This window comes from Oryx dammah, unplaced genomic scaffold (assembly GCF_014754425.2).
Source record: "Oryx dammah isolate SB20612 unplaced genomic scaffold, SCBI_Odam_1.1 HiC_scaffold_23, whole genome shotgun sequence".
NCBI classification, from domain to species: domain Eukaryota; kingdom Metazoa; phylum Chordata; class Mammalia; order Artiodactyla; family Bovidae; genus Oryx; species Oryx dammah.
The window spans coordinates 56,413,237-56,557,415 of record NW_024070207.1 but is presented as its reverse complement, the minus strand read 5'-3'; the positions used below and the strand labels follow the sequence as shown (position 1 = coordinate 56,557,415).

General features: G+C 40.5%; 5 protein-coding genes, 2 long non-coding RNA genes, 1 other non-coding gene and 1 pseudogene across 9 annotated transcripts; 2 read left to right on the top strand and 7 right to left on the bottom strand.

The window, feature by feature from the left end:
- Positions 1 to 17,716: 17,716 nt before the first annotated feature.
- Positions 17,717 to 39,891, top strand: VBP1 (VHL binding protein 1). Its single transcript, XM_040265589.1, has 6 exons — positions 17,717 to 17,876; positions 22,151 to 22,275; positions 33,516 to 33,582; positions 33,906 to 34,004; positions 36,895 to 37,033; positions 39,603 to 39,891. Exons 1-6 carry the CDS (start codon positions 17,784 to 17,786, stop codon positions 39,671 to 39,673), a joined length of 594 nt encoding a protein of 197 aa, XP_040121523.1. The 5' UTR covers positions 17,717 to 17,783; the 3' UTR covers positions 39,674 to 39,891.
- Positions 35,395 to 35,466, bottom strand: TRNAC-GCA. The gene has a single exon. It is a non-coding gene; the product is annotated as a tRNA-Cys (tRNA).
- Positions 39,892 to 54,266: 14,375 nt separating the features above from the next.
- Positions 54,267 to 59,979, bottom strand: RAB39B (RAB39B, member RAS oncogene family). The gene is made up of 2 exons (XM_040265585.1): positions 59,506 to 59,979; positions 54,267 to 57,119 (listed from the first exon to the last, which is right to left on the bottom strand). The coding sequence occupies exons 1-2, from the start codon at positions 59,718 to 59,720 to the stop codon at positions 56,693 to 56,695; spliced, it is 642 nt and encodes a 213-aa protein (XP_040121519.1). The 5' UTR covers positions 59,721 to 59,979; the 3' UTR covers positions 54,267 to 56,692.
- A 3,813-nt stretch (positions 59,980 to 63,792) lies between these two features.
- Positions 63,793 to 85,013, bottom strand: LOC120881880. The gene is made up of 3 exons (XR_005725343.1): positions 84,938 to 85,013; positions 64,078 to 64,084; positions 63,793 to 63,802 (listed from the first exon to the last, which is right to left on the bottom strand). It is a non-coding gene; the product is annotated as an uncharacterized LOC120881880 (long non-coding RNA).
- LOC120881878 lies at positions 71,895 to 108,026 on the top strand. Its single transcript, XR_005725340.1, has 5 exons — positions 71,895 to 71,922; positions 84,932 to 85,008; positions 94,609 to 94,617; positions 97,173 to 97,182; positions 108,015 to 108,026. It is a non-coding gene; the product is annotated as an uncharacterized LOC120881878 (long non-coding RNA).
- On the bottom strand, positions 81,790 to 83,507 carry LOC120881833 (40-kDa huntingtin-associated protein-like). Its single transcript, XM_040265538.1, has one exon. It carries the CDS (start codon positions 83,453 to 83,455, stop codon positions 82,346 to 82,348), a length of 1,110 nt encoding a protein of 369 aa, XP_040121472.1. The 5' UTR covers positions 83,456 to 83,507; the 3' UTR covers positions 81,790 to 82,345.
- Positions 84,486 to 84,815, bottom strand: LOC120881870 (histone H2A-Bbd type 2/3-like). The gene has a single exon (XM_040265603.1). It carries the CDS (start codon positions 84,813 to 84,815, stop codon positions 84,486 to 84,488), a length of 330 nt encoding a protein of 109 aa, XP_040121537.1.
- LOC120881823 lies at positions 100,182 to 101,541 on the bottom strand (annotated as a pseudogene).
- Positions 108,027 to 111,271: 3,245 nt separating the features above from the next.
- Positions 111,272 to 136,884, bottom strand: CLIC2 (chloride intracellular channel 2). Of its 2 annotated transcripts, XM_040265574.1 has the most exons (6): positions 136,581 to 136,883; positions 122,598 to 122,707; positions 122,348 to 122,473; positions 113,570 to 113,676; positions 112,708 to 112,889; positions 111,272 to 112,104 (listed from the first exon to the last, which is right to left on the bottom strand). In XM_040265574.1, the coding sequence occupies exons 1-6, from the start codon at positions 136,635 to 136,637 to the stop codon at positions 111,943 to 111,945; spliced, it is 744 nt and encodes a 247-aa protein (XP_040121508.1). In that variant the 5' UTR covers positions 136,638 to 136,883; the 3' UTR covers positions 111,272 to 111,942. The 2 variants fall into 2 exon arrangements, with proteins under 2 accessions (XP_040121508.1, XP_040121509.1); XM_040265575.1 differs by lacking the exon at positions 122,348 to 122,473 and having other exon boundaries at positions 136,581 to 136,884.
- Positions 136,885 to 144,179: the final 7,295 nt, after the last annotated feature.

Genomic DNA, 144,179 nt, shown 5'->3' with positions numbered 1-144,179 from the left:
TCCCTGTCCTTCACAATCTCCTGGAGTTTGTTCAAACTCATGTCATTGAGTCAGTGATACCATTCAACTGTCTCATCCTCTGGGCCCCATTTTCCTCCCACCTTCAATCTTTCCCAGCATCAGAATCTTTTCTGAGTCAGCTCTTCACATCAGGTAGCAAAAGTATTGGAGCTTCAGCTTCAGCATCAGTCCTTCCAGTGACTATTCAGGGTTCATTTCCTTTAGGATGGACTGGTTTGATCTGTTTCCAGTCCAAGGGACTCTCAAGAGTCTTCTCTAGCACCATAGTTCGAAATCATCAATTCTTCAGTGCTCAGCCTTTTTTATGGTCCAGCTCTCACATCCATACATGACTCCTGGAAAACCATTGCTTTGACTATATGGACCTTTGTTGGCAAAGTGATGTCTCTGCCTTTTAATACACTGTCTAGTTCTGGAGGTAATGAAAAAGAGAACTTAATATCAGAGTTAATGGGGCAATGTGAAAGCTGAATAGGAAAAAAAAATCATCATTGTTAAAAAAGATAAATTAATAACAAATTTATCTTAAGAAAAAACATCTAAACTAATAAAAATATTAGGGAGATAAAATTTATAAAGATAAAATCTTAAATTAATAAAATTGCAGGAATAATCCAAAACATTGATTTAAAGTCCAATAAAATAAGTTCCTCTGATTAAACCAAAATGAGAATGTATGCAAGACGAGGAATAAGAGGGCTGACATAACCACAGATGTAGGAGAGATTAAAACAATTATACATCAATAGTTTGTTCAACTGTTTGGTAACAGCATATTTGAAAATCTAAAGAAAATTGATGGTTTTCCAAATTAAATATAATGACAGAATTCATCCAAGAAGAAGCAGAAACATGCATAGGCCCATTGTCGCATGAAGTTGAGCTTTATCTATCCTTAAAAGAGTTCAGTTCAGTTCAGTTCAGTTGCTCAGTCATGTCCGACTCTTTGTGACCCCATAAATTGCAGCACACCAGGCCTCTCTGTCCATCACCAACTCCCGGAGTTTCCCCAAACTCATGTCCACTGAGTCGGTGATGCCATCCAGCCATCTCATCTTCTGTTGTCCCCTTCTTCTCCTTCCCCCAATCCCACCCAGCATCAGGGTCTTTTCCAATGAGTCAAATCTTCACATGAGGTGGCCAAAGTATTGGAGTTTCAGCTTTAGCATCAGTCCTTCCAATGAACACCCAGGACTGATCTCTTTTAATGGACTGTTTTGGTCTCCTTGTAGTCCTAAGGACTCTCAAGAGTCTTCTCCAACACCACAGTTCAAAAGCATCAATTCTTCGGTGCTCAGCTTTCTTCACAGTCCAACTCTCACATCCATACATGACCACAGGAAAAACCATAGCCTTGACTAGACGTACCTTTGTTGGCAAAGTAATGTCTCTGCTTTTGAATATGCTATCTAGGTTGGTCATAACTTTCCTTCCAATTAGTAAGTGTCTTTTAATTTCATGGCTGCAATCACCATCTATAGTGATTTTGGAGCCCCTCAAAACAAAGTCTGACACTGTTTCCACTGTTTTCCCATCTATTTGCCACAAAGTGATGGGACCAGATGCCATGATCTTCGTTTTCTGAATGTTGAGCTTTAAGCCAACTTTTTCACTCTCCTCTTTCACTTTCATCAAGAGGCTCTTTAGTTCCTTTTCACTTTCTGCCATAAGGGTGGTGTCATTTGCATATCTGAAGTTATTGATATTTCTCCCAGCAATTTTGATTCCAGCTTGTGCTTCATCCAGCCCAGTGTTTCTCATGATGTACTCTGCATATAAGTTAAATAAGCAGGGTGACAATATACAGCCTTGACGTACTCCTTTTCCTATTTGGAACCAGTCTGTTGTTCCATGTCCAGTTCTTTTTTTTTTTTTTTTGTATTTTTTTTAATTTTTATTTTTACTTTATTTTACTTTACAATACTGTATTGGTTTTGCCATACATTGACATGAATCCACAATGGGTGTACATGAGTTCCCAATCATGAACTCCCCTCCCACCTCCCACCCCATATCATCTCTCTGGATCACCCCCGTGCACTAGCCCCAAGCATCCTGTATCCTGTATCGAACGTAGACTGGCGATTCATTTCTTACATGATAGTATACGTGTTTCCAGTTCTAACTGTTGCTTCCTGACTTGAATATAGGTTTCTCAAGAGGTAGGTCAGGTGGTCTGGTATTCCCATCTCTTTCAGAATTTTCCACAGTTTATTGTGATCCACACAGTCAAAGGCTTTGGCATAGTCAATAAAGCAGAAATAGATGTTTTTCTGGAACTCTCTTGCTTTTTTGATGATCCAGCAGATGTTGGCAATTTGATCTCTGGTCCTCTGCCTTTTCTAAAACCAGCTTGAACATCTGGAAGTTCACGGTTCACATATTGCTGAAGCCTGGCTTGGAGAAGAGTAGGCGATTTCAATTCCAGGCTATTGAAAAGAGGGACGATCTACAATACAGTCTAGAAAATGACATAAGTTTAATGTTAGTTGCTCAGTCATGTCCGACTCTTTGCAGCCCCATGGACTGTAGCCCACGAGGCTCCTTTGTCCATAGGATTCTCCAGGCCAGAATATTGGAGTGGGTTGCCATTTCCTTTGCCAGGGGATCATCCTGGCCCAGGGATTAAACTCAGGTCTACCTGCATTGCAGGTGGATTCTTTACCATCTGAGCCACAAGGGAAGTCTGTAACTTTAATATGAAAGCCCAATAAAGATAGAGGAAAGAATGGAAACTATTAAGTTCACTTATTAATTATAGATATCAGAATTGTACATAAAATATTCACAAATAAAATCCAGGAATATATTTAAAAATCCCACTACCTGTACAGACTGCTTTGAGTGTGCACATGAAATACTCTGACTGGAATGGTGGTCATGCAGGGGGTATAATGGAAAGTGGATGCCCCTGGGATATATTTTGGAGGTAGAGTTGATAATAATTGCTATCAGAGGTGAGGAAATAAGAGGGATCAAGCTCTCAAGGAAATATAAGTGATAGATTCAGACACTCAAAAGTTAAAAAAAAAATGCCTACCAAGAACCTTTGCTGAGAAAGATCCCACAGTGTGTGATCCAACAAAACAGAAGTTTTCTTAAATTAAGAAAGAGGAACACATGGGTTTCAGGGAAACAAAGAGCCCTAATTAAAGAGGTGAAGGAAATTCCCAGTATAACAATGGAAGTCCAAGGGTTGTATTTACTTGTACAGAAGCCAATTTGGAATGGAACAGAAGGATGTAGACAGGTCTCCAGGGAAAAAATCAAAATGACATATTATTTGGTGCTACCATTTGTTTCCTCTGAGCCAGATACTGTTCATCCTAAGTATTTTACACATGATAACTCAGTCTTTCTACTTGGGAAAGTTATTATTTCCACTCGATTATAAGCTCCATGAAAGCAAATATTTCCATCTGTTTTATATATTTCAGACACTAAGGATACTGCCTGGCACCTACTAGATATTGAATGGGTATTTGTAGAGTGAATGCAATGAATCCACATTTAACATATGCAGAAACTGAGATACACAGATTCTGTAACTTCTCCAACGTACATATATGAAATGACTGAAATGGAATTTGAACCCAGACAGTCTTGCTTTAGAGTTGGGGTCTGTATTGTGAAGATATAGCGGGGTGAGAGGGGAAGACATAGTAGCATAAACATCTTCTTTAGGATTATGGAATTAAATACCATAAGGAAAAGAGTGGCTGCTTTTGTGATGACTGATGCTTTGGTTTTAGGTCTTTTAGCACTATTTGACTTTTTAAACTCTGGATCACTTGGATAAAAACTAAATTTTAATAAATCAAATGATGAATACAAAATAAAGATGAGCTTCTAGAGACAAGAAACATGTCTTAGAATTAAAAATAAAGTGTATGCTGAATAGATTATTACATAATTTGGTAGAGGAGTTGAAATAGATGAAGAAAACAGGGATAATAACTTTTACTAGTGATATAGAATATAGGCTTCTAAGCCTGCCACTAATTGACTGTAAGACTTTGAGCAAGGTATTTGCCCTCTCTGAGAGTCTTGTCTCCTCATCCATAAAACGAGACTTTATGATACCTACTTCACATAGTTATTATGAAAACTAAATATTTAATATTGTGAAAACACTTAACAGAGCCTAGTAAGAGTTCAATAAGAGTTTGTTTCCTTTTTGCTGTATATATTCTCTTATTTATACAAAATAGTACATGTGTTACATTATTTATTCTCTTAATAACTCTAATGATATGAATCATAGTTTATCTTAATTTTACAAATAAAGAAAGAGTTTAAGTTGTTTAATCAAGGTTACACAGCTCCAATACTTTGGCACCTGATCTTTTCATTGGAAAAGACCCTGATGCTGGGAAAGATTGAGGGCAGGAGGAGAAGGGGATGACAGAGGATGAGATGGCTGGATGGTATCGCTGACTCAATGGGCATGAGTTTGAGCAAATTCCAGGAAATAGTGAAGGACAGGGAAGCCTGGGATACGGCAGCCCATGGGGTTGCAAAGAGTTTGACATGACTTAGCGACTGAAATAAAATTTTAAAAAATAAATAAAATAAAATAAAACCTAAGAAATAAAATAAAAACTAAGCTGAAATATGTAGCTTAATTTCATGTAGAAAATAGCCACAGTCTTTTATTTTTTTAGCTTTTTTACTGCTTCCTTCCTATTATCTTTTACCTATTGATGAGCATAAGCATTGTCTCAAAGGCTATGTCCTGACTAGATGTTTACACGGTAGACTTGTCATCTCCCAAAGTGACCTAATTTATCAATTGCCCTTTAGATCTGACGTGAAGTGGTGTCAACCCTCAGAGATGGAAATGACCAGTGAAATGAACTGGCAGTTGAGTAACTGCTCCTGCGTATCAACCATCTGGGACCCAGTTTCTATTCCTTCCATCTCCTACATGGTAACATTTGTGATGTATTATTACCTTCTTTCTTTTTTGATATATACATGTAGCATATACATTTGTATTAGGGAAGTAGGTCAAGCAAAAAATGTCTTCTCTCTCTCTGTTTTTTATTTGCCCACGCTGCATGGCTTTTGGGATCTTATTTCCCCACCCAGGGACTGAACCTGGGCCCTCAGCAGTGAAAGCACTGAGTCCTAACCACTGGACTGCCAGGCACTCCTAGAAATGTTTTCTTTTTCATCAGTTTTTTAAAAGACTTTATAAATGACGTACATTGACATGAATCAGCCATGGGTGTACATGTGTTCCCCATTCTGAACCCTCCTCCCACCTCCCTCCCCATCCCATCTATGTATTCTGCTAACATTTGCTGTAGACAGGTTGAGCTCACTCTTCCTCTCTTTGTGGAAGAGTGGATTCCATGATGGGGAGAGAGCTACAGAGTTCCCCAGCTTTGCTTCACATTTCTTGAGCATCTATTAGGCATTTAGGCAGCAGGCTGGCAGGTCAAGATACAGGGGCTGCAAGGGTAGATAGACATGCAGAGGCACTGACTATTCCAAGTGGAATGAACACTTCACAGGGTGTGTGGGTTATTTTGATGAAGAAGCTGAACATGGAGGGAAAAGGAGATGAGGTGGATTGACAGTAACTGGTTGGCAAATGGAAGCTTGGTGGGTTGTTCTGGGAACTCGGAGTAGTTTAGTATGGCCATATTGTCATGGATGATGGGCGCAACAAGAGATAAAGCTCGAGCTTAAAGAGTTACTGGATCTTGTAGGAACTTGTATAGAAATTTGGGCTTTGTTATATAAGCAGTAGGGAGTCAAAGCTACCACACAGTTCTTTTTACAGTTTTGAAAGATTAGTCTGGGAGGAGAGTGGAAGATGATTAGTAGGGAAATAAGACATATCAGGGAAGTCAATTAGAAGTCTTTTCAAGTCATCCAGGCCAGAGATTTAGAATGATCTGGTCTAGAATGCTAGAATGTTGGCAGTAGATCTAAAGAAAGAATTTCGAGAAGCTCGATCTGCAGATATGATTGATAGGAGTTGCTGATAAGTTGAAGGTTGAAATATGGGTCCCCAATAAATTATCTGCAAATATAAAATTCAAAAAACTCCAGGAAACAAGATTTGTTAAGTTTGCAGCAAATGCTTTTGGTCACAGAACTGTACTTGAACTATAATGAGGCTACAGTCATTGTTTATCTTACTAAGTGTAAATATTCATACGTGAATTTGGCATTTGCATTTTGGTACAAAAATAAATATTAGTGTGCTTCATTACAGGGTGCTATTTCAGTCCCTGTGGGGTATTACTAGCATGTTCTATGTGTTAAACATTCTGAATTCCAAAACACATCTGGCCCCAAGGACTTAAATGATATGTACCTGCTATTTTGCACAATTTTGCTTTAAAACTTAATTGCTCCAATGATATAACCAACTGCACATTCACTCTGAGTACATAGTAACTTTGTTCTCCTTATATGCAACAGAGCTTCATTTAGGAATGAGAATTTTGATAGGATTTTGGAAGAAGTAATTTTGAAATGTACTGAGCAAATGTGTGGCTATGCACCTAGGAAGAGTTTAGCAAGAAAGTTTGGGGTTTCGAGGGAAAAAAAATCACAAAATAAAGAAGCAACATAATGTGGGCCAAATTTATATTCATTAAGCTATTAATAGCCCCCGTGATTCTGATGAAAAATACATAGTCATCAGAATCATAGATGTTGCATCATTTTTTCAAAATTTTTGCTGTTTCATTTTGAGAAGTTTGATTATGATTTTGCTTTGGCATGGATTTGCAGGGCGGGGTATTGTGTTCAGGTTCATACAACTTGAGTCCTTGGTTTTGTCTTTTCTCAAACTTGGAACATTTCCTGCCATTATTACTGCACTGATTCTCTCCCCTTTCTGTGACTCTAATAACACAAATATTAGAGCTTTAGATGTTGTCCCAGCTGGTCCTTGAGGCTCTGTTTGGTTCTTTAAATCTCTCTCTTTCTTTCTGTTTTGCAGAATGAGTGATTTGTGTTCATCTATCTAAAGTTTCACTGAATCTTTCCTTTTTCATCTCCCTTCTGATAATTAGTCTTTCCATTGGGTATTTATTTATTCCAGTTAATTATATTTTTCAGTTCTGAAGGTTCTGTTTGGCTTTTCTCTGTATCTTCTATTTCTTGGCTGATGCTTTATATTTTAACTTTTGTTTCAAGTGTTCGTGATTACTCATGCAAGCGTTTGTGTACTAGCCACTTTAAAAGTCTTTGTCAGATAATTCCATCATCTATGTCATGACTGTTAATGGTTTTTTCCCACGGAAGCTGAGATTCTCATGGTTCTTCATGTGCCAACTAATTTTGGATTTTATCCTGGATTTTTTTAACCCTTTCTCATTTATTTATTATTATTATTATTAACTTTATAATATTGTATTGGTTTTGCCATACATAAACATGAATCTGCCAAGGGTGTACACGTGTTCCCCATCCTGAACCCCCCTCCCACCTCCCTCCCCATACCATCCCTCTGGATCATCCCAGTGCACCAGCCCCAAGCATCCTATATCCTACATCAAACCTGGACTGGCAATTCGTTTCTTATATGATATTATACATGTTTCAATGCCAGAGGGAGAGGCTGGATTTTTTTGAATTATTTTTAAAATTTATTTTAATTGGAGGCTCATTACTTTACAATACTGTAGTGGTTTTTGCCATACATTGACATGAATCAGTCATGGGTGTACATGTATCCTGGATGGTTTGACTGTTAATTTAAAAGACCCTAGGTCTGGTCAAATTATGGAGGATGTTGATATCTGTGCTTTAGCAGACACTTGACCTGGTTCAGTTTAAGCTACACCTTCCAGCCCGCTTCTTTGACCTGTGGTCCCAGTGGCAGCTCAGTTTCTATAGCCTTTGTTCTGCTGTTCCTGTCTGTCCTGCATGTACTCCATTCAGCAGTCAACCTGGGACCTGGGCTTTGGTCTCTCCAGGGGCTTAGTAATCAAAGCTTTGGTGTGTTCATTAAGAGCCCATTCACTCACGTACAGGAGTGGGAAGGGGGCTGATGAACCCAGGAGTTCATAACTAGCTTCGCTGAGCTTCTGTATCTCTGTGATTGAAACAAGTTTCCAAGTAGTGGTAGGATAGAGAGAGAATTGAAAAATATTTTCTCTCAGCCGGTTCACGAAGCCACAGCTCCATCTAATGGAGAAGACAGTTCCTCTCGCTCATATATTCGGTTCTTTTTTAATTTTTTTTTTTTTTTTTTAAGTTTGGGCTTCCCTGGTGGCTCAGACCACACACGGATTTGATCCCGGGGTCAGGAAGATCCCTTGGGGAAGGGAATGGCTACCCACTCCAATATTCTTGCCTGGAGAATCCCATAGACAGAGGAGCCTGGCGGGCTACAGTCCCTGGGGTCCCAAAAAGTGGGACACGACTGAGCAACACTTTCACTTTCATATCGTCACCGTCACCTTAGTTATCTTTTGTGTTGTTGGTTTTCCAGTTTTGAACTTTATATAAATGGAATCATACTGTACATATTCTTTTGTGACCTCCTTTCAATCAGTAAGTATTATGCTCAATTCACAGTTGCTCAGTTGTGTCCAACTCTTTGCAACCCCATGGACTGCAGCAGTCAGGCTTCCCTGTCCATCACGAACTCCCAGAGTTTACTCAAATTCATGTCCATTAAGTTGGTGATGCCACCCAACCATCTTATCCTCTGTCGTCCCCTTCTCCTCCCGCCTTCAATCTTTCCCAGCATCAGAGTCTTTTCCAGTGTGTCAGTTCTTCGCATCAGGTGGCCAAAGTATTGGAGTTTCAACTTCAGCATCAGTGCTTCCAATGAATATTCAGGACTGATTTCCTTTAGGATGAACTGATTCGATCTCCTTGCAGTCCAAGGGACTCTGAAGAGTCTTCTCCAACACCACAGTTCAAAAGCGTCAGTTCTTCAGTACTCAGCTTTCTTTATAGTCCAACTTTCACATCCATACATGAATGACTACTGGAAAAACCATAGCTTTGACTACATGAACTTTTGTCAGCAAAGTAATCTCTCTGCTTTTTAATATACTGTCTAGGTTGGTCATAGCTTTTCTTCCAAGGATGGTGGATTCATGTTGGTGTGTGGCAAAACCAATACAATATTGTAAAGTAATTAGCCTCCAATTAAAATAAATAAATTTATATTTTAAAAAAGGAGCTAGTGTCTTTTAATTTCATGGCTGCAGTCACCATCTGCAGTGATTTTGGATCCCAAGAAAATAAAATCTGTCACTGTTTCCATTCTTTCACCATCTATTTGCCATGAAGTTATGGGACCAAATTTGGAAAACTCACCAGTGGCCACAGGACTGGAAAAGGTCAGTTTTCATTCCCGTCCCAAAGAAGGGCAATGCCAAGGAGTGTTCAAACTACCACACAATTGCACTCATCTCGCATGCTAGCAAAGTAATAGTCAAAATTCTCCAAGCCAGGCTTCAATTCCAGATGTTCACACTGGATTTAGAAAAGGCAGAGGAACAAGAGGCCAAATTGCCAACATCCATTGGATCATATAAAAAGCAAGAGAATACCAGAAAAAAAACATCTACTTCTGCTTTATTGATTATGCCAAAGCCATTGTGTAGATCACAACAAACTGTGGAAAATTGTTAAAGAGATGGGAATACCAGACCACCTTACCTGCCTCCTGAGAAATCTGTATGAGCTCAAGAAGCAACAGTTAAAACCAGACATGGAAGAACAGACTGGTTCCAAATTGGGAAAGGAGTACATCAAGGCCGTATATTGTCACCGTGCTTATTTAACATATATGCAGAGCACATCATGCAAAATGCCAGGCTGGATGAAGCACAGGCTGGAATCAAGATCGCAGGGAGAAATATCAATAACCTCAGATATGCAGAAGACATCACCCTTATGGCAGAAAGTGAAGAGGAACTAAAGAGCCTCTTGATGAAAGTGAAAGAGCAGAGTGAAAAAGTTGGTTTAAAACTTCAACCTTCAAAAAACTAAGATCATGGCATCCGATGCCATCACTTCATGGTAAATAGATGGGGAAACAATGGAAAGAGTGACAGTTTTTATTTTCTTGGGATCCAAAATCAATGCAGATGGTGACTGCAGCCTTGAAATTAAAAGACACTTGCTCCTTGGAAGAAAAGTGATGACCAACCTAGACAGCATATTAAAAAGCAGAGACATTACTTTGCCTACAAAAGTCCATCTAGTCAAAACTATGGTTTTTCCAGTGGTCATGTATGGATGTGAGAGTTGGACTGTGAAGAAAGCTGAGTGCCGAAGAATTAATGCTTTTGAACTGTGGCATTGGAGAAGACTCTTGAGAGTCCCTTAGTCCATCCTAAAAGAAATCAGTCCTGAATATTCACTGGAAGGACTGATGCTGAAGCTGAAACTCCAATACTTTGGCCACCTGATGTGAAGAACTGACTCATTTGAGAAGACCCTGATGCTGGGAAAGATTGAAGGCAGAGGAGAAGGGGACGACAGAGAATGAGTTGGTTGGATGGCATCACTGACTCAATGGACTTGAATTTGAGTAAACTCTGGGAGTTGGTGATGGATAGGGAAGCGTGGTGTGCTGCAGTCCATGGGGTCGCAGAGAGTCGAACACGACTGAGTGACTGAACTGAACTGAATGCAAGTAATGGAAACTCTGAAGTCCCTTAGCCCACACAACCTCACAACCAATTCACTCATGCTTTTACTGTTGGTGTCAGTTTGGAAAAACATTTAAAATGTAGGAAAGTATAGAGGATAACAAGCATCCATGCTTCAACATTCTAAATTACTAAATGTTAACATTTTGTCATAATTTTTCCAGATCATTTTTTTAATGAAATTTTACAAATAAGACCAAACTCTCCTTGGCTCATCCCTTTTCCCAATCATCCTCTGCCACTCTAGAGACAATGACTATGGTGAATTTTCTGTATAGCCTTTCAGAACATTTTCATTCTTTTACTAAGGAAAAGTATGTAGTACTCTTCTATGTGAAAATTGATTATAATTTGTATTATTTTGTGTTTATGTTTTTGAGATCTGTATTTATATTTTGAGATATTATGTTTTATAGATTGGTATATATTAACTATATATATAAAGGCTCAATGATATTTCACATAGGAATATACTATGATTTAGTGGTATATTTTATACCTTTACTGAAAAATTCCTTAAAAGAGTTCTCAAATATGCTATGTAAGTACTTCTTTTCTTTTGGTTCTTTTTTTGAAATTTAAATCAAAATTTTTATTGGAATATAGTTGATTTACAACGTTGTGATAGTTTCTGCTCTATGGCAAAGGGAATCTGTTACACATATACATATATCCATTCCTTTTTAGATTGTTTTCCCAGTTAGGTTGTTAAATAACACTAAGCACAGTTCCCTGTGCTATACAGTAGGTCCTTGTTGGTATCTATTTTAAATACAGCAGTGTGTACACGACCATCCCAAACTCCCTAAGTATCCTTCCCCCAATCCACCCACCCCCCAGCAACCATAAGTTTCTTATCTAAGTCTGTGAGTCTGTTTCTGTTTTGTAAATAAGTCCTTTTGTATCATATTTTTAGATCCCACACATAAGTGATCACATATGATATTTGTCTTTCTCTGCCCAACTTATTTTTGAAGTTTTTTTTTAATTGAAATATAGTTTATGTACACTATTATATAAGTTCCAGGTGTACAATATGGTCATTCACCACTTTGAAAGGTGATGCTCTGCAATTATTATAAAATATTGGCTATATCCACTGTGGTTTACAATATATCCTTGTAGCTTATGTGTATTATACATAGTAGTCTGTACCTCTTAATCCTCTACCCCTATCTTGCCCCTCCCCAGGTCCCTCTCCACACTGGTAGCCACTGGTTTGTTCTCTGTATCTGTGAGTCTGCTTCTGTTTTGTTATATTCACTAGTTTGTTGGGTTTTTGCTCTCCTCCTCTCTTGAACCTGTTCCAGTAAGGATTCTGCCTGCCCCCCATTGTCCTTATCTCAGTCACAAGTAACCCCCATATTACCCCATCCCTTCTACTTCATGGCTGTGCATCATCTTTTCTTTTTTCTTCCTTGGAGATTTTTCAACAGCCTCTCCAGTGCCAGTATCTGTTGCTTCTTTAGAGACATCAGAGCACTTGGTTTGTAAACTAGTGATATTTTATTGTCCTTGAATGCACAAAATGCTGTCAGCATCTGAGCAAAATACTTGAAATTCTAGTTCCATGTTTATCTCCAGGGTCTGCCACGACTCAGCTGGCATCTTCTCATGTTTAAGGATGGAGGCATTTTCTCTTTTTTTTTTTTTCATATCTGACATTTAGCATTTTCAGTGGACATCCTTTAAATGTAATATTTGCTCTAGAGCAGTTATTTGTCCTCTTGGTACTATTGTTTTCAGTTTAGTTCAATCACTCAGTTGTGTCTGACTCTTTGCGACCCCATGGACTGAAGCATGCCAGGCCTCCCTGTCCATCACCAACTCCCGGAGTTTACTCAAACTTATGTCCATCAAGTTGGTGAAGCCATCCAACCTTCTCTTCCTGCCTTCAGTCTTTCCCAGCATCAGGGTCTTTTCAAATGAGTCAGTTCTATGCATCAGGTGGCCAAAGTATTGGAGTTTCAGCTTCATCAGTCCTTCCAATGAACATTCAGGACTGATTTCCTTTAGGATGGGCTGGTTGGATCTCCTTGTAGTCCAAGAGTCTTCTCCAACACCATGGAGTAATAAAATAGTAATTAAGTCTTTCCTTTGTTTTCTCTTCCATTTGAATTCATAGGTTCCAACTCCAATGAGACTCCCTTCCATGATGTCACCTCAATCCATGAATTACACCCAACCAGGCTTAAGGACCAGCAAGGCTTGTGCTGCACCCACAAGAAATAACGTATGTTTGAACTGTTGTTGTTTTGGCCCTTGGTAGACATGTGCAGGGGCTTCCCAGGTGGTACCAGTGGTAAAGAATCCGCCTGCCAGTGCAGGAGACATAGGAAACATGGGTTTGATCCCTGGGTTGGGAAGATCCCTTGAAGGTGGGAATGGCTACCCACTCCAGTATTCTTGCCTGGAGAATTCCATGGACAGAGGAGCCTGGCAGGCTACAGTCCATAATAAAGTCGCAAAGAGTCAGACATGACTGAAGCGACTTAGCATGCATGCAGACGTGCAGTTACTGGAGGCAAGACCAGTGTTAGAACAGAGTTTTTCAGTCTACTGTGCACTGTTGTTTCTTCATAGAAGGAAAAGGAATTGTCACATTTTCAGCCTTCAATTTCAGCATAACAGTTTCAGCATTCTAACATTTTAAAAAGACAAAACTGTAAAAACCCAATCCTCTACAAAGTTGTGTGGTGAAACCTCAACCAAGTTCCTATATGTAGTCAGCAAATTTATTCATTCATTCAACAGACACAACTGAGAGCAGTGCTGAAGAGGTGGGTAGCTCAGTATGAAGGTTTTAGGCACACCTTTCCTAAGGAAGTGATACCTGAGTTGCATGCTCAGACTTAAAAATGGGTAGCCAGTCAAGGGAGTGGGGAAGGGATTGTCCAGACAAGCATATAAACAGATAGGAAAGCCAAAGCACCATAGGAGATCACAGGAGGGAACAATTAATTCAGGGATAAAAGGTTTCAGGGCCTGAATATGTGGCATTGCTTATAAAATGTTAAGGAGAATTGTGACTAGTGGAGGTATGCATGATAGAAGTTTGACATTAGACATAGAGAAAACAGCCTGAGCATAGAAGTGGAAGCACGCAGTGGTAACATGGATGAGGTATAGCTAACCTCAGAAGCAAAAGGGAGAGTGTCATGATCCAGGTGTTCATTGCCTCTGGGTATCCTTCTCTAGAAATCTTTACAAGGTTTCTACTTCAGTCTTCAGAGCATGCCCTGGGGGTCCCCTGGTTCCTGAAGGTTTTAAGAAGCCTGATAAAGCTTCAAGCATCAGATAGTGAGCAAACTGACCTGAGTTTTATGTAAAAAATATTTATAGTTTATTTTATAACCACAAGGAAAAGTATGTGGGAACAATGAAAGATTTATATATTTGTCTTTAACAGACAAAATCCATGTAGAAGTACCAAAGTGAAAATGATTCCGAATCAGAGGTCAAAACAAATGATGATCTATCTCTCTGCAGCCTGAACTGAATCATCCACATCTTCCAAGTCAATAAACATTCACTTGGACATTCAGTACCCTTGGAATTCTTCAATTCAGTGTTTTCGAAGTGATGCACTCTCTTGTTTTAATAGTTATCCGGGAAACTTTACCTGTAAAATTATATATAAAAAAAAAAACACCCTAAAGTTAATATCTTAATCTCCTCTATTAAATAACACAAAGACCTTAGAATACTTTTAAATTACAAGGGCATTCCCTCCCAACTTATGGATGATGGTGGCCCAATATATTAGTCCTGTCCCAAACTGAAAGTGTTAGAGAGAAACATTTTTGTTTACATCTGGAAATGTGTTCACAAATTATTTGTTCACCATCCCTTCTTGCTTTGGAACCATTTCCCTCTTCCTGAAGTACATGTTTTAGAAGTTTATTTAGTGTAGTTATACTGATGAAAAACTCAGTTGTTATTGGAAAATGTAGTGCTTCGTACTCATTATTTTAAACTAAATTTTAAATTGATCCACACATACAAACCCATTCTTGTTTGAATCTTTTTATGGACAAATGTGGATCTATCTCTTGGGTATATACCTAGGAGTAGAATGACAGAGTCATTAGGTAGGTGTTTATCTAAAATTAAAATTGCCAGGACTTCCCTGGTGGTCCAGTGGTTAAGAATCTGCCTGCCAATAACAGGGGACGTGGGTTCAATCCCTGGTCAGGGAGCTCAAATCCCACAAGATGCGAGGCAACTAATCCCATTCACCATAACTACAGACGCCCACATGCCACAACCAGAGAAGCCCGCGTACCACAATGAAGACCCTGCACGGCCAAAAAATTAAAACTGCCAAAAGTTGTTCAAAATTACTGTACCACTTTATTCCACCAGCATTCTATGAGAATTCTATTGCTTTGAATTCTGGCCAAAAATGACTGTTGTTAGTATTTTAAATTTTGGCCATTCTGGTGGGTTTGTAAGTAATATTTCACAGTGGTTTAATTTACCCTTCCCTGATGACTAAGCAACTTTTCATATACTTATTGGCCATTACACCATCTCTTTTACTGTGTGAAGCATCCAACTGTCTTTCCCATTTTAATGTTTTCCTTTGATTTTCTCCCCTCTTTGGTTGCACCACATGGTTTGCAGTATCCTAGTTTCCCAACCAAGGATCGAACCTGTGTTCCCTGCAGTGGAAGTGGAGAGTCCTAACCACTGGACAGCAAGGGAATTCGTAGCTTTTATGTTTAGATCTATGATCCATCTAAACTACATTTTTGAGCTTGGTGACAGATAGGGGTAGAGGTTAACTTTTTCTATATAATTATCCAGTTGGTCTTGAAACGTTTGGGGAAAACAAATTCGTTTCACCTTGCATTGTCTTGGAACATTTCTCAAAAACCAACTGACAACATATTTATGGGTTTGTGTTACCTTTTGTTTTGTTCCATGGATCCAAAGATCTATCCTTAGTCCAATAACACACTGTCTTGATTATCACAGTTTCCTGTAGGTCTCAAAATCAGGCAGTATTAGTCTTCTAGGTTTATGCATATTTTTCAAGATTGGTTCAGGTATTCAGGTGTTCTTTGAATTACATAAAACATTCCAGTCAACTGATCAATTTATATGAAGAAGAAAAGGCCTCAGAGAACACGCTGCTTAGGACTACATTGACTCTCTAGTTCAATTTGGAGAAAACAGACATATAGACATCCTAACAATATCTGTCCTTCCCAATCACGAACATGCTGGAGCTCTCAGGCATTCTTTAACTTCTGTCTTCTGATTTGAGGTTTTGAACAGTTACTAGCACTTTTCATTATGTAAATAAAGACTACTACCAAGTATTTTATGTTTTTTAATTCTACCATAATGGTATTCTTTAATTTCATTTTTTAAGTTTTGTCACTACTATATAAAGGCTCTCACTCTCATCCACCACCACCCGTGTTCCAAGGCCTCAAGCCTTGCCACTGTCTCAAGTCCTCAGCCCTTTCACAGTTGAGTTTTACTGCCCTGCCCACTTTCTCCACTCCTGGGATACCAGCCATCCCCCCACCCCTCCAACCCCTCCCTTCTTCCCAGTTGTCTAGCCCTTACCCCACCTCTAGTAGCGCCCTCTTTCCCGTCCTCCAAACTCTCCGGGAACTCTGTCCTTCACCACTCAGTTCAGCTCAAAGCCCTGCCCACTTAGCAGCTGAACAACAACAGTTGCTTCCCTCTTTCCACTTCTTCATCCTGGCCTAGTTCCCTCACTACTGTAGTCCTACTGTATGCCAAGTACTTATTAGGTATTCTGCGCGAAAAGTGAAAGTGTTAGTTGCTCAGTCATGTCTGCCTCTTTGCAACTCAATGGACTGTAGCCCGTAGCCCACCCAGCTCCTCCGTCCATGCGATTTTCCAGGCAAGAATACTGGAGGGGGTTGCCATTTCCTTCTCCAGGGGATGTTCCTGACCGAGGGATCGAATCTGTGCCTTGCAGGCAGACTCTTTACGATCTGAACCAGCAGGAAAACCCAGGTCTATATACATAATCTCATTTAATCTTTACGACAGCCTTGTTGGTACCCATTGTCATTTTAATTTTTAAATAACTCAGGTAGTGTCTTCACCTGTGCTCCTTTCCTACCCCGTGCAGGCAAGATAGAGACGTCCGTGTTTCTTGGTTGTGGTTTGGTCACTAAGTCACGTCTGACTCTGTGACCCCATGGACTGTAGCCCACCAGGCTCCTCTGTCCGTGGGATTTCCCAGGCAAGCATACTGGAGTGGGGTGCCCTTTCCTTCTCCAGGGGATCTTCCTGACCAAAGGATGGAACCTATGTTTCCTGCATCTCCTGCATTCTTTACCCACTGAGCCACCAGGGAAGCCTGAGGCAGGAACCAACATGGTGCTTCGATGTCAGAAAACAGGGGGGTAGTGGTGGATGAGCTTGGGGATTCCTTGGGTCTAGAAACATCGGGAAAGTTCTTAGGATTTTGTATTAATATGGACAGTGTGAAGTTTTGAAAACGTTTGAGCTGGTGGTGAGAGTCTGATCAAAGGTGCTTTCGGTAAATTGTGATACAACGGGAGGGGTATTTATCGGAATCAAGCCACTAGGTCCCCTCGGAAGCAGGCTCAAAACAAGCACCCTTCAGGGGCCAAAAAGCTCGCGAGGATCGTGGGCCCAGAATGTCACCGAGGCCCAAGTCCCGTGGTGGCGTCTAGGTCTCGAGTCTGCTTGAATTCGAGAAGGGATCGGGTAGCTTCGATGGTTCTTCTGGAGAGGCCTGTTCGGGGCTGGCAGTGGAGTCTATTCTGGCTTCTTCCGGGATTGTCAGCATCCTCCAGCCCGCCGCCCCACCCACAAAACCCCCGGAATCCCTTTTCCCAGGACTCGGTATTGGTCCTTCCCGCAGAGCCAGCCTCGCCTCCCTGGCCCTTCCACGCCTGTCATTCACCCACGCAGCCAATTAGAACCCACAGATCGAGCGACTCTGCCGAGCGGGGGATGGGGCGGGGGGTATTTCCTGTAAGCCAACGAACGCACAGACTCCCAGGCGGGGGGGCGGGCCCGCGGCTGTGACCCGAGCCAATCACAGGCCCCCAGCTACAGGCAGCTCGCGAGGCACGTTAGTCGCGCGTTCGCTTCTCCAAAATGGCGGCTTCTAAGGACGGTTGTGGTGTAGGAGAAGTGGCTGCGGGGAACGGGAGGCGACTCCATCTGGGGATTCCTGAAGCGGTTTTTGTGGTAAGTGGCCAGCGGGTGCTTGATGCTACGCTGTTGTACCCTTTCTTCCTGGCCCCTCACCGGGGACTTGGTTGTTGGGGGGAGAGGCGTTGGGCCCAATTACCTGGGAGGGGGCGCTCCGGCTTGGAAGGACTAAACTGGGGCGGGACCTGCCTGGGAGGGGGCCTGCCGTCCGAGCAGGTCACAGGCGCTAAGGGGGCGCGGAGCCGGAGGACTCGGGGGCGGAGGCGGGGCCGCTTTGAGGGACCGCCTTCCCCCGCCCTCCGCGGCCTGCGGTTCCGACCCCGCTTCCGAGAAGACGGGAGGCGGTGAGAAGCTGGAGCCTCAGCTTGGATTCTGGGGAGACCGAGGGGGACGGGATAACGGAGCTGGGGCTCAGGTGTAAAGCTCGGAAATGACATCTCGGGTGTGGAAGGGCTGCGGCGGCTTGTGGCCTCGGAAGAAGACCCCATGATGGGGGCGTCGGCCTGGAAAGCTCTCGAAGGCCATGTGAAACCCGCTAGGCCGTGGAGGCCTTAGCCCGCTGGCTGCGGGTGCTCACTAGAAAGTGAAATTGCAGAGTCGTGTCCAAGTCTGTGACCCCATGGACTGTAGCCTACCAGGCTCCTCAGTCCATGGGATTTTCCAGGCAGGAATACTGGAGTGAGTTGCCATTTCCTTCTAGTGAAGCCCCTTGTAATCACTTTGAGGTACATGGTTCTAACAACGTAGAGAGTCCGTAGGGTGCAGTTCACAGAGGAAGCCGGCAATGCCGTGTTGGAGGGTTCATTGAACTGGGAGACTAAACTAAGGCCAAACAGAGAAGCACGTAGAGGCTTTCAATCCTGTCTCTCCATAAGGCTGTTCTCGAAATAGTGTTTGAGCACTAGTTGAGTGTTGAGAAAACCTGATGGGTGTTCCAGGCCAGTATCACCCATCTTTCTCCACTCAGTTCTGGCTGAACTACTATAAAACCTTAATGGAAATTTCTCCACCTTTTGCTTTGTCCCGATATTGTCTTAATCTCTGCCTTTAAAAAAATTTTATTTATTTTAATTGGAGGCTAATTACAATATTGTACTGGTTTTTGCCATACATTGACATGAATCAGCCATTGGTGTACATATGTTCCCCATCGTGAATCACCCTCCCACCTCCCTCCCCATCCCATCTCTCACGGTCGTCCCAGTGCACCAGCCATGAGCACCCTGTCTTATGCATCGAACCTGGATTGGCTTTTTGTTGATGAAATCTTCCACCGTTCAGAAGACCCCTGTCTTTTATTTAGACCACTTTTATATGCACTGTATGAATATTTGCATTGGTTGGTTCAGTTTTGTCCTATTTTATTTTATTTTATTTTATTTTTGTCCCTGAAGTGTGCCATGTATTTCTTTCCGCTCATCTCCCACTTAATCATCAACAAGAGACAAAATTTGTTGAGTACCAGGCACATTCTTAATGCTTTTACACAACTCAGTAAGAGGCAAGTACTGTTATTCTCATTTTGTACATATTCAGACTGAGCCCCAGAGCCTTTGAGTAATTTGCCCCAAGTCACACAGTGTGTGAGTGAGTTATCCAAGCTTTAAACTTCATCAGTCTGTGGGCTCCAGACCTCTACTTCCATGCCATGCTCTGCTGCTGGGAGGAAAGTGAGGTCATTATCTTGCTCACTGACATTTCCCCTGATCCTAGCACAGTGCCTGACACACAGTATAAACTCATAACTAAATGTCAGATTGAATTTCCATAGTGCCTTAAAATCCTGCATTCATGATGCTCAACAAATGATGGCTTCAGAAATCTAATTCAGGAAGATGAAGTTTATCGAGGGGCTATATAAAGTGTTATCTTAAAATGCATTTTCTCTAAAATGTTATGAGTTGCTTTTTCTAGATCTTTAAAATTTCCATCAATACATTATATAAATCCAAATTTATATAAATATTTTTATGTTCCCCAACTAATGGGAAATAGCATGGTATTTTAGAAAGAACATTGGTTTCAAGGCTAGAGTTTGAATCCTGCCTCTGCTTCCCAGTTGCTACTTATCTTGAGCATATTGTTTTACAACTTTGAGCCCCTCTGTTTCTTTAACTGAATAAGGATAACATTACTTACAGATTTCTAATGAGAAACAGAGAATGTGCTTTCAGTATTGCAAGTAGATATTTAATACATATTCATTTCGGTAATAAGGCAATGTACCATAGTGGTTAGAAGTCAGACTGCCTTTTCCCCATTCCAGTTGGTACAGTAATGTTTTTCTTTCTCTGCTTTAATTGATCTTTTTCCCCTTGTCCATTGTTTGGCTGCACCATCTCTCAACATCTAGTTCAGATATGACCTCTGTAGTTTTTTTCTAACCACCACCCCAGGATAGAATTCTTGGTGCTTCCATCTGTTCCCTTAGCCATATCTAATGTTTGTTGATCACTTACTAGCTACTGTGTCCCCTTCTGAGTCTTTGACATGTGGTAACTCATTTAATCCCCTGTGGGGAAGAGGCACTTTTTTCTTTTACAGATGAGGAGATTGAGGCCAAGACAAAAGTTAAACAACTGCCTCATGGTCCACACAGCTAGTACGTGATGCAGCCAGCATTCAAGCCATGCAGCCCCTAGGTCTTAACCACAGACTTTTGCTGCTGTAGTTCCTTCTCCTTGCTCGTGTCTAAGCTTCTAATAACATGTGCCAGAAACATTTCTTTTCCTATAACAATCCTTCTAGGAAGATGCTATCTCCAAAATGCTACCTCCTTGCACTTGATCGCCATGCAGAACTCAGCTGTTGCCTCAGGCTCACTTTTTCAGTTTTCTTTTATAGTGTCTAACTTGATGGCCTCATAGTTCACTCCTTTGCTGTGTTTCTCTTCCTTTTTCTTCTTGCTTGGTTTTGGCTAAAATACTCCTTTCAAGCTGGTAAGCACGTGCTCACCTGTTGTCACTTGGGGTGTCCAACTGTTTGCGATCCCATGGACTGTAGCCTGCCAGGCTTCTCTGTCCATGGGATTTTCCCGGCAAGAAGACTAGAGTGGGTTGCTGTGCCCTCCTCCAGGGAATCTCCCCCACCCAGGGACTGAACCCTTATCTCCTGCATCTCCTGTGTTGCAGACCAGTTCTTTTCCTGCTGAGGCATCAGGGAAACCCTAGCTAGTAAGCATGGATAAGAATAATGCTTATCCCAGATAAGCAGAGATCCCAGAAACTGTAAGATAATTTGGAAATAAAATGGAGATAGCATCTTCCTAGAAGGATTGTTACAGGAAAATAAATAAGTTTCCAGCACATGTTATTAGAAGCTTAGACATGAGCAAGGAGAATGAACTACAGCAGCAGAAGTCTGAATTTAAGTTTCCTGTATTGAAGGACTAAAATGGTTTAAACTACTGGAAGGTTCTTACAGAATCTCCTTTGTTTCCTAGAATTTCACTTAGTTCCTGATCGTTATCTATTTAACTAGCTTTTCTTCAGGGACAAGCAAGTGTAGTATACATTAAAAATGATGTTCAGTTTTATTGCTTTTCTTTTGCTTATTTATTCCTGTTAGAAAAGATTGTTTTGTTTGCCTTTTAGGCTTGGGCTTTCCTGGTGGCTCAGATGGTAAAAGAGTCTGCTTGCAATGTGGGAGACCTGGGTTTGATCCCTGGGGCGGAAAGATCCCCTGGAGAAGGGAATGGCAACCCACTCCAGTATTCTGGCGTGGAGAATTCCATGGACAGAGGAGTCTGGCAGGCTACAGTCCATGGGATCACAAAGAGTCAGACCTGACTGAGCAGCTAACACTTTTACACTTTGGCTTACTTTATTTCAATCAGTTGATAACTTAAGGAAGTATTTGTGGCTTCTCTTGGGAACCTAATGACCATATTCAGCATGATTTTTATGGCAGAGCTTGTAGAATTAAAATTGTAAGTAATAAAATGGATAATTTTGAATTAATTTGTGGCTAAGGCACATGACTAAATGACATGTTTGTTGGTAATTTTTGTATTTACTGTGAGTGCTGCATGGCATATATATAACGCAGCAAGGTCATCTTTCCCTATATGTAAATAGGAAGGTGGGAGAAGAATAAATTGACTACATAGCGTACGTATGTGCACTGTCTGAAATGGTCTCTAACTTTTTATAACTAAAAAAGTTAAAAACAAGTCTTTGGAGAAAAAGAAACACAAGCTCTCCCCGCCCCCTCGCCCCCAAGCTCCTTTTATGTTTTAAAAAAGCTAAAGCCATCAAAATTCTGAGGTATGAGTTGTAAAATTCTTAATGTATTCTTTTTGATATTAAAAGGAAGATGTAGATTCCTTCATGAAACAGCCTGGGAATGAGACTGCAGATATTGTACTGAAGAAGCTGGATGAACAGTACCAGAAGTATAAGTTTATGGAACTCAATCTTGCCCAAAAAAAAAGGAGGTAAGTGTAAAAATTTCTAAGTTTTTAAGGTTAATATTACATCGCTGAAACTTTTGAAAGATTGGGATAATTTGCATACAGATAAAAAGTCTATGTGTTGAATATTCAGTTTTGTGAATTTTTTAAAACGTATCCATTTCTGTAACCATTGCCCAGATAAACATATGGAACATTTCTGTTACCCAGGAAGTTTCCTCTCAGCCCTTTCCGACCAGCCATGCCCGCTCTTAGAGACAAACAATGTTCTGATTATTTTCACCATAAATTAGTATTGTCTGTTCTTGAGCATCATATGACTGGAACCATATAGTAACTACTCTTTTATGTCAGGCTTCTTACACTTAGTATAGTGGTTTTGAGAGTCATCATCCATGGTACTGTGGGTATCAATAAATTAGTTTCTTTTTAGTGCTGAGTCATTTTCCACTATATGTGGTTTACCACAGTTTTTGTCTATTTTTATCTATTTGCTTATTAATGGACATTTGGGTTGTTTCCCCATTTGGTTTTAAATATTTGCATGGACATATATTTTCATTTCTCCTGGATTATTATCCAAGAGGTAGAATCACTGACTTGTATGGTAACTATGTTTAATTTTATGAGAAACTGCCAAAAATCCTAGGTGGCTCTAGCATATTATACGGCCACATTACATTATTACATTACAGCAGTATTACATTATTGCAGTTATATGCAATTATAATTGCATTATATGCAAGTATTGTTGTATATTACATTACAGCAATGTATGGGAATTCCAGTTCTTCAATCTTGCCAGCACTTGCTGTTGTCAGTCTAAGATGCTTTTGAAAACCTAAGAGAATGAGTATTGACGTCCTTATTTCATAGCATCTAGGATCATAACATCCTAAATGTCTACTTCATTTTTTCATTTTGCTGGTGAGATGGCAGACCCACAGAAGTTTTATGACTTTCCCAAGATTTCATAACTAATAGGCTTGGACCAAGAGTATTCTCATTTTCAGTCCTTTATTCCCCTATATTTTTATAGTAGCTTATGCAGTCAATTCACTGTAATAAATACTTATGGAGACCTGCTATACACATGTGCCAGCATTCTGATATCAAATATTATGGAGTTCCTAATAGGTGCCAGATACTGTTTTTGGGTAAAATACCAATATCTGCTTTCAGTAGGGGTGTAGTCTAGTGGCATGATAGGTATGTAAATAAAAGAAGTACACAAAATATAGCAGTTAAGGTGCTGTGGTACGGAGTGATGAGTTAGCAGAGGGGAAGGGGTAAACTGCACGGAAACACAGGGGTTCGGGGGAAACTTCCAAGAGGAGCAGCCAGCTGTGTAGAATGTTGAAGGCTGGTTATGAGCTTAGAAGCAGACCAAAGGGAAGAAGGGTAGTCTGGGTGTGAGGGTACCTCTTAGGCAGAGATACAAAAGTTGGTGTTTAAATGGGAATTCCTCTTTCTTTTTTAAAATGGATACACTGTGGACATCCTGTTTGACTTACCATTTAATTTGAATGTACTTTGATTTAACAGGTTTTTCTTTTCCTTAATGGTTAGTGCTTTTTGTATCCTGTTTAAGAAATATCCCAAGTTCATGAGGGTATTCTTTTATTCTCAGAGCTTTATTGTTTATCTCACACTTAGATCTATAATCTATGGGTTATTCAGAAGGATGTTGCTAAATTTCATAGCAGTGAAATTCAAGTATTGCCCTTCCTGTGTATACATTGATAGTTGTCTCTGTAGTCTTGTTCATAATCAGGTTTTTCTTTTGTTTCTCTCTTTTTTTGTTTTGTTAACACTTTCATAGGTTTGTGTATGGTTTCTCCATTAAGAGGCAGATAGTATCTAGTTCTCTCCTACAATGATACTTAATTCCTGAATCCATTAATGATGAGTCACAAAATGCTGATGTTCTAATTCAGTCATTTATTTTTTATTTCTTAATAAGCTGGCATGTTGCTATAAACAAACGTCCCTTTATGTTCTCTTTGGTAAGCGGCTGTAAGAAATCAGCTCACTTCTCAGTTTGTCCCTGGCAAGATTAGCCCTGTAGTCCCTGTCACCTCAACAGCTCTCTGCTGCCTGGCTGCAAAGGAAGTGTGTATTTTCCCTGGCTACTTGAACAGTTAGAAGCACACATATTGGGTCTGTCGTCATCTTAACCTGAGACAATTTCTATCCTTTTTTTTTTTTTAAGCTTTTTACTCTGTTTCTTTAGGTATGTGCAGTTTGAGAATTATGAAGTCTTCTTGCTGATTTTAAACCCATGTAAAATAATGCTTCTTGTTTTAGTCAGTTTTGTTGGAAACTTAGAGCTACTTTACCTTTGTTTTGGCTAACATTTAAAAATTTGTTGGTGTATGTTGATTTATAATAAATACTGTGTTTCTGCCATATAGCAATGGGAATCAGCTACACATACACATATATCCACTCTTTTTAAGATTCTTTTCCCATATAGGTCATTACAGAGTTCCCTGTGCTATATAGTAGGTCCTCACTAGTTATGTGATTTCTGTAAAGTAGTGTGTATATGTCAATCCCAATTTCTGAATTTATCCCTCACCTTTTATTTCCTCCCTAGTAACCATAAGTTTGTTTTCTACATCTGTGAGTCTGTTTCTGTTTTGTAAATAAGTACATGTGTACCCTTTTTTTTTTTGGATTCCCCATGTAAGCAGTGTCACATGATATTTGTCTTTCTCTGTCTGACTTAATTCACTCCATATCACAATCTCTAGGTCTCTCCATTTTGCTGCAAATGGCATGATGTCATTCCTTTTTATGGCTGAGTAATATTTCATGGTACATATGTATTGCATCTTCTCTATCCATTCCTCTGTCCATAGACATTTAGGTTGTTTCCATGTCCTGGCTGTTGTAAACAGTGCTGCAATGAACATTGAGGTGCATGTATGCTTTCGAATCATGGCCTTCTCCAGATATATGCCCGGGAGTGGTGGCTAACATTTTCTTGGTATATCTTCTCCAGTGCCTTTTCTTTCAACTGTTTTTACTATTTATATTTAAGGGTGTTCCATGTAAACAACATGTTTTTTTTTCTTTTTTTTTAAATCCAACCTATCTATTTCGATAAGCTCATTTTTCTTTTTGGATACTTTCAAGATTGTCAGCTCTTTTGTTTTCAGTTCAGTTCAGTTGCATCCTACTCTTTGTGACTGTATGCACTGCAGCACGCCTGTCCATCACCAACTCCCAGAGCTTGCTCAAACTCATGTCCATTGAGTCAGTGATGCCATCCAACCATCTCATCCTCTGCTGTCCCCTTCTCCTCCTGCCTTCAGTCTTTCCCAGCATCAGGATCTTTTCCAATGAGTCAGTTTTTCACATCGGATGGCCAAAGTTTTGGAATTCAGCTTCAGCATCAGTCCTTCCAGTGAATATTCAGTAGTGGTTTCCTTTAGGATGGACTGGTTGGATCTCCTTGCAGTCGAAGGGACTCTCAAGAGTTCACCAACACCACAGTTCAAAAGCATCAATTCTTTGGCAGTCAGCTTTCTTTATGGTCCAACTCTCACATCTATACATGACTGCTGGGAAAACCATAGCTTTGACTATACGGACCTTTGTCGGTTAAGTAATGTCTCTGCTTTTAAATATGCTGTCTAGGTTGGTCATAGCTTTTCTTGCAAGGAACAAGTGTCTTTTGATTTCATGGCTGCAATCACCATCGCAGTGATTTTGGAGCCCCCCAAAATAAAGTCTGTCTCACTGTTTCCATTGTTTCCTCATCTATTTGCCATGAAGTGAGAAACTGGATGCCATGATCTTAGTTTTTTGAATGTTGGAGTTTTAAGCCAACTTTTTCACTCTCCTGTGTCACTTTTATCAAGAGGCTCTTTAGTTCTTCTTTGCTTTCTGCCATAAGGGTGGTGTCATCTGCATATTTGAGGTTATTGATATTTCTCCTGGCAATCTTGCTTCCAGCTAGTGCTTCATCCAGCCCGGCATTTTGCATGATGTACTCTGCATATAAGTTAAATAAGCAGGGTGACAATATACAGCATTGTATACTCCTTTCCCAATTTGGAACCAGTCCATTGTTCCATGTCTGGTTCTTACTGTTGCTTCCTGACTTGCGTACAGATTTATCTTTTTTGAGGCTATCTTTCTTAAATTCTTTCTTAACTGACTTATATTCAGGTTCCTGTAGCCATGGATACCTGTGTGGATTGCTTTTATCCATAGAGGAGTTTGCTTTTTGGGAGCTGTGCATCTGTATCAGCCTTGGACCTCTTGAACTCTTCCTAGTTCTTGCACTTAATATGTGAACTCCAAACTGAAGTGCGAGTCAGGGGCCCAGGCTCAGGTCTCCAGCTGGTATTGGCACCTGCCTTGAGACACATGCTTTTCTGTAGTCCTTACTGCTCAACTTAAAGCCTTTTCCAGTTTTATTCTTATCTTATTTTTCCTCCTGAAAGTTCCCTAACCTCTGTGATATCAGCTATGCAACAAAACTACTTCTGTGGTTGATTGTTTTACAGCAGATGGCTCCGTGTAGTGTGGATATTAACCTTTTCTTTACACATGTTGTTTATCTTTTCTTGCACCCTGTCATATAAATTTACCTTCAGCTTGAAAAGTTACTTGTTAATTCATAATTTTTGTGTGGTGGTCTCTTTAACACATTAATTTTTATGTGCTTTTATAAATTTCTGTAACTGGAAATTTTGTGATTATCATTTTTTTCGAGCATCTGTTAATTTTTTTCCTTTTCTCATTCTGGAATTCATGTTAATGTGGATGTTAATTAACTTCTAATTCTGCCTTCCCTTTCTGTTTATTGTTTCCTTTTTTCTGCTGACTTCAGTAATTTTGTCTTTTGGTGATTAAATGGATTGCTGTCCGTGAGTTTTATTTCAGCCATTACATTTTTTATACTTAGTATTTTTGGTTCTTCTTACAGCTACTCATTTCTTTTTTATATTACTAGTATCCTGTCTTGTCTTTTTGAAGTATTTAAAAATATTCACTGTATAATCTTAGTATTTGGATGGCATCACCGACTCCATGGACATGAGTTTAGGTAAACTCCAGGAGTTGGTGATGGACAGGGAGTCTTGGCATGCTGCAGTCCATGGGGTCACAAAGAGTCGGACATGACTGAGCGGTTGAACTGAACTAAACTGCACTTGTTTCATCCGGTAGAGGTCATTGAGTTTATTTTTTTTAATTTATTTTGTAGTTGAGTTTATCAGGTGACCATTTTTTTCCCCTGTCAGCTCATATTCCCTCAGGGACATCCGTTCCCTTTGGCCAGTAATATGTGTGGAAGTGGGAGTGAGTAATTCAAGTCCTTCCTGGTGGGCAGAGTTTACACTCTGTGGCATGGCCATCAGACAAACGCTCCTTCTCCTCAGCCAAGTGCCTCAGGCTCTGGGAGATTCTTTCCATTCCTTTCTCTTTGACTGGTTTCACTGGCATCTCCCCTGGGAGGATGATGGGGAGAACAGAACTACTAGGGGCCAGTACTTTCTTCTCAGCCCTCAGTCTGACCTCTCCCTGCCTCTGGCCAATAGTATTGTTTTTCTGCCTTGTTACAGTCATGGGGTAGGTAATATGATTCACGCAGGGCAATTTAGAGGGAGGAAAAACAAACTAGAAATTTGCCCTTTAGCCTTAAATGCTCCTCCCTTTGAAGACTTGATCTAGTTCCCTCTGTCTCTCCTCTCACCTAGAAATTTCCATTGTTCATAGAATAACAAAGACCTAGAACTGACCCAAATGTCCATTGGCAGGATAATGGATGAAAAGGTTGTGTTATATTTGTAAATGTATATTACACAGCAGTGAAAATGGATGAACAACTCTTAGGAATTTGATTGGGTTATAAAGCAAACACCAGAAAAATGCAACTAACATGAGCCCATTTGTATCAAGAAACTAGCGAAGAATATATTGTTTAGGAATACACGTAACTGTAATGCAACTACTTGAAGAAGTGAAAAAGGGACTATAAATCCACAGTTCAGGAGAGCTGCTATTTTTTGGGACAGAGCAGGGTGGGGAGGAACCAGAGATCAAATTGCCAACATCTGTTGGATCATAGAAAAAGCAAGGGAATTCAGAAAAACGTCTACTTCTGCGACATTGACTATGCTAAAGCTTTTGACTGTGTGGATCACAGCAGACTAGAAAATTCTTAAAGAGATGGGAATACCAGACCATCGTACCTGTCTCCTGAGAAACCTGTATGCAGGTCAAGAAACAAGAGTTAGAACTGGATGTGGAACAACAGACTTGTTCAAAATTGGGAAAGGAGTACATCAAGGCTGTATATTGTCACCCTGCTTATTTAGCGTCTATGCAGAGTACATCATGCGAAATGCCAGGCTGGATGAATCACAAGCTGGAATCAAAACTGCCTGGAGAAATAACAGCCTCAGATATGCAGATGCCACACTCTAATGGCAGAAAGCGAAGAGGCACTAAAGAGCCTCTTGATGAGCGTGAAAGAGGAGAATGAAAATGACTTACAACTCAACATTCAGAAAGTGAAGATCATGGCATCTGGTCCTATCACTTCATGGCAAACAGATGGGGAAAAAGTGAAAACAGTGGTAGATTTTATCTTCTCAGGCTCTGAAATCACTGTGGATGGTGACTGCGCCACAAAATTAAAAGACACTTGCTCTTTGGAAGAAAAACTGTGAGAAACCTAGACAGCGTATTAAAAAGCAGAGACATCACTTTTCCAGTGATGTCAGTAGTTTTGCTAGTAGTCATATATGGATGTGAGAGTTGGTCCATAAAGATGGCTGAGCAATGAAGAATCGATGCTTTCAAATTGTGATGCTGTAGAAAACTCTTAAGAGTCCCTTGGACAGCAAGAAGATCAAACCAGTCCATCCTGAAGGAAGTGAACCCTGAATATTCTTGGGAAGGACTGATGGCTGAAGCTCCAATCCTTTGGCCACCTGATATGAAGAGCCAACTCATTGGAAAAGACACTGATGCTGGGAAAGATTGAGGGTAGAAGAAGGTGGCAATAGGGGATAAGATGGTTAGATGGCATCACTGACTCAGTGGACAAGAGTTTGAGCAAACTCTGGGAGATAGTGAAGTACAGAGAAGCCTGGTGTGCTGCAGTCCATGCGGTTGTGGGTAATCAGACACGACTTAGCGAATGAACAACAAGGGTGGGGAGGGTGTATTGCTCAGACATGCACAGTGGCCTTGGTGGTCTAGTTCCTGAGATGTCCAGAGTTGCAGCTGCTTGATTGATTGCTATGCTTCATAACCTATATATTACATGTAATATCTACATGTACAACAATATAACATAGAAATCATTTGTATGACCAAAACAATTTGATCTGAACATACTAATGTTACATGTCTATCAGATACTATACGCATGAACACGTCTATATCTTTCTCGCATTTACATTATCACCATAGACAAAGAGAAGCAAAATTGAGAGATCTATGACATCTGTATTGAATTGTAAAGAGTTCACAGAACAGTAGCCTTCAAGCTATGCTTAAAAAAAAATCAATGCTAAGTGTGTGTTTCTCCACTCTTCACGGGCTTGTCTTGCCAGATAGTGATACTATTTTTCAAGCAGCAGGCCTCTGTGACACATTTCCCAGGTCAGTAGCACAGATTGTAAAGAAGTTCGCCATGCTAACCTCGTTCACATGTACTGTGACTTCCTTTATATGATTCAGGAGGTACATGTTCATTATCATATTTAGAATTTATTTACATGCTGATCTCTAATAATATTTAGTTGCATGTCTTCTGAAAGAACCACAGCTTTATTTTTAGTCCATTTTTAGTCCATTTGGTTACAAATTACACTGTGATTTGACAGGACTCCCAGAATAGTTTTGCACATTTTTCCATGTGAAACACTTGAAAGCCTTGGGCAGCTTCTAATCGTCAAAAACAAAAGAGCTAAAACAGTCTCATTCTGTATTCTCTGAGTTTGGCTTTGAGTGTTTTCAGCATATTGTTACCTCTTGTCAGTGAGAGTGACTTCATTTGGGAATCAATTGCTAGTAGTTTTTTAAAATTATTTTGAATAAGCTTTATTTTTAAAGGCAGTTTTAGTTTTGTAGCAAAATGGAGCATAAAGTACAGAGGTTTCCTATTTGGCCCCTGCCCCTACACATGTATAACCTTCCCATTATCTATACCTTTCACCAGAGTGGAACATTTGTTACACTTGATGAACCAATATTGATATGTTCTTATTAACTAAGGTCCATAGTTTACATTAGTGTCCATTCTTATGTTGTACATTTGATGGGTTTGAACATATGCACCATGACATGTATCTGTCATTATAGTGTCATACAGAGTAGTCTCACTACCATAAGAATGCTCTGTGTGCAATATATTCATCCCTCCCTCCCCTTCCTAAACTCCTGGCAACCAGTGATGCTTTTACTGTCTCCATAGTTTTGTCTTTTCCAGAATTTCTTACAGCCAGAATCCTACAGTATGTAGTACCCCTTTCAGGTTGGTTTCTTTCATTTAGTCATATGCATTTAGGCTTCTTGCATGTCTTTTCATAGCTTGATAGATCATTTCTTTTTAGCAGTGATTATTATTCCATTGTCCAGATGGACCACAGTTTATTTCTCTGTTTGCCTACCAAGGGCATCTGGGTTGCTTCCAAGTTTGGGCAATTATGAATAAAGTTGCTATAAACATTTGTGTGTAGTTTTTGTGTGGACCTGAGTTTCCAGCTCCTTTGGATCAATACCAAGGAGCATGATTGCTGGATCGTATGGTAAGTAAAGTTGCTCAGTCGTGTCTGACTCTTTGCTACCACATGGACTGTAGCCTACAACACTCCTCCGTCCGTGGGATTTTCCAGGCAAGAGTACCGGAGTGGCTTGCCATTTCCTTCTCCAGAGGATCTTCCCAACCCAGGGATCGAACCTGGGTCTCCCACATTGTAGGCAGATGATTTACCATCTGAGCCACCAGGGAAGATATGGTAAGAATTTGTTTAGTTTTGTAAGAACCTGACAGACTGTCTTCTAAAGTAACTGTTCAGTTCAGTTCAGTCGCTCAGTTGTGTCCGACTCTTTGCGACCCCATGAATCGCAGCATGCCAGGCCTCCCTGTCCATCACCAACTCCCGGAGTTTACTCAGACTCACATCCATCGAGTCAGTGATGCCATCCAGCCATCTCATCCTCTGTCATCCCCTTCTCCTCCTGCCCCCAATCCCTCCCAGCATCAGAGTCTTTTCCAGCAAGTCAGCTCTTCACATGAGGTGACCAAAGTACTGGAATTTCAGCTTTAGCATCATTCGTTCCAAAGAAATCCCAGGGCTGATCTCCTTTAGAATGGACTGGTTGGATCTCCTTGCAGTCCAAGGGACTCTCGAGTCTTCTCCAACACCACAGTTCAAAAGCAATCAATTCTTTGGTGCTCAGCTTTCTTCACAGTCCAGCTCTCGCATCCACACATGACCACTGGAAAAACCATAGCCTGTAAGTGACTGTACCATGTTGCATTCCCTCCAGCAATGAATGAAAATTAACGTTGCTTCATATCCTCACCAGCATCCAGAGTTATCAGTATTCTGGATTTTGGCCATTGTAATAGGTGTGTGTGTGCTCAGTGGCTCAGTCGTGTCCAATTCATTGCAACCTCATGGAGTGTAGCCCACCAGGTTCCTCTGTCCATTGAATTCTCCAGGCAAGAGTATTGGAGTGGGTGGCCATGCCTGCCTCCAAGAGATTGTCCTGACCCAGGGATCAAACACACGTCTCCTGCATTGGCAGGCAGATTCTTTACCACTGGCGCCACCTGGGAAGCGCAGAATAGGTGTGCAGTGGTTATGTCATTGTTTAAATTTGCATTTCTCTGGTGATGGACAGGGAGGCCTGGCATGCTGCAGTTCATGGGGTCGCAAAGAGTCAGACACGACTGAGCGACTGAACTGATCCTGATTCTGATGATACATGATATGGAGCATCTTTTCATATGCTTACTTGCCATTTGTATATCTTCTTTGGTAAGGTATTAAGTCCTTTGGTCCATTTTTTAATACAATTGTTCTTTATTGTTGAGTTTTGAAAGTTCTTTGTATATATTGGATACCAGTCCTTTATCACATGTGTCTTTTGCAGATATCTTATCCCAGTCTGTGGCTTGTTTTTTCATTAAAGTCTGTTATATCAATTATTTCTTTTATGGATTATGTCTTTGGTATTAATATCTAAAAAATCAATACCAGACTCAAGGTCATCTAGCTTTTATCCTGTGTTATCTTCTAGGAGCGTTATAGTTTGCATCATACTTTATATATGTGATTCATTTCAACTTAAGTTTTGTGAAATGTGTATGTATGTCTGTGTTTAGATTCATTTTTTTAAGTGTGGATGTCCAGTTGGTTCAGTCTGATCAGTCTCATCATGTCTATCATTGTTTTCGTAAATTTCCTGGGTTCAAATCAATGATCCATTTATAATTTTAGTAACAATTATTACCTAACTTGAAAAGAAAATAGTATTTTTCAACATAAAAGTTAAATCACCCAAAGTTTAAAAGGATCATGAAACTATACAGTATCTTACTGTGGTGTGTTTTGCATTCAGTTGATTTGGCATTGTGAGAAGTGCAGATGCTGAAAAGCTGTCCCTGCACTTGCTGCTGTTAAGTTGGTGGTTTCCAGTTGAGAATATAATACTTGAATGCATGTTATTTAAAAAATTAATCTATTTAAAATGCAATTCTAATTAAATATAGAACCTCTGAATCACCTCTGGGGGATCTGACTTTCTGGTGGCTCAGCTGGTAAAGAATCTGCCTGCAGTGCAGGAGACCTGGGTTCAATCCCTTATTCAGGAAGATCCCCTGGAGGAGGGCATGACAACCCACTCTGATATTGCCTGGAGAATCCCCATGGACAGAGGAGCCTGGCAGGTTACAGTCCATGGGGTCACAAAGAGTCAGACATGACTGAGTGACTAAGCACACACAGCCCAGAAAAGTTAACTAATGGAGGATTTAACATATAGAACAGGACTCTGTTCACAATAGGTGTTCCATAAGTATTTGCTGTTATATCTAAGTAGTTTAATATTTATGTCTGAAATATCTTAGATATTTTAATAAACAGTTCATTAAATATCTTACATATAAAATATATTGACTATTTCATATTTACATATTGTCCTCAAAACATATCAATAGAAAGTACAAAGCTAGTAAGACTGTTTCTTGGTGCCAGATACTAAAGTAACCTTTTTCTTATTCACAGGCTAAAAGGCCAGATTCCTGAAATTAAGCAGACTTTAGAAATTCTAAAATACATGCAGAAGAAAAAAGTAAGTGCCTTTTTTGTTTGTAAACATGAGCAAACCAGGATAGTTCAGCAGAGACACGTGTTTCTTGATTGCTTGGTCTCTGGTATTTGAACCCATGCTGGAAGGAGTCAGGATGCATGCGCTCCCTGTGCCGTCCTGTGGCCCCAGTGGTCCTTTCTTTACCCTTCTCCTTTACCTCTCTGTCCCTCAGTTCCTCCACCTGATTTGTCTGTGGGATGAGACTGTTTTAAATGGCTTAAGCTCAGCTCTGCAATCGCTTGTATGACCTTGGTATTAAGATGGACAGTTTACAGTACCATCATGTATTTATTTTTTTTTTGAAGGAGTCCACCAGTTCACTGGAGACCAGGTTCTTATTGGCAGATAACCTGTATTGCAAAGCTTCAGTTCCTCCTACCGATAAAGTGTGTCTGTGGTTGGGGGTAAGTCACTGTCATTGTCACAGCTTCCTTGGCTGACATTTGGTAAGGCAGTGTGTTTTCCCCAACATGGCAGTATTGGAGAGGAGCACTTGACCGTGGATGGAATGAAGGGGTAGCATTGCGGGGGACTAGGAGTATGAGAAAGATTGCCGCAGAAACATGCTCGAGTCTCTTCCGGTCAAAACAAAATGGACCAAAACCCGGCTTTCCCTCTAGCTAGCACTTTATCTGTTAAATGTAACAGAAGGTATTGTCAAACCTCAGATAGATGTTTGTTCATTATCAGAGTTTATGAGTTCTAGAAAGATCTCTCTGAACTTAAGGGGGAACAGATTATTATAAAAACCTTGGGGTTAGAACCCATTTGAAAAAGTCAAACATCTCAGTTGTGATGATTTCAGAGACCTTGTCTATGATTTTTCCTGTTACTGCTCTTGAGTCCCATGATCAACCAAGTTATGCCTGACCACACAGGTAGGTCTTGCTACCTCAGGCAAGTTCCTATGCAAAGTAGCGAATTGGGAGGATTTCCACTCGCTGCTATCCTGTACAGTCATCCCCGAGAGGCACTCTAGGGCCGTGAAAGGTTGGCAGATCATACATGGAAACTCACTTCTCTATCTGTTGGTTCCTCCTTCCTGATTTCTGTTAGTGGTAACATTTCAGAGTTTATGCATTTATTTCTACAAACATAATTCCCATTCTTGCTTAGTTTTAGTTTTATAAATGGAACAGCTAGCCACCCAGTAGCTCAGATCTTAGGGGTTATCCTCCTTGGTTTCTCTTCTCCTTGGCCCACACTTAATCAGTACGTGGGGATAAGATGATTCCATAAAGTAGACTGGGACAACAGGGCTGGAGCCTACCTTACACGAGATGGATTCCAAATGGATCATGTACTCACATGAAATAGTGACACCATCAGAGTTGCAGACCAAGTCACAGATAATCGTAGCCCTGGAATAAGGATGGTTTTTCAGGCCTCAAAACTCAGAAACCAGGAGCAAAGTAAAAAGACAACAAGAAAAAATATATGTGACTCATATTGCACACAAAGGACTAACAGGTTTGCAGGACGACTTGGAGTTGTCTTTTGGGCATGTCAGTCTTCAGATGCCTGTTAGACTGTCAGGTAGAGAGGCTGATAAGGCAGTGTTTGAGGAGTGAATCAACTAAGGAGATACACTTGAATGAATGATTGATGGTTTTTGACACGAATGAAGTGTTTTAAAATGTATTCTATTTCCTCTTGTTAAAAGTGAAGTGAAGTCGCTCAGTCGTGTCCGACTCTTTGCTACCCCCTGGACTGTAGCCTATCAGGCTCCTCTGTCCATGGGATTTTCCAGGCAAGAGTGCTGGAGTGGATTGCCATTTCCTTCTCCAGGGGATCTTCCCGACCCAGGAATCGAACCTGGGTCTCCTGCATTGCAGGCAGATGCTTTACCATCTGAGCCACCAGGGAAGCCCTGAAGTTGCTCAGTCGTGTCCAACTCTGCGACCCCATGGACTGTAGCCCACCAGGCTCCTCCATCCATGAAATTTTCTAGGCAAAGGTACTGGAGTGGGTTACCATTTCCTTCTCCAGGGGATCTTCCTGACCCAGGGATCGAACCCGGGTCTCCCGTATTGTGGGCAGATGCTTTATTGTCTGAGCCACCAGGGAATCCCTCTTGTTACAGGTAAGCAAAGTGTAGACATTTTCTGGGAAAAAATGTGCTAATAAGTATCAGTAATTGAGAAGTGAGATTGGGAATCTAGGTTTGGAGAAGCCTTTACTTTGCACTGAATATTTTAGTCCTGTCTAAATTTATGCAGCTTTCTAATTACCACAAGGGCTTCCCTTGTGGCTTAGCTGGTAAAGAATCCGCCTGCAATGCAGGAGACCTGGGTTCTATCCCTGGGTTGGGAAGATCCCTGGAGAAGGGAAAGGCTACCCACTCCAGTATTCTGGCCTGGGGAAATCCTTGTTCATGGGGTTGCAAAGAGTCAGACACAACTGAGCGGCTTTCACTTACTCACTTGGAATTATAATGGACTGGCATATTCAGTTGATAAGTATATAGCAGCTGCTTGGTGCTAAGTCCTTTCATGTTGTCTCATTAATTCTTACAACAATCCTTTGAGTAATTTTTAAATTCCATTTGTCATGTGATGAAAGTGGTTCAGGAAATGCCTGGTGGTAAGTCAGGTGATAGTTCAGAGCTGTGGAAGGTACAGTTCCCTGTTACAAAAGCACATGCCTTCCCAAATGTCAGCAGTTACTCCAGATCTTAGATCCAGACTTGGTCACCTTGCCTTCGCCTCTGGCATCTGTTGAAGGTTGGAAGGGGACAGTTAAAGCTAGCTATTTCTCTTAATGGACCAAATGTAGATAATACGTATGTCTTTGAAAGCTTTAAAGTTCTACCTTAAGCTCAGAAACAACTACTTTAGTTGATTTAGTGTCCCGATAGAGGTGGTAGAAAGATAGGGTTTGGTAACTAAAGATACTGGTTCCTATCCTAATTCTTCCATTTATTTAGTATCTCTGAAATCATAGGTAAGCTGACTTCTCAGAGCCTATTTTCTTCACTGTAGAGAAGTTGAGGAAAAAATGATATAATGTATGTAAATATATTCTCTAACTCAGGGGGGCAATAAATATTGTGTTAAAAGCCAGAGGGTAAATATTTTTGGTGTTGCAGACCACATGGTCTCTGCCACAACTAGTACTTGGCTCGCCAATGCGGCATGAAAGTCTTAAGTGAATAAAGAGTGGCTGGGTTTCCAAAAAACTTAGGACAAGAGATGGCTGGCCAAATTTGACCCAAAGGCTGTAGTTTGCCAACCTCTGCTCTAACCTATGAAGCACAAAGTCCGTGTTCTCTCATTGTCACGCTTTTCTCTGCAGGCAAACGTAATGCTTGAATATGATATTGATGAAGCTCAGGCGTTGTTGGAAAAGAATTTATTGACAGCCACAAAGAATCTTGATTCTCTTGAGGAAGACCTCGACTTTCTTCGAGATCAGTTTACTACCACGGAAGTCAGTATCCTTTCCTAAAGAAAGGCAAAGGGGGGAAAAGAGAAAAATGTTTTTTATGTTCTTATGTGCATTGCTTTAATGAGAAGAATGTCCTTATTCTTAGACTAATGTTAAGTTGCAGATTTTATAACAGTAGTAAATGACATATTTTAAAACTAATACTGAAATAAGTTTATAGATAGACTTATCTGAATTTGAGGTGTGAAAGTGTGGAAATAGCAAATTCAATTTAGTACATGAGTATTTCTAGTTCAAATATTTTCTCAAAATAATCATTACAGCTAGGTAAGTACTAGAGTTCCACAACTCTTTATTAAGGGTCTCCTGTGTTCCTACAGCTGTGCTAAGCTGTGTGGTGCATGCGCTGGTGAGGAGATCAGTGTAAAAAAAGAATGTCAAAACACACGTGAGACAGCTAGTGATCATTTCATAGCAAAATAGAAGTCAGTCAACTTCAGGTAGTCAATACCAAGGCAGTTTAAAATTAGGGCGATAGATGTGAGCTTGAGTGATTTCAGAAGTCTTTGAGAAGATAGGGCTGAGACTGTATTTAAAGGTAATGTAGGATTTCTTTTAGCAGAGAGAAAGGGAAGGCTCTCGTGTTGAAACCCAGCTCTTGGCGTTTTCCCTCTGACCTGTGTCTCCTCATTGTCAGAATCATTGGCCCCCCACAAGTCATTCAAGACAGAAACCTGGGAGTCAATCTTCTTACCTCTCTGTTATGCTCATTTTGGCCTTTTAGAACCAAGGGTCAGTAGTTTTCTTTTTTTTATTTATTTATTGTAATTGGAGGCTAATTCCTTTACAATATTGTGGTGGTTTTTGCCATACATTCACATGAATCAGCCATGGGTTTACATGTGTTCCCAGCCTGACCCCCCCACCTCCCTCCCCATCCCATCCCGCAGGGTCATCCCAGTGCACCAGCCCTGAGCACCCTGCTTCATGCATAGAACCTGGACTGGCAATCTGTTTCAAATATGATAATATACATGTTTCAATGCTGTTCTCTCAAATCATGCCACCCTCACCTTCTCCCGCAGAGTCCAAAAGTCTGTTCTTTACATCTGTGTTTCTTTTGCTAGGGTCATCGTTATCATCTTTCTGAATTCCATATATATGTGTTAATATACTGTATTGGTATTTTTCTTTCTGACTTTACTCTGTACAATAGGCTCCAGTTTCATCCACCTAATTAGAACTGATTCAAATGAATTCTTTTTAATAGCTGAGTAATATTCTATTGTGTATATGTACCACAGCTTTCTTATCCATTCGTCTAAGGATGGACATCTAGGTTGCTTCCATGTCCTGGCTATTGTAAACGGTACTGTGATGAACATTGGGGTACACGTGTCTCTTTAATTCTGGTTTCCTCAGTGTGTATGCCCAGCAGTGGGATTACTGGGTCATATGGCAGTTTTCTACTCTGTTTTCCTCCTCCCAGTCCTTCACACTCTCTCTGCTGTGAATTCACTGAGTCACACTTCATAGTTTTATTCCTCTGGCTATAATGCTTCAGTGGTTCTTCATTACATGTCAGCTATGCCCATGGGCACTCTGGGTGGGGGGGTGGTTCCTGCCAGTCTCAATTCCATGTGCCACTGACTGATTTCCTGCCCTGGTCCTTCCCTGGTGCACCCAAGGTCCAAATCACCCAAGGTGGTTTTCCTCACCCCCTAAATGAGGCATGCCCTTTATATGTCCACACTTGGTTCCTCCTACCTAGACTGATATCCCCCTATTTGCTTGGGTTCCTCCATCTTATCTTTTGTCTTTCAGCTCAAGCAGCAGAACATTTCTGAACATTTTCTAGTCCTCTCAGGGTGTTCTGTTGCTCCTCTGTGATTCCTGAGCACTTTGCACATAGTACCTAAAATTTGTTTTTCATGCCAGACTGGGAGCTCTTCAAGTGTAGGAGCTCCATGTTCTCTCTCCTCCATAGCATGTAGCGCATGACAGGTTTTAAGGGGTTGGGTGAAGGCCTGTCTGAGGCCTAGAGCAGAGGATAGCACATGACTGGTAATGTGGAGACTTCATTCAGAGGGAACAAAAAGATAAAATACCTAGAAGATAATATTGTACCTTCAGGACACACCACCAAAGGCATTAATTAGCCGGGAAAGAAAGCACTGATAGGCGAAGGCCTATGCAGGGTGGTGCTTGTGGAAAGGAAAAGATATAGATGCTGAATAGATCGCATAAATTAAGCCAAAGAGAGGGTAAGAGATAAAATTAGTGATAATTAAATTGTAATAATTTAAATATTGCATGTCAGGGTATGCTTTGAACCACCTTTGAAATACTGTGGGTGAGGGGCTCTACTGTTGGGAGTGTCAAGCACACATGTGTCAAATATAATACTATAGTTGACCAGCTATGCTAAACAATCATTGATTTGAGGTCTTAACTAGGTTTTGGTGGAATTTTGTTCCAGTCTTTGCTTGGCAGATGATACTACACCTTGCTGTAGACACTAGTATTTTGTGTGTGTGATTTCTGTCTTTGATTCAGTGTGTGACTGCACAATATCTTTCGAATTGCTTTGGCATTTTCTTTGACAATTTTTGCAGATATGGCCAGAGTTTATAATTGGGATGTTAAGAGAAGAAACAAAGATGATTCTACCAAGAACAAAGCATAAAGATGGCAGTTAAAAATGTGGTTCAGTTTTCCAAACATGTTTATGCTTAAAAGTTGACATAACTAAATGATTAACAGCAAGAATAATTAAAACTTTACAGATAAGCACCACTTTATTTATTTATAAAAACAAAATTAGTTGCAAATATTTTATGAAACTTACAGTGTTGTTATTTTATTTTTTGCATTTCCAACAAAGTAAATGCTGCTTTCATCATTTTTGTTTGTTTGTCTGTTTTTTATAAGGAAAGTCTTAGCCAAAATGGCTAGAAACTGTGAGATATGTTATAGAAGCTGATTTCTGGACAGTTTAGCGCAGTTTACTTTTTCTCTATTGCCTGGTGTTACTCTCATTTGTGTTATGGTTAAACCAGTTTAGAGGTAGAAAACACAGTTGAAATATTTGAAAATTTGTTTTTCTTTAGTACACTTAGGGCTTTATAGTCCTCTGTTGTTATTTGTCCTTTGTAAATGGAGTTCCATGAATTACTGCTTAGCTAATAACTATGTAATGTTCTGTACTTTTAAGGAAATGGCAATTTGCATTCCTAAATAGTAAGAGGGCTATTGAGACAACACCTTTTCCAACCTGATATAGGTACACAGAGCCTTTGCAATGCCAACATAAAGTACATCTTGGCCAACAAAATTACCTACTGAAAACTCTTGCCTGAGGTGATTTTGTACTTCTTGACAGTTCTCCAAAGCAGCAAAACAGGAATATTAAGATAAATATAAATCTGCAGTGGTTTAAAAGAGTTGTGAGATTTTTTATTCATGGTAAAACTTCATAAGAGTGGTAGAAAATCCCTGTGGAAAGCCATTGGTACAGTGGCTGGGTGATACAGAATTCTGGTAAAAACACAAGTGTATTGTTCCATGTACCTGTAGCAAAGAGTATACTTGTACAATGTTTTGTACTTGTATTTCATGATACTAAAGCAGTGAAGTTAACAATTGTAGCACAGCACCTTTATCATGTTATTCTTTCTAAAATCAACATGGGTCTTTTGTAAAGTTTATTTACTTGCATGTGTAACTGGCCATGTCCAGAACCTTTTATGTTTGTAGAAACAACAGAAGATCCCTTTGGAAGGAATATAGATAAGCAAACAATTCAGAAGTTAAATCTGAGAGATACCAAAGTTTCCTCTCAGGGTTTCTTTCATGAGTTTAAATTCCCGTATTTTAGAATTTGAGCTTTGTAAACATCTTAATATATTTTTAAGTGTTACATTTTCCCCAGACTTTATTATGGTAAGTATATTGGTATGAAATGTTCCTGTTAACAGGAATGATTTAGTCAGAAGATCTTCCTTTAAGTCCATGAAAATCTAAATAGGAATTTTAGGTTTTCTAAGCACAACAAATGTTACCTAAGTATGCAGTATATGTCAGAGAGAGTATTAGGCTCTGTTAATTAAATAAAAGATATTTAAATCTTGCATCTGCCAGATTATTTCCCTTGTAACAGTTTACATTTTCAGAATAACATAACCATCCTGATTTGACATGATTTCTTCAAGCCTAATATTAGTATAGTATACCTGAAAGCATAATGAGCACAAGATTGACTATAAAATTGTGATATTGAGTAACAAATGCGTTGAAAATGCAACTGAAATCAACGTTTCCATTGTAAAACATGTTCACTTGAGAACGTTTAGAAAATAGAAGGAAAAAAGAATTTCAGTTCCACTTGCAGCCGCCCCTTAATGATTCTATGGCTTCCATTTCTTTTCCTACGCATAGGTTTTTTAAAAAACATAATTTCAATAATTTTGTCTGCAAAATTTTTATCATACTTTCTTAACATGGAATTTGCAATCTGCCTATTATATAATGCTTTTAAATTAACATTATTTTACTGGTTTAACAGTATTCTAAATAGCTGGACCCTAGTAAACTGTGACCTATAGACATTTGATGTTTTAAAATTTTTTTGTGTGAAGTAAATAATTCAGCACTTTACATTTTTACAAAAGGATTTTTCCTGTATTTAGGATTTTTCCTGAGATTAGATTACCAAAAATAGAATTACAGAGTCAAAGATTATAAGATTTTATTTTCTGGGGTTAACTGAGAGGAGTTCGGTCAGGGGATGATGGGAAGCAACAAGGGATTCAGATGAACACAGGAACTTGAAACAAAAATAAATGTCCCCCCCCAAAAAAAATGTCTGACACACTACAGATACTGACGGCCACAACCACATAGCCAGAGTGAAACCAAGGTCTGGTTTCCAGGTGAATTTCCTTCCCTCTGTGCCATGGCACATACCGAGTAATCATCTTGGTTGGCCCTGATCCCCTGTGGAGCCATGTCTGTTATCTGTTTAGTGCTAAATGTGGGGGTGTATTGTCTCTGAAGACTGCCAAGAGCACAGGCAATACTCATCATAGTTAGTGTTGGGTTTAACAACACATTTGAACTCCCAAGACCTGGATAGGCCATGCCTGAATACCAGTTTACTCTGAAGAATACACGACAGGCAAGACCCCATGGACGCCATGCCAGGGGTCAGCTTGAAGCATCATTCTTAGGTGGAAATTCTTGCAGTGGTCCCCACAGATGACACGGATGCAGGAGCTGCTGGACTTATAAGCCGTCTTGTAACAGCCCCCTGTGCACAGCCTGGGTCCCAGCTCCGGTCAAGGCCCGGGGACAAGAGGTCCATTGCACTCAGGGACCCTGAGCTGTGGCCCCCAGCAGATGTTTACATTCAATTGTACCCCCCCCAGGCCAGGAGTGGGGTACCCGTGACTTCCTACTGGAAACAGGTACAGTGGTCCCACAGAGGACCATACACCTTCATCACATTTCCAGGACAACCAAACTAGAAAGCTAATCCAAGGTGAGCGTCTCGCCTCGAGGAAGAAAGGGTTTTTCAATACCTCTCACCTAGCCTGTTGGATCTTGCATGATCATGGTCAGTTTTTGTCAGTGGGATACTTCCCTTTCTAGTCACCTTCATAAGGCTACTTAGCTAGTATCTGCCTCCACAAAAAAACAAAAGCAATAATTGTTAAGATATTTTAAAGAGTCAGATGGAATCATTTCTGTCTAGGTGAGGCAAAACTCAGGAATCAGCTGAGAGGTCAAGTTTAACAATGACATGATGGATTGGAGAGCTGTTCTCTCCTTAACTCAAAGCCAGGTATTGCCATAAATTTACTGAATTTCAGGAGCTCATAGCAGAGTGACTTTTTAGTCTTGTGGCCAAAACTAGTCAATAAACTTTTGAATTTTTACATTTATTATTTTGAAATTTTATAACCACAACCAGTATCATAGACTAGATGGGCCTGCTAATTCACCACATCTCTATATTAATACACTTTTATATTAATATAATACAAAATTATGTAGTTATATATATAATATATAAACTATATATATGTATGTGTATGTATATAAATTGTGTATATTTAATATATTAAGCCAACATAATAAACTAATGCTAAAATTATATATTAGTAGCTAATAGGCTAGTATAATGATAAGCTAATATTAAGCTAATATAATATGTAATATACTACTAAGTTGATACAATATTAAGCTGAATCTCCAATAGTTTGGCCACCTGATGTGAAGAGCCGACTCCTTTGAGGTGTGGATAGTGCTTCAAAGTTCATGTAAAGAATTGGCTTTTATTTGTGTCTCTTTCTTGTCTCGTGTGCACAGTGTATTTGAGCAGTTTTTGTATAAAGGATCATGCCTCCTAGCCATGGTTTATGTTCAGTAGGTTGTGTAACAACTTGTCTTTGGGGCCATGATTTTTTTCCCGGTTCTGTTAGCACCTCCAAGTAAACCCATCTTAGGCTGAATCAGCTTATTTTCTCCAGCTCAAAGCTGTGGATTCTAGAGAGTAAAATACACAAAAATTTTAAAAAGCTAAAGGTCAGGAGATAATGTTCTCTTCCTTTTCGTCAATACCTACATCTTTGGCTACTTAGGTCCATGTTTGGAGTGGCTTGGGCAATAGCTTATTCTCAGTTAGGTGGTCCAGAGGCAGCTTAAGAGTTACATTTTAACTGACCCAGGACATGTAATTTTAAACTCCAGGATCACTGTTGCTTGCAATACCAGCAAAGTGACAATATTAGCTTTTCAGGATTGACTTGGTGTCACCCTGAAACATCGACTCCAGGGTTCAGTTACAAATGGGCTGTAGTTGCCCTTGTTTTCCATTGGTCCTCAGCTACGCAAGAGATGACCAGGGTCTAGGACTGACCTTGGCTTTAAGGATAGAATCTGCACAGTTCAGATGATACAAAGAAGGTCCCAGAAAAATAAGAATTGGTCCAAGATAAGATAATCCTGGAAGACCCCGTCCTTGACTCTCCTCCTATCCTATACGTATTCAGGTGGTCACACCATGAACTGGTGAAAGTTGATGGGTCCCAACATACTGGAGAAATCCAAATAACTAGTGACCATAGGGAGAATTGTTCACCCATAGGAATGACCAAGGGAAACGACATTTTAAAAGCAGATAATAACAAAGCTTGGAAGAGTTTTAAAAAGGGCAGGAATATGGTCAGAGGAAAAATGATTCAGGTAGCTGAATAATGTCAAATATATACCAATATTTAACATTAACCTTAGAAGTGGTGGGGTATACTGAACACTGGTTATGGAAGTCAGTATTCATATTGTAAACATTATCTAGTATGACTTTTGTTAACCCATCTGTTTCTGCTTTTTTCCCACCCCAAAAAAATATTTGCATGGAGTTGTCATTAACACAAATGAAGTTTTTCAGAGTAACATTTTTTTTAATGTTTTGAACACTTCAAGTGAGATAGCAATGGGAGGTTTTAGAGAATCAATTTTGTGTCTTGCAGAATTTAATGGAATGCGAACATTAGGCAACTTGGGAACAGGGGATTTGGATGAAAATAGAAACTTGAAACAAAAATGTCAAAAAGAAACCACACTAACTTCTGTTGCCTTCCTCATTAGAGGTTGCAGCTGGTCTGTCCTTAAGGTAAGGACAGAGTTTCTTCTGTTTGATCTCCCTCCCTGGGGTGTCTTGTCATCTCTGCATCTCTCAGCCGCAGTCACAGCTGAGACCTTGTCAATCCCTGCAGTGCCTTCTTAATCTCCACCTCAAGCCATTCCGTTCCCTTCCAGGTTTTCACTGTCCCCCACATCTTGACTTCTTTCATAGTCTGTCTTGTTCAGGTCCTTGCACACACCACAAATGCTTTGGTTCCACTCCTGCTTTGCCGTCCTGACCTGACTAAGCCAGTGTCTTGTTTAATCGGACAGCCAATTCCCAGCACTTTAAAGTCAGGGGTGCAAGGCTCCACCATCCGTAGGTCAGCCATTCAGAACTCCACGCCCCCATTCTTGCTCTGTCAATATCTATCAGCCTTGGCTGTCGCTTCCGTCACTCAAAAGCAAAAAAAGTTAAAATAGCACTGAAGCATGTATATTACCATATGTGAAATAGATTGCCCATCCAGTTTCGATGCATGAAACAGGGCGCTCAAAACCGGTGCTCTGGGATGACCTGAGGGATGGGTTGGGATGGGAGGTGGGAGGGGAATTCAGGATGGGGAACACATGTACACCCGTGGCTGATTCATGTCTATGTATGGCCAAAACCACTCCAATATTATAAAGTAATTAGCCACCAATTAAAGAAATTTACAAAAAAAGAACCCCCCCCCCATAAAAAAGCTTCTGTTCTTTACATCTGTGTCTCTGGCTGTAAAGAACAGAAGCTTTTTTTGTGCTGTGGTTTCTCTTTAACTTTTTTTATTGTAAAGTAATTAGCCTCCAATGAAAATAAATAAATTTACAAAAAGAAAAAGTAAAAGAGAAACCACACCCACAAAAGTGTCTGTTCTTTACATCTGTGTCTCTGGCTGTAAAGGACAGACGCTTTTTTTGTGCTGTGGTTTCTCTGTAACTTTTTTTATTGTAAGGTAATTAGCCTCCAGTTAAAATAAATAATAAAAAGCTTTTGCAGGAGGCCCCTTGCTGAGTGCAGCCCCCAGCCTATGACTGCCTCCATCCACAGTTGTCTCACCCAACTCAGTTCTGCCTACTGTCAGTCTCTGGCCAGCCCACTCTCGCTAAGACATGTGGACCATCATAGGCATTCTCGGCGGTATGTGAAGCATCTTGAATGTGCGCGGGGGTGGCATCTGCTCAGCCAGGTTATGGCCTGGGTAGTGCACACATTCTGTCCCCAGTGCCAGTGACCAAACCTGTTTGTCCCCTCGTCCTTGTTACTGTTGGCCTCTGATGGTCTAGAAGTGAAGTGAAGATGCTCATTCATGTCCAACTCTTTGCAACCTTGTGGACTGTAGCCCCCCAGGCTCCTCCGTCCATGGGATTCTCCAGGCAAGAAGACTGGAATTGGTGGCCATTTCCTTCTCCAGGAGATCTTCCCAACTCAGGGATCGAACCCAGGTCTCCTGCATTGTAGGCAGACGCTTTACCTTCAGGGCCACCAGGGAAGTCTTAAACAACAGAAATGTCTTCAAGCTTTTTCTGGAGGCCGAAGTCTGACATCAAAGGATCCACCCCTCTAATGACAGCTTCTGACCCTGTCTCCAAACGAGGTCAGATTCACTGTGGTGACCTCAACATATCTTGCTGGGGAGACACAAATCAGCCCATCAGAGGCAGATTGTGGCCCTGCAGATTCTGGAAATGTCAGAGGAGCATGGGCATCATGTCGTGGTCCACAGCAGAGAAGCTGGCCTCTCTCCATTTCACCCCCCTCCCCACAACCAGGGCCCCTCTCTCCTGCATCTTCTATCTTTGTCCACTGAATTTTTCTTATCTTAAAAACAATTCTCTCCTGGCCTCTCTTCCCCTCAAGCTGCCATCCTCATTTCTCTGCCCTTCGCAGAAAGCATTGTCCTGAAAGTATTTGTACTCATGGTCCCCGTTGTTTTTCCTGTTTCTCTCCTGTTCTCAGTCAGATGCAGCTAACACGGAAGATTGCTCTCTCCTCCTGAGACTCCCTCTTGGCTTTTTAGGATCCTTGCCTGGTTTTCCTCCCGCCTCTCTGCCTGCTTCTCACATTCACGTGCCAGTGCTTCTATCTCCTAGACCTCTGGTTTTTCATTCACCCTCATGTTGCAAGGGCTTCCCTGGTGGCTCAGCTGGGAAAGTATCTGCCTGCAATGCAGGAGACCTGGGTTCGATCCCTGGCTCAGGGAGATCCCCTGGAGAAGGAAATGGCAACGCACTCCAGTACTCTTGCCTAGAAAAGTCCGTGGATGTAGGAAACTGCTGGGCTACAGTCCATGGGGTTGAAAGAGTTGGACACGACTGAGCGACTTCACTTATTTAGTGTTGGAAAACACTCCTTCTGCCCAGGTGAGCCTCAGAATTTGGTCTCCAGCTTGGACCTTGAGAGCTCAGAATTTTGGACTCCTGTATCCGGCTGCTTACTTGCCAAACTTCATGGGCATCTCAAGCTCAATGTGTCAAAAACTTAACTCCTTCCCTTGCCTCACCTCCAACTCAAGTCTACCCACACTCCAACATATTCTGATTTCCTATTTGTCCATCTGCAAATCCTGACTCTTAACATCGTGGTGTATCCAAAATGTGACTGACTCGTCACCTCCTTAGCTACAATCCTGACCCAAGTCCCAACATCTGTTGCCTGGATCACCGCCACAGCCTCCAGAGTGGGCTGTCTGCTTCCACGCTTGTCTCTCTGCAGTCCACCATGTGAAGAGGTCAGAAGTCAGGGCATAATCCAGCATCCTGACAATGGTCTAAATTCACTGACATGAGCTGGCTTCCACTCCGGCCCTTTGCCTACCTCATACCCTTCCCCATGGGCCTTCTGCTCTAGCATGCCTGGTTCTGCTCTTCCTGGAATGGACTCATTTTGCTCCTATTTCAGGACTTTTCTTGCTTGCTATTCTTTCTTCCTGGAAAATCCTTCCCCATTTTGTCCAGATGTACAGATGTTATCTACAAAGCTTCCCCCTGAACTCCTAAATTCAAGTCTCTGCTCAAAGATAACTTCCTAAATGAGTTTCTTAAGGCCACCATACACACTTTGGAAAGGACTGGCCCCCTGCACAACACACACAAATATGTGTCCTTACCCCTCTTCCTTGCTTTATTTTCCCATGAGTACTTAACTCTAGTATCAGTTCAGCAGTCGCTTAGTCATATTTGACTCTTTGCGACCCCATGGACTGTACACCAGGCCTCCCTTTCCATCACCAACTCCCGGAGTTTACCCAAACTCATGTCCATTGAATCAGTGGTGCCATTCAACCACCTCATCCTCTGTCATCCCCTTCTCCCGCCTTCAATCCTTCCCAGCATCAGGGTCTTTGCCAATGAGTCAGCTCTTCCCATCAGGTGGCCAAAGTATTGGAGTTTCAGCTTCAGCATCAGTCCTTCCAATGAATATTCAGTCCTTCAGGATGGACTGGTTGGATCTCCTTGCAGTCCAAGGCACTCTCAAGAGTCTTCTCCAACACCAAAGTTCAAAAGCATCAATTCTTCAGTGCTCAGCTTTCTTTATAGTCCAACTCTCACATCCATACATAAATACTTGAAAAACCATAGCCTTGACTAGATGGACCTGTGTTGGCAAAGTAATGTTTCTGCTTTTTAATATGCTGTCTAGGTTGGTCATAACTTTCCTTCCAAGGAGTAAGTCTTAATTTCATGGCTGCAGTCACCATCTGCAGTGATTTTGGAGCCCAGGAAAATAAACTCTAGTATGGACGCCACTGTTTACTATGGACAGCCCTGCTTTATACTTGTACAGCAGTTAACACTATTCTTACCTCCCCTTCTGCCTTCAATTGTGTTGGCTTGGTTGGGAATTCTGACTGGAGCACAGAAAAGGGAAGGCCTTTTAGGTGGGTAACATAAAAATTAATACATCGCAATTTAGAAGAAGTAAAAAAAACATAAAACCAAGAACACAACTGATTCTTTGGAAATACTGATAAAAATAGACCTCTAATAACACCTCTGAATAATAAAAGAAAAAATAGAAACATGTAACATTGTAAATAAAAGGTTTCTATCCACAAATACAGATACTTTAAAATTATACTAAGCTCAACTGTATGCCAATACATTTGAAATTCTAGATGGAAGATACAAGTTTCAAAGAAAATATAAATTACCAAAATTTACCTACAAGGATTTATGTGTTAATCTAGACAGTCTGTGTGCAGATATGTTGTTCAGTCGGTCAGTTGGGTCTGACTCTCTGAGACCCCATGAACTGCAGCACAGCAGGCCTCACTGTCCTTCACTATCTTCTGGAGTTTGCTCAAACTCATGTCCATTGAGTCGGTAATGCTATCCAACCATCTCATCCTCTGTCGTCCCCTTTTCCTCCTGCCTTCAATCTTTCCCAGCATCAGGATCTTTTCCAATGAAACAGTTCTTTGCATCAGGTGGTCAAAGTGTTGGAGCTTCAGCTTCAGCATCTGTCCTTCCAATGAATATTCAGGGTTTATTCCTTTAGGATGGACTGGTTTGATCTATTTGCAGTCCAAGGGACTCTCAAGAGTCTTCTAACACCACAGTTCAAAGCATCAATTCTTCAGCACTCAGCTTTCTTTATGATCCAACTCTCAAATCCATACATGACTACTGGAAAAACCATAGCTTTGACTATAGAGACCTCTGTCAGCAAACTCATGTCTCTTTTTAATGTACTGTCTAGATTTTATTCCAAGCTTTTCTTTTCTTCCAATAGCTTTTCCAAGGAGCAAGTGTCTTTTAATTTCATGGCTGCAGTCATCATCTGCAGTAATTTTAGAGCCCAAGAAAATAAAATATGTCACTGTTTCCAATGTTTCTCCATCTATTTGCCATGAAGTCATAGGATTGGATGCCATGATCTTCACTCTTTGAATGTTGAGTGTTAAGCCAGCTTTTTCACTCTCCTTTCACCTTCATCAAGATGCTCTTTAGTTCCTCTTTGCTTTCTGCCATAAGGGCGGTGTCATCTGCATATCTGAGGTTATTGATATTCCTCCCGGCAATCTGGATTTCAGCTTGTGCTTCATCCAATTCAGCATTTCACATTATGTACTCTGCATATAAGTTAAATAAACAGAGTGACAATATACAGCCTTGACGTACTCCTTTCCGAATTTGGAACCTGTCTGTTGTTCCATGTCTGGTTCGAACTGTTGTTTCTTGACCAGCATGCAGGTTTCTCAGGAGGCAGGTCAGGTGGTCAGGTATTCCTATCTCTTGAAGAATTTTCCACAGTTTATTGTGATCCACACAGTCAAAGGCTTTAGTGTAGTCAATGAAGCAGAATTAGATGTTTTCTGAAATTTTCTTGCTTTTTATATGATCCAAGGGATGTTAGAAATTTGATTTCTGGTTCCTCTGCCTTTTCTAAACCCAGCTTGAACATCTGAAGGTCCTCAGTTCACGTACTGTTGAAGCCTGGCTTGGAGAATTTTGAGCATTACTTTGCTAGCATGTGAAATGAGTGTGATTGTGTGATAGTTTGAACATTCTTTGACACTGCCTTTCTTTGGGATTGGAATGAAAACTGACCTTTTCCAGTCCTGTAGCCACTGCTGAGTTTTCCAAATTTGCTGGCATATTGAGTGCAGCACTTTCACAGCATCATCTTTTAGGACTTGAAATAGCTCAGCTAGAATTCCATCACCTCCACTATCTTTGTTCATAGTGAGGCTTCCTAAGGCCTACTTGACTTCACATTCCAGGATGTCTGGCTCTAGGTGAATGATCTCACCATCATGGTTATCTGGGTCATGAAGATCTTTTTTTGCATAGTTATTGTGTGTATTCTTGCCACCTCTTCTTAATATCTTCTGCTTCTGTTAGGTCCCTACCATTTCTGTCCTTTATTGAGCCCATCTTTGCATGAAATGTTCCCTTGGTATCTCTAATTTTCTTGAAGAGATCTCCAGTCTTTCCCATTCTATTCTTTTCCTCTATTTCTTTACACTGATCACTTAGGAAGGCTTTCCTTGCTATTCTTTGGAACTCTGCATTCAGGTGGGTATATCTTTCTTACTGGATTGAAGTTGGGCAAAAAAAAAATCATGATTCAAACCTATATCTATAGTACACATTGTAGAATAGAAATATCTGTGAACAAGATGAATAATGTCCTTATTTTCATGGACCTTACAACTGGACCAGTAGCCAGAGGCCAGATCATGCATGGCCTTGTAGCCATGTTAAGAAATGTCAAGTTTGTCTGGACTGTGTTCTAAATGTGATGATAAACTGTTGGTGGGTTTCAAGCAGGTGAATGACTTGATGTGATTTCCTTTTTGAAAAGATCATTCTGGCTGTTATATTGAGACTGTATCATGGGAATAAGAGCTGAAGTAGGGAGACTACTTAGAAAGATAGTAAGTAGTTCAGCAAAGAGTTGATAGTGGTTTGGACAAAGGTGATAGCAATAGGGGCAGAGAAAATGGCAGAGCTGGCTATATTTTGGAGAAAGAATTGATAGGACTTGATGACCTATTTGATATGGGAAGTGAGAGGAAGTGAGGAAATAGAATAACTTTTAAGTTTCTGTGTTGAACAAGGGGGTAGATGGTGGTGTCATTTACAGAAGCAAGTCTGGGGTTGAAGGAGCTTGTTTTGATTACCATTGATTTCATACTGGATATGTCAAGTTTGAGGAATTTGTGGATGTGTTTAGTAGGCAGGTTGGTTGTATTGGTATAATGCACGCAAGAGTGGACTGGAATTCTTCAGTTGGGAGTCATCAATACAGACAGTAACTAAAATCATAAAAGATTGGGCCTCCAACAGAACTAAGAACATCAACTTACTAAGAGGCTTGGTGTCGGCAGAAATCACTCCACTAGCACTATACTGGCAAAGGTGCATGCCTTCCTGCTCCCTGAAATCCTAGGGATATATTTTCAGACTTGTCTTTCTGAACCCACTGCTGCATGGGGATACTATTGTCTACTCCTTCCTGTGAAACTGTGCTCTCAAAGTTTCCCATTCTCTCCTTCTAAGTTGTATTACTTTGCCAACAAAGGTCCGTCTAGTCAAGGCTATGGTTTTTCCAGTAGTCATGTATGGATTTGAGAGTTGGACTATAAAGAAAGCTGAGCACTGAAGAACTGATGCTTTTGAACTGTGGTGTTGGAGAAGACTCTTGAGAGTCCCTTGGACTGCAAGGAGATCCAGCCAGTCCATCCTAAAGGAGATCAGTCCTGGGTGTTCATTGAAAGGACTGATGTTGAAGCTGAAGCTCCAATACTTTGGCCACCTGATGGGAAGAGCTGACTCATTGGAAAAGACCCTGATGCTGGGAAAGATTGAAGGTGGGAGGAGAAGGGGACAACAGAGGATGAGATGGTTGGATGGCATCATCGATTCAATGGATATGAGTTTGGGTGGACTCCGGGAGTTGGTGATGGACAGGGAGGCCTGTTGTGCTGCTGACCATGGGGTCGCAAAGAGTCAGACACGACTGAGTGACTGAACTGAACTGAACTGAAGTTCCCTTTCCCTAAACCTAGTTGTTTCCCAGGGCAGAATAAGGAGTTAGACTATAGGTTGCACTGTCAGAAACAACTTCTCAAGCCACATCTTCTCTAGGATCAGGAAGCTGCTTGCAGATTTCAGCAGCTGTTGGTTTCAGAACTTGATGGAGGTCAGGGAGAAATCCATGCAGACATCTCAAGGTAGAAAATCTAAGATTGAGTGAAGGGCAAGTACAAACACCCTGAGCTGTGAATGTGCCGGGGTTGTTTGATGAACAAGGCCACACAGGTGATGCAAAGGGGTTGAACTTCATTTTGAAGGCCACTGGAAATAGTTTGGGTTTTTAGCTGACTAAAATGGTTAACCACTGGGGCATTACGAGCAGCTGATTGCTGATAATAAATGTTTTATCAGGCTCCTTCTGGCTGCTGTGTAGAGAATAGACTTTGGAAGCAGGGAGATCAGCGATCACAACTTTGGCAATGAATGACAGTGTGACATGTTACACTTCTGACCCTAATAGACATTCAAATGGAGACATTGGCTACACAGTTGGTTCTAAATGTGTAAACTTCATGGGAGAAAGAGATGAGCTGGAGATAGAAAGTCAGGACTCATTGGCTGACAGATGATATTTACAGTCATGTAACTGAATGATATTGCATTTTTGGTCCTTCCCTCCCTCCTTGCTCCCTGCCCTCCCTACCTCCTTCATTCACTCATGATTATAAAAGTGATAAAGGTTATTCCCAGACTCTGAATCAAACATTTCCCCCTTTTTTCATGTGTGTGTTCAGAAGCTCATTTGTGTCCTACTCTTTGTGACTCCATGGACTGTAGCCCACCAGGCTCCCCTGTCCATGGGATTCTCCAAGCAAGAATACTGGAGCGGGTTGCCATCCCTTCTCCAGGGGATCTTCCCAACCCAGAGATAGAACCTGTGTCTCCTGCATTGCAGGTGGAGTCTTTACTGCTGAGCTATTGGGAAGGGCTTCCATTTTTTTAACTCCATTTTTTATGTGCTATAAACCCTAGGCAGTGTATGGAACTCTTGTGTTGTGATCTGGGCTGCATACTGCAAGTGACCCTGACACAAAGTGCACATCTTAGTAGTACTTGAAAAGATGGAAGCAATGCAGCCTTGAGAAAAGAAGACTTTCTAGGAAAAACAATTGTAATAAGCTGCATGGCGTCTATCTAAAGCAAATAAAACCTCTAATTTCAAAAGATACACGCACCCCAGTGTTCACAGCAGCACTATGTACAATACCCAAGCCATGGAAGCAACTTAAGTGGCCATCAACAGATGAATAGACAAACAAGATGTGATATATATATATATATATATATATATATATATATATATAATATGATATGTGATATATATAGTAGAATTTTACACAGCCATAAAAAGGAACAAAACTGTGCCATTTGCAGAAACATGGATGGACCTAGAGATTATCATACCAAAGTGAAGTAAGTCAGACAAAGAAAGACAAATATATCACCTGCATGTGAAATCTAAAAAATATAATAAACTACTGAATATAACAAAACAGAAGCAGACTCATGGATATAGAAAACAAATCAGTAGTTCCTAGCAGGGTGAAAGAGAAGAGGGATGATAGGGGTAGAGGATAAAGAGGGACAAACTACTATGTATGAAATAAATAATCTACAGGGATATATTGTACAGCACAGGGAATATAGTCAATATTTTGTAATAACTTTAAAAGTAATATAGTTTATAAAAATACTGAATCACTATTTTATAAGTCTGAAATGAGTATAGTATTGTAAATCAACTATACTTCAATTAAAAAACAACCCCCCCAATTTTTAGGAGCTCTTTAATAAAAATAGTTAAAATTTAAACAAAAAACCCTTGACTAAAAATTGCAATGATTCATATTTAGGCTTCACAGAACAAATGTTTGCAAAAGTCATATGGCATTTCCAGGCATTAGTGAGGTCTCTGTGACTTTCAACCTGATGATCCTGTAACTTTCTGGCTTTAAGATATTGGTGAATACTGTTGTGCGTATGTCCCACCTACCTGATGTTCTTGGTAGCAGTTGCTACACCGTAGGGACAGACTCCTCTGGAAATAGCTACAACACACACTTGGAATCTTACAGTCACATAATCAACCATTTTACTAAATACAAGCATATTTTCATTCACATACAGCTAAAGTTTTTCACATTTCATTACAGTGCACAACAAAGTGAGGAAAAGTACACAGTACATTTTATTCTGGAATATGAGGCAATCTAATCCAACATGCAGTTGTGGTCTTTGTTACAAGTTAGTTTATCTTATCTTCACCTATGTAGTAAAATAGCTTCTAGAGCTTTACCCTTAATATTGTACTAACACCCAACTTTTTCACACATTTTCCAAAACCCACTTATTGCAGTGACAACAGCACTGAATTCTACTAAAATGAGTTTTAAAGTTCTAGAACTTGTCTAAGCAGTTAAGCTCAGCCACTTCTGCTGAATCTATGATGAGTATTTTTAAACTTGTCTAAAAATGCAAAGAATGAGAAAAATATACATATGATGTATTTAAGTCAAGAAAATGGTAGAGAGTTTTGTTTCTCTCCTTTTTTTCTTGAACTGACAGAATCCAGTCAACTCTCATCTATCCACTGGATAATCTTGCTTTCAGAATCTTCTAAACATAATTAAGTATAGCAGTTGATGAAACTTTGTGTTAGCCCAATTTACTATCTTTTATTTGTCTTTGACAACCACAAAGCTGGCAACTTAGTTACTCCACCCAAGCTAGGTCATGCTAAACCAAGGAAGAGATGATGATTGGGTCACTTGTAGTGGATGCTGCAGGTAGGTCCAAGGTGGTTTGTTTCCATAATTTTCATGATTTTACTGCTTTATTTTGGCTGAAGTAAATCCTCCAAATTTCAGATTCAGTTACATCTATTCTGAAATTCAATACCACATTTCAAAGTAATTTACCATCCTTAGGCATTCCTATCACAATGGAAATGAGAAACCTGACTCTAATCAGAATTGGTTTTTTCACTACAAAAAGTATGGCTTTTGCCTAGCTGAACTGGCTACAATCAAAAAATCATTTAAAGCATCACGTCTCTTCAAGAAGATAATGGAACCATTATCTAGGCAACCATTTCAAGTTTCTGATGCAACTAGTTAGCTGTCTGTTCACCTGAGAATTAAGAGTTAACTTTGTAGGGTAGATAGGAGCCCAGTGTAGGCATATGGCAAAAAAGGAGCCAAGGTCATTGTGAAGTGAGTATTTACCCCCACCCCACTCCCCATTGCTGTATTTAGTTCCTTTCAATAATATACCCACTGCATTTCAGCGATAAGAACACTTACCCAAACAGTTCTAATGTGTGTTCACTGTGCAATTATTCACTTGTGAATCCTCTTTTCGATAATACCTGAATAGGCTTTACCTTTTGACTTATGCCCAGGTTTCCTCAGGGTTAGAGCTGAGTTATAATCAATAAGGAAACGTATCCTAACATGTAGAGAATATTTATTTGCAGTCATATCTCTTCCAAAGTAAACAATAACAGTTTATTCATTGGGCAGCAGGATGATGCAGTGAAGTAAAAACCAGGAGTCAGAAGACCTTCACTTAGGCCTAGTGACTCTCCTCTGCCTCTCAGTTAATTTTTTTGTAAACTGGGAAAGAAAACCTCATGGCCTCTTACAATGATCAAACAGGTCATTCAGTGAACCATAATGTGTCTGTAAGGGTTACAGCCCCTCCTAAGCAGATGTTTATGTTGAGATCATAGTCACCAAAGCAGTGAAACCCCAGGTGTGGTCGGAGGTGAAAGGGGGATGGCATCGGTGTTAATAGTATTTCTCCTTTCTAATTCCATGATAATTTGCATGGGAAGATTTCTTACACACTGCTGGTTATTCTTGCACAAGACTGTACATTTTTTTGAATGTGATAATAACAGTGTATAAATTGACTCCCTCTTGACATTCACACCATTTTTTTTTTACCAGAACACCAGGCCTTGAATGGGTCTTATGAAAAGACTGGCCCATACCCCTCATTTTACAGATGAGCTATGGAGAGCTAATTGGTACCTTTTAACCAAACCCCACACATACATTTAGTGCAGGATATTCTCATTGGTTGGGTCGATATCTCTCATTTTTGTAGGTTGGATCATTGTTCCCGATGTGATACTCTTCTCCCCTTTACATATTTTATTATGATCGTGACCTATGCAACACTGAGAAATAGTTGTCCTGACTGTGGGTGTACTTTCCTGGGGGGCCTGGTTCCCTGGACCTCAGCTTCTTGACATACAGTCTACAAAGGGCATACAGAGCAGCCAGTGCGCAGCTTGGGCCACAAAACGGCCAGTTCCAGTTCCAGGTTCCCCCACCCACCTACCCATCACCTGTCTGAGGGCCCCTTGGGGAAGAGGCTCACTTGGTATCCAATAAAGAGGTTTAAGTTCTCTTGAGTTGCACGATGATTCTATCATTTTGATCAGCTGAAGTCCAGGTGGGACAGCAGGTTTTGGAGACACAAGGGCTGACTAGCACAAACATCTTCTCTCTGATTTGACTACCTCTTCTGAAGAGTGAACCACGTTGGGGACAAATCCACTCTTCACCCCTTCCCAGCCCTCCTGGATGGTAATATCCCCCCTTTTCACCAGCTCATATATGTCTCTCGTCAGGTCTGTGAAGGCCTTCTCTACATTAATGGCGTCTCGGGCTGACGTTTCAATATACTTCATGCCATACGCAGCAGCCAGTTTCTCAGCCTCGTGGCGAGTCACTTGCCTCTGTGTATCCAGGTCACACTTGTGACCCACGAGAACGAATACAATTTGGTAGGGCTGGACGTGTACTTTGGTCTCTTCTAACCACTCGTGGACATTCTGGAAAGACCTGCGGTTGGTAATGTCAAATAAGAGAAGACCACCTACTGAGTTCCTGTAGTAGGCACGAGTGATGGATCTAGAACACAAGAGAGAAGTCAAGATTGAATGCCAAGCCCAAACTCCTGTACTTCAGTGAACTCAAAGAGTGGTCTCTGGTTAGCGACAGAGTCCTTCAGCAAAAATGCTTTTCTCTTTGTAACAAAGGAATACAAACGTCATTCCATCATAATAACGATACATGAATTTGCAATTGAGCTAAACTTTTCAGTTGAGCTAAACTTTGAGATGGTATCTTCTAGAAATGAATGCTCGTGGGCATACAGGCATTTTCCCTCAGCTTAGGTCAAACCATAGTTAACCTGTCCATTCTCGCCACTGAAGAGCTGAATGAGATTTCCTTTTCTGCTAAGCGGGATATCTAAGTAAAAGGTTATCATGAGGCAAATGAAATAATGGATTAAGTATTCTGTCACCTGGAGAGCTCATTACAAATGGTCGTAGTTGGCATAGGATTTTCTAAAAAAGAAAAATTAGTTTATGACAGTTGACAGGAAATACAAGTATATATCACAGAAGTGCTCCATTTATCATTACCGTATTTCTCTGTTACCTTTTTATTTTCATCAGAGGTCTTCAATCTCTTCTGTGAGGAGGAACACAATTTTGTTTTTTTACTTTGCAGGCCATGTGGGAATAGGAAAAAGAGGGATAGTCTGCAAAGATCTTGAGCCAAGTGTCTGCCCCACTTCAGAGAGGCTGACTCAGGAGCTACCAGGTGGGAAAAACTGCCTAAATAGACAAAACTTCCCCTTAAAATCATATGATTTATTTAAAGCATTGTAATCAGAATGTTTCTAAAACCTATTATACATTTTCTCTACTTTTGAAATGGAAGAAACCATATATATTTTCGCTTCTTGATTTGAGGAGCTTCATTTTCAATGTGCATTATGATACTTTTCTCAGGGCGTCTTAGACATTGTAGAACTATTTGCTTATCCAGTCACTTTCCTTAGACTACCATGCTTTTTGACCTATGTCTATTTTTAGTTTTTCTTTCTCCTTGGATGAAGAATATAAACAATGAGGGACTCGATAGCTTAAGCCTTAGGACAAATGGCCCAGTAATAACAGAACAAACATTGTCCAGGGAATTGGAGTCCTAGCTAGATGATGGTTAGAACAAAACAGCAAAAAATTTTCTTAATGTAAATAAAGTTAAAAGACAAATGAAAAACTGGAAAAACACTTTACAACATCCATGACAGAAAAGGATTAATATTCTTAATATACAAAGAACCCTTAGAAGTCACTATCATCCAATAAATAATAATCCGTGGATATGAAAAGGCTGTTCATACAGAAAGAAATTGTGACAAACACAAAAGATGCCTTTCTTTGCTTATAGTATAAAACATGAAATCACAAGCTCAAAGTGAACCTTGTTTGCAGAAGTGGGGAAGTGGAGACAAGTCTAATTTTTCTCTTCTCCCTACCCCTCTTCAACCAGCTAACCAATATCTTCTATGCTTGATCTGTGTTCACTAGCTAAATGATGATTTACTGAGGCCTCTTGATCGAGTTTTGGCTCCTCTGCATGACTGTAGCTCAAAGTTTTCTGTGTACGCTGCTCTGACTTTTGTCTTTATACATGCAGTTTCCTCACACTCATCAGGTGTCATTGTCTCCAGTAAGCCTTCCCTCATCTGTGTCCATACATATAATTACACGTGATACATGCTACAAGTGAAACAAAGTGTTGGAAGAGAAAATTCCACCTGTTTATTGATCACTCATTATGTGCTAAGTGTTATCTTAGGCAGTGAGCTACAAATATGAACAAGGCACTCCTTTGTGTAATTACTGACCTAGTCCCCCCTCCACTATGCTAGCAGAGACATTCTAGGAGGGCAATGCCTGTGTCTATTTTGTTTACATGGCATCCCCTTGCAGGAGTTTCCTCAGGCTGTTTCCCCAGTGATAGGTGCAGTGTCTGGCAGAGAGTGAATAATCATTGCATGTGTGCTAGTTGCAAGAAAGAATCAATCATCACAGACATCTCTATTTCTATCTAGTATTTATATTTATATCTGTATCTTTATCTCTACATCACCTATCTAGATCTGTCATCCTACATTAGGATGGCTTGGGAACATTTTTTGAAATGTAGCATAGGAACTGAAATTGATGAATGACAGTGATCAACTCCAGCGAGTTGATTAACCACCAAGGGGGCAAGTTGGTGGAGTTGTGGTACGAGCAATATGGATTATCGATTGCCAGGATGTATGTTTCCCTGTACTGAATTCCCAGCTAGCTGAAGGTGGGCTTGAGCAGAAACTCTCAGAGCCTCGCTACCTTGGCTAAGGGCGGCGACCAGGACCAGGAAGTCCTCTTCCCCCGGGGATCGGGAAAACCCAGAAGACCCTCCCACTGCTCACGGGCCGAGTCTGCGCTCCCACCTGAACCTCTCTTGACCCGCGGTATCCCAGATCTGGAGCTTGATGCGTTTTCCGGGTTCGATCTCCACCAGACGGGAGAAGAAATCCACCCCCACCGTCGGGTCCGAAACCTGGGCAAAGCGGCCCTCGGTGAAGCGGCGGATCAGACACGACTTGCCCACCGTGGAATCCCCGATGACAATCAGCCGGAACTGATACAGCCAGATGGCCTCCATGGCCGAGGCTCGGCAGGTCTCCTTGGCCCGGGCCGCGGGCGGCGAGATGGGGGCGCCAGGCCGGGGCCTCGGAGAGCGCGGCTCGGTCCTGATCTAGATCGGCCACGAGGGCATCGTTGGCCTGGGAGCCTCAGGCCAGGTAGGCCCAGGCGCGGGGAGGACCGAGGGATGGATGCTGCGCTCGCGGAGGTGATGAAATGGCAGCAGCATCAGCACCACGCACTCTGACTCATCACTGACAACAGGCTTACTGTAATCCTCCAGGTAGAGGCGACGCCCAGCACCGCATTGTCTGTAAGAGCAGCGCACACGGAAATGTCCGGGGGCGGGTGGGGGCGGGGTTGGGAGGTGCGGAAGCTAGTTCCCTACCTTTCTGGTTTAAAAGTCAGCATTCAAAAATCTAAGAGCATGGCATCCGGTCTCATCACTTCCCCGGCAAACGGATGGGGGGAAAATGGAAACAGTGACAGACTTTCTTTTCTTGGGCTCCAAAATCAAAGGCGATGGTGACTGCAGCCAGGAAATTAAAAGACGCTTGGTCCTTGGAAGAAGACAGTGTTACTCGCTCAGTCGTGTCAGACTCTTTGCGACCCCATGGGTGGTAATCCACCAGGCTCCTCTGTCCATGGGATTTTCCAGGCAAGAATACTGGAGTGGATTGCCATTCCCTTCTCCAGGGGATCTTCCCGAATCAGAGAACAAACCTGGGTCGCCTGCATTGGCAGGCGGATTCTTTACTGTCTGAGCCACTAGGGAAGCCTTGGAAGAAAAGTCATGACAAATCTAGACAGCCTGTTAAAAAGCAAAGACATCACTTTGTGAACAAAGGTACCTATAGTAAAAGCTATGGTTTTTCCAGTAGTCACCTATGAATGTGAGAGTTGGACCCTAAAGAAGGCTGAGCACCAGAATTGACGCTTTTGAACTGTGGTGTTGGAGAGGATTCTTGAGAGTCCCTTGGACTGGAAATAGATCAAACCAGTCAATCCTAAAGGAAATCAACCCTGAATATACATTGGAAGGACTGATGCAGAGGCTGAAGCTCCAATACTTTGGCCACCTAATGGGAAGAGCTGGAAAAGACCCTGATGCTGGGAAAGATTGAAGGCAGGAGGAGAAGGGGATGGCAGAGGATGAGATGGTTGGATGGCATCACCGACTCAATGCTTTGAGCAAACTCCGGGAAATAGTGAAGGACAGTGAAGCCTGGTGTGCTGCAGTCCATGGGTTCACAAAGAGTTGGACATGATTTAGCCACTGAACAACAACTTTCTTTCTTCCACCCACCTCCTTTTTTTAATTAAATTTTTTTCTATCTTTCAACTAGCAAAAGTAACACCTCTTCATTAAAACTAGTGAAACAATACAAATATACTGAAAAGAAATATGAAGTTTGCTATATATTCTTCCATATGTATTTCTATAAAATATATACATATACACATTTATTGCTGTTTGATTTTACACAAATTTGATCAAACTGGACCGTTCTGACATTTGCTTTTTGCAATTAATAAAGAATCATAGATATCTCTTTATTTCCAACTCAGTTTCCTTTTGCCGTAACAATTCTGCAAAACAACCCAAATGTCCATCAACAGATAAATGGATAAACAACACATATGTTATTTCTATGAAATAGGATTTTAAATAGAAGGACCAGGAAGTCAAAGAGTATGAATATTTTAAATGTTATAGATATGGGCATTATACTTTGCAAACATACTTAGCAATTTAAATTCTAGTTGGCAAAGTTTGAAAAGACCATTTCTTTTTTCTTTTCTTTTTTTTAGGAAAACTATCAGAAGTTACTTTAATAAAATTAAATTCTGCCACAGTGGGATGGGTGCAGTGGGGTGTCTGGCTCTCCCAAGACTATAAATTGCAGTGAACATCTTGTAGTCTTTGAATATGATGTACTAAAGTCATTAACCTTATTCCCGACAAAACCAGTACAAAGTTTAAAACTGTATTCAAGCCTCTATGGCCTTGTCTTTTGAAGTAAAATGCTGACTTGAGTCAATGATTGGAAAATGTGAAGATTTAGAAACAAAGAATAGCTGTTGGGCTAAGGAACTGGTAACAATTTAGACTATAATTCTGCCACATAACAGAATCACCTGAACTCCCAGTTCCCTGAAGGATTTAGATAAAGGCCTGATACATATTCCTAAATTGTTTTTACAGGAAGGAGACACCCCCCGCCTACCAGATGAAAACTGCTGAGCTCAAGAACACAGACCCTAGGCTGGCTGAAACTAGAAGTTTGATAATGCTTGAAATGTCACCTTGATGCCAACCAATCCAAGAACTGTCCACAAGCTGATCACACTCTGCTCCTTGAACACTATAGAACTCCTTACTACCCCCTCCAGGCTGGGTCATAGGGTCTTCAGGGCATTAGCTCATTGTGGCTCCCTTTGCCTGGCAAAGCAATAAAAAAAACTATTTTACTTCATCCAAAACTCTGTCTCCCTGTTCCTATTTGGCACCATTGAACAGAGGCCAAGTTTCAAAGACAAGTTTACAGCAGTTAAAAGCCCTAACAGTGAGACTTGAAAAGACCATTTCTTTGGCATTACTTCAAGCATCATATGTGATACTCTTTATTAATTCTTTCCAATCTGATGTAATTACAAATAAATGGAATCACACAATGTATGGACTTTTGTAACTGACTTCTTTGACTTATCATAATGTTTTTGAGTTCATCCACATTGTAACATGTATCAAGACTTTATTCCTTTCTATAACTGAATAATATTCCATTGTATGACATACCATATTTTGTTTATCCATTCATCTGTTGATGGACATTTGGGTTGTTTCCGCCTTTTGACTATTATGGATAATGCTGCTATGAACATTCATGTACAAGTTTTTGTTAAAACCCATGCTTTGAACTCTTTTGGATTTAAACCTAGGAGCAGAATTCCTGTGACCTATAGTAACTCTATGCTATAGAGTTATGAAAAAATGCTAGAATGTTTTCCACAGTAGCTGCACCATTTTACATTCCTACCAGCAATGCATGAGGATTCTGATTTCTCCATATCTTCCAACATTTTATTTTCCGACTTTCTGATTCTAGACATCCTAGTGAGTATGAAGTAGTATTTCATTGTGTCTTTGATTTACATTTCCCTGATGACTAATGACAATGTGCATATTTTCACATTCTTATTGGCCATTTGCATATCTGGCTTGGAGAAATGTAGACTCAGATCCTTTGCCTTTTCTTTCTTTTTCTTTTATTTTCTTTGGCCATGGCAAGTGGCGAGCAAGTAGCTTCTGGGATCTTATTTCCCCACCAGGGATTGAGCCTGGGACCATGGCAGTGAGAGTGTGTTGTCCTAACCACTGGACTGCCAGGGAATTCCCCCTTTGCCCATTTTAAAACTGGATTATTTATCTTTTTATTATTGAGTTATAAGAGCTCTTTATATATTGTAGGTACAAGTCCCTTATCAGATATGTGATTTGTAAATATTTTCTCCCATTTTGTGTGTCCATTTTTGACTTCTGTTAAGGGTGCCCTTTGAAGTGCAGTTTTAAATTTTGATGAAGATTGTCTATTTTTGCTTTATCGCTTGTGCTTCTGATGTCATGTCTAAGAATGCTTTGCCAAATTCAAGTACATGAAGGTTTACTCCTATGCATTCTTCTAGAGTTTTGTAGTTTTAGCTCATACATTCAGGTCTATATTTCATTTTATCTAATTTTTATATATGCTATAAGGTAGGGGTCCAGCTGCATTCTTTTGCATGTGGATATCTAGTTGTTCAAGCACCATTTGTTGGAGAGACTATTCTTTCCCCACTGAATGATTTTGACACCCTTGTTGAAAGTCAGTTGACTGTAGACTGGTTTATTTCTGGACTCTCAATTTTATTCCATTGCTCTATGTCTAGTGTCTAGTCTTCTGCCAGTACCACATTGTCTTGATTGTTGTAGCTTTGTAGTCAGTTTAGAAATTGGGAAGCAAGAGCCTCCTACTGTGTTCCTTTTTTTCCAAGATTGTTTTTGGCTATTTTGGGGCCCCTTTCAATTCCATATGAATTTTAGTATCTGCTTGTCAGTTTCTGCATATAAGGCAGCTGTGATATTGATTGAGGTTTCATTCAATCTATAGATCAATTTGGGGAATACTGACTGCCATCATAATGAAATTAAGTCTTCCAATGCTTGAACATAGACTATCTTTCCATATATTTAGGTATTTTAAATTTTCTTTCAACAAAGATTTGTAGTTTTCTGTTTACAAGTCTTGAACTTCTTCAGCTAAGTTATCTGCTTTCTTAATTTTTCATTTTTGGATTCTGCATTGCATTTTTCAATCATTTTATTTTGACTGCACTGCATAGCTTGCAGGATCTTAGATCTCCAACCAGGCACAGAACCTGGGGCCTGGCAGTGAAAGCACTGAGTTCTAACCACTGGAGAGCCAGGGAATTCCCACTTTTTTTTAGTGCATTCCTTATGATTTGGTCAAATGCTTTTTCTGCATCTTTGAGGCAAACGTGTGATTTTATTCTATTAATATAATGTATTACATTAATTGACTTTTGGATATTGAGTTAACCTTGCATTCCTGGTATAAATCCTACTTGATCATGGTATATAATTTTTAAAATATGTTTTTAAATTTGATTTTCTAGTATTTTTGAGGATATTTGCATTCTTATGCATGATATTTATTGGTCTATAGTTTTCTTTTATTGTAATGTCCTCTTCTGGCTTTAGCATCAGGGTAATATGAAAACAGTGTCAGACTTATTTTGGGGGGCTCCAAAATCACTGCAGATGGTGACTGCAGCCATGAAATTAAAAGACACTTACTCCTTGGAAGAAAAGTTATGACCAACCTAGATAGTATATTCAAAAGCAGAGACATTACTTTGCCAACAAAGGTCCATCTAGTCAAAGCTATGGTTTTTCCAGTGGTCATGTATGGATGTGAGAGTTGGACTGTGAAGAAGGCTGAGTGCCGAAGAATTGATGCTTTTGAACTGTGGTGTTGGAGAAGACTCTTGAGAGTCCCTTGGCCTGCAAGGAGATCCAACCAATTCATTCTAAAGGAGATCAGCTCTGGGTGTTCTTTGGAAGGAATGATGCTAAAGCTGAAACTCTAGTACTCTGGCCACCTCATGAGAAGAGTTGACTCATTAGAAAAGACTGATGCTGGGAGGGGTTGGGGACAGGAGGAAAAGGGGGCGACAGAGGATGAGATGGCTGGATGGCATCACCGACTTGATGGACATGAGTTTGGGTGAACTCCGGGAGTTGGTGATGGACAGGGAGGCCTGGCATGCTGCGATTCATGGGGTCGCAAAGAGTCGGACATGACTGAGAGACTGAACTGAACTGAATATTGGCCTCCTAAAATTCCTTCCTTTTCTGCCTTTTGGGAGAGTTTGTGAAGAACTAGTATTAATTCTTTTTTATACATCTGCTAGAATTTAGCAATGAAGCCATCTGGGTGTGAGCTTTTCTTTGTGGGTAGTGTTTTGATTACTAATTCAATTTCTTCGCTTCTTATAACTCTGTTCAGATTGTCTGTCTTCTTGAGTAAGTTTCAGTAGTTTGTGTATTGGTAGAAATAGCTCCATTTCATCTAAGTTATCCAATTTGTCAGCATCCAATTGCTCATTGTATTACTTTATGGAATATTACATTTTGTAAGGTCAGTGGTAATGTCCCTTCTTTCATTTATGATTCTAGTGATTTTAGAATATTCTTTTTCTTCTTGGTCAATCTAGCTAAAGATGGTGTCAATTTGTTTTCAAAGAACCAGTTTCTGATTTTGTTGATTCTATTTTTTTTTTTTGCTCTCCATTTCATTTATCTCTGCTCTAACTTATTCCATTCTTTCTGTGTGATTTACTTTTAGTTTATTCATCTTTTTCCAGTTCCTTAAGGTGTAGAGGTAGGTTATTGATTTGAGATCTTCCTTTTCTCTGTGCTGTGTGTGCTTAGTCGCTCAGTCATGTCCAACTCTTTGTGACTCCATGGACTGCAGCCTGCCAGACTCCTCTGTCCATGGGGATTCTCCAGGGAAGAATACTGGAGTGGATTGGCATGCTGTTCTCCAGGGCATCTTCCCAACCCAGGAATCGAACAGGGGTCTCCTGCATTGCAGGCAGATTCTTTACCTCTGACAGGACTTAGCGACTTCACTTCACTTTCACTCACAGTTATAAATTTCCCCCTGAGCAGTTCTTTATCTGCATCCCATTAATTTTCATAAAAGTATTTTCATTTAGTTCAAATTATTTTATGATTTCTCTTTTGATTTCTTCTTTGACCCATTTGTTATTTAGGAGGGTTTTGTTTAATTTCTATATATTTGTGAGTTTTCTACATTTCCCCCCACTTGTAATTTTACTTCATGTGGTCAGAGGACATTCTTTGTATCATTTGTACTTTTTAAAATTGAAATTTTGTTTTATGGTAGAGTAAATGGGCTATTTTGGAAAATTCTCCATGTACACTTAAGAAAATTTTATATTCTACTTTTGGGTGGATTGTTCTGTATGCGAATTATGTCTTATTTGTTTTTAGCATAGTCCAAGTCTCTAAAAAAACTGGGGATACCAAGGGAACATTTCATGCAAATATGGGCATGAAAGCTGGGCACAATAAAGGACAGAAACAGTAAGGACCTAATAGAAGCAGAAGAGATTAAGAAGAGGTGGCTAGAATACAGAGAAGAACTATACAAAAAAGGTCTTAATGACCTGGATAACCACAATGGTGTGGTCACTTACCTAGAGCCAGACATCCTGGAGTGGGAAGTCAGTGGGCCTTAGGAAGTATCACTGTGAACAAAGCTAGTGGAGGTGATGGAATGCCAGCTGAGCTATTTCAAATCCTAAAAGATGATGTTGTGAAAGTGCTGCACTCAATATGCCAGCAAATTTGGAACACTCAGCAGTGACCACAGGACTGGAAAAGGTCAGTTTTCATTCCAATCCCAGAGAAGGGCAATGCCAAAGAATGTTCAAACTACCACACAATTGTGATCATTTCACATGCTAGCAAGGTAATGCTCAAAATTCTTCAAGCTAGGCTTCAACAGAATGTGAACCGAAAACTTCCAGATATTCAAGGTGGATTTAGAAAAGGCAGAAGAACCAGAGATCAAATTGCCATCATCTGTTGGATCATAGAAAAAGCAAGAGAATTCCAGAAAAACATTTTCTTCTGCTTCATTGACTAGGCTAAAGCCTTTGACGGTGTGGATCCCAACAAACTATGGAAAACTCTTCAAGAGATGGGAATACCAGACCACCTTACCTGCCTCTTGAGAAACCTGTATGCAGGTCAAGAAGCAACAGTTAGAACATTACGTAGAATGATGGACTGGTTCCAAATTGGGAAAGGAGTACGACAAGGTTATATATTGTCACCCTGATTATTTAATTATATGCAGAGTACATCATGCAAAATGCCAGGCTGGATGAATCACAAGCTGGAATCAAGATTGCTGGGAGAAATATCAACAACCTCAAATATGCAGATGATACCAGAAATTGAAGAGGAACTAAAGAGCCTCTTGATGAGGGTGAAAGAGGAGTGAAAAAACTGGCTTAAAATGCAACATTCAAAAAATGAAGATCATTGAGAGAGTCATTTCCTAGGCAGGTTGATAACAAGTCTAGGGGTCTCCAAGGAGAGAGGGGTCTGGAATTCTCAAGGAGGAAGAAAGGACAAACTTTTTTGTCCCTCTACATTCCATAGGATTATAAAACAGTGATGTATCCTGCTTGAAGACAGTCTCTCTGGAAAAAACCTTCTGGCTAATCCTGTTATCTTAAGCTGTAAATTATAGGAGTAGGTCTAGTGAGGTCTTTACCACCTCCAGACATTCTTCTGATTCATTGTAATAACTAATTAGAGAGTATATAACTCCATGGCTAACACTAGCAAGGGGGTACTCTTTCTGCCCCCTTCTGACGCCTATGTCAGAAGCTTTCTCTTTATTACACAAAATCTCTGAGCGATCAAGCCTCGTCTTTGGCCCCAGATTGAATTCTCCTCCAGAGGCCGAGAATCCCAGCGTCTTTGCGTGGTTCAGCAACAACCGTTCATCTTGGGGGCTCATCCGGGATTCTTCAGGGCAAGGGAGGGATGCTTGGAACTCTAGTTCTTTGTTCTCCTAGCAAACACATTTTCTGCCGTGCTTTACTAACTCTATGGTGTGCTTGCGTGAATGAATGAAATGCCCTGCATGAAGCAAGTGAGGAGCCCTGCTCTGCGGTTCTGTGGTGACCTCATACAGCTTATGGCAGAAACCTGTCGGGGGTTTATATGGACCTGCCCATGCCAAGAGACACCCAATATCTCCTTTGGGGACCGACCAGAAATGGGTAAAGCATGTGGACTGAACTCTCCTTTCTCAGTCAGACTTTTTGGTCTCTTTGACCATTTAACTCCTTGGGAATTAGAAGTACGAACCTAATCTGTCGGATCATAGACTTTCAAGGGACTTGTGATCTATACTGTTACTGTGTACTTTGACTTAGACCCCAAACTTGGATTGGTAGTCAGGAAGCACCTAGCCTCGCTAGGCATGGAAAGTTTGGAAGCTAGATGGAGCACTAGCTCCAAGAGCATCTCTGAGGTTAAAGGTTACTCAGATTGGAACTACAATGGATTTTTTTTTCCCTTTGGTAATGCTGGCTCTTAGTGGACCAGAGTAGACTCTTATACTGGTGTGGTGACGCTTGGTAGGAACATTTTAGTTTTATGTTCGTATCAGTCTTATTGTGGTCAGGAATATACTCAGGGTCGTGCACAGGCACTCAGGTGATGAAAGGTGCCCCCAGCGGTCTTAGCCTTGGAGGTATTCCGGAAGGTTACTCTGATTGTACCCTGGGTGGCATCAGAGGCAAGCAAGGTTTTAATGGTGAGGAGCTGGACGTCAGTCAGGGATTCCATCAGGTCTACCCCTGGTGCATCTCCACCCCATCTCTGTGGTAGAACCGGAAGGGACGAGTATGTCACCTGCATCGGTATGTCACCTGTGTCGGTAAAGTCCAACCAGGAAAGAAAAGCTTGGTGTAAAGTCTGTCTACACCCCTATCTAGAGCAGGGAGGGACGCCTCTGGTAGAAAGATGGTGCTGGTCACTTTTTTTCTCTCACAGATGGGAGCTAACAATTCCAGCCTCACTCCTTTGAACTGTATCCTGAAAAACTGGGATAGATTTGATCCCCACGGCTTAAATAAGACACACCTGGTCTTCCTATGTGATACTGCATGGCCGCGGTACCCACTGGAGGACGGCGAATGGTGACTGGTTGGAGGGTCTCTTAAGTACAATACTGTTTTACAATTAGAGCGGTTCTGTAGAAAACAAGGAAAATGGGGAGAAGTAGCATATGTGTTGCCCTTTTTCTCTTTGCAAAATATGCCAGACTTATGTCCTAAGGGTACAGATTTGGGTGTGACTCCTTCAGCTCCCTCCTATCCTCCTACTTTGCTAGATGAGATGGAGCACAGGAGAGGAAGAGATAAAGAAAAGCAGATTTCTCCAATCTATCCCTGGGATCATATATGCAGAGCAGCCAGAGAGACTGAGGAACAGCCACACAAGCTGTTGCCTCTTCATGAAGCACCCACCAGGAAAAATAATCAGTCTGTGAGAGTTAATAAGCCTTTTTCTTATCAAGAAATACAAAGAATCAAGGAGGATCTGGGAGACTATTTGAAGGACCCAGAAAAATATTTTAGAGCTTTTAAAGGTGTTACTCTGCTTTATGACCTTACTTGGAAGGATGTGACATTTATCTTGGGACAAACGCTGAAAAGCAGTTGCTTATGGAGATGAATGGTTTGGTAATGAATCAGTAGGGAAGGGGGAGGGCGGTTATCTTGGAATCAGGCAGTCTCAACTACAGAACCAGATTGGGACTACAACACAGCTAAAGGAAGATGGGATCAGAGTCATTTTGTCAGATGTATTCTTGAAGGACTCAGGCAGGCGTGTGCTAAGCCTTTAAACTATGACAAATTGGAAGACATAGAACAGGAGAAGAAGGAAGCTCCTGGTAAATTCCTAGATAGACTGAGAGAAGCCCTTCACAGATTAACTGAGATTGATCCTGAAAGTGAAGAGAGAAAAGTGATCTTAAAGGATAGATTTCTCACTCAGTCGGCTCCAGATATCCACTGTAAGCTATTAAAATGGGCGTATGGACCAAATCAGTCTTTATATAATCTGTTGCAACTGGCTCAGTCTATTTATGGTAGGGAATATGAGGGAAAGAAAGAAAGGCAAAAAAAAAAAAAAAGACAAAGGAACAGGCAGAAGCCTACGAAATGGCTATGAAAACCATTCATAAACAGCCTGATAAAAATGCCCAGAGGGACCCAGGTGAAAAGGGATGAGCTTGCTATTACTGTGGAAAGGAGGGGCACCTCAAACGGAATTGCCCTCAGGCATCTAAGCTGCCCCTAGCTCCATGTCCGGTCTGCAAAAGACCACACTGGAAGAGAGACTGCCCCCAGAGGCGTAGGTTTCAGGGTTCGGGCTCTCAAGACAAACAGGACTAAAGGTGCCCTGGGGTCCCCACACAAGCTCCCGTCCTAATTACACCTGAAGAACCCCAGATATTAATAACTGTGGGGGGGGGCAATCCTTTGATTTCCTTTTAGATACTGGGGCAACTTACTCCGTGCTTACTGAAGCCCCTGGCCCACTTTCTTCCTGATCCGCTTCCGTAATGGGACTGTCTGGACGAGCCAAAAGGTATTACTTCAGTTATTCTTTAAGCTATAACTGAGACTCTGTGCTATTTTCACGTGAGTTTTTGATCATGCCAGAGTCTCCCTCACCCCTTTTGGGGAGGGATATACTGAGCAAAGTCCATGCCTCTGTTTTCATGAATATGGAGCCTTCTCTTTCTCTCCCTTTAATTGAACAAAATGTAAATCCTAGAGTATAGGCTGATGGAAAATCTGTGGGTTGAGCACAAAATGCTATTCCTGTAGTTGTCAAGCTCAAAGACCCACACTTATTTCCACATAAGAAGCAGTATCCACTGAAACCTGAGGTTAAGGAAGGGTTAAAACCCATCATCGAAAATTTAAAGGAACAAGGACTATTAATTCCTTCTAACAGTCTATGCAACACTATTTTGGGTATAAAAAAATCAAATGGTAAATGGAAACTAGTTCAAGATTTATGAATAATAATGAGGCTGTAGTTCCTTTACACCCCGTGGTGCCTAATCCTTATACTCTATTGTCTAAAATTCCTGAATGAGCCAAATATTTCTCAGTAATTGATTTGAAAGATGCCTTCTATTCAGTGCCTTTGGCAGAGGAAAGTCAATTTCTATTTGCTTTTGAGGACCCTACACAGCCAGTTTCTCAGTTAACCTGGAAAGTTTTGCCCCAGGGATTTTGTGACAGTTTTCACTTATTTGGATAAAGTTTGTCATGGGATCTACAAAACTTTAATAGCTCCGAAGCAGTGGTGTTACAATACGTAGATGATATTTTGCTCAGTGCTGAGACAGAGGAAGCTTGTTCACAAGCCTCAGAAGACTTCTTAAACTTTCTGGCAGGCTGCGGTTACAAGGCATCAAGAGAAAAGGCTCAGCTTTGTCAACAATCTGTTAGATATCTGGGCCTAATCATATCAGAAGGGACTAGGGCCATAGGCCCTGAGAGAATTAAGCCTATACTAAATTATCCCCTACCTATAACTTTAAGACAATTGAGAAGATTTTGGGGAATCACAGGTTACTGTCGCATTTAGATTCTGGGTTATGGGGAACTTGCCCGGCCTTTATATAAACTTATAGCTGAAACTCAGCAGGCTCAAACCGACAAACTGGTTTGGTCTCCAGATACTCAAAAGGCTTTTAAGGTTTTTCAGACTGCTCTCCTGCAAGCTCCAGCTCTGGGCTTGCCCACAGGGTCAGAATTTAATTTGTTTGTCACTGAAAGAAAAGGTGTGGCCTTGGGAGTTTTGACACAACCTCGAGGGCCTCACCAGCAATCTATTGCTTATCTAAACACAGAATTAGATGTAATTTCACGTGGGTGGCCCCACTGAAAGTAAGGCCCCCCCTAAGAGTAATTGGGGCAGCGGCTTTATTAGCACCTGAAGCTTTAAAAATAATTAATGGACGAACCCTTACTGTACTGACTTCTCATGATGTGAGTGTGATCTTAAATTCTAAGGTTAATATGTGGATGGCAGACAGTAGGCTTATTAAATATCAGTCATTGTTGTTAGAAGGACCAGTAACTAAGCTTAAAGTTTGTGGAAATTTAAATCCTGCCACTTCCTTCCTGAGAAGGAAAATGAAACACCTGATTATGATTGTTCCCAATTTCTAACCTTAAACTATGCAGCTTGGGAAGATCTAGTGGATACCCCATTAGACAATCCTGACATGGAAATATTTACTGATGGCAGTTCTTTTGTTCGGGATGGAAAGCATAAAGCAGGTTACGCTGTGGTGATGGCTGAACGGGTTTTAGAAGCAAAATCTCTTCCCCAGGGAACCAGTGCTCAGTTAGCGGAGCTTATGGCTCTGACCCGAGCTCTAGAGTTAAGCAAAGGGCAGCGAGTAAATATCTACACTGATTCTAAGTGTGCTTATTTGACTTTACATGCTCATGCTGCAATATGGAAAGAAAGACAGTTTATTTATTTATTTAAAATTTATTATTCTTGTTGCTATTTTATTCTTTTTTTCTTTTCTGCTGTGCCATGCAGCATGTGGGATCTTTGTTCCCCCACCAGGAATCGAACCCATGGCCCCTGCACTGGAAGCACAGAATCTTAACCACCGGACTGCCAGGGAAGTCCCAGAAAGACAGTTTAAAACAGCAACAGGAGAACCTATTAAACATTTCAGAGAGATTGAGAGACTATATATTGTCCTAAAGAAGTAGCTGTTATGCATTGCAAAGGACACAACAGAGATGGGAGTAAAGCAGCTGAAGGTAATCACCTGGCTGACTGTCAAGCCAGAAAAGCGGCACTGTATGAAACCCCTTCAGTGCAGACGCCTTTGATCTGGACAGGTCCTGTGGAACAGGAAAAACCACAATATACTGAGGAAGAATTAGAAAGATATGAGAAAAGAGGAGCAAAGATTACTGATAAAGGATGGTTACAGTCTGAGGATGGACGATTAATAATTCTTGAAAATGCTCAATGGAAAATTCTTAAGGGTTTTCATTTGGGTGCAGAGAGTGCTTACCAGATGGCTTCTCGTTTGTTTGAAGGTAAAAATGTAATGAAAACTTTAAAGAACATTATCAAAAGGTGTGAGGTTAAAATAACCTCACAGAAAAATAACCCAAAGACTGAAAAGCTAGCAAAATCTGAATTACAACGAAGTGGGAAGTATCCTGGAGAGGACTGGGAAATTGATTTTACTCATATGCCAAAAGCTAACGGGTATTCTTGCTTACAAGTTTGGGTGGATACTTTTACTGGATGGATTGAGGCTTTTCCCTGTCATAGTGAACAGGCTAAGGAGGTTATAAAGATTTTAATCCATGAAATTATCCCCAGGGTTTGGCTGCCACGGAGCCTTCAGAGTGACAATGGCTCCGCCTTAAAAGCTGCTGTAACTCAGGTGGTGTCTAAGGCTCTAGAAATAGAATATCACTTACACTGTTCCTGGAGACCCCAATCCTCAGGAAAGGTTGAAAAAGCTAATGACATTGTCAAAAGACATCTGTGCAAATTAACTCAAGAGACGCAGGACAATTAAAGTCCTACCCATAGCTTAAATGAGGGCTCTAACTGCCCCCCAAAAGGAGAGACTGTCCCCCTTTGAATGTATTTATGGAAGGTCTTTCTTATACACAGACATTGTTATAGACCCAGAAGCCTTGGAATTAACTAGTTATGTAACTTAGCTCTCAGCTTTTCAACAGGTATTAACAGAACTCTGGGAGACAACTCTTGACCCAGCCTCTGAGTCAAGCAAGCCTCTATTTGAGCCAGGAACTGAGGTCCTCATAAAAACACTGGGGTCTGGGGACCCATCCCTTGAACCCCTCTGGGAAGGCCCTTACCAGGTTATTCTTTCTTCTCCCACAGCTGTCAAAGTGCCAGAAATTGATTCGTGGGTACATCACACTCGAGTTAAGAGGTGGCACCCTGACCAGAACTAAGTGACTTCATTTTATGTCTTTACTTTCTATGCTCTGACTTTGTACTTTTCAGATGGGCCTGATAATCTATGTGAGCCTACTTCTGCTGACCCCAGAAGTCCTGAGTCTGCCGTTTGATCCTCAAGACAATGCCTTCCTGTCCTGGGCTCATTCCTATGCTGAATTCCACAATCAAGCTAACTGCTGGGTCTGTGGAGTGCTCCCCTCTTCATCAGTGAAAGGCTTCCCATAGTGGACATCTCCACAAGGAAAAGACTTTCTCAGAGTCTGCAAATACCTTCAACAACAATCGCATGTGATGCCTCTTAAACTGATGACATTTAACCACCTTAAGATAGACTGATGTAACTCTGGACACATGACTTTTAATTTTGATTTTAACTTATTTTAATGACTATTTTGCCTTGCATTTGTAACTGTGTAATTGGATTTGTTTCTAGTTGCATGAAGGCTTTTAAGTTACAAATGGTTGTCCGAGCTCCTACGAGTGCCACAGCCCCTTCCAAATATTACTTGGGGCCCCTGGATCAGAGAAGTCAATATGAGGGTTAGGAGAATATGTTGCCTCACCAATTTAGGGACAATGCCCCTTATCAGCTCGGAAGCAGTTATGGAATGAAAACAATGCCCCTTTCCCCTGGCAACATAATTCTCCTAAAAGAAAAGGGGGGAATGAGAGTCATTTCCTAGGCAGGTTGATAATAAGTCTAGGGGTCCCCAAGGAGAGAGGGGTCTGGAATTCTCAAGGAGGAAGAAAGGACAAACTTTTTTGTCCCTCTACATTCCTTAGGATTATATAACAATAATGTACCCTGCTTGAAAACAGTCTCTGGAAAAAACCTTCTGGCTAGTCCTGTTATCTTAAGCTGTAAATTATAGGAGTAGGTCTAGTGAGGTCTTTACAACCTCCAGACATTCTTTTGATTCACTGTAATAACTAATTAGAGAGTATATAACTCCATGGCTAACACTAGCAAGGGGGTACTCTTTCTGCCCCCTTCTGATGCCTATGTCAGAAGCTTTCTCTATCTCCTTTATACTTTAATAAAACTTTATTACACAAAAGCTCTGAGCGATCAAGCCTCATCTCTGGCCCCAGATTGAATTCTTCTCCTCCGGAGGCCGAGAATCCCAGCGTCTTTGCGTGGTTCAGCAACAACCTTTCATCATGGTATCAAGTTCCATCACTTCATGGCAAATAGATGGGGAAAAAGTGGAAACAGTGGTAGATTTTATTTTCGTGGGCTCCCAAATCACTTCAGATGGCGACTGCAGCCACAAAATTAAGAGATGCTTGCTCCTTGGAAGAAAAGCTATGACAAACCTAGACAGCTTATTTAAAAGCAGAGACATCACTTTGTGAACAAAGGTCCCTAAGTAATCATGCATGGATGTGAAAGTTGGACCATAAAGAAGGCGGAGTGCTGAAAAATTGATGCTTTTGAACTGTGGTGTTGGAGAAGACTCTTGAGAGTCCCTTGGACAGCAAGGAGATCAAACCAATCAATCCTAAAGGAAATAAACCCTGGATATTCACTGGACTCGACTGAGTGACTGAACAACAACATGTCTCCTATTTTCTTGTTCATTTGCTGTATAGTTGTCCTATCTATTAATGAAAGTTTAGTATCAGTTCAGTTGCTAAGTCTTGTCCAACTCTTTGTGACCCTGTGGACTGCAGTGCACTTGGCTTCCCTGTCCATCACCAACTCCCGGAGTTTACCCAAACTCATGTCCATTGAGTCAGTGATGTCATCCAACAATCTCATCCTCTGTAATCCCCTTCTCCTTCTGTTTTCATTCTTTCCCAGCATCAGGGTCTTTTCAAATGAGTCAGTTCTTCACATCAGGTGGCCAAAGTATTGGAGTTTCAGCTTCAACATCAGTCCTTCCAATAGTCTTCAAATATTATTGTACAACTATTTCTCACATCAATTCTATCAGTTTTGCCTCATATATTTTGTATTTTTGTTTTCTGTTGCATATATATTTGTAATAAGAATGACTGACTTTTTTGTCATTATGAAATGTTTCTCTTTATCTCTAGGAACTTTTGCTTTGAAGTCTGTTGTATCTGATATTAGTATAGCCACTTCAGCTTTCTTTTGGTTGCTGTTATCATGATATATCTATTTTCATATTTTTACTTTCAATCAATTTGTATTGTGGAACATTAAGCACATATCCTGTAGACAGCATATAGTTGTATCATGTTATTTTAGCCAATCTCACAATCTTTGCTTTTTTTTTTTTACTAGATTGCTATTATTCTAACCACTGCTATAGTTGATTTACATTTGCTCTTTTCTTCTTTTTTATATATCTTATGGGATTTTTTGTTCCTTTATTACCTTTTTTGCATTGTGAATATTTTATAATGTAGCATTGTAAGTTTGTAAATGATTTTTTAAAATATATTTTTGAGTTTTTTTTTTTTTTTTAGTGGTTGCTCTAGGGTTTGCCAATTACATCTTGGTTTACCAGAATCACCTTCAGATCTATACTACTTTATTCCACATATATACATATATATTCTACATAATATACAGAAACATTATTCCTATATAGCTCTATCCCACTTCTCCTCTTTAATGATACTGCTATTATACCTATTATGTCTATTAATATTACAAATCCAACAATACATTGTAATAATTATTGCCTTGCCAACTGTAGTCATTTCTGTAACTCAGTATAGCTTGACTCCTACCCACTTCTTTTACATTGCTTTTGGGAAATATATTACATTTTATGTTACAGACCCAACAGTACACCATATACATGCTATTGTATGTATTTTACATATTATTATATGTATTATTTTTTACATTTAAAAAATCAGATCACAGAAAAGAACAAAAGTTTACAATTATGCTGTCTTTTATAATTACATAAACACCTTTCCTGGTGCTGTTTTGTGTGTGTATGTGTGTTTGAATTGCCATCTGCAGTCACTTGCTTTCAGCTTGAAGAACTTCCATCAGTACTTCTTGTAAGGCAGGTCTGCTAGCAACAAATTCACTCAGTGCTTGTTTATTTACTTTGTAAATGTCTTTATTTGCTTTCCTTTTTTGAAAGATAGATTTGCTGAATATGGGGTTGCTGGTTTACATTTTTTACTTTATCACATTGAATATGTTATCCCAATGCATTGTTTCCTCTAGAAGCTGACTGTTAATCTTATTGGAGCTCCCTTTTAAGAGATTAAATCATTTTTTTTCTTGTTACATTCAAGATTTTCTTTATGACTTTTATTATTTCTTTGACTTTCAGAACTTTTACTATGATGCATCTGTTTGGGAATCTCATTATCTTTATCCTACTAGAAGTTCATTGAGTTTCTTGGATGTGTAGGTTATTGGTTTTCAATAAATTTAGGGAGTGTTCTGATATTTCTTTGGATATTTTTTCTACTATTTTCTCTCTCTCTTCTCGTTACTCCTATGTTGGTACACTTGATGGTGTCCTACATTTCTCAGAGACTCTGTTCAATTTTCTTCATTCTTTATCTGTCCTATTTTCCGCTTGTATAATCTCTATCAACCTGTCTTCAAGTCTGCTAGTTCTTTCTTCTTCTAGTTGAAATTTGCTGAGCCCTTCTAGTGAATTACTTATTTCAGTTATTGTACTTTTCAAATCCAGAATTTCCTTTTGGTTCTTCTTCCTATCTTGTATAGATATTCTATATTTGATATAACATTGCCACCATATATTTTACTTTTTAAAGAATGCTTTCCTTTAGTTTTGTGAACATATTTGTAAGGATGACTTTGAAGTCTTTTTCTATTAAATCTGACAACTACTTGCTATTTAAGGCAGTTTGCATTGCCTACTTTTTCCTCCCAGTGTATGAACCATATTTTCTTCTTTGTATGTCTCATAATTATTTTTGTTGGAGGCTAGCCATTTTAGATAATATATTGTAGTAACTCTTGAGTATTGGTCCATTACCCACCCCAGGGTTGGTTATTGTTTATTATTATTTAGTGACCAGGTGGATTATACCAGTAAAGTCTATACCTACGCTCCCCCACCCTTGCCCCACACATTGTTAAGCCTCTGACCTATTACCCTGGAATCACAGTGATATTGACAGGATTCTCTTTGCTTGACCACATCCAGCTGTTAAAAGTCCATGAATTGCCAGCTGATTACTTACTCTATTGTTTTCATCAAAGCCTTGGGAGCATAAATTTTTCTTCAAAGGAATTCAGCCAAATTGTGGCTTCTTTGAAGAATAGTTTCTGAGTTCATGCTTGATATTTGTTCTGATCCCAGGAAGGCTCATAACTGGCTAAGTCTGCAGTTTCATTAAATTGACAAGTTTCACTGTCTTTTCACTGCGACCTCCGTTGTTCTTGAGACTGTCCTTAGGTTTGAATTTCTCCATGGTCTGTTGTAAATAAAATCAGTTCCTCTGGGAAGAGATTAGGAGCTATGTTTTTTTTTTTTGGTCTGTGCCTCCTTTTGGGTAAAATCTGTGAGCCATGGCTCTGGAACTGGGGTTGGGGACAATGGAAAACTTCTGAGTGACACTCGTGCTCTAGGACTTGAACATTTGGAAGGGGGCATCCGCCTGAAGTGGAACCACTGACTCATGAGCCAGAGAAAGAACAAGATGATCAGGACCGCAGTCTTCTCAAACCATCACACCCAAGGTGCACCCTGTCTGGTAAGTGGGAACCGAGTGGAAGAAGGGAACTTTAACTTCTCCACCACACTTGCCTGGGACTCAGCCTCATCGGCACACAGCTGGGGTCAGGATGAGACATAATGACATACTGCTCCTCTCAGGAAGAAAGCCCTCTGACTACAAGTCAAGGGAAGAGAAAGTGATTGCAATCTGAAGCGGAGCACTGAGTCTGGGTAGGGGGCAGGTGGAAAGGAAGGGAGTGTCCTTGGTTCAAATATGACAGATTTTTGCTTTTTTTTTTAATAAAATTTTTATAGATTTTGATATATGTTTCTCCATTTGCTGTTTGCAGGAGACATTCATTTCACATATTCTAAAAGCTTAAAATCTCACTAAGAAATTTTAACATATTACTCTTTTGAAAAATATACTGTGACTTGTTTACAGACTTTCACTTCTTTCCGTTGGCAACTACTCGGCCCAGTCTCAAATATGCTCATCAGTAGAGTCTTTTTTCTTCAGAGTTAAAAAAAACACCCCACAAAAAGCAAGTCTGCTAAGAATAGTTCAAGATATTATTGATATATTCTGAATTCCTTCTAGGTTGAGAATATTTAGCCAAAGACTACAGATGTTGTGGGGAGGGGGGTGGGAGGGGGGTTCATGTTTGGGAACGCATGTACACCTGTGGTGGATTCATGTCAATCTATGCCAAAACCAATACAGAATTGTAAAGTAAAAATTAAAAATAAATAAATAAATTAAAAAAAAAAAAAAAAGAACTGCATTAAAAAATACTGGCATTGCTTTTTCTTTTTCCTTGAATAAGTTTGTTAATTATTTGAAGTAGTTGAACTCAACTGTTCTTTTTCATTTAGTTTTAGAATTATTGTTCTATCATTGTTGGTTTTATTTTATATTTTAATATGAAACCATTAACATGATTACAAAAGTCAACATTATTAAAAATAAACAAAAACTTTGCCCTTTCACCCCTTGTAGCCAACCAATTTTGTTTCTGGCTTACCTTTCTGTTTCTTCAATAGAAACAAGCATATATATATATATATATATATGTAATTGAGGGACAAAGGATCAAAATCCCAATGGAAAAAATGTGTAAAATAATAAAGTGAATCTATTTTAGAAATATTAGCTATTATTCTACATTATATGTAGTAAATATTTTCTCCCAGTTTGCTTTTAGTTTATGGTTTTTTTTTAACCATGTAAAAGTTTTTTATTTAAAAAAAATTTTAATTAAGTCAAATTTACCAATTTTTAATTTTATTACATCTGGTTTTAAATTGTAGTTAGAAAGTATTTTCACTAAGGCTATAGAATTTTGTTTTCTCCTGATGCTTGTATAGTTTTATTTTTTAATATTTAGACCCCTATACATTTGGAGTTTATTTTTGTGTATGGAGTGAGATATGAATCTTAATTTTTTAATAAATAGCTTTTCAGTTGTCCTAGAACCATTTATTAAAATGTCCATCATTTTTGCAGAGATTTGAGATGCTGTCTTAAACTAAACTTTATGTGTATCTGGGTCTACTTTTTGACACGCTATTCACTTCACAGGTGTGTTTGTCTATTGCTACACCACTACCCCACTGTTTTACCTAAAGATGCCTTATTGTATATATTTTTTTTATAATTAAAGTTGGATTTGTGAAGCATTAAAAAAAATTACTGTCTTGGGTCTTAGTTGCAGCATGTTGAATCTTTCATTGTGGCAGGAAGGCTTAGTTGCCCCTTGGTGTGTGGGATCTTAGTTTCCCAACCAGGGTTTTTACCCACGTCCCCTGCATTTTGGGGCAGATTCTAAACCAATGGGCTATATATTTTAATATCTTATCAGACTACTTTTCCCTTATAGTTTTTCCTCTTTAGTGATTTCCTGGCTATTCTCTTAAAAAATATTTATGTTTATTTACTTGGCTATACCAGGTGTTAGTTGTAGCACATGGGGTCTTAGATCTTCACTGAGGCAATGGTGTGGTATGTGGGACTAATTCTCTGACCAAGGATCACATCTGGGTCCCCTACACTGGGAGCTCAGAGTCTTAGCCACTGGACCACCAGGGAAGTCCCTGGGTATGCTTTCTTGTTTTTTAACAGATTGATTCTGTTGTTTTCCTTTCTCTGGAGAAGTCGAACACCGCTTGTATATCCAATACCAGCATCTTTGGGAATCCCTTCCCCCACCTACTCTAAGCAAGCTTCTAAGGTTTTCCCTTCTGCCCAAACCTAAATGCTCTCATCAGGCACACTCCATAATCCATTCGTAAGCATTCTTGTCCTAAGGACAGTAAGGGAGGCAGCCAGGGCTGAGTGTCGCCAAAAAAGCAAACGCACAACGGAGGATGCACTCTCACTACCTTGGCAATAAGTGGGACTGGGCTTTCAGGGCTTGGAAGGACCCTGCCTGGCAGCCACGTGAGAGCACAGGAGGGGTGCCTGCATCTGTCTCCAATGGGCTCCCCTATACTTGCCTGGCCACTGCTTCCACATTGCTGAAATAGAGGTACAAAAAATACCCTAAAAGTCTGACCCACTTGGGGGCACTTATCTCATACAACATTCCACATATTCCCCCTCCCCACCAAATCTGCAGAAGCAAGATCGATTTCCAAACTGAGTGCTTAAATCTCACCCCCAAAAATTACTGCTGTCTACAACCTCAGCCTCAAGGATGCATTTTCCCAAACTGAATGGCTGAGAATGAGAATATATTCTAAAGAGTTGTCATCACACTTAACACTAAAGAAAATTTGAGAAAACAGCTGTCAGTTTGCATGTATCATTTGGACCAGAAATATAGTGTTTAAAAACGGAACACCATCCTGCTTTTGGGGACCAAGGGCACAGTCTGGCATATATGTGATCACGCTAGACCAAAGAAGCATGTTGATTTTATATATTTGAGTTAAAGGAAGATTTGTAGAAGGATCCGTACTACAAGTAAAACCTGCCCGTGTCGATTACCCAGACCTCTTGGAACAACTGCAACTGAAAACTCCAATGAACATCTGACACCTTTGCACTGGAGATCACCCCACCCTCACCCCTACTCCCAGGCCCACCCCTTTGGCACCGAAAACACACACACTGCAGCTAAGGACCACATCGCAAATGATCTCTGTAGATTCAAAGGCACAGTGTCCATTTCGAGTAAACGAATCCACCTCGGATCTAAAAGGGAACTATCTGTTTGTGCTCCTACCTTCTGACAGCTAGATAAAATTCCCATTTTACAGAGGAGCTCAGTCTAAACCACAAGTCAGGAACGTCAGAAAGGCTTTATCATAGATTGAGGGCTGTAGTGACAACCGCGGAGGACTGAATACAACGATTTCAACGAATACTACATATGAGGCACATGAAAGAAAGGAGGAAATGGGCGATCACGCAGGCAGACATCGGAATATGCTAAGAAATCAGTGTCACCATGAAAAGATCATGCAGCTAGAGTTCTGAGCCAGAGCTATTCAGATAAATCCTGTGTGAAACAAGGATGTGGGGAAAGGGAAGCCTTGGCGGGGTGGGCGGGAGAGTTGGGTGAAAGGGACCCAAGGGATTCTCAAGTTTATATTGAAATTTCTGGTGAGGTGAGCTGTGTCCTCCGATTTGATTATGTGTTGTTGTTTTCTTTCTGCCACTGTCATGGAAACAAGGTGACTTTAGTCAACTACAAAAGACAAGTAGGATGCACTGCAGAAGCAGAAGCAGAAGCAGAAGCGCCAGGATCAAGATCTTTCGTGCTCCCGCAAACGCGCAGGCCGGTGCGTGAGTTTCAGGAACAGGCACAGCGTGGCTGGATTCCTCTCAGGGATTCATCAGATCCCTTGGCCCGACGGGGAGACAGTTTCCTGCAGAACGAGGTGCAGGAGGTGGTTTTGCTCGGCGCTCAGCAGGGGCCACATCTCTACCTGCAGCAACTTGACGGCCTCCGTGTCCTTCTCGTGTGTGGCCATGACCAAGGACTGAAGCAACAGGAAAAGCTCCTCGGGCAGCGGGCCGCTGCTGTCCTGCCCGTGGCCGTCGAAAGCCTCCCAGGCATACTTCTCCAGGGTGTGTGCGTGCTCCGGTAGGAGCTTGGCGGGCGGCGGCTGGAGGAGCAGCAGCAGCAGCACGCGGGACACCTCGCAGCGGACCAGCACGTCGGCGAAGGCACCCAGCGTGGCCGGGGCGGCGGTGGCTGGCGGCCCAGCGCCGGACGGGAGCGGCGGGGCGAGGGCCGCGGGGGCGGCGGACTGCGGCCCGGGCGGTGGGGGCGGCGGCGGCAGGGGCTGCGGCGGGGGGCCGCCGAACTCCCGCGCCAGGCGCTGCATGTGCGTGAAGAGTGCCAGCGCGCTGCTGTAGTCCCGCGCCAGCAGCTGGCAGGACGCGGCGTGGCCGAGGGCCTGCAGGGCGGCCAGGGGCAGCTGGGGCAGCTGCAGCTGCGCGGCGCGCTGGAAGTGGCCGGCGGCGGCAGCCGGCTGGCCCAGGTCGCGCAGGGCGGCCGCCAGCTCGAGGCAGAGCGCGGCGGCCGCGGCCGGCTGCCCGAGCTCCAGGTGCAGGCGCACGGCAGCGCCCAGCGCGGCTGCGGCGGCCTGTAGGGCCTCCCCGGCGGTGGCGGGGCAGGCCAGGCGCTGGCGTGCGTCGCGCTCCTGCCGCAGAAAGAGGCGCGCGGCCTCGGTCAGCGCCAGCGCCTCGCCGGGCCCATGGAAGAGCGCCTGTTGGCAGCGCGCCACCGCCAGCTGGCACCAGGCCGCGTACGGCAGGCACTCCTGGGCGCGCAACTCACGGCCGAGCTGTGCGAACTGCTCGCCGGCCTCCGCCACGTTCGGCTTCCGCAGGAACCGCTTCTTGAGTTTGTTGGACACCTGACGGTAGCGCGCCAGGAAATCTCCCGGTTCGGGGCCTGGGCCCGCGCCACCGCCCAGGCCAGCCGCGGAAGCCGCCATCTTCGCCTCCCCGGCCCTTCCACGCGCGCTGACGCAACCAGGCGGCGACAGGCGACGTGCCGTGCGTCCGGCTCGGGCCCACAGCGCGACCGCGCTGGCGCGGCCGCCCACATGCTCCCGTCGCCGGGGTGATACGCAAAAGAGCGGGCGCGGAGGCGGGGCCATGATTGGCTGCTGGCGCCATATGCAAATCGGGGGTCCTGCGCCGGCCCTAGCTGGGAGCCCGCTGTTGCTAGGTGACAGCTTGCTCTCGCAGGTTGCCAAGCAGGGCATCTCCAGGCATCTCTAAAGGCACACGACCAAAAAGTCAACTGGTGACCCCGCGTGACCCTGATTACGATTTTGCATAATAGCGGGTTGTGTCCTGCCCACCCCAGTCCCCATTCCGCCGCAGTCTTGCGGTTTAGGCCCCTGCCACCATGGGCATCTAGGCCCCTGCCCCCATACCCCTGTCAAGCACGCTGTCCACCATCCCTGCATCGCACGCCGTGAGGCGGTTGGTCACTTTGGCACCTTCACCCTACCACGATGCCGTCCTCTCGGTCTTGAACGTCACCACCAGGACCCCGGTCCCTCTGGGGACTTGGCCTGGCTCCTACTTGCTCAGAGCCAAGGGGGGAGCCTTCTTTTCCCCGGCCTCCCCCCCAGACCCCTCTCCACCACACCCTCGCCACAGCCAGCCTCTCACCGGGGTCACCGCATGCGCTGTAACCGTGGGCGACCGCTCCTCTCTGCCTGCCATCCCTGACTCCACCCGTACCCACAACACTCCCCCTCTACTCTAGCCAGACGCCCGACCCCTACTTCTCCAAGGAGGGGTGTCCCACCACCACCTCCCAGGCCAAGTGACTGAAGCACACACAAGGATGTCTTGAAACACTTTGATTGATTCGACATGACTGGGCCTGAGGCATTGGGCTGTGCGGTCGGTCAGTGAGCAGACCTGCCGCCTGACAGCCGGGGGGAGGCCGGTCTAGGGGTTGGGCACACGGGACCTGGGACCCGGGACCCACGACCCAGGGTTGAGCAGCTAGTGCCGGGATGGGGCCACCAAGGAGATGGTTGTCATCCCAAAAGAGCCGCTGAGCAGAGCTTTGTGGTGGACCACCATGCCCACCAGCTCTGGGGTGATGCGCCTCTGACCACTGTTCTGGGCCTCGTTGCCTGCCAGCTCCAGGACCTTGGCAGTCAGATGCTGCATAATGGCTGCTAGGAAGATGGGTGCGGACGAGCTCAGGCGCTGGGCGTAGTGGCCTTCCCACAGGAGGCGCTCCATGTGGCTCATGGAGAAGGACAGCTCGGCACGGGCGGTGCGGGTGCGGCGACCAGACGACCTTCGACGGCCCCTTTCCCTGGGCATACTGACCGTTGAGCCCCCTTTCTCCGAGGCCATGCTTTGTAGTGCAGTGGGATGAGGTGTGATGGGATGAGATGCGGTGGGATGAGATGCGTTGAGATGAGGTGCGTTGAGATGAGATGCACTGGGTCAGGCGGTGTATAATTGTGGGGTAGTATCCTAGTAGGTTAGAGAATTTAAAGGTGTTTGATGGGTAGTTGAGTCAGATGGTCCCAACCTCTCAAGACAACCGGTACTCTCAGACCTCTACTCTGTATCCTAGCAACCACGAGCCAGCTCCTCATTGGTCAGGGTGCAAGCTCTGTGACAGGCAGACCCCCCTGAGATCACTGCTTTTCCATGCCTCCCCACCCCACTCCCACCTCTGCAGGCCTGAACCTGGAAAGAAATGGCGCTGGCAGGATCCTGCTCACCCTGCCTATTGGACCCTCTCTTTGTCGGAACTCTCCCTTTCCATGGGAGGAGACCTTTATACAGAGAAGGCAGCAGACCACCCAGTGGCACCAAGTATACACTGGCGGTGCTGGGCCACCATCACCACTGTGTCTAGTTCCAGAACGTTGGCACCACCGCAAAGAGAAACCCCTGTACCGACCAGGCAGTCAATCCCCACTGCCCCCTCCTGCAGTTTTCCCCACCCCACCGTACCCCACATAGTCCTCAGGCAACCAACCACTCATCAGCTTTCTATCAACAGCCCTTTCTCTGTTCTGGAGACTTCCTAGAGATGGAGGCATACAATAAATAGGTGGCCTTCTGTGTCTGGCTGCTGTCACTGAGCATAGGGCCCATGCATGTGGTAGCACAAATCAGCACTTCTTTCCTTTTCCTGGCTGAATAGTATTCCACTGTATGGCTAGACCACACATGTTTTCTATCTGCTCAGCAGTGGATGGACATTTGAGTGACTTCTCCCTTGTGCCTACAGTGGTGGACATTCTTCTATGGGGTTCTGTGTGAATACCTGTTGTCAACTCTTTGGGATGTATGTCCATGAATAGATTTATGTTTTTTTTTTCCAGACTTTTAATTCTATTCCATTGATCTATGTGTCCATCTTTATGCTAGTACCACACAGTTTTGATAGCTGCAGCTTTGGGGTAAGTTTTGAAATCCGGAAGTAGGTGTCCATCATGCCTCGGTACACTGTCCCAAAATATATATTGTTAGTCTGTTTACTGGCCTTCCTGAAAGGGACCTAGAGGTTTTTAGTCAATGTGATTTTGAATTAGGAGAATACCTTTTGGGGCCTCTTGGACACTGGTTCTGATCTCATACTAATTCCAAGATGCCCTAAGTGTCACTATAGTCCATCAGTCATAGTAGGAGCTTATGGAGGTCAAGGGATCAATGAAATTTTAGCTTAGGCCCACCTCCATTGGGTCTAGTGTGAACCCAAACCAATCCTGTGCTTGTCTACACAGTTCTGGAATGCAAAATTAGGATAGACATATTCAGCAGCTGGCAGAGTCCACAACTCATCTGTTCCCTCACCTGCAGAGTGAGGGCTATTTTGGCATGGATGGTGAAATAGAAGCAATTAGAATTGCCTCTATCTAGAAATATAGTAAACCAAATCATTACACATACCTGAGTGGATTGCAGCGATTTGCAGTACCATCAAGGGCTACAAACATGCAGGAGTGATGATTTCCTCCATATCCCCATTAAAGTAGCCTATTTGGCCCATGTAGAAAACAGACAGAGAAGGCAATGGCACCCCACTCCAGTACTCTTGCCTGGGAAATCCCATGGATGGAGGAGCCTGGTAGGCTGCAGTCCATGGGGTCGCAAAGAGTTGGACAGGACTGAGCAACTTCACTTTCACTTTTCACTTTCATGCACTGGAGAAGGAAATGGAATCCCACTCCAGTATGCTTGCCTGGAGAATCCCAGGGGCAGGAGCCTGGTGGGCCGCCAACTATAGGGCGGCACAGAGTCGGACACGACTGATGTGACTTAGCAGCAGAAAACAGATGGTCTTGGAGAATGAGAGTGGGTTTTCATTAGATTGACCCGGTGGTGATTTCAATTTCAGGTACTATACCAATATAGTTTCATTGCTTGAGTAAATTGACATCTCCAGTGCTATGCTACCTGCCCCCTTCATGGATCACAGCCTTGTAATAGTGACAGCACTTGCATAACTCAATGAAGCTATGAGCTGTGCCATGCAGGCCCACTGAAGACAGATCAGTCATATTGGAGAGTTCTGATATACTGTGGTCCACTGGAAGAGGAAATGACAACCCACTCCAGTATTCTTTCCTCGAGAACTCCATGGACTATAGGAAAAGGTAAAAAGATATGACACTAGAAGATGAGCTCCCAAGGTTGGAAGGTGTCCAATATGCTACTGGTGAAGAGTGGAGGGCAATTACTAATAGTTCCAGAAAGAATGAAGTGGCTGGGCCAAAGCGGTAACACTCAGTTGTGGATATGTCTGGTGCTGAAAGTTAAGTCTGATGCTATAAAGAACAAGATGACTAGGAACAATATTGCATAGGAAGGTTAGGTCCATGAATCAAGTTACATTGCATGTGATCAAGCAGGAGATGGCAAGAGAAAACATCGACATCTTAGGAATCAGTGAACAAAATGAACAATGGGAATGGGTGAATTTAATTCGGATGACCATTATATTTACTACTGTGGGCAAGAATCCCTTAGAAGAAATGGAGTAGCCCTCATAGTAAACAAAACAGTCTGAAATCCAGTACTTGGATGCAACCTTAAAAATGACAGAATGACCTCAGTTCGTTTCCAAGTAAACCATTCAACATCACAGTAATCCAAGTCTATACCCCAACGACTGAGGCCAAATAAGTTGAAGTTGACTAGTTTTATGAAGACCTACAACACCTTCTAGAACTAACACCAAAAAAAATGTTCTTTTCATCACAGGGGATTGGAAAGCAAAAGTAGAAACTCAAAAGACACCTGGAATAACAGGCAAATTTGGCCTTAGTGTACAAGATGAAGCAGGGCAAAAGCAAAGAGAGTTTTGTCAAAGGAACACACTGGTCATAGCAAACACCCTCTTCCAACAACACATGAGATGACTCTACACATTGACATCATCAGATGGTCAATATTGAAATTAAACTGATTATACTTTTTGCAGCTAACAGTGCAGAAACTCTGTATAGTCAGCAAAAACAAGATGTGGAGGTGACTGTGGCTCAGATCATGAGCTCATTGCAAAATTAGGCATGAATTGAACAATGTAGGGAAAACCAATAGGCCATTCAGATATGAAAAAAGTGAAAGTGAAGTCGCTAAGTCGTGTTCGACTCTTTGCGACTCCATGGATTGTAACCCAAGGAATTTTCCAGGCAAGAGTACTGCGGTGGGTTGCCATTACCTTCTCCAGGGGATCTTCCTGACCTAGGGATCAAACCTGGGTCTCCTGCATTGCAGGCAGAGGCTTTACCTCTGAACCACCAGGGAAGCCCCTAACCTAAATCAAATCCCTTATGATTATACAGTGGAGGTGATGAATAAATTCAAGGGATTAGATGTGGTAGACAGTGCCTGAAGGACTATGGACGGAGGATCATTACATTGTACAGTAGGCAGTGACCAAAACTATCCCCCAAAAAGAGGAATGCAAAAAGGTGAAGCGGTTGTCTGAGGAGGTTTTACAAACATCTGAGAAAAGAAGACAAACAAAAGGCAAAGGAAAAAGGGAAAGATATACCCAACTGAATGCAGAGTTCCAGAGAATAGCAAGAAGAAATAAGGAAGACTTATTAAATGAACAGTGCAAATAGAGGAAAACCACAGACTGTGTGGATCACAGCAAACTGTGGAAAATTCTTAAAGTGATGGGAACACCAGACCACCTTACCTGTCTCCTGAGAAACCTGTATACAGGTCAAGAAGCAAGAGTTAGAACCAGACGTGTAACAGATTGACTCAGAATTGGGAAAGGAGTGTGACAAGGATATGTATTGTCATTCTGATTATTTAACTTATATGCAGAGTACATCATGTGAAATGTCAGGCTTGATGAATCACAAGCTGGAATCAAGATTGCTGAGAGACATGTCAACGACCTCAGATATGCAACTGATACCACTCTAATGGCAGAAAGCAAAGAGGAACTATAAGAGCCTCTTGATGACGGTGAAAGAAGAGAGTGAAAAAGCTGGCTTAAAAACTGAGTTCGTAGCATCTGCTCCCATAATTTCATGGCAAATAGAAGGTGAAAAATGTGTATGTAGTGACAGTTTTCCCCTTGTTGGGCTCCAAAATCATGCGGATGTTGAGTGCAGCCATGAAATTAAGAGATGCTTGCTCCTTGAAAGAAGAGCCATGGTAAACTTAGTTCAGTTCAGTTCAGTTCAGTCGTTTAGTCATGTCTGACTCTTTGTGATCCCATGAACCGCAGCACTCCAGGCCTCCCTATATATCACCAACTGATGGAGTCTACCCAAACCCATGTCCATTGAGTCAGTGATGCCATCCAACCATCTCATCCTCTGTCATCCCCTTCTCCTCCTACCTTCAATCTTTCCCAGCATCAGGGTCTTTTCCAATGAGTCAGTTCTTCGGATCAGGTGGCCAAAGTATTGGTGTTTCAGCGTCAACATCAGTCCTTCCAATGAACACCCAGGACTAATCTCTTTTAGGATGGACTGGTTGGATCTCCTTGCAGTTCAAGGGACTCTCAAGAGTCTTCTCCAATACCACACTTCAAAAACATCAGTTCTTCAGTGCTCAGCTTTCTTTGTAGTCCAACTCTCACATCCATACACGACTACTGGAAATACCATAGGCTTTGACTAGACAGACCTTTGTTGACAAACTAATGTCTCTGCTTTTTAATATGCTGTCTAGGTTGATCATAACTTTCCTTCCAAGGAGTAAGCATCTTTTAATTTCATGGCTGAAATCACCATCCGCAGTGATTTTGCAGCCCACAAAAATAAAGTTTCCACTGTTTCCCCATCTATTTGCCGTGAAGTGATGGGGCTGATTGCTGAACATTGAGCTTTAAGCCAATTTTTTCACTCTCCTCTTTCACTTTAATCAAGAGGCTCTTTAATTCTTCTTCACTTTCTTCCATAACAGTGGTGTCATCTGCATATCTGAGGTTATTGATATTTCTCCCAGAAATCTTGATTCCACCTTGTGCTTCCTCCACCCAGTGTTTCTCATGATGTACTCTTCATGTAAGTTAAATAAGCAGGGTGACAATATACAGCCTCGCCATACTCCTTTTCCTATATGGAACCAGTCTGTTGTTCCATGTCCAATTCTAACTGTTGCTTCTTGTCCGGCATACAGGTTTCTCAAGAAGCAGGTCAGGTGTCTGGTATTCCCATCTCCTTCAGAATTTTCCACAGTTTATTGTGATCCACACAGTCAAAGGCTTTGGCATAGTCAATAAAGCAGAAATAGATGTTTCTCTGAAACTCTCTTGCTTTTTTGATGATCCAGAGGATGTTGGCAATTTGATCTCTGGTTCCTCTGCCTTTTCTAAAACTAGCTTGAACATCTGAAAGTTCATGGTTCATGTATTGCTGAGACAGTGTATTAAAAAGCAGAGACATCGCTTTGCTGACTCAGGTGGGTATAATCAAAGCTATGGTTTTTCCAGTGGTCATGTACAGATGTAAGAGTTGGACCCTAAAGAAGGCTGAGTGCTGAAGAATTGATGCTTTCAAAATTTTGTTGATGGAGAAGACTCTTGAGAATGTTTTGGACTGCACAGAGATCAAACAATTGAATTCTACAGGAAATAAACCATGAATAGTTATTAGACTGCAGCCATGAAATTAAAAAAACGCTTGCTCCTTGGAAGAAAAGCTACGACCAACCTAGACAGCATATTAAAAAGCAGAGACATTACTTTGCCAACAAAAGTCCTTCTAGAGAAAGCTATGATTTTTCCAGTAGTCATATATGACGTGAGAGTTGGACTATAAAGAAAGCTGAGCTCCAAAGAATTGGTGCTTTTGAACTGTGGTGTTGGAGAAGACTCTAGAGAGTCCCTTGGACTGCAAGGAGATCCACCAGTCCATCCTAAAAGAGATCAGTCTTGGATGTTCATTGGAAGGATTGATGTTGAAGCTGAATTGATGTTGAAGCCCAATACTTTAGCCACCTGATGTGAAGAACTGACTCATTGGAAAAGACCCTGATGCTGAGAAAGATTGAAGGCAGGAGGAGAAGGGGTCAACAGAGGATGAGATAGTTGGATGGCATCACCGACTCAATGGATATGAGCTTTCATAAACTCTGGTAGTTGGTGATAGACAGGGAGGCCTGGTGTGCTGCAGTCCATGGGGGTCACAAAGAGTCAGACATGATTGAGTGACTGAACTGAACTGAACTGAACTGATTCATTAGAATGACTGATGCTGAAGCTGAAACTCCAATGTTTTGGCCACCTGATGGGAAGAGCAAACTCACTAGAAAAGACCCTGGTGCTGGGAAAGGCTGAGGGCAGGAGAAGAAGGTGGCAGAGGATGAGATGGTTAGATAGTATCACCGACTCATTGCCCATGAGTTTGAAAAAACTCCTGGAGATAGTGGAGGACAGGGAAGTCTGGCATGCTGCTTCCCATGGGGTCACAAACAGTCGGACTCAACTTAGTGACTAAACAACAGCAACAACTACAGTGCTACCTGTATGGAGCTACTTAGCTAACAAACGCCTTCTTCTCCATATCTGTCCCTAAGTCCCACCACATGCAGTTTGTTTTCAGCTTGCAAGAGCTGCAGTATACCTTCCTTAGGGATATATTATCTCTCCATCCCTACATCATCATTTAGTTAGCAACAATGTTGATCACCTTGTCCTTCCACGGGATATCACACTGGTCCGTTATAATACATTGATGACATTATGCTAATTGGACCTAGTGAGCAAGAAGTAGCATCTTCTCTGAAAGTGAAATGTTAGTCGCTCAGTTGTGCCTAACTCTTTTCAACCCCATGGACTGCAGCCCACCAGGCTCCTCTGTCCATGGGATTTTTCAGGCAAGGAAACTGGAGTGGGTTGCCATTTCCTTCTCCAACTTTTCTCGACTTACTGATAAGATATCTACATGCATGAGGTGGGAATAAATCCAACTAAAATTCAGGGCTCTTCTATCTTGGTGGAATATCTAGGTGTCCAGTGTGGGGCATGTGGAGATATCCCTTTTAAGATGAGGGATAAGTTGTTGTGTCTGGCCACTACTACAACCACAAGAGAGGCACAACACCTAGTGGGCCACTTTGGAGTTTGGAGGTAACATTCCTCATTTGGTTGGTTATTCTAGACATTTCCAAGTGATTCAGAAACTGCTAATTTTGAGTAGCAGTCAGAACCAGAGGAGGCTTGACAAGAGGTCCTTGCACATATGATTCAGCAGACCTAGTACTGCTTGAAAGTGTCAGAGGCACACGGGGCTGGTGTTTGGAGCCTTTGATAGGACAATACTGGGTTTTGGAATAAGGCCTTGCCATTTTTTCTAGATGACTACTCTTCTTTTGAGAAACAGCTTTTGGCCAGATACCAGACCTTAGTAGAGGCTTAATGCTTAGCAATGGGCCACCAGGTTACCATGTAACTTGAGCTGCCCATCATAAAATGGGTGACGTCTGACCCACCAAGCCAAAAATTTGCAGGTACACAGCAGCACTCCATCATTCAAAGGAAGTGGTCCAAATTCTCATGGTCCCTACTTTAGTTACACTACCTTCTCTACCCCGGCTTGCACCTGTGGCCTTGTGCAGTGTTCTCTATGATCAGTTGTCAGAGCAAGAAAAGACTTGGGCCTGGTTTATAGATGGTTCTGCATGATATACAGGCACCACCTACATGTGGACAGCTGCAGCACAAGAGCCTCTCTCTGGAGCATCTCTGAAGGAGATGGTGAAATAAAATCCTCCCAGAACTTAAATGAATGCACCTGGCTGTTTGCTTGGGAGGAGAACTGGCTAGATGTGTGGTTAAATACCAGTCCATGGGCCCTGGCCCATGGTTTAGCTGGACGATCAGGGACTTGGGAGGAATATGATTGGAAAATTGGCAACAAAGTAATTTGGGGAAGAGGTATGTGGATAGACCTCTCTGAATGGGCAAAAAATGTGCAGATTTTTGTGTCCCACGTGACCATTCACCAAAGAGTAACTTCAGAGGAGGAGGACGTTAATAATCAAGTAGATAGGATGACCTGTTCTGTGGATTCCAGTTGGTCTCTTTCCCCAGGCACAAAGTGTCTTGTTTGCTGCAGGAAGTGTTCATGGTAGCAGGTTTGGAGGTGATATGTGCTTGGGTGCCCACTCATCAAGTCCAGCCCAGCTATCGTCACTGCTGAGTGCCCAGTCTGCCAGCAACAGAGACCAGTACTGACTCCCAACATGATACCAATCCCCTGACTGATCAGCCAGCTCCCTGGTGGCAGGTTAGTGTTAGGACCCCTTCCCTTGTAGAAAAAGCAGTGAAGAGTTTTGTCCTTACTGCAATGGACGTTCAGTGTGACCACATATTTTCCTCCTCTGCACACAAGGCTTCTGCCCAAACTGCCCTCTGTAGCCTCACAAAGCACCTCGTCTGGCTTCACGGCCTTCCAGGCAGCACTGTTCTGATGAAGGAAGTCGCTTCACAGCACAGGAAGTGCAGCAGTGGGTCCCTGCCCATGGAATTGACTGGTGTTACCCTCCAGTATGAAGGAGCTGGCTTGGTGGGTAGAAGGGTGGCAGGCCCTCTTTCAGGCTCAGTTGTTGTGTCAGCTGGGTGGTGGCACCTCTAAGGCAAGGCCAGGGTCTCTAGAAGGCTATGTACACAAGGCTGTGCACACAAGGCTGTATACGCTCTGACTCAGCGTTCAGTGTACTGAGCTGTTTCTCTAGCAGCCATGACTCGTGGGAGTGGGCATCAGGGGTTGGAAATGGGGGCGGCACCAGTCTCCATTACCGCCAGTGGCCCATGAGAAAAAGCTCTGCTTCCTGTCTCTGCAGCATTCTGCTCCACTGGCCTCGAGGTCTTAGTTCTGAGGGGAGGGTGCTTCCATGAGGAAACACCACAATAATTCCATTGAACTGGAAGTAAAAATTGTCACTCAACCTCTTTGGGCTTCTCATGCCTCTGAATCAACAGGCAAGGAACAGAGTTCCTGCACTGGCTGGGGTGATAGCTCCTGACCACCAATGGGAAATTGAACTGCTGCTCCACACTGAAGGTAAGGAAGATGATGTCTGGATTATGGGACATCCCCTAGGGTGTCTCTGAGTATCAGTTACCACGCCCTATGATTAAAGTTAAAGGAAAGCTATAATAACCCAATTCAGGCAGGACTACCAGTGGCCCATATCCTAGAGGAATGAAGTCAACCTACCAGCTAAATAACCACAACCAGTTGCGGTGCTTGATGAGGGCAAATGGAATATGGAAGAGATAATGAAAGAAAGTAAACATGAATACCAGCAATGAACATATGACCAGTTACAGAAGTAAGGATTATAATTGTCACAAGTATTTCCTCCTCATTTTGTTATGAATATGTTTGTGTGTGTATATATGCATATATTCAGAAAATATCTTTATTTTTATTACTCTTCTATTGCTTTATTATGTAACCTGTATCATATAGAGGTTATTGAGTTTATATCATAGTATTTTAGTATCATTAACTTTCCATCATATTATTCAAGTTAAGGATACCAGGGGAAGAGTTAACATTACTTGAAGGCTTTACATCCTCTTCTAGGGAAAAGTGTGTTTTAGTTTGCATTGTAGAATACTTATATCATGTTATTAATAGATGGAATTAAGATCTGTTCTTGTCTTTACTTGGAGATTAAGTATGTTCTAAAGTAATTGTGTATAAGTGGGAGGGGGGTTCAGGATGGGGAACACGAGTACACCCGTGGTGGATTCATGTTGATGTATGGCAAAACCAATACAATATTGTAAAGTAATTAACCTCCAATTAAAATAAATAAATTTATATTAAAAGAAAGAAAATGTTTTGGTTGTATTTGAATGGCAAACTGAGTAAAGATTTGCCCTCATCAACATGGTGGGTGCCCAAATAGAATAAAAAGTCAAAAGAAGGGCCAGTTTCCTTTCTTCTTGAGCAGGGACACCTATATTTGCCTGTGTTTGTATGTTGGAAGTCATGGTTCTAGGGCCTTCAGCTTCTGATGGTTTTACCAGTCAGGACCTCCTACTTCAGTGAAGTGAAGTGAAAGTCACTCAGTCATGTCCAACTCTTTGAGACCCAATGGACTATACAGTCCATGGAATTCTCCAGGCCAGACCACTGGAGTGGGTAGCCTTTCCCATCTCCAGGGGATCTTCCCAACCCAGGGATCGAACCCAGGTCTCTCACATTGCAGGAGGATTCTTTACCAGCTGAGCCACAGGAGAATTGTACCACCAGCTTTGCTGGTTCTCCAGCTTGCAGATGGTAGTTTGTGGACTTTCTCAGCCTCAATAAACTGTGCAAGCATATATCTGTATTTATCTAATTGTGTCTGTTTTTCCTGGAGAACCCTGAAAAATACACTTGTTTTGAGGTACTGTTTGTTAAGCTTCTCCACTGTAAAGTTACTCTCCCCCACCCCCACTTTCATACTCTTTGGAAGCAAGTCACTCTAGGACTGGGGAGTTAAGCTCCACTTCCTTGAGAGGGGACTAGCTCATAAATTATTTGGAATTCTTCTGTATGGGAGATCTGCTTCTTCTCTATGTATTTATTTATTTGTATCTATATGGAATCATGTATATTTATTTTATACTTTGGGTTATAATCCAATACAATAGTGTTTGTTTGTGTTGCTCAGATTGTTCCAACTTTGGGAGTTCTTTCACATTGACTCCTCTGTCCATTTGCCATGCACTCATATTTTGTTTTTTTTTTTTGAGCACTTCCTCGCTTTCTGATTCTACAGAATGCTCCAGGCTCATTTTGTATTTGTCCCTGCCCCAACACTTCTCCAATGAATCCTGGTTCTTTTCTTTGGAGAATAATTTAAAACTAGTATCTTGCTACTGGGTGTATTTGTTACTACTGGGGTACCATTGTTCCTGGACAGAGCTAGGAAAGTTACTCGTGTATATACACCTATCTAATTTTTGTATTTATTCATCTCTCTCTATATTAATCTAAATATAAGTACATACTGATATCTCTGAATCTAATCCAGTGCCACATAACTTTTCTCAGACAATGAGAAACTTGGCTTCTTTCATCCAGCATCCATTTCCTTATTTTTCAGTCCTAGTATACATATATCAGAGAAGGCAATGGCAACCCACTCCAGTACTCTTGCCTGGAGAATCCCATGGACGGAGGAGCTTGGTGGGCTGCAGTCCATTGGGTCGCAAAGAGTCGGACACGACTGAGCGACTTCACTTTCACTTTTCACTTTCATGCATTGGAGAAGGAAGTGGCAACCCACTCCAGTGTTCTTGCCTGGAGAATCCCAGGGACAGGGAAACCTGGTTTGCCTCTTATAGGGTCACACAGAGTCGGACACAACTGACGCGACTTAGCAGCAGCAGCAGCAGTATACATATATGGCTGTTTCAATATTGTTTAACCATAATCCCTTGAGAAACAAATTTGCCAACTAGATACAGTGTTTACATACAGTTTCTTTTGTTTCTAGTTTTATATTTTCTAGTGAAAGCAGATTTTCCAGAGTTACTGTTGCCAATTCCTTTCTTCCTTCACCTTGTTTGGCCAACAAGTGAGCCACTGGCTAGTTTATTTTGATTTTGGATTTTTCAATTTTTGTGATGAAATTATGTTGTTATATTTCAATTTAAATCTAAGTTTTCTGACTGTTGCTTTCCCACGCGTTAGGAATATTGTGACAAGTGCTTAGTCTGATGATGTCAGTGTATGTTGGACTCTTTTAGCACAGCTATAGTCTCAGGAGATAATAAAAACACTACTTTGCCATCTATTTTGATAACAAATTAATCCACACTATACTGTGTTTTAAGAGTGCAACATTTGAACTCAACTTTTCTGTTTTCATTTTGTTTTGATTTTGACATGATGGATATGCACTAGTGTTAAGAAATAAAATTAAATGGTCTGCTATAGAGTGTGCCACAGACATGGCATGTGTGGCACTGGAAATTCTATAGAATTATAACTGTGTCACTGTGCTTTGTAGTGTGCTGTGCTGCAGTGCAAAGTAATAAGAGCATCAAATCTGGTCTCTGCTACTTCTATTCAACTCTGCTATTGTAGCATGAAAGCACCCATAGGCAAAATGTAAACATATCAGTGTGGTTATGTTCCGATAAAACTTTATTTATGGGTATTGAAATTTTAATTTTGTATACTTTTCACATTTCACAAAATATTTTTTTTTATTTTTTCCAACTATTAAAAGATGCAAAAGTAGGCAGTGGGTGAATTTGGCTTGTGGCCTAGTTTTCTGACCCCTGCTCTACAATTTTAAAGGTATACTCTCATATTATATGTAAACAGAGGTCATTTTACTTCTTTTCTAGTTCTTATGCCTCTTATTTCTCTTGAATAATTTCTACCATGAAGTTTAATAGTAGTAGTAGTAGTTAGAGAATATTGTTGCCTGTTGCTCATCTTAGTGAAAAGATTTATAGTCATTCCCCATTAAATAAGATGCTTGCTTTAGGACTGAAGTACAGTTGATCCTTGAACAACACAGGTTTCCACTGCATGGGTCCACTTTTTTGGAGATTTGCAACAACTTGTAAAATTTTATAGACAAACCACATAGCCTAGAAATATTAGAAAAATTAAGAAAAAGTTAGGTATATCCTGAATTCATAAAATATATGTGGAAACTAGTCTATTTTGTCATTTACTACCATGTAATCTATGTGGAAAAGAAAGTGTTAGTCACTCAGTCATGTCCGACTCTTTGTGACAACATGGACTGCAGCCCACCAGGCTCCTCTGTCCATGAGGTGCTCCAAGCAAGAATACTGGAGTGGGTTGCTTGCCATTCCCTTCTCCAGGGGATCTTCCTGACCTAAGGACTGAACCCGTGTCTCCTGAATTGCAGGTGGGTTCTTTACCACTGAGCCACCAGGGAATCCATAAAATGTATTCATAAAATATATGTAGATTCTACCCTATTTTGTCATTTACCACCATATAACATACATGAATCTACTACAAAATGTTAAAATTCATCAAAACTTATACATACAGACACTAAGAGAACATATGTGATACCATTCACAGTCCTGAGAAATGTAAACAAGTGTATATATGCAATATAAAGTTCATAAATGCATAAATTAACTGTATCACATACGGTGATGCTCCAATAATTTCATAGCAACGGTTGCTGTCGCAGTGAGCTCTAGTGTTGTGAGTATCCACCTAAAACACTGTGCAACACTGATCATCTCCACGTTAACAGTTCATCTCTACGGTAACTTTTGTATCACAGTAAAAAGTGATAGCTCTGGTTTTCAGGTTTCTTCCATGTTTAGTGCAACATGATAAACCCTGAATAACACCACGAGGCTCGTACGCACAGAGTGCCACTGGTGATGCTGGAAGCGCTCCCAAGAAGCAGAGAGAAGTCATACTGTTACCAGGAAAAGCTGATTTGCTTGATATGTACTGTAGATTGAGGTCTGCAGCTGTAGTAGTCTTCCATTTCAAGATAAATGAATCCAGCACAAGGACTGTTGTAAAAAAAAAAAAAAACAGAAAAGGAAATTCGTGAAGCTATCACTGCAGCTATGCCAGCAGGCATGAAAACCTTGCATTTTTTGCAAAATACCCTGTCATCTTTTTTGAAAATGCAGCTTTTTAAGTGGGTGTAGGATTACTATAAGAAAAGCATACCTATAGACTCTAATATGATTCAAGAAAAAGCAAAGTCATTATATGACAACTTAAAACAAATGAAAGGTGCAGGCTTTAATGCCAGCAAAGAATGGTTTGATAATTTTAGAAAGATTTATTAATAAAAAGGTCATGGTAACAGGGGAAGCAACTTCTACCGAGATAGACTAACTCTACTGTTTGGAGCAAGTGCAGTTGGCTTTATGACCAGGAATGCCCTTATACATAAAGCTGGTAACTGCTGAGCCTAAAAAAAAGATAAGCATCAGCTGCCAGTCTTTTGGTTGTACAGCAAGGAGGCCTGGACAATAACACTTTTTCTGGAAAAATTACAATGATGCTTTGTCCCTGAAGTCAGGAAGTACTTTACCAGTAGAGGACTGCCTTTTAAAGTTCTCTTGCTATTTGACAATGTCTCTGACCACCCAGAACCCCATGAGTTCAATACTGAAGGTGTCAAAGTGGTCTGCTTGGCCCCAGACACGATGTCCCTAGTTCAGCCTTTAGATGAGGGAATTATAAGAACCCTTAAGGCCCGTTATATATAGTACTTTATGGACAGAATTGTTAATACTATGGAAAAGAACTATGACAGAGAGACCATCATGAAAGTCTGGAAGGATCACACCATTGTAGATGCCACTGTCACTATAGAAAAAGCTGTGAAAGCCATCAAGCCTGGAACAGCAAATTCCTGTGGGAGAAAACTGTGGCCAGATGTTGTGCATGACATCACAGGATTTACAACAGAGCCAGTCAAGGAAATCATGATAGAGTGTGTGGATGTGGCAAAACAAAACAGAAGAACAGATAACACTGGGGAGTGAAGGGTTTTGATACAGATCTTGGAGAGATTAGAAAGCTAATTGATACCACCCCAGAGGAATTCACAAGAGGAATTCATGGAGATGCATACCTCTGAACCAGTGACAGACAGTGAAGAAGAAGATGAAATAAAATTGGTGCCAGAAAACAAATTGACATCAGACAGTCTTGCAGAAGGGTTCCAATTATGCAGCATTGCTTTTGACTGTTTTTACAGTATGAATACTTCTATGATACAGGCCCTGAAACTAAAGTAATCAGTGAAACGATGATGGTATACAAACATTGTTCGAGAAATGAGAAGACAAGAATATCAGGATCTATAATGTATTTCCATAAAGTTACACCAAGTATGCCTGCCTCTCACCAGTAATTCCTCTGGTGTGGTGTCAATTAGCTTTTGAATCTCTCCAAGATCCTTCCTTTCCACCTTCTGTGCCACCCAAGATGGCAAGAGCAAGGGCCTCCTCCTCCGCCCCAGTGTGGAGATGTGATAATGAAGATCAACTTGCACTTAATGAATAATAATCATTATGCCATACACTTAATAAGCTTATCTGCTGGGGGCACGTGTCTTTATATGAAAATCTAATTACTGTATGACAAGAACTGTGTAGACTTTTTTCTATTATCATTACCCAGTGGTTCATTGTGTAGAACATCATATGCAAGACTTGTACTGAAGTGGGCAGTGCATCCTGACATAAGTATGAAATGACTGATATTTAATATTTTTTTTTCATGTTTCTCATTGCCTCTTTGTTCAGGTCTTTATTCAAAATTAGCTGTCCAAAATGATTTGGCATTTATGGAATAAACAAAGTTCAGTTTATGCAGCAGCCTTCTTTTCCTCTGAGGTGGGTTTCTTTTCTGTGGGCTTCTTTTCAGCTGCTGGTTTCTTGGTCCCTGCAGCCTTTTTTCCCACCACAGGCTTCTTCAGCTTCTTATCACCAACAGCCTTCTTTTCTTTGTTTCCCACCACAGGCTTCTTGCCCTGAACCCCCTTCTGATCTGATTTGGCTTCTAGTGCTGCTGCTGCCTTATCCATGTGGATTTTGTGGTTCTTGGCCTGTCGAAGAACGGTATTCTAGCTCATGGTCTTTGCATATGGGTTAAGCTTCAACATGATTCTCAGGTTTTTCAGTGGATTCTTCTTCAGGACTCTGCGATGAATCTTCTTGTGTGATGCTTGGAGTGCTCTTTGGATTTCTGGGCTTTTCAAGATTCTGCTAAGGTCTGTATTGAGCATCTTGTGCATGGGGAGGTTGTAGTTACTCTTGAGGGAGGCTGCTTTATGCCTCATCTAACTTTCAGAAAGCACTTTCAGTCCAAATGCAGAAACGTCCCACATGACCACCAGGAGCAAGTTTCAAAATGTTCAGCTTGCTTACATTAAGCAGAGTAATTCCAGGGATGTTTCTGAAGGCCTTGATGATACCATTGTCCTCATTATAGATGATACAGGGTCCCCTGTGCTGGATATGGCAATAGTTTCTAATTTTGCCTTTGCCAGGTCTCATTCGCTGAGAGGCATAGACTTTTTTGATATCATTCCAGGCCTTAAGTTTCTTCAGAAGCAAAACAGCCTCCTTGGTCTTCTTGTAGCCTTCAACTTTATCTTCCACCACCAAAGGAAGTTCAGGAGCTTCCTCTATACGATGAACTTTAGACATAACCAGCACTCGTAAGGCTGAGGCAGCCAGTGCAGAGCAAATGGCATATCGCTTCTGCGCTGTATTCACTCTGCGGTGCCAAAGTCGCCAGGTCTTGGTTGGTGCAAACATGCGGCCCCCATGACACATATTACCAAAAGCACCCTGACCAGAATGGTGAGTCCTGCCACCTTGAATCCTGGGAGTTCGAGCTACAGCTCTGCTGGTACCCCAAGACTCAGCACTGGTTTGATGACCTGCTAACTCACTGACAGCATAGGGCTGTCTGTTGTTTTTGCATAAGTTGATGTGAACAAAGTTAACAATATCGGGTTGAATGGGAGCCCGGAGCACAGCAGGCAAAGTGATATTTTTGCCAGAGGACTCCCCCTTTTCAGAGTACACTGATATTAGTGGATGAGCACACGCCATTGTAGGGCGAGCAGAAGGCCATGCTCCTCTCAACCCGGCAGCTCCCACAGGAAAAACTTAATATAAAATTAATGTGCTAGTTGGCTTACTGTTTTATAACTTTACTTTCAAAGAATTACATTACTGTATAGTATAGCTTTCTTGCAATTGGAGAAAGTTGTGTATAAGCCTATGATCAAAGGGAAGTGATCTTTATTTATTTTTTTATTGAATGATTAAAATAAATTTTTTAAAAATATAAATTTATTTATTTTAATTGGAGGCTAATTACTTTATAATATTGTATTGGTTTTGCCATACATCAACATGAATCTGCCACGGGTATACACGTGTTCCCCATCCTGAACCCCCCTCCTACCTCCCTCCCCATACCATCCCTCTGGGCTATCCCAGTGCACCAGCCCCGAGCATCCTGTATCCTGCATTGAGCCTGGTCTGGCGATTTGTTTCACATATGATATTATACATGTTTCAATGCCATTCTCCCAAATCATCCCACCCTCACCCTCTCCCACAGAGTCCAAAAGACTGTTCCATACATCTGTGTCTCTTTTGCTGTCTCGCATACAGGGTTATCATTACCATCTCTCTAAATTCCATATATATGTGTTAGTATACTATATTGGTGTTTTTCTTTCTGGTTTACTTCACTCTGTATAATAGGCTCCAGTTTCATCCACCTCATTAAAACTGATTCAAATGCATTCTTTTTAATGGCTGAGTAATATTCCATTGTGTATATGTGCCACAGCTTTCTTATGCATTTGTCTGCTGATGGACATCTAGGTTGCTTCCATGTCCTGGCTATTATAAACTGCTGTGATGAACATAGGGGTACATGTGTCTCTTTCAGTTCTGGGTTCCTCAGTGTGTATGCCCAGTAGTGGGATTGCTGGGTCATATGGCAGTTCTATTTGCAGTTTTTTAAGGAATTTCCACACTGTTTTCTATAGTGGCTGTACTAGTTTGAATTCCCACCAACAGTGTAAGAGGGTTCCCCTTTCTCCAACCCTCTCCAGCATTTATTGCTTGTAGACTTTTGAATAGCAGCCATTCTGACTGGTGTGAAATGGTACTGCATTGTGGTTTTGATTTCCATTTCTATGATAACGAGTGATGTTGAGCATCTTTTCATGTGCTTGTCAGCCATCTGTATGTCTTCTTTGGAGAAATGTCTGTTTAGTTCTTTGGCCCATTTTTTGATTGGGTCGTTTATTTTTCTGGAATTGAGCTGCAGGAGTTGCTTGTATATTTTTGAGATTAATTCTTTGTCAGTTGCTTCGTTTACTATTATTTTCTCCCATTCTGAAGGCTGTCTTTTCACCTTGCTTATAGTTTCCTTTGTTGTGCAGAAACTTTTAATTTTAATTAGGTCCTACTTGTTTATTTTTGCTTTTACTTCCAATATTCTGGGAGGTGGGTCATAGAGGATCCTGCTGTGATTTATGTTGGAGACTGTTTTGCCTATGTGCTCCTCTAGGAGTTGCATAGTTTCTGGTCTTATGTTTAGATCTTTAATCCATTTTGAGCTTATTTTTGTGTATAGTGTTAGAAAGTGTTCTAGTTTCATTCTTTTACAAGTAGTTGACCAGTTTTCCCAGCACCACTTGTTAAAGAGATTGTCTTTTCTCCATTGTATATTTTTGCCTCCTCTGTCAAAGATAAGGTGTCCATAGGTGCATGGATTTATCTCTGGGCTTTCTATTTTGTTCCATTGATCTATATTTCTGTCTTTGTGCCAGTATCATACTGTCTTGATGACTGTGGCTTTGTAGTAGAGCCTGAAGTCAGGCAGGTTGATTCCTCCAGTTCCATTCTTCTTTCTCAAGATTGCTTTGGCTATTCGAGGTTTCTTGTATTTCCATACAAACTGTGAAATTATTTGTTCTAGCTCTGAAAAATACTGTTGGTAGCCTCATAGGGATTGCATTGAATCTATAGATTGCTTTGGGTAGTATACTCATTTTCACTATATTGATCTTTCTGATCCATGAACATGGTATATTTCTCCATCTATTAGTGTCCTCTTTGATTTCTTTCCCCCCAGCTTCCCTGGTGGCTCAGAGGTTAAAGCATCTGCCTCCAATGCGGGAGACCTGAGTTCGATCCCTGGGTCGGGAAGATCCCCTGGAGAAGGAAATGGCAATCCACTCCGGTATTCTTGCCTGGAGAATCCCATGGACGGAGAAGCCTAGTAGGTTAGAGTCCACGGGTTCGCAAAGAGTCGGACACGACTGAGAGACTTCACCTCACCTCACCTCACCTTGATTTCTTTCACCAGTGTTTTATAGTTTTCTATATATAGGTCTTTAGTTTCTTTAGGTAGATAAATTCCTAAGTATTTTATTCTTTTCGTTGCAATGGTGAATGGAATTGTTTCCTTAGTTTCTCTTTCTATTTTCTCATTGTTAGTGTATAGGAATGCAAGGGGTTTCTGTGTGTTGATTTTTTATTCTGCAACTTTACTATATTCACTGATTAGTTCTAGTAATTTTCTGCTGGAGTCCTTAGGGTTTTCTATGTAGAGGATCATGTCATCTGCAAACAGTGAGAGTTTTACTATTTCTTTTCCAGTTTGGATTCCTTTTATTTCTTTTTCTGCTCTGATTGCTGTGGCCAAAACTTCCAAAATTATGTTGAATAGTAGTGGTGAGAGTGGACACCCTTGTCTTGTTCCTGACTTTAGGGGAAATGCTTTCAATTTTTCACCATTGAGGATAATGTTTGCTGTGGGTTTTGTCATATATAGCTTTTATTATGTTGAGGTATGTTCCTTCTATTCCTGCTTTCTGGAAAGTTTGTATCATAAATGGATGTTGAATTTTGTCAAAGGCTTTCTCTGCATCTATTGAGATAATCATATGGCTTTTATTTTTCAATTTGTTAATGTGGTGTATTACATTGATTGATTTGTGGATAATGAAGAATCCTTGCATCCCTGGGATAAAGCCCACTTGGTCTTTTTAATGTGTTGTTGGATTCTGATTGTTAGAATTTTGTTTAGGATTTTTCATCAGTGATATTGGCCTGTAGTTTGCTTTTTTTTTTTTTTTTTGGAATCTTTGTCAGGTTTTGGTATTAGGGTGATGGTGCCCTCATAGAATGAGTTTGGAAGTTTACCTTCCTCTGCAATTTTCTGGAAGAGTTTGAGTAGGATAGGTGTTAGCTCTTTTCTAAATGTTTGGTAAAATTCAGCTGTGAAGCCATCTGGTCCTGGGCTTTTGTTTGCTGGAAGATTTCTGATTACAGTTTCAATTTCCGTGCTTGTGATGAATCTGTTAAGATTTTCCATTTCTTCCTGGTTAGTTTTGGAAAGTTGTACTTTTCTAAGAATTTGTCCATTTCTTCCAAGTTGTCCACTTTATTGGCATATAGTTGCTGATAGTAGTCTCTTAGGATCCTTTGTATTTTGGTATTGTCTGCTGTGATCTCTTTATTTTCATTTCTAATTTTATTGATGTGATTTTTCTCCCTTTGTTTCCTGATGGGTCTGGCTAACGGCTTGTCAATTTTATTTATCCTCTCAAAGAACCAGCTTTTGGCTTTGTTGATTTTTGCTATGGTCTCTTTTGTTTCTTTTGCATTTATTTCTGCCCTAATTTTTAAGATTTCTTTCCTTCTACTAACCCTGGGGTTCTTCATTTCTTCCTTGTCTAGTTGCTTTACGTGTAGAGTCAGGTTATTTATTTGACTTTTCTCTTGTTTCTTGAGGTATGCCTGTATTGCTATGAACCTTCCCCTTAGCATTGTTTTACAGTGTCCCACAGGTTTTGGGTTGTTGTGTTTCCATTTTCATTTGTTTTTATGCATATTTTGATTTATTTTTGATTTTTTCTGTGATTTGTTGGTTATTGAGCAGCGTGATGTTCAGCCTCCATATGTTGGAATTTTTAATAGTTTTTCTCTTGTTATTGACATTTAATCTTACTGTATTGTGGTCAGAAAAGATGCTTGGAATGATTTCAGTTTTTTTGAATTTACCAAGGCTAGATTGATGGCCCAGGATGTGATCTATCCTGGAGAAGGTTCTGTGTGCCCTTGAGAAAAAGGTGAAATTCATTGTTTTGGGGTGAAACGTCCTATAGGTATCAATTAGGTCTAACTGGTCTATTGTATCATTTAAAGTTTGTTTTTCCTTGTTAATTTTCTGTTTAGTTGGTCTATCCATAGGTGTGAATGGGGTATTAAAGTCTCCCACTATTATTATGTTATTGTTAATTCCCCTTTTCATACTTCTTAGCATTTGTCTTACATATTGTGGTGCTCTTATGTTGGGTGCATATATATTTATAATTGTTATATCTTTTCTTGGATTGATCCTTTGATCATTATGTAGTGGCCTTCTTTGTCTCTTTTCACAGCCTTTGTTTTAAAGTCTATTTTATCTGATAGGAGTATTGCTACTCATGCTTTCTTTTGGTCTCTATTTGCATGGAGTATCTATTTCCAGCCCTTCACTTTCAGTCTGTATGTATCCCTTGTTTTGAGGTGGGTCTCTTGTAGACAACATATATAGGGGTCTTTTTTTGTATCCATTCAGCCAGTCTTTGTCTTTTGGTTGGGGCATTCAACCCATTTACGTTTAAGGTAATTATTGATAAGTATGATCCCATTGCCATTTACGTTATTGTTTTGGGTTCAGTTTATACACCCTTTTTGTGTTTCCTGTCTAGAGAAGATCCTTTAGTATTTGTTGGAGAGCTGATTTGAGGTGCTGAATTCTCTCAGCTTTGGCTTGTCTGTAAAGCTTTTGATTTTCCCTTCATATTTGAATGAGATCTTTGCTGGGTACAGTCATCTGTGCTGTAGATTATTTTCTTTCATCACTTTAAGTATGTCCTGCCATTCCATCCTGGCCTGAAGAGTTTCTATCGAAAGATCAGCTGTTATCCTTATGGGATTTCCCTTGTGTGTTATCTGTTGTTTTTCTCTTGCTGCTTTTAATATTTGTTCTTTGTGTTTGATCTTTGTTAATTTGATTAATATGTGTCTTGGGGTGTTTCACCTTGGGTTTATCCTGTTTGGGACTCTCTGGGTTTCTTGGACTTGGGTGATTATTTCCTTCCCCATTTTACAGAAGTTTTCAACTATTATCTCCTCAAGTATTTTCTCATGGTCTTTCTTTTTGTCTTCTTCTTCTAGGACTCCTATGACTCAAATGTTGGGGCATTTAACCTTGTCCCAGAGGTCTCTGAGATTTTCCTCATTTCTTTTAATTCTTTTTTTCTTTTTTCCTCTCTGCTTCATTTATTTCTACCATTCTGTCTTCCATCTCACTTATCCTATCTTCTGCTTCCATTATTCTACTGTTGTTTCCCTCCATAGTGTTTTTTATATCATTTATTGCTTTATTCATTATACATTGTCTCTTTTTTATTTCTTCTAGGTCCTTGTTAAACCTTTCTTGCATCTTCTCAATCCTTGTCTCCAGGCTATTTATCTGTGATTCCATTTTGTTTTCAAGATTTTGGATCATTTTCACTATCTTTATTCAGAATTCTTTATCAGGTAGATGCCCTTTCTCTTCCTCTTCTGTTTGGTTTGATGGGCATTTATCCTGTTCCTTTACCTGCTGTGTATTCCTCTGTCTCTTCATCTTGTTTATATTGCAGAGTTTGGGGTGGCCTTTCTGTATTCTGGCAGTTTGTGGAGTTCTTTGATTGTAGAGTTTCCTTGCTGTGGGTGGGGTTGTATGGGTGGCTTGTCAAGGTTCCCTGGTTAGGGAAGCTTGTGTCGGTGTTCTGGTGGGTGGAGCTGGATTTCTTCTATCTGGAGTGCAATTTGAAGTGTCCAGTAATGAATTATGAGATGTCAGTGGATTTGGAGTGACTTTGGGCAGCCTGTATATTGAAGCTCAGGGCTATGTTGCTGTCTTGCTGGAGAATTTGCATGGTATGCCTTGCTCTGGAACTTGTTGGCCCTTGGGTGTTGCTTGGTTTCAGATGAGCTCCTGTCGATTAATGTTCCCTGGAGTCAGGAGTTCTCTGGTGTTCTCAGGATTTGGACTTAAGCCTCCTGCTTCTGGTTTTCAGTGTTATTTTTACAGTAGCCTCAAGACTTCTCCATCTTCTTTCAAAGACAGTGGGCTGTCTTTTCTGGGTGCCTGATGTCCTCTGCTGGCATTCAGAAGTTGTTTTGTGGAATTTACTCAGCGTTTAAATGTTCTTTTGATGAATTTGTTGGGGAGAAAGTGGTCTCCCCGTCCTATTCCTCCACCATCTTAGGACCACCGGAAGTGATCTTTAAAAAAATGTATCAGTGTTTCTAATACTATACTATGAATATGGCTGTAATCTTTTACACCATGTAATTTTTATAATGATTCATTCCTTAGTGTATAGATAAGCTAAGTTACCATAAAGCAATCATATTACTGCTTCTACATTATCAAAGCCTGAATTGTTATAGCTGTAAATAAATGTGTATTTCTCTTTAACATTGTCTTTCTTTTTAAATTACTTTTTATTGGAATATAGTTGCTTTATGAGGTTGTGCTAATTTTTTGCTGTACAGCAAAGTGAATCAGTGATGCTGCTCCTGCTGCTTAATCACTTCAGTCATGTCTGACTCTGTGTGACCCTGTGGACTGCAGCCCACCAGACTCTTCTGTCCATGGGATTCTCCAGGCAAGAATACTGAAGTGGGTTGCCATGCTCTCCTCCAGGGGATCTTCCTGATGCAGGGATCGAACCGGGATCTCCTGCATTGCAGGCAGATTCTACACTGCTGAGACACCAGGGAAGCCTGAATCAGTGATATATATATATATATCCACTCTTTTTTGGATTTCCTTCTCATTTAGATCACCACAGAGGATTCAGTAGAGTTCTCTGTGCTCTACAGTAGATTCTCATTAGTTATCCTATTTTATATATAGTATCAGTAGTGTATATATGTCAATCCCAGCCTCCCAATTCATCCCACCTCTCCTTTTGTCTCCTTGGTAACTGTAAGCTTGTTTTCTGCAGTCTATGTTTCTACTTCTGCTTTGCAAATAAGTTAATCTCTACCATTACATCATCTTTCATTTTTGATGTCTAGTGTTAGTAATACAAATAACATTTGTAGTGTTATATCAGATAAGGCAATATTGATGTAGGTACTGACATACAGATGATTCATCTTGTAAACAGATGATGTACACCGATGGTATTGATAAATGCAGTACAGTACTACAAATGTATTTCCCCTTCATTATGGCTTTCTTAACAACATTTATTTTCTCTAACTCACTTTATTCTAAGAGCACTTTATGTATAAGTATGTAATACATATAACATGCAAAATATGTGTTGATCAGCTGTTTATGTTGTTGGTAAAGATTCCAGGCAAAAGTATTGCTATTGGGGGGAGTCAAAAGTTATACATGGATTATTAATTCCATGGGAGGTTAGATGCCATAACCCCCATAATGCTATATGTTAATATATATTATATATATTATGTTAATATATTATATATAATATATATTATATAATTATTATACAATTATGTTTATATATATATATATACACACATATATAACATTAGAAAACAAACTAAAGAGCCTCTTGATAAAAGTGAAAGAGGAGAGTGAAAAAGTTGGGTTAAAACTCAACATTCAGAAAACTAAGATTATGGCATCTGGTTCCATCACTTCATGGTAAATAGATGGGGAAACAATGGAAACAGAGACTTTATTTTCTTGGGCTCCAAAATCACTGCAGATGATGACCACAGCAATGAAATTAAGAGACAGTTTCTCCTTGGGAGAAAAGCTATGACCGACCTAGACAGCATATTCAAAAGCAGAGACATTACTTTGCCAACAAAGGTCCATCTAGTCAAGGTTATGGTTTTTCCAGCAGTCATGTACAGATGTAAGAGTTGGATTATATAGAAAGCTGAGGGCTGAAGAATTGATGCTTTTGAAATGTGGTGTTGGAGAAGACTCTTGAGAGTCCCTTGGACTGCAAGGAGACCCAATCAGTCCATCCTAAAGGAGATCAGTCCTGAATATTCATTGGAAAGACTGATGCTGAAGCTGAAGCTCCAATACTTTGGCCACCTGATCCGAAGAACTGACTCACTGGAAAAACCCTGATGCTGGGAAGGATTGAAGGCAGGAGGAGAAGGGGATGACAGAGGATGAGATGGTTGGATGGCATCACCGACTCAATGGATATGAGTTTGGATAAACTCCAGGAGTTGGTGTTGGACAGGGAAGCTTGGCATGCTGCAGTCCATGGGGCAGTGAAGAGTCGGGCACGATTCAGAGACTGAACTGATATATAATTTATTATGATAAAAATATAACCATTGACTTCTTCTTCCTTAACTGTTTGTATCAGGTATTGTATGTGTCTAAGGCTTTTTCAGGATTTGTGATGATAATCATATATGTGTTAATATTATATACCATATTAATAAGTAATATATGCATATGTTTACTATTATTAATATTACTATTATTATCTGTTATGTATTGTTATCACTAATATTAAAACAACCTTTTTTTCTTGGAATAAATTCTACTTGTGATTGGATGCTGATAATATTTTATTTAGTACTTTTATATCAACACTCAAAGGTAATATTGGTCTCTATTTCTTCTGTGAGATGGTCTTTAAATTTTTAAAATCTCAAATGGAGTTATTTTTGGTAATCTTTGCTTTCCTAGGAAATTATCCCTATTATCTAGGTTTTGAAATTTATTTGCATGAGGTCTGCAAAGTAGTCTGTTTTTTAATAATTAATTTGTACTGGAGTATTTTTAATATACAATGATTTGTTAGTTTCAGGTGTACAGCAAAGTGAATCAGTTATACATATATTCACTCTTTTTTTGGATTCTTTCTCCATATAGGTCTTTACTGAGTATTAAGTTGAGTTTCTTGTACAGTAAGTCCTTATAGTTATTTTATATATAGTAGTGTGCATGTGTCAAGGCCATCCCATGTGGCACTACTGGTAAAGAACCCACCTGCCAATGCAAGAAACATAAAAGAGTCATGTTCGATTCCTGGGTCGGGAAGACCCCCTGGAGGAGGGCATGACAACCCACTCCAGTATTCTTGCCCTGAGAATCCCATGGAGAGAGAAGCCTGGCAGGCTACAGTCCATAGGGTCTCAAAGGGTCAGACACGACTATAGCAACTTAGCATACCACGCGCACGTGGGCACGCATGCGCGCGCGCACACACACACACACACACACATCATATCTTCTTTATCCATTCATCTGTTGATGGACATTTAGGTTGTTTCAGTGTCTTGGCTATTGTAAATAATGCTGCTATGAACATATGGGTGCATGTATCTTTTCAAATTATAGTTCTATATATATGCCCAGGAATTGGATTGCAGGGTCATATGGTAGCTCCATTTTTAGTTTTTTGAGGAACCTCCATACTGTTCTCTGTAGTGGCTACACAAGTTTATATTCCCACCAGCAGTGTAGGAGGGTTCCCTTTTCTCCACACCTTATCCAGCATTTGTTATTTGTAGACTTTTTAATGATGGTCATTCTGAACAGTGTGGGCTGGTACCTCATTGCAGTTTTGATTTGTATTTCTCTAATAATTGGAGATAGCATCTTTTCATGTGCCTATTTCATGTACCTGTTAACTCTTTACTCATTGCCTTACTTTTTTTGAACCTATTATAACACTGCTTCATTGAGATTTTTTTCTAGTGCTTCCACTGTAAGGGGCATGGTTTCCATCCCTGGTCCGGGAACTGAACTGAGATCCCACATGCCCTGGGGTTGGCCAAAAATAAATTTCATCTAACTCCCACCAAGACGTATAATAGCACCTATATTTCTTTTTTGAGGCTGAACTTTGTTTCTTCTCTGAAGGGCCATGAGTAAAGTTCAGGTTTTGTTTTCAGATTTGAGTAATTTGATTGCATTTTAAGGTGGACATCTGAGTACATTTAATAATGGAACAGTTTAAAATTCTGTAGAAAGATGTATGATTATTCTCTAAGAACGGTTTACTTTACCTTTTAATAAATAGCAAGAAGACCTTTTGGTCAGTCAGATGTCTTAGTAAAATTGTTTTAATGATTTAGGTGGAAATGTCTCTAAGGGACAATTTGAAACCATGACTATATGTCATTTGTAACTTTAGCCATCGGTTGAGCTTGCACACATGATACCTTCTAGAATTTCAATCAAATGGTAAAAGATATTGACACTTTTCATATAATTTAAAATTGCAGTGGTCGTGCCATGGGAATTAAAAAATGAAATATGAAGACATGTAAAATACACAGTAAGCAGATAGTTTGGATTAACTAGGTACAGAAAATACAGTATTCTTCTTCATAAGAAAGTTGAATAGAGGAAACAGCATTTTCCATATTCTTATTTCTAAAAGACTTTCTAATATGATAGCAAGTGAAAAGAGAGATTTTTCTACTGAAAGGGCTGTCCTAACTCTTCTGTTTAGCCACACTTGCATAGGTATTTTCAATTTCTTTGTCTTCTGGACATGTGTGGGTAAATTCTTCACGGGCATAGGCATTGTGGAGATAGCGCCAGACTCCTGAGAATTCTACTGGAATGTCAAAGTCACGGTATTTCTTTGCAGCAACCTAGGGTTTTGGAAAAAAAAAAAAGAGGAAAAACAGTTGGTAGTGAGGGGCATCAATAACATGCCGACTGTGTAAAAATATATCTCAAAGGTCTAGATCATTGAGGACATGTTTTCTACACAAAAAGTACAAAATAAACTTAAAGAATCTTGGATTTACTATTTTAATGTTTTTTTTCTACATATGTAAACAAAACTTCATGCTTGTAATTATTTTTATATTTATGCTATATTTAATTATAAATATATTTAGAAGAAGGAAGCACAGATAAAGAGCTTGTATCTCTTCACTGGACTAAGAGTTTGTTTAGGGTTCCAACAGTGTCTTACTCCTCAACAATTCTGTGCAATGGGTACCCTTGTTTTATAGACAAGGCAGTAGAAAACACCTTCTGATTTAGGAAGAAAGAAGCAAGAAGTGTTTATGCTTCCCAGTGGAGATCATTATGGATTTTTCCTCTGAGGAGAAAAGGAGACATACACTATGCATAACAATGATGACAAATCAATAATATAAAAACCTCACACTGAATGGCCATTGTGCTTCCTGCTGGTGACTCCCCAGACCCTTCTCAATCATTCAGCCCACCCTGTAAAGACTTACTTTAATAATGTGCAGTTTGGGTAACAAACTACAGTCAGCCAGGGTCAGTTGATTGCCATCCAAGAACAATCTTCTGGAGACTGTGTGTTCCTCAGCACTGTCTGGATCAATTTCATCCAGAAGTGGAGTGTTCAAGTAGTCATCCAGACGCTTAAATTCTTTAAGCAGAGATTTTTCAAAGGCTGAGGCAATGAAATCATAGGGTTACGTATACATTTGTTGTCTTCATGACTGAATACATTCTCAATATGCTTTTCACACATATAGATATCTCTGTCTTTTCATATTGCTTACACTGACTCTTCAAAATCTATATATTTAACCAAAGTGCTCAACTACACACTGATAAGACAGAGGCAGATGTTTAATCAAATGGTGAATGGAAATTTGGACTTTTCTTGAGGAAGTACATTGGGAGGAGAGTCAAAGAAAGAAAGGTGATGCATATTATCACTAAAGGAGAGTCAGAAAGTGGGAAAAGAGACTCATAGCTCTCCTGATTCAGAGAATGGTAAATCTGTTCAAGGGTGTTTGTGGGAAATGGTAGCTGCTATGGTTTAAGACACCTTAAAGGTACACACAACTGGGAGAATTGGAGGGTTAAGAAATACAATCCTGCAGTTAGTTCACATCTGGCATGCCAATGTTCTAGTTGAGCTAAGTTGGTGATTACTATATTGAATATTAGGTTCTAAATCCATAAAACTTCATTCAAGGGAATTTCAGAAGAGAGAAAACAGAACGAGATGAAGGGTATTTCCCAATATATATTATATATTCAGGAAAATCCTATTTTAGTTCAGTCAGAATGTGATTGTGAGCATGTGAGAAAAACAAAAAGATTTAAATAAAGGTGTCTTACTCTTATTTGCCTCCTTTTGTGTATTCTTAATGTATGCAGAAAACTTGGCAAAGAGATTGCAGCCCACATCAAAGGACTCCTTGTTCCTGGGACTCAAGTGAGGATACCTTAAAAAGAAATATCACTGCACATAACATTCACATATAACAAGGCATACACCAGGTGTCCTAGCTTGCACTCTACTGAGAATAGAAGTTTTGGAAAATTGTGCTGGAAACTGAAGGTCCTGAGAAACCTTTCATTGAAAATGTGTCTTTTTCCCAGTCTAAGAATATTTTAGTGGTTAAAATTCTCCGGGAAACCAGCTATTGGAATTTAAATTTCCTTTATATGTGAAAACAATGTTTCAAATGACTGTTGGGTCCCCATGGTGGTGGTTTAGTCACTAAGTCATGTCCAACTCTTGTGACCCCATGGACTGTAGCCCACCAGACTCCTCTGTCCATGGGATTTTTTCCAGGCAGGAATACTGGAGTGGATTTTCATTTCCTTCTCCAAGGGATCTTCCTGACCCAGGAATCGAACCCAGGTCTCCTGCATTTCAGGGAAATTCTTTACCACCTGAGCTATTAGGGAAACCCCCCCATCAGTGCAGTTCAGTCGCTCAGTCGTGGTCCAACTCTTTGTGACCCCATGAGTCACAGCACGCCAGGCCTCCCTGTCCATCACCAACTCCCAGAGTTCACTCAGACTCACGTCCATCGAGTCTGTGATGCCATCCAGCCATCTCATCCTCTGTCGTCCCCTTCTCCTCCTGCCCCCAATCCCTCCCAGAATCAGAGTCTTTTCCAATGAGTCAACTCTCCGGATGAGGTGGCCAAAGTACTGGAGTTTCAGCCTTAGCATCATTCCTTCCAAAGAAATCTCAGGGCTGATCTCCTTCAGAATGGACTGGTTGGATCTCCTTGCAGTCCAAGGGACTCTCAAGAGTCTTCTCCAACACCACAGTTCAAAAGTATCAATTCTTCGGCACTCTGCCTTCTTCACAGTCCAACTCTCACATCCATACATGACCACAGGAAGAAACATAGCCTTGACTAGATGGACCTTAGTCGGCAAAGTAATGTCTCTGCTTTTGAATATACTATCTAGGTTGGTCATAACTTTTCTTCCAAGGAGTAAGCGTCTTTTAATTTCATGGCTGCAGTCACCATCTGCAGTGATTTTGGAGCCCCAAAAAATAAAGTCTGAGACACTGTTTCTACTGTTTCCCCATCTATTTCCCATGAAGTGATGGGACTGGATGCCATGATCTTGTTTTCTGAATGTTGAGCTTTAAGCCAACTTTTTCACTCTCCTCTTTCACTTTCATCAAGAGGCCTTTTAGTTCCTCTTCACTTTCTGCCATAAGGGTGGTGTCATCTGCATATCTGAGGTTATTGATATTTCTCCCATCAATCTTGATTCCAGCTTGTGTTTCTTCCAGTCCAGCATTTCTCATGATGTATTCTGCATATAAGTTAAACAAGCAGGGTGACAATATACAGCCTTGATGTACTCCTTTTCCTATTTGGAACCAGTCTGTTGTTGCATGTCCAGTTCTAACTGTTGCTTCCTGACCTTCATACAGATTTCTCAGGAGGCAGATCAGGTGGTCTGGTATTCCCATCTCTTTCAGAATTTTCCACAGTTTATTGTGATCCACACAGTCGAAGGCTTTGGCATAGTCAATAAAGCCAAACCCCCTATACTTGATCCTAAAACCTTGTTTGGCAGAAGATAAGTAGTACAAAAAAACATGGCTTCAAATAACAAAACACATAAAAGTGTAGAGGAGAGGGTGGGGAAAAGAAGTGAAGATGTCTTCCTCTTAGTAACAAAGTTAACTTAGCATAATACAATAAAATAATGTAATTCACCACATTAACAAATGAACAAAAGCTGTATGATCATGAACAGATGCCTGGAAAGTGTCCAATCAATAAATCAATTCCTATTCAGAAAACCCTGCACTAGCAACTAGAAATGGTTGGGTCCAATGTTTAACCATCTTCCTTGATTCCTCTTTCTCTCCATCCCTGCATTTTATCCATTAGCAAGTCCAGCCAGCCTACCTTTCAAAATGTATCTATAATCTGTCCACAACTTGCCACCTCCACTGCTTCTTGCCTGGTCCCAAGCCTATATTACTGCAACCATTTTTGATTACAGTAATTCCCCAACATACGAACCTTCAAGTTTCCAGACTTTCAAAGATATGAGCTAGATCTGCAGGAAGATGACTTCATTGAACTCCTTGCTGTGCAACACAAGCTCACTAATGAAGACCTGATGGGATTGGAGGGCCAGAGAAAGGACAGAGAGGCCAGAGGAATAAGTAAATGAAGAATGGGTGAGATTTACAACACAGCAAGTGGCAAGGGATTTTCTTTATTTGAGGAACAACTGTTAGCTTTAGAAACCCAGGACCTGTACATAGAATGGTAAATAAATGTTGCAGCAGGTGTGCAGAATGCAATCCACTGCTACTGTGTCATCTATGGTGAGAAATAGAGTAACTACCCTGACATCACTGGACTGTTTCTTCAAGAGGGTGGATGGCATTGAGTCCAGCAAGGAGCCAGACACTGACATCAATGCAGGCATGAGTGACATTGCAGCACACCCTCTGTCTCTTATTGCTCTTGAGACCTTTCAGCTCTACTATCTCCCACCTTGTCTCCCTCTTCTAGTCAGTAACCCTTCTTGCTTGTTGACTGGATGCAGCTCCTGGATGCCAGCTGTTGTACTGCACTACTGCACTTTTCAAGGTGCTGTGCTGTAGATTAAAAATGTTTCCTTTGTTTTTTTGTGCTTGTTTATGTTTTATGTATTATTTATGTGATAAGTATTAAAACCTATTACAATACAGTACTATATAGCTGATTGTGTCATTGTGGGGGTGGTGCGTGCTCAGTGGTGTCCGACTCTGTGACCTGTGGACTGTAGCCTGCCAGGCTCCTCTGACCATGGGATTTTCTAGGTTATTGGGTACATAGTTAAGTTGGTAAAGAATCTGCCTGCAATGCAGGAGACCCGGGTTGGATTCCTGGGCGGGGAAGATCCTCTGGAGAAGGAAATGGCAACCCACTCCAGTATTCTCACCTGGAGAATCCCATAGACAGAGGAGCCTGGCAGGCTACAGTCCATGGGATCACAAGAGTCGGACATGACTTAATGACTAAATCACCACCACCAGGAAAACTTCACTGGACTTACAAACAAATTGGACTTATGAACATGCTCTCAGAACAGAACTCGTTTGTATGTAGGGCACTTCCTGTATCCTCCCTGTCCCATGCTTGTCCCTCACACTCTCAGAATATTCTGCACCTGCTACCAGAGCCCAAGTCTTCCCAGTGGTGTGATCTGATCCCACCTTACCTCTCTGCTCTCGTCTCTTCCCACTCTCTGCCTTATTCCCATTGACCGCCTTGCTTTTCTTCAAATAGGCCTGACAAGGTCCCACTGCAGGTCATTTTCACTTGATCTCCTTTTACATAAAGAGCTTTCCCTCGTATATGCACATGGCCTGCTTCCCTTTTCTTTCAGGTCTTTTAATCTGATATCTCCTCCTAAGTGAGGCCTTTCACCGGCCACCTCATCTGACATTACAACCTCTTATTTGTCCCAAATACCCACTACTTCCCTCCTTGCTTTACTTTTTCTTCATATTTATCATCATCTAAAATAGTTTAGAGTTTTCTTTTTCTCTTGCTTATTTGCTGTCTTCCTTAACTAAAATGTAAGTTTTGCCAGGGCAGAGAGCTTTTGCCCATTGTATTCGCTGATGTGTCCCAAGTGCCTAGAATAGTACCTGACACATAATAAGTATTCAGTAAATATTTGTTAAATGAGTACATGAATCAATTAATTTCTTTAACTTGGTCAAATGTATCCATCAACAACTTTCAGCAAGTATCATTTTAAATGGTGAAATGTTACAACCATTCCCTTTAAAATCAGTGAAGGATGAGGTTAATCATGATAACTATGGTTCTTCAATATTGTGCTGAATGTACTAACTTGTGAGACAAGGAAACACACCATTCTGGGGGTGACTATATTTTGTACATAAAGTTTAGGCAACAAGACAGAAATGCCTATGATTGCTATTATAGTTGACATTTTCTGAGGTTTTAGCAAGTGGAGAACAACAACATAAAGCAATCAGTATAATTATTGGAAGAGAAGTAACAATATAACTATATACCTATAAAAGGCAAGACAAGATTGCTTTTTCTAGCCAAAATAATTGCTAGAATTAATGAGATATTTTGATAAGGTGGCTAAATACAAATCAAACATTAAAGAAATAGCCATAACAAAATGGATATTAGTAACATATTTCACTTACAAAAGTGACAAATATATAAAATATTTAGAAATAATTTAATATGGAAGGCATAGAACCAAAATAAAAACAGAAACTCTACAAAATTTCATCAAATAACACAAGACACTTAAGACAACCTGAGTGTCCATCAGTGGATGAATGAAGAAATGTGGTTCTATTCACACACACACACACACACACAATGAATATTAGCCATGAAAAAAGGAGGAAATCCTGCCATTTGTGCCCACATGAATGGATCTTGTGAACATTATGGTAAGTCGGACAGAGAAAGACAAATACTATATGATATCACTTACGTATGGAACCTTAAAAAGCCAAACTCATAAAAATAGAGAGTAGAATGGTGGTCACAAGAGAGAGGATGGGGAATGGAAAAATCAGGAAGATGTTATTTAAAAGTAAAAACTTGCAACTAGTATATAAATAAGTTCAGGAAATTGAATCCACCGCCTACTGATTATAGTCAATAATACTGTATTATAAACTTCAAAGTTGCTAATACAGTAGATCTTAACCATTATTACCACTAAAAATAAATGATAATTATGTGATGGAATAGAGGTATTAGCTAATACTAGGTGGGTAAACATACTGTAATATGTACATGTATCAAATCAACATGTTGTATACCTTAAACTTACACAATGTTATATGACAACTATACTTCAATATTTTTCAGACACATTTTTCAATGACTGCATGGTATTCTATTGTATGGAGGCATGAAAATTCATTGCTAATTCTGAAGTTTTGAAGTTTAACAAAAGATACAGAGAGTAGCATACAAAAAAGAAATGCCCGTGTACCCACCATCCATATTTACTAAAAGCCAATATTTTGCCTTTAAAAAAGACTTGGAGGAGCCTTCCACTGGGCATGTGGGCAGTGGCTCCTGAAGGATCTCTCAGAGAGAGCTGAGATCTTCTGGAAAGACATCAGTGGGAACCCAAGCTATTATACATCGGGAACCAGAAGTTTACTCGAGATCACAAGTTAGTGGAAATGCAAACTGAAGTATCAGTGAGCTATCACTAAACCCATCTGGGTGCCACAGATGTTAAAAGAACAATAATGCATAGTATTAAAGATATGTAGAAAAAGTGTATCCTTATGGATAAAGCAGTAAAAAATTTTAAAAGATACATACCATTTGAATTTTGTTCCTGTGAATCTATTCCACAGGACTAAAAACACAAGTACATAAGGACACATGAGCAAGGAGTTTATAGCAGTTTGTAGTGATGAAAAAAAAAAAACTGGAAGGAAAGGGAAAGTCCATCTGTAGAGGAATCGTTTGGCAACTTGCAGCACAATTATAGTAAGCATAAATCTACACTAGTGGAGTTGATGTATATTTAAAACGTTTTCTGAAGTCAGATAAGCAAGATGCATAAATTATGCTTACTATTATTGTGTTTATATGAGCATAAGAAGTGTATAGAAACATACATCGTAAATTATTTTTCATTAGTTACCTTTGGGATCAAGAAAAGGTTGGGGAGCAGGTGGTTTGAGGGGATTCAGTAGTAGAGGAAGATGGATGAGGAGAAAATAACAAAATAAGACTCAATACTTATAGGAAAAACTTGGAACAAGTGCTAAAATACAGGGAGCCATCACTAATGGGTGAAAGAGACATAGTATAGGAACACAGAAAAGAATCTGAAATAGTATCCCTAGTTTCTTAGGTATGAAGAATTTTGTACTGATAGACATAATACAGAAATGGCACCCCACTTTTATTTATAATGTATACACAAACATTGAGACTTTATTTTTTTAGAGCAGTTTTAAGCTTACAGCCAGACTTCTGACTGATGAAAACTGTGAGATAATGAGTGAGTGATATTTTAAGACACTGAGTTTATTGAACAACAATAAAAAATGAATACAGTAGCCTTATTATTTTCAGACACTATCCTGGGTGGGCAGAGATGTAGAACTGTCATTCAAGTGTAGACAGTGCAGTTATGGCCTTTGGCTAATTGAGAGATACCTGTTTCCTGGTTTTCTTGTGTTAGGTATGCTTTCCCTTCATGCCATCAGAGATATAATGAGCTAGTCTTCATCAGTCCTCATGGACTTTACAGTGCTATTATCCCATACCCTCACTCCCAACCCTCCAATGGTATCTTCTCTATTTCTAGACTACAGAGAATTTACTTTTTTAATTTAAGTAAGTTATGCATTTTAAAAATAATTTGAAATATTATATTGATGGTCTTTGTGTCTTTGAAGTCAGAGGGGGAAGTTTATGCATGCTGCTGCTAAATCACTTCAGTCGTATCCGACTCTGTGCGACCCCATAGATGGCAGCCCACCAGGCTCCACCATCCCTGGGATTCTCCAGGCAAGAACACTGGAGTGGGTTGCCATTGCCTTCTCCAATGCATGAAAGTGAAATGTGAAAGTGAAGTCACTCAGTCGTGTCCGACTCTTAGCGACCCCATGGACTGCAGCCCACCAGGCCCCTCCGTCCATGGGATTTTCCAGGCAGGAATACTGGAGTGGGGTGCCATTTCTCCCCTGCAGAACTAAGAGATCAGACTGAATTAAAGGCTTTTTCAAAATTGTAGATCTTCTGAGGGCTCTACAGTAAAATAAGTCTGATTTCTACCAGTATAAGTGTCCCCAAACCTCATTATGGATCAGACAATGTGGCTAAAATTAAATTTAATTTCTAACACTCTACTTGCATCTCATAAAGTTTTAGTATATGTAAAAGTTTTCTAATCATATATGGAGTGATCAGGGTGAATCTTTGCAAACTTTTCTAGAAAGAACAAAAGAGAGGTCTGAAATAGGCCATTCAGGTATGACCTAAGTCAAATCCCTTATGATTATACAGTGGAGGTGATGAATAGATTCAAGGAATTAGATCTGATAGAGTGCCTATAGAACTATGGATGGAAGTTCATAACTTTGTACAGGAGGCGGTGACCAAAACCACTGCAAAGAAAAAGAAATGCAAGAAGGTAAAGTGGTCGGGTGAGGAACACTTACAAATAGCTGTGAAAAGAAGAGAGGCAAAAAGCAAGGGAGAAAGGGAAACATATACCCAACTGAATGCAGAGTTCCAGACAATGGCAAGGAGAGATAATAAGGCCTTGTTAAATGAACACTGCAAATAGAGGAAAACAACAGAAAGGGAAAGACTAAAGATCTCTTCAAGAAAGTTAGAGATACCAAGGGAACATTTCATGCAAAGATGGGCATGATAAAGGACAGAAACTGTATGGACCTAATAGAAGCAGAAGAGATTAAGAAAAGGTGGGACGAATACATAGAGGAACTATACAAAAAAGGTCTTAATGACCCAGATAACCACGATGGTGTGGTCACTCACCTAGAGCCAGACATCCTGGAATGTGAAGTCAAGTGGGCCTTAGGAAGCATTACTAAAAACAAAGCTAGTGGAGGTGGTGGAATTCCAGTTGAGCTATTTCAAATCATAAAAGATGATGCTGTGAAAGTGCTGCACTCAATATGCCAGCAAATTTGGAAAACTCAGCAGTGGCCACAGGACTGGTAAAGGTCAGTTTTCATTCCGACCCCAAGGAAGGACAATGCCAAAGAATGCTCAAACTACTGCATAATTGCACTCATCTCACAAGCTAGCAAAGTAAAGCTCAAAGTTCTCCAAGCCAGGCTTCAACAGTACGTGAACCATGAACTTCCAGATGTTCAAGCTGATTTTAGAAAAGGCAGAGAACCAGAGATCAAATTGCCAGCATCCCATATAGCACTGGAAAACCAGGAGAATTCCAGAAAAACATCTACTTCTGCTTCATTGACTACACTAAAGCCTTTGACTGTGTGAGTCACAACAAACTGTGGAAAATTCTTCAAGAGGTGGGAATACCAGACCACCTTACCGGTCAAGAAGCAACAGTTAGAACTGAACATGGAACAACTGACTGGTTTAAAACTGGGCAAAATGTTAGACAAGTCTGTATATTTTCACCCTGCTTATTTAAATTATAGGCAGAGTACATCATGTGAAATGCTGGGCTGGGTGAATCATAAGCTGGAATCAAAATTGCCAGGAAAAATATAAACAACTCACTGGAAAAGACCCCGATTCTGGGAAAGACTTAAGGCAAAATTGGAGAAAAGGGTGGCAAAGGATGTGTTAAATAACATCACTGACTCAATGGACATAAATCTGAGCAAACTCTGGGAGACAATGAAGGACAGGGGAGCCTGGCGTGCTGCAGTCCATCAAGTTGCAAAGTGTCAGACACGAACTAGCAACTGAATAACAACAACAAAACAAAAGTTTTCTAATCATATATGGAGTGATCGGGGGGATCTTTGCAAACTTTTCTAGAAAAAGCAAAACTGAAAAAGAAATGTCTAGAAAAATCCTCAATCTGCAATAAATAAGCCAATAAAATAGATCATCTCAAGAACAATAATATCCTGTAAAAATGCTGTACCTTGGAGGAGCCAGTGTCTGCTCTAGAAACTCCTCAATTTTAATGAAGTCTGTTTTCAACTCCTTGTTATATAGCAGGAAGGGAGGATTGGTGCCTGGGGCTAAGTCCTTCAGCTCTTCGGGCTTTCTATGATTATTGAAAATAAGCAGAGTTAGGCTTCTAGATAAAGTACATATTATGCAAACACCAAGATTGTATCGGTGTCTACTGATTTTAACCCCAGAATAAAACATGTCCTGATTTCTCTTACCTGGTCATGTCGACAGTAGTCACATTGAATTTAACTCCTTTAAGCCAGAGGATCATAAAAAGGCGTTGACTAAAGGGACAATTTCCAATACTCTCCCCATCACTTCCAGCCTATTAAGATAAAGAAAGGCTTCCTTCATTCATTTGCTCAACAAATATTTATCAAATGCTTACTGTGAAATGAGCAAGTTGTTAGAGACAGAGTTGGAAGTCCTTAATCTCAAGGATTCTACAATCTGTGGGTAGAGAGTGCTAATGAAGCAAATAATTTTATTGTATGTAAAAATTACAAGTATGATGTGTATATAATAATGATAAAGTTTATATGTTACCGAAATTTATATAACCATTTCAGATATTCCAACATTTTGTTACTCTAAATACTTCAGTAACAAATGTTTCCAAGCATACAACTTGTTCCATTTCTAAGATTATATATTTAGAATTCATCTTTAAAATCAGAATGCTGACTAAACATTATTTGCATTTTCCATTTTGATAATCCTGCCAAATTTCTTTCTTGAAAGATGTATTCCATATTTTCATTGGATGTTTGATTTCCTTATTCTGTTAACTGTTTGTTCATGACAATTTTATATTTTTATTAAGATTATGACTTTTTCCTTATTAGTTTGGAAAAATTATTTGTCTACTAAAGACACTAACTCTTTTTGATACATGTTACACATAATTTTTTGAAGTCTCATGTAAAATTAAAATTTTAAATAAAATCTTATACTGTTTTCCTTTGTAAAATCTGTTTTTTCTGATATGCTTATGCAGCTGTTATAGACATCAAAATTGCAAAGAAAAAATATTTTCTTATTTTGTTTTACTATAAAGATGTCCGCTTGTGTTTTTTCTAGTACCTTTATGGTTTCCTTTTAACATTTGTTTCATCTATTAATATTTAGAATTTATTTTCACATAAGGAGTGTATTGGGTTCCAGCTTTATTATTTTTTATTATTTTACAAATAGATACATGCACCTGTATGTTAATTGCAGCTCTATTTACAATTGCCAAGATATGGAGTCAACTTAAATGTACATTGACAGATGAATGGATTAAGAAGATATGGTGTGTATATACAATGGAATACTACTCAACCATAAAAAAGAAGAAAACAACACCATTTGCAGCAAAAGAATGGACCTAGAGATTATCATCCTAAGTGAGGTAAGCCAGACAAAGATAAATATAGATATCATTCATATGTGGAAACTAAAATATGACACAAATGAACTTATCTGTAAAACAGAAACAGGCTTACAGAAGTAGAGAACAGACTGTGGTTGCCAAGGGGAGTGGCGAGGGAGGGATGGAGTGGGAGTTTGGGATTAGCAGATGCAAATTATTATTATATGAAGTCATTAAAGTCGAGCCCTTATGATGTGATTAATGGCCATATAAGAAGGGATCAGAGAGCTCCTTCCCCTGCATTGCTCTTTCTTCACTTTCCCCTACAACCATGTATATAAGTTTGAAGCAAAGAAGCCATTTATCTATCATAAACCAGGAAAAGCATTCTCACCAGAAAGTGACCATTCTGCCACCTTGATCTTGGACATAATTCTTATATTTTGGTAAGTTTTCTTTTTCTTGGCAGTGACTGCAACAGAGGAAATAGCGTTCATTGTTGCTCTTTGTGGCGTCCAAGAGTGAAGAGATATGGGAAGAGACAACCAGTCTTGGCAGTCTGAACTTCTTTTGTAACAGAAATTAGACTAAAGATCCAATCATAACGGGTTAGTGAATGGAATCTTGATTATGGGTGGGAGGCAGGAAGAACAATAAAGTCTGATAATAGTTACAGCAGGAAGGGCGGGTTGCTTTTGGTAAAAGGAAAGGCAGAACACTGAGGTGTAGGGGAAATGCAGTATGATTTTACAGGAAAACGGAAACTTTTTCTGTTGTTTATAATAATGCTGATTTAAAGTGCCATTACACAAAATGTATGAATATACAATAGAGAAGAAGACAGTCTGTTTTCAGTAAGTGGTGCTGTGAAAACTGGACAGCTATGTGTAAAATAATGAAATTAAAATATTCTCTAAAACCATAAACAAAAATAAACTAAAAATGGATTAAAGACCTAAATGTAAGACCAGATACTATAAATCTCTTAGAGGAAAACTTAAGCAAAACACTTTATGACATAAATAGGAGCAAGATCTTTTTGGGTCCACCTCCTAGAGTAATGAAAATAAAAGCAAAAATAAACAAATGGGACATAATTAAATATAAAAACTTTTGCACAGCAGAAGAAACCATAAACCAGAGAAAAACACAACCCATAGAATGGGAGGAAATACTTGCAAATGAAGCAACTGACAAGGGATTAATCTCCAAAATATACAAATAGCCCAAACAGCTCAGTATAAAAAAACCAAACCACCCAATCAAAAAGTGGGCATAAGATCTAAATAGACATTTGTCCAAAGAAAACATACAGGTGGCTTATAATCACATGAAAAGATGTTCAACATCTCTCATTATTAGAGAAATGCAAATCAAAACTACAACAAGGTATTACCTCACACTGGCCAGAAAGGCCATCACCAAACAATCTACAAACAATAAATGCTGGAGAGGATATGAAGAAAAGGGAACACTCCTATATTGTTGGTGGGAATGTAAGTTGGTGCATTCACTATGGAGAACAGTATGGAAGTTCCTGAAAAAACTAAAAATAGAACCACCATATGACCCAGCAATCCCAGACCTTAGCATATATTCAGAAAAGACTATAATCTGAAAAGGTACATGCACTTCAATGTTCATTGCAGCACTGTTTACAATAGCCAGTACATGGAACCAACCTAAATGTGCATTGACAGATGAATGGATAAAGAAGATGTGGTATATATACACAACAGAATATTACTCAGCCATAAAAAGGAATGAAATAATGCCATTTGCAGCAACACGTATGGACCTAAAGATTGTCATACTGAGTGAAGTAAGCCAAAATCATATGATATTACTTATATGTGGAATCTAAATATGATGGAAATGAACTTACCAAACAGAAACAGACTCAGACTTAGAAAATAAACTTATGGTTACCAAGGGGGAAGGTGGGAGGAGGGATAAATTGGGAAATTGGGATGGACATTGACACACCACTATATTTCAAATGGATAACCCAAACTTTAAATGATACAATCAAACAGTTAGACCTAATTGATATCTATAGGACATTTCACCCCAAAACAATGAATTTCACCTTTTTCTCAAGTGCACATGGAACATTCTCCAGTATAGATCACATCCTGGGCCATAAATCTAGCCTTGGTAAATTCAAAAAAATTGAAACAATTTCAAGAATCTTTTCTGATTGCAATGGTAAGATTAGATGTCAACTACAGGGAAAAAACTATTCAAAATACAAACATATGGAGGCTAAACAACACACTTCTGAATAACCAACAAATCACAGAAGAAATCAAAAAGGAAATCAAAATATGCATAGAGACAAATGAAAATGAAAACATGAGAACCCCAAACCTATGGGATTCAGTAAAAGGAGTGCTAAGGGGATGGTCAAACTTACCTCAAGAAAGAAGAGAAAAATCAAATAAATAACCTAACTTTACACAAAGCAACTAGGAAAAAATTATATGAGAAGCCCAGGGAAAAGAAGTCCAGGGAAAAGAAGCCCAGGAAAGAAATCATAAAAATTAGGGGAAAAATAAGTAAAAAAGAAACAAAGAGACTATAACAAAAATCAACAAAACTAAAAGCTGGTTCTTCAAGAAGATAAATAACATAGACAAATCATTAGCCAGACTCATCAAGAAAAAAAGGCAGGAGAATCAAATCAACAAAATTAAAAATGAAAATACAGAAATCACAACAGACAACACAGAAATACAAAGGATCATAAGAGACTACTATCAGCAACTATATGACAATAAGATGGACAACTTGGAAGAAATGGACGAATTCTTAGAAAAGTATAATCTTCCAAAACTGAGCCAGGAAGAAATAGAAAATCTTAACAGACCCATCATAAGCACAGAAATTGAAACTGTAATAAAAAATCTTCCAGCAAACAAAAGCCCAGGACCAGATGGCTTCACAGGTGAATTCTACCAAAAATTTAGAGAAGAGCTAACACCTATCCTACTCAAACTCTTCCAGAAAATTCCAGAGGAAGGTAAACTTCCAAACTCATTCTATGTGGTCACCTTTGCCCTAATACCAAAACCAGACAAAGATGCCACAAAAAAGCAAACTACAAGCCAATATCACTGATGAACATGGATGCAAAAGTCCTCAACAAAATTCTAGCAAACAGAATCCAACAACATATTAAAAAGATCATACAACATGACCAAGTGGGCTTTTACCCAGGGATGCAAGGATTCTTCAGTATTCACAAATCAATTAATGTAATACACCACATTAACAAATTGAAAAATAAAAACCATATGATTATCTCAATAGACACAGAAAAGCCTTTGACAAGATTCAACACCCATTTATGATAAAACCCCCAAGAAAACAGGCATAGAAGGAACATATCTCAACATAATAAAAGCCATATATGACAAACCCACAGCAAACATTATCCTCAATGGTGAAAAATTGAAAGCATTTCCCCTAAAGTTAGGAACAAGACAATGATGCCCACTCTCACCACTACTATTCAACATAGTTTTGGAAGTTTTAGCAACAGCAATCAAAGAAGAAAAAAGAAATAAAAGGAATCCAGATTGGAAGAGAAGAAGTAAAACTCTCACTGTTTGCAGATGACATGAGCCTCTACATAGGATGGTTGGGGCTGGTGCACTGGGATGACCCAGAGGGATGGTATGGGAAAGGAGGTGGGAGGGGGGTTCAGGATTGGGAACACATATACACCCATGGCGGATTCATGTTAAAGTATGGCAAAACCAATACAATATTGTAAAGTAAAAAATAAATAAATAAAAAAATAATTAAAAAAAATTCCACTTCAAGTCAAGATCCAGAATAGGCATACTGTCACTACCCTCTGCAAGCAATTGGACAACGCAAGTTGTATACCTAAGGTCAAAATCAAGGCATAGGAAAGAACACTATGCTCCAGATTAGGTCATGACAAGAAAGTGGATGTGGAAAGGGATGAAAAATGGGATACAAAATTTCAATCTATTGTAATCTACACTCTGGCCAAATTTAATTCATTTACAAACTACCCTCCCCTTCCCCCACCACCAATGCCAAAATAAAACAACAAAAACAAACAAAGAAAACCCTAAAGATACCACCAGAACATTATTAGAGCTAATCAATGAATATAGTAAAGTTGAAGGATATAAAATTAATACACAGAAATCCCTTGCATTCCTATACACTAACAATGAGAAAACAGAAATTAAAGAAATAATCCCACTTACCATTTTGACAAAAAGAATAAAATATTTAGGAATAAATCTACCTAAAGAAACAAAAGACCCATATATAGAACACTATAAAACGTTGATGAAAGAAATCAAAGAGAACACAAATAAATAGAGAAATATACCATGTTCATGGATTGGAAGAATCAATATAGTGAAAATGAGTATACTATCCAAAGCAATCTATAGATCCAATGCAATCCCTATCAAACTACCAACAGTATTTTTCACAGAGCTAGAACAAATAATTTCACAATTTGTATGGAAATTAAAAAAACCTCAAAAAGCCAAAGCAATTTTGAGAAAGAAGAATGGAACTGGAGGAATCAACCTGCCTAACTTCAGACTATACTACAAAGCTACAGTCATCAAGACAATATGGTACTGGCACAAAGACAGAAATATAGATCAATGGAACAAAATAGAAAGCCCAGAGATAAATCCACACACCTATGGACACCTTATCTTTGGCAAAGGAGGCAAGAATATACAATGGAGAAAAGACAATCTCTTTAACAAGTGGTGGTGGGAAAACTGGTCAACCATTTGAAAAAGAATGAAGCTAGAACACTTTCTAACACCATACACAAAAATAAACTCAAAATGGATTAAAGATCTAAATGTAATACCAGAAACTATACAACTCCTAGAGGAGCACATAGGCAAAACACTCTCCAACATAAATCACAGCAGGATCCTCTATGACCCACCTCCCAGAATATTGGAAATAAAACAAAATTAAACAAACCAGGCCTAACTAAACTTAAAAGCTTCTGCACAACAAAGGAAACTATAAGCAAGGTGAAAAGACAGCCTTCAGAATGGGAGAAAATAATAGCAAATGAAGCAACTGACAAAGAACTAATCTCAAAAATATGCAAACAGCTCCTGCAGCTCAATTCCAGAAAAATAAATGACCCAATCAGAAAATGGGCCAAAGAACTAAGCAGACATTTCTCCTAAGAAGACATACAGATGGCTAACAAACACATGAAAGATGCTCAACATCACTCATTATCAGAGAAATGCAAATCAAAACCACAATGAGGTACCATCTCACACTGGTCAGAATGTCTGCTTTCAAAAAGTCTACAAACAATAAATGCTGGAGAAGGTGTGGAGAAAAGGGATCGCTCTTACACTGTTGGTGGGAATGTAAACTAGTACAGCCACTATGGAGAACAGTGTGGAGTTTCCTTAAAAAACTGGAAATAGAATTGCCTTATGACCCAGCAATCCCACTACTGGGCATACACACTGAGGAAACAAGAATTGAAAGAGACACGTGTACCCCAATGTTCATCGCAACACTGTTTACAATAGCCAGGATATGGAAGCAACCTAGATGTCCATCAGCAGATGAATGGATAAGAAAGCTGTGGTACATATACACAATGGAATATTACCCAGCTGTGAGAAAGCACTTGAATCAGTTCTAATGAGGTGGATGAAACTGGAGCCTATTATACAGAGTAAGGTATGTCAGAAAGAAAAATACCAATACAGTATATTAATGCATATATACGGAATTTAGAAAGATGGTAATGATGACCCTATATGCTAGACAGCAAAAGAGACACAGATGTATAGAACAGACTTTTGGACTCTGAGGGAGATGGCGAGGGCTTCCCTTGTAGGTCAGTTGGTAAAGAATCCACCTATAATGCAGGAGACCCAGGTTTGATTCCTGGGTTGGAAAGATCCCCTGGAGAAGGAAATGGCTACCCACTCCAGTATTCCTGCCTGGAGAATCCCATGGACTGTAGCCTGCCAGGCTCTTCTGTCCATGGGGTCACAAGAGTTGGACACAACTTAGCGACTAAATCACCACCAGGAGAAGGCCAGGGTGGGATGATTTGAGAGAATAGCATTGAATCATGTATATATCATATGTAAAATAGATGACCAGTCCAAGTTCGATGAAACAGGGCACTCAAAACCAATGCACTGGGACAACCCTAAGGGATACAATGGGGAGGGAGGTGGGAGGGGAGTTTAGGAGGGGGGGACACATGTACACCTGTGGCTGATTCATGTCAATGCATGTCAAAAACCACCACAATATTGTTAAGTAATTAGCTTCCAATTATAATAAAAAAATTAAAATGGATAACCAGTAAGGACCTACTGTATAGCACAGGAAACTCTGGTCAAAATTATATAAACAACCTAAATGGGAAAATAATCTGAAAAAATGAATATGTGTGTATGTATAACTGATTCACTTTGCTGTACACCTGAAACTAAATCAACTATATTCCAATATAAAATAAAAATTAAATAAAAAATAAAGTGCCATTACACAAAATGTTGGGCTTTCCATGTGGCACTAGTGGTAAAGAACCCACTTGTCAATGCAAGAGACACAAGAGACCCAGGTTTTATCCCTGCATCCAGAAGATCCACCGGAGGAGGGCATGGCAACTCACTCGAGTATTCTTGCCTGGAGAATCCTATGGACAGAGGAGCCTGGTGGGCTGCATTCCATGGGGTCACAAAGAGTTGGGCATGACTAAGTGAGTGAGCACATACACACACAAATTGCGAAGCCTGATTGATAAATTACCTACTTCCAGCTGGCAAAGACAGGATGTGGTCATTCACCAGAAAAATATTTTATCTTTGCATTTGTCATCCAAGTTTCTAAGTGTGAAAAACAACAACTACTGCAACATCTGACATTTATTGAGTGTTTACTATGTTAAAAACTACTGTGTCTTACATATTTATTTGATTTAATCCTTACAGAGAAGATGGTTCTGTGAGGGAAGTTCTATCATTACTCTTGTTTTACAGATATGGAAAGAGGCTCAGAGAAGCTGACTTGCTCAAGTACTCTCACCTAGACAAGAGTTGAACACATATACTCTTCTCATGTAGCAAATCCATTACTATCCACTGCAGAACTCACACTCCTTAAATCCTGCTTTCTCCTAATTAATAGTTTTACTGGATTTGTTGTTAATCAGAAAAGGCAGAGGAACCCGAGATCAAATTGCCAATATCCTTTGAATCATAGAAAAAGCAAGAGAATCCCCGAAAAAACATCTACTTCTGCTTCACTGACTATGCTAAAGCCTTTGACTGTGTGGATGACAAGAGACTGTGGAAAATTCTTAAAGAGATGGAAATACCAGACCACCTTACCTGCCTCCTGAGAAACCTGTATGCAGGTCAAGAAGAACTGGACATGGAACAATAAACTGGTTCAAAATTGGGAAAGGAGTATGCCAAGGTTGTATATTGTCACCCTGCTTATTTAACTTCTACACAGAGTTCAGTTCAGTTCAGTCACTCAGTCGTGTCTGACTCTTTGTGACCCCATGAATTGCAGCACGCCAGGCCTCCCTGTCCATCACCAACTCACTCAGATTCATGTCCATCGAGTCAGTGATGCCATCCAGCCATCTCATCCTATGTCGTCCCCTTCTCCTCCTGCCCCCAATCCCTCCCAGAATCAGAGTCTTTTCCAATGAGTCAACTCTTCGCATGAGGTGGCCAAAGTACTGGAGTTTCAGCTTTAGCATCTGTCCTTCCAAAGAAATCCCAGGGCTGATCTCCTTCAGAATGGACTGGTTGGATCTCCTTGCAGTCCAAGGGACTCTCAAGAGTCTTCTCCAACACCACAGTTCAAAAGCATCAATTCTTCGGCGCTCAGTCTTCTTCACAGTCCAACTCTCACATCCATACATGACCACAGGAAAAAACATAGCCTTGACTAGACAGACCTTAGTCGGCAAAGTAATGTCTCTGCTTTTGAATACACTATCTAGGTTGGTCATAACTTTTCTTCCAAGGAGTAAGAGTCTTTTAATTTCATGGCTGCAGTCACCATCTGTAGTGATTTTGGAGCCCCCCAAAATAAAGTCTGACACTGTTTCCAGTGTTTCTCCATCTATTTCCCATGAAGTGATGGGACTGGATGCCATGATCTTCGTTTTCTGAATGTTGAGCTTTAAGCCAACTTTTTCACTTTTTCTACACAGAGTACATCATGTGAAATGCCAGGCTGGATGAATCACAAGCTGGAATCAATGTTTCTGGGAGAATTATCAATAACCTCAGATAAGAAATGACACTACTCTTGGCAGAAAGCGAAGAGGAACTAAAGAGCATCTTGATGAAGGTGAAAGAAGAGAGGGGAAAAGCTTGCTTAAAATTCAGCAGTCCAAAAACTAAGATCATGGCATCCAGTCCCATCATTTCATGGCAAAGAGATGGGGAAACAATGGAAGCAGTGAAAGATTTTACTTTCTTGGGCTCCAAAATCACTGCAGTGACTGAAGCCATGAAATTAAAATGCTTGCTCCTTGCAGAAAAGCTATGACAAACCTAGGCAACATATTAAAAAGCAGAGACATTACTTTGCTGACAAATGTTTGTAGAGTCAAATCTGTGGTTTTTCCTGTAGTCATGTATGGATGTGAGAGTTGGACCCTAAAGAAGGCTGAGTACCAAAGAATTGATGCTTTCAAGCTATGGTGTTGGAGAAGGCTCTTGAGAGTCGCTTGGATAGTAAGGAGATTGAACCAGTCAGACCTAAAGGAAATCAACCCTGAATTTTCATTGGAAGGACTAATGCTGAAGCTGAAGCTCCAAAACTTTGGCCACCTGATGCCAAGAGCTGACTCATTAGAAAAGACTCCGGTGCTGGTAAAGGTTGAAGGCATGAGGTAAAAGGGATGACAGAGGATGAGATGGTTGGATGGCATCACCGACTCAATGGACATGAGTTTGAGCAAACTCCAGGAGATGGTGAAGGACAGGGAAGCTTGGTGTGCTGCAGTCTATGGGGTTGCAAAGAGTCAGACATGACTGAGCAACTGAACAACAACAACAAAGTCCTTATGATCGTTTTTATGATAGTTCTAATTTGAAAACAGTCTGGTTAGAGAATAGTATCGTTTTCTATCTCACATTTATCAATAAAGACAAAAATATTTTATTCAGGATTTTGGCCCAAATGTTAAAGTCTATAATGTTATGGGCTTTCCTCGTGGCTCAGATGGTAAAGAATCTGCCTGCAATGCAGGAGACCTCGGTTCAGTTCCTGGGTTGGAAAGATGCCCTGGAGAAGGGCTAGGCTACCCACTCCAGTAGTCTTGGGCTTTGCTGGTAGTTCGGATGGTAAAGAATCTGTCTGCAATGCGGGAGACCTGGGTTTGATCTCTGGGTTGGAAAGATCTCCTAGAGGAGGGCCTGGTAACACACTCTAGTATTCTTGCCTGGAGAATCCCTATGAACAGAACAGCCTGGAGGGCTACAGTCCATGTGGTTGCAAAGAGTCAGAAATGACTGAATGACTAAGCACAGCACACATAATGTTATCTACAAATCTGTGAAAACTTAATTTTAGACTGGTAGCTGCTGCTGCTGCTGCTGCTACTAAGTCACTTCAGTCGTGTCCGACTCTGTGTGACCCCATGGACAGCAGGCCACCAGGCTCCTCTATTCACGGAATTCTCTAGGCAAGAATACTGGAATGGGTTCCCATTTCCTTCTCCATTAGACCAGTAGAGTAGAGAACACAAAAGCTCCATTTATCAGTGAACAACAAACAAATAAGACAACCTCTGTATCTAGAGAAAATAAAATGTGTTCTTTTAGGAAATCTTTTCTTAGTTCCCAGATATAAATCTTGCCCAAGTCATTGAGAGCTGAAAGGCAATGTTTTCACTAGCTACATGGAACATAGGGGTGTGTGTGATATGAATTCTTAATTGTGATAGGAAAAAACTCACTTTCTTTTAGGGATCCCATCAGTGCTATTGGGAAATTGTGACAGATTCCCTAGAGGTAGCTGAGAAAATTGCAGAGTTATTTAATATTTGGAAAGACACCACAGTATAAGTGAGATAAAGTTGCTTTTTAAGCTTTGTCATTAACATTTTCACTTCTCTCAATCCCTATTCTCCCTCATAGTATCTTCTACAGAACTTCTAGAGATCTTTGGAATCAATCTTGCATGTGTGCATGCTAAGTCACTCAGTCATGTCCAACTCTGCGACCCTATGGACTGTAGCCTGCTGGGCTCCTCTGTCCATGGGATTCTCCAGGCCAGAATACTGGAGTGGGTTGCCATTCCCTTCTCCAGGGGATCTTCCCAACCCAGGGACTGAACCCACCTCTCTAATGTCTCCTGCATTACAGGCAGATTCTTTACCACTGGCGCCACTCATAAAGCAAAGCAAAACAAAAACCCAGACCAGATGATAGTCAAGGTTCTTTCAGAAAATCTGTGACTTGTGTCAACATCATTAGATAAGCTTACATCTAGAGGATTTCATCTAATGAAATTCTGAGAAATTTTACTAAAAATTGTGCCCAAGTGAAAATAATTACGATTATGCACAGCTATTTTAATTTCCCAGGTGGTGCAGTGGTAAAGAATCTGCCTGCAAATGCATGAGATGCAAGAGATGTGGGTTTGATCTCCGGGTCTGGAAGATCCCCTACAGAAGGAAATGGCAACCCACTCCAGTAGGCTACAGTCTATGGGGTTGCAAAGAGTTGGACATGACTTAGCCACTGAATATGCACACACAAAACAGCTATATAAAAGGACTGGAATTTTAACTCAGCCATTTATTAGCTATGTAACCTTAGGCAAAACCACCCAGCTATTCTTTTCTTTAGTTTCTGTACCCATAAAATAGGGTTAATAATAAACCACTTAGCACAGGCCCTGCCATATAGTAAGTACTCAGTAAGTTATTAGTTTTTAACCTGAAAGTTATTGTTTAATTTAACATTTGCTCCTCCAACGTGTGATTTCCTAACTTCTACTGTCTAGATAATCACACAAATCATAGGAAGTCTATGAAGATAAACACACACAGATCATTGCCAGCAACGGGTTAGAGGAATTTGGTTGGATTGAATAAACAAGTTTAGACAAAAGAAACTAGTTACCCTATGAAGAGACTTATTACCTCTGGTTTGAAATTGGTAGGTATAAAAAGCCAGTTAGGAAATTAAGGCTTACTTAGATTTGCTGGAATCTAGAGGTAGGAGATGGAGAAGGAAATGGCAATCCATTCCAGTACTCTAGCCTCTAGCCTGGGAAATCCCATGGACAGAGGAGACTGGCGGGCTACAGTCCATGGGGTTGAAAAGAGTTGGACACAACTGAGTGACTAAACAGCAATAACAAGAGGTAGGAGAAGTGGCTCTTATGCCCCACAGTCCAGAAAACACTTACTTGGATTCTTTTTCTGTGTAGGAATTCAAGAGTCTTTCTCTCCCCCATAATTTTGAAAAGGCAGATTAACTATGTACTTGGTGTATATATGTTAAAAAGAAAATGAAAGTAGAAGTGTTAGTCCCTCAGTCATGTCCGACTTTGCGACCCCATGGACTATAGCCCACCAGGCTCCTCTGTCCGTGGAATTCTCCAGGCAAGAAGACTGGAGTGGGTTGCCATTCCCTCCTCCAAGGTATCTTCCTGACCCAGGGATCTAATGTGAGTCTCTTATGTCTCCTGCATTGCAGACAGATTCTTTACTGTCTGAGTCACCAGGGTATAAAAGTATTACTTTGGCTAACAGGTGTTTAATCTAATATTTGGTAAGCACACCTTATTTATGTCTTTGTAGGCCATCAAGATGAGACGTAGTTTTAGAGGCAAATTACTTAACCTTTATTTCCTTAGCTTACTTATCTAGAAATCATGAGAACAATATTACTACCAATACTACGTATAATACTACTTTACTTTTATTAAACTATCCTTCTAAACTAAAGGAGATAATATATGTAAAGTGTTTGGAAAATGGTCAAGCATAATATGAATTTGTTATTATTATTATCACCATCCTGAATACTTCCAATAGTAAATGAAAATATACAGAAAATAGTTAATATAGGCAAGGATTTAGGAAACTAAATTCTACTTGGAATAACCCATACAAATTGTTTCTTTTTCTTGATGAGCTAATTTAGAAACACATGTTCCTTTCTTCTGCTTTAGGGGTTTTCCAAAGGGCTTTTCTTAAAAGTTAAGATGTTTAAAAAAAAAAACCAAGGCAAAATGCCTGCTGCTCATATAACAGGCACACAAACACTCCTGGCTTTCCCCTCCTATGGTGTTCATGTGACACTGCTGTGATGTTCATCCATTGTAGGAGAATTTTAGAAAGCTCTATTTGGATCATGGGTGGGAATGAGGCTATCGGGCCATTTTTGGCCCTCTCCTCACATTCAGGCCTTCCAAAATCTATCTAATAAAACATAGATTGTGAGACCTGGAAAGAATTAAGGATCATTTTGTTAGGCTCCTTCATTGTATAGACAGAGAAACAAAGAGGTCCACGGTTACAAAGGAAGTCGCTGAGAATACAATTTAGTTGTTCTGACTACTAACCAGTCTAGTTGTCTTTCCACCATATCTTCTTGCTTTCTTCAGATGGGATGCTTTTCTATTGTTATCTAAGAGCAGCCAAACACCCAAGCATTCTTCAAGGACTTAGAGTAGGTACATAATTGCAAATTTATTTCCTATCTCTAGCTGAAATGTTGACTTTTTAAAAAGGAGCTGAGGTCCAGTGTCAAGAAAAAATACATTCTATATGCTGTCATTAGAGCTAGAAACTTACCTTCACAAAAAGCTCAATTTCAGGGTCAGCTTCACTGCTGGGCCTTGGGCCTGCCATCTGTCTGTTTTTAGTGGCAGTTGTCAGCCCTCTGCCTTCTGCACAGTCCACAGTACTCACAGATTGGTTTCTTCCAATTTTATCCAAAGGCTTAAATGCAGGTTGTGCTCTAAGAGGGAAATCCAGCTTCTAATAGTCAGAACTGGGCTAGTCTCTCTTCAAGAGGAAGGGTGCAGAAAATTCTAGATGCTTGAGAGCAGCTCTTGAATTTGTTTTCCTTCTTCCTCTTGACCTAACATTTGAATCAAGGAGGAGCCAACTGGGTGTGTATAAACTGGCTGGCTACAAGGGTGGGGGTGTTTCCAGAGACGCTTCAATGCTATGAGTCAGCATAGAGAAACACATACACACAAATACACAAGCATTTTCAATATATCAAGCAGGCCAGATGTTCTCTAGAGCTTCCCTTTGAATCCTGGGCTTCATGCCCAGAAAATGGCCCCTTATGCTGTTCTGTAACCTGACAGCAGCTAAAAGCTCTTCCAGGAGAAGGTCCAGAAATCATTCAGGTTTTAACATTGAAAAGAATGTTTATCTAATGACACTGCCTTTGGTTTGAAAAGAAGTATACTTCATCAAAAGTGTCCAACCTCAATTCTACTGCTGACACAGTCAGATTTCCCCTCTGGGTTGCAAATTTCACTTCTCTTCTATAATCGGGGAATGTTCAACGGAAAGGTTGAGTCTGGGGGCGTCTTTTGCATGTTTCTCTGTTTCTGGGAATAGTGGACTCATTCTCTGTTTCTGGGAATGGTGGACTAGAAGGGATCACTTCCTGGTTTTACTATCTGTATGAGGAACCACAAGCAGCTCTATATCTCTGCTTGTCAACCCTGGAAACAGCAGTAAAATATCCAGACTGATCACTCACTCTCTGCAGTGTTTCTGGCAGCTGTGTTTTCTGCCTGCCAGGATGAGGTGGGGTGGGGCGGACGCAGGCCCTGGGTGAATACACCCCTTCTGATGAGAAGAGTCTCTTTCTGCTTGGAGCCAAAGTGAACACGGATCCACAAGCTGGGCACCATTGCGACCCTCTCTCTACAACACCACATGTCCCCCGTGCTCATATGGGCTGTACATGCACCTGCCATTGCCCACGTGTAAAGAATTTGCTGGACAATTTACAGGCTTTGGGCAAAATCTGGTCTCTGCCACGCCCGCAGGGTTTAAACAAGGAGTGGCTGCTGGATATGAATGCGAGTGTCCTTTAGGATGGGGGACCTGATGATTTCCCAAGTGATCAACTGGGTGAGAGGGAACTTCTGCTAGACATCTGCTGAGCCGACCTCGTGGGTGAGCATAGGACTGACTGACTGGCAGGACCCTGTAGAGGCTTTGGCCATATTTTTCCTCTGTTCATTCACACTGTCATTCCGAAGACAATCAATGAATACTTCCTCTGGGCCAGGACGCTGATCCACTCTGAGCAGCACAGAAGGACAGTAAGTTTGAGAGGATGATAGGAATTCAACTTGAAGCATGCTAAGTCTGAGGCATCCTCACTCTTCCTCATTCCTAATATCTGATCAGTGCAAAATCTTGCCACTTCTGCGTCCTGAATATTTTTTGTAAACCCACTCACTTCTCTTTCCTCCTCTGTTACTTAGAATTTCAACCCAGCAACACTCTTTCTTTTTCTGTTAATTACAAAACTGTATTAAAAGACCCAAGTTTTTGCTTGACCCTCAGTCCTCAGGGGAAAAATCTCCACTCCTACCATAATCACAGCAATAGCAGCAACATCAACAACATACAGCAGCTTAATGAGGCGTGTATGACCCCTAATGAATAATCAAACACACGAGCTTTCTGTTTTTCTCTCCTTCCCAAAGTGTTTTTAAAATTTTGTATTGAGATATAATTTACACACCATAAATTTGACTCCTTTTACTTGTACCTTCAAGGATTTTTAGTAAATTTATCAAGTGGTGCAACCATCACTGCATCCAACGTTAGCTATTTCTATCACCTCAATAGCATCTCTCTCTTGCCCATGTGCACTTAGTCCCCATTACCACCCCAACCCTCTTAGCAATCACTAGTCTACTTTTGTCTCTATGGATTTACCTACTTTGGACATTTCATATAAATGGAATTACACGTATGTGGTCTTTTCTGACTTGCTTCTTTTACTTAGCATGACATTTTTAAGGTTCATCCACATTGTAGTATGACCATACTTCATTACTTCTGATGGCCAAATAATGGTAGATAACATGTATATATCACCTTATGTTTATGAACATTTGGGTTATCTCCACCTTTTTGCTATTGTGAATAAGGCAGGTATGGACATTTATGCACATGATTTTGGGTGCATATATGTTTTCAATTCTCTTCGGTAGATACCTAGCAGTAGAATTGCTGGTCATGTGGTAACTCTATGTTGAATTCTTTGAGTAACTGCAAAACTTTTTCACAGTGGCTGCACCATTTTACATTCCTGCCAGCAGCATATGACAATTTTAATTTTTCCAAAATACTTATTTTGTTTTTATTTTTATTTTTTAAATTTTTATTGGAGTACAATTGATTTACAATGTGTTAGTTTCAAATGTACAGCAAAGGGAAATGTTTATACATGTACATATATCCACTCTTTTTTAGATTATTTTACCATATTAGCCATTACAGAGTACTGAGTAGAGTTCCATGTGCTATGCAGTAGGTGCTTATTTGTTGTCTATTTTATACATAGTAGTGTGTATATGTCAATCCCGATCTCTCAACTTATCCCTCTCCCTCCCTTATCCCCCAGTAACCATTATCTTGTTTTCTATATCTGTGACTCTATTTCTGTTCTGCAAATAAGTTCATCTGTACCCCTTATTTTTAGATTCCACAAGTAAGTGATACCATATGATATTTGTTTTTCTCTGTCTGACTTAGTATGATAATTTCTAGGTTCATCAATGTTGCTGCAAATGGCATTTTTTTTTATTGCTGCATAGTATTCCATTGTGTATATGTACCACATCTTTTTTATCCATTCCACTGTCAATGGATATTTAGGCTGGTTCCATGTCAAGGCTATTGTAAATTGTGCTGTAGTGAGCATTGAAGTGCATGTCCCTTTTCAAATTATGGACTTCTCCAGATAGATATATGACCAGGGCTGAGATTGCTGGATCAAATGGCAATTCTATTTTTAGTTTTTTCAAAAACTTCCATACTGTTCATAGTGAGTGCACCAATTTACATTCCCACCAACAGTGTTGCAGGGTTTCCTTTTCTCCACACTCTCTCTGGCCTTTATTGTTTGTAGATCTTTTGATGATGGCCATTCTGACTCATGTGCGGTGATATGACATTCTAGTTTTGACTTGCATTTCTATAATAATGAGCAAGGTTGAGCATCTTTTCATGTGTTTATTAGGAATCTGTATGTCTTATTTGGAGAAATGTCTATTTAGGTCTTCTGCCCAGTTCTTGATTGGGTTGTTTGTTTTTCTGGTATTGAGCCATGTGAGCTGCTTGTATATTTTGGAGATTAATCCTTTGTCAGCTGCTTTATTTGCAATTATTTTCTCCCATTCTGAGGGTAGTCTTTTCATCTTGTTTATAATTTTCTTTGCTGTGAAAAAGATTTTAAGTTTAATTAGGTCTCATTTTTTTATTTTGGTTTTTATTTCCATTATGCTAGGAGGTGGATCAAAAAGAGTCTTGCTGCAATTTGTATCAGAAAGTGTTCTGCTTATATTTCTTTTAAGAGTTTTATAGTTTCTGGACTTACATTTAGGTCTTTAATCCATTTTGAATTTATTTTTGTGTATGGTGTTAGGGAGTGTTCTAATTTCCTTCGTTTGCATGTAGCATGTCCAGCTTTCCCAGCACCACTTACTGAAGAGGCTGTCTTTTGCCCATTGTATATTCTTGTCTCCTTTGTCATAAATTAGATGACCATAGGGGTGTGGGTTTATCTCTGGGCTTTCTAACCTGTTCCAGATTGAAGGCAGGAGGAGAAGGGGATGGCAGAGGATGAGATGGTTGGATGGCATCACTGACTTGATGGACATGAGTTTGAGCAAGCTTCTGGAGTTGGTGATGGACAGGGAAGCCTGACGTGCTGCAGTCCATGGGGTCACAAAGAGCTGGACACGACTGAGCAATTGAACTGAGCTGATCCTGTTCTGATTATATATATATTTTTTGTGCCAGTACCATACTCTCTAGATTACTGTAGCTTTGTCATATAGTTTGGGGAGTCTGCTTCCTCCAGCTCTGGTTTTCTTTCCCAAGATTGCTTTGGCTATTTGGAGTATTTTGTGTTTCCATACAAACTGTAAAGTTTTCATTCTAATTCTGTGAAAAATGTACTTTGATAGGGATTGCATTGAATCTGTAGATTGCTTTGGATAATACAGTCATTTTCACAATATTGATTCTTCCAGTCCAAGAAGATGGTATATTTCTCCATCTGTCTCTGTTGTCTTTGATTTCTTTCATCAGTGTATTATTGTTTTTTGAGTACAGGTTTTTTGTCTCCTTAGGTAGATTTATTTTTAGGTATCTTATTCTTTTTGTTGTGATGGTAAATGGGGTTGTTTATTTAGTTTCTCTTTCTGACATTTCATTGTTAGGATTCATTGTATAAGATTTCTGTGTATTAATTTTGCAACTTTACTAGATTCACTGATTAGCTTTATTAGTTTTCTGGTAGCATCTTTAGTATTATCTACGTATGGTATCATATCATCTGCAACCACTGACAATTTTACTTCTTCTTTTGTAATTTGCATTCCTTTTATTTCTTTTTCTTCTCTGATTGCCCTGGCTAGAACTTCTAAAACTATGCTGAATAATAGTGGTGAGAATGGACATCCTTGTCTTGTTCCTAATCTTAAGGGGAATCCTTTGTTTTTCACCACTGAGAATGATATTTGCTATGGATTTTTCATATATGGCCTTTGTTATGTTGAGGTAGGTTTCCTCTATGCCCACTTTCTGGAGAGTTTTTTTTTTTTAATCATAAATGGGTTTTTAATTTTGTCATAAACTTTCTCTGCATCTATTGAGGTGATAATATGGTTTTTATTCTTCTTTAATATGGTAAATCATATGGATTGATTTGCATATATTGAAGGATCCTTGCATCCCTGGGATAAATTCCACTTGATCAGAGTGTATGATCCTTTTAATGTGTTGTTGGATTCTGTTTGCTAGTATTTTGTTGAGGAATTTTGTGTGCATGTTCATCAGTGATATTGGCCTGTAATTTCCTTTTTTTGTGATATCTTTGTCTGGTTTTGGTATCAGGTGATGGTGGCCTCATAGAGTGAGCTTAGGACTGTTTCTTATGCTGCAGTTTTTTGGAAGAGCTTGAGAAGGATAGGTGTTAGCTGTTCTCTAAATTTTTGACAGAATTTGCCTGTGAAGCCATCTGGTTCTGGACTTTTGTTTGTTGGAAGAGTTTTAATCACTTTTTCATTACTTGTGATTGGTCTGTTGATATTTTCTATTTCATCCTGTTTCATTCTTAGAAGCTTGTACCTTTTAAAGAATCTATCCATTTCTTCCAGGTTGTCCATTTCATTGGCATATAGTTGCTTGGAGTGTTAGTTTGAAAAGGTCTTGTAGGTCTTAATAGAAGTGTTCAACTTCAGCTTCTTCAGCATTACTGGTTGGGGCATAGGCTTGGATTACTGTGATATTGAATGGTTTGCCTTGGAAACAGAGATCATTCTGTCGTTTTTGAGATTACATCCAAGTACTGCATTTTGGACTCTTTTGTTGACCATGATGGCTACTCCATTTCTTCTGAGGGATTCCTGCCCGCAGTAGTAGATGTAATGGTCATCTGAGTTAAATTCACCCATTACAGTCTATTTTAGTTTGCTGATTCCTAGAATGTCGATGTTCACTCTTGCCATCTCTTGTTTGACCACTTCCAATTTGCCTTGATTCATGGACCTGACATTCCAGGTTCCTATGCAATATTGCTCTTTACAGCATCGGATCTTGCTTCTATCACCAGTCACATCCACAGCTGGGTATTGTTTTTGCTTTGGCTCCATCCCTTCTTTCTTTCTGGAGTTATTTCTCCACTGATCTCCAGTAGCATACTGACCTGGGGAGTTCCTCTTTCAGTATCTTATCATTTTGCCTTTTCATACTGTTCATGGGGTTCTCAAGGCAAGAGCCCCATGACATGGAACAACAGACTGGTTCCAAATAAGAAAAGGATGTACTCTGCATATAAGTTAAATACGCAGGGTGACAATATACAGCCTTGATGTACTCCTTTTCCTATTTGGAACCAGTCTGTTGTTCCATGTTGTTTCATTATAGGGGACTGGAATGCAAAAGTAGGAAGTCAAGAAACACCTGGAGTAACAGGCAAATTTGGCTTGTGTTTTCTTATTGATTTTCTGTCTGGATGATCTACTGGTATAAGTGGGGTGTTAAACTCTCCTACTACTGTTGTGTTAATGTTGCTTTTCCCCTTTATGGCTGATAGCAATTGTCTTATCATGGAGGTGCTCCTATGTTGGGTGCATAAATAATTACAATTGTTATGTCTTCTTACTGGATTGAACTCTTGTTGGGAACACGTGTACACCCGTGGCGAGTTCATGTTGATGTATGGTAAAACCAATACAATACTGTAAAGTAATTAGCCTCCAATTAAAATAAATAAATTTAAATTAAAAAAGTTATAATCATTACAGTGGATGTGGCAGTGGTGTTATCTCATTGTAATTTTAACTTCCATTTTCCTGACTAATTAATTAATGACTAATATTAATTAATTGAGATTGGGTGCAATCTAAAAAATGACAGAATGATCTCTATTTGTTTCCAAGGCAAACTATTCAATATCACAGTAATCCAAATCTATGCCTCAACCACTAATGCCAAAGAAGCTGAAGTTGAGCTGTTCAATGACGACCTGGACTAACCTTTTGGAACTAACACCAAAAAAGATATCCTTTTCATCATAGGGAACTGGAATGCAAAAGTGAGAAGTCAAGAGATACCTGGAGTAACAGGCAAGTTTGGTCTTGGAGTACAAAATGAAGCAGAGCAAAGGCTAACAGAGTTTTACCAAGAGAATGCATTGGTCATAGCAAACACCCTCTTCCAACAACACAAGAGAAGACTACACATGGACATCACCAGATGGTCAATGCCAAAATCAGATTGATTATATTCTTTGCAGCCAAAGATGTTGAAGCTCTATACAGTCAGCAAAAACAAGACCAAGAACTGACTGTGTCTCAGATCATGAACTCCTTATTGCCAAAACCAGACTTAAATTGAAGAAAGTAGGGGAAACCAGTAAACCATTCAGGTATGACCTAAATCAAATCCCTCACGACTATACAGTGGAAGTGAGAAATAGATTCAAGGGACTAGATGTGATAGACAGAGTGCCTGATGAACTATGGATGGAGGTTCATGACATTGTACAGCAGACAGGGATCAAGACCATCCTCAAGAAAAAGAAATGCAAAAAAGCAAAATGGCTGTCTGAGGAGGCCTTATAAATATCTGTGAAAAGAAGAGAAGTGAAAAGCAAAGGAGAAAAGGAAAGATATACCC

Coding starts and splice junctions, on each gene's coding strand:
- RAB39B (XM_040265585.1), bottom strand. CDS start 59,720: ATGGAGGCCATCTGGCTGTATCAGTTCCGGCTGATTGTCATCGGGGAT. Junction 57,120..59,505: donor GCGGGTCAAGAGAGGTTCAG/GTGGGAGCGCAG, acceptor CTTGTGTTCTAG/ATCCATCACTCGTGCCTACT.
- LOC120881833 (XM_040265538.1), bottom strand. CDS start 83,455: ATGGCGGCTTCCGCGGCTGGCCTGGGCGGTGGCGCGGGCCCAGGCCCC.
- CLIC2 (XM_040265574.1), bottom strand. CDS start 136,637: ATGGCAGGCCCAAGGCCCAGCAGTGAAGCTGACCCTGAAATTGAGCTT. Junction 122,708..136,580: donor AAATTGAGCTTTTTGTGAAG/GTAAGTTTCTAG, acceptor TTATCTTAATAG/GCTGGAAGTGATGGGGAGAG. Junction 113,677..122,347: donor CAGACACTGGCTCCTCCAAG/GTACAGCATTTT, acceptor TTTCTTTTTAAG/GTATCCTCACTTGAGTCCCA.
- VBP1 (XM_040265589.1), top strand. CDS start 17,784: ATGGCGGCTTCTAAGGACGGTTGTGGTGTAGGAGAAGTGGCTGCGGGG. Junction 22,276..33,515: donor CTTGCCCAAAAAAAAAGGAG/GTAAGTGTAAAA, acceptor TCTTATTCACAG/GCTAAAAGGCCAGATTCCTG. Junction 33,583..33,905: donor AATACATGCAGAAGAAAAAA/GTAAGTGCCTTT, acceptor TTTTTTTTGAAG/GAGTCCACCAGTTCACTGGA.
- LOC120881870 (XM_040265603.1), bottom strand. CDS start 84,815: ATGCCCAGGGAAAGGGGCCGTCGAAGGTCGTCTGGTCGCCGCACCCGC.